At 39.8% G+C, this 144,179-nt stretch overlaps 4 protein-coding genes and 1 long non-coding RNA gene across 7 annotated transcripts; 3 read left to right on the forward strand and 2 right to left on the reverse strand.

Annotated features, from left to right (window-relative positions):
• The first annotated feature begins 34,968 nt into the window (after positions 1–34,968).
• Positions 34,969–48,618, forward strand: LOC124408187. Its single transcript, XM_046884937.1, has 11 exons — positions 34,969–35,169; positions 36,190–36,467; positions 37,630–37,782; positions 38,751–38,945; positions 40,001–40,395; positions 42,233–42,469; positions 42,670–42,849; positions 43,700–43,847; positions 45,871–46,140; positions 46,254–46,588; positions 48,049–48,618. Exons 1-11 carry the CDS (start codon positions 35,109–35,111, stop codon positions 48,389–48,391), a joined length of 2,595 nt encoding a protein of 864 aa, XP_046740893.1. The 5' UTR covers positions 34,969–35,108; the 3' UTR covers positions 48,392–48,618.
• A 6,430-nt stretch (positions 48,619–55,048) lies between these two features.
• Positions 55,049–57,570, forward strand: LOC124408314 (ER degradation-enhancing alpha-mannosidase-like protein 2). The gene is made up of 2 exons (XM_046885170.1): positions 55,049–55,954; positions 56,069–57,570. Exons 1-2 carry the CDS (start codon positions 55,275–55,277, stop codon positions 57,426–57,428), a joined length of 2,040 nt encoding a protein of 679 aa, XP_046741126.1. The 5' UTR covers positions 55,049–55,274; the 3' UTR covers positions 57,429–57,570.
• A 165-nt stretch (positions 57,571–57,735) lies between these two features.
• On the reverse strand, positions 57,736–92,314 carry LOC124408311 (sushi, von Willebrand factor type A, EGF and pentraxin domain-containing protein 1). 2 transcript variants are annotated; one of them, XM_046885167.1, is made up of 37 exons: positions 92,139–92,314; positions 82,182–82,266; positions 80,154–80,187; positions 75,555–75,636; positions 73,178–73,344; positions 72,602–72,742; positions 72,286–72,515; positions 71,843–72,196; positions 71,386–71,760; positions 71,139–71,307; positions 70,691–71,053; positions 70,423–70,605; positions 70,160–70,336; positions 69,888–70,090; positions 69,179–69,802; positions 68,977–69,100; positions 67,567–68,889; positions 67,040–67,492; positions 66,741–66,958; positions 66,392–66,644; positions 65,461–66,302; positions 64,492–65,375; positions 64,156–64,403; positions 63,941–64,072; positions 63,686–63,851; positions 63,354–63,605; positions 62,722–63,263; positions 62,418–62,630; positions 62,172–62,327; positions 61,965–62,088; positions 61,616–61,678; positions 60,801–60,991; positions 60,083–60,720; positions 59,627–59,976; positions 59,319–59,521; positions 59,087–59,203; positions 57,736–58,904 (listed from the first exon to the last, which is right to left on the reverse strand). In XM_046885167.1, exons 2-37 carry the CDS (start codon positions 82,260–82,262, stop codon positions 58,873–58,875), a joined length of 10,707 nt encoding a protein of 3,568 aa, XP_046741123.1. In that variant the 5' UTR covers positions 82,263–82,266; positions 92,139–92,314; the 3' UTR covers positions 57,736–58,872. The 2 variants fall into 2 exon arrangements, with proteins under 2 accessions (XP_046741123.1, XP_046741124.1); XM_046885168.1 differs by lacking the exon at positions 61,616–61,678.
• A 6,616-nt stretch (positions 92,315–98,930) lies between these two features.
• Positions 98,931–107,791, reverse strand: LOC124408313 (serine protease nudel). Its single transcript, XM_046885169.1, has 23 exons — positions 107,662–107,791; positions 106,433–107,502; positions 105,964–106,285; positions 105,678–105,884; positions 105,440–105,600; positions 105,227–105,357; positions 104,625–105,152; positions 104,229–104,527; positions 103,991–104,135; positions 103,794–103,924; positions 103,429–103,722; positions 103,056–103,338; positions 102,808–102,977; positions 102,627–102,740; positions 102,383–102,557; positions 101,993–102,325; positions 101,325–101,513; positions 101,095–101,242; positions 100,825–100,987; positions 100,553–100,744; positions 100,248–100,491; positions 100,064–100,171; positions 98,931–99,986 (listed from the first exon to the last, which is right to left on the reverse strand). The coding sequence occupies exons 1-23, from the start codon at positions 107,675–107,677 to the stop codon at positions 99,680–99,682; spliced, it is 5,730 nt and encodes a 1,909-aa protein (XP_046741125.1). The 5' UTR covers positions 107,678–107,791; the 3' UTR covers positions 98,931–99,679.
• On the forward strand, positions 101,351–108,584 carry LOC124408315. 2 transcript variants are annotated; one of them, XR_006929408.1, is made up of 3 exons: positions 101,351–101,464; positions 101,551–101,730; positions 108,221–108,584. It is a non-coding gene; the product is annotated as an uncharacterized LOC124408315 (long non-coding RNA). The 2 variants fall into 2 exon arrangements; XR_006929409.1 differs by lacking the exon at positions 108,221–108,584 and adding an exon at positions 101,998–102,115.
• The last annotated feature ends 35,595 nt before the right edge of the window (positions 108,585–144,179 follow it).

Here is a 144,179-nt window from a genome sequence, read left to right on the forward strand (position 1 = left end):
AGTGAAAGAGAGAAAAAAAAGTTTTAGTACTTTCAAATTCCAAACCTTCGAAATCTAAAATTTCGAAATTCCAACCGAAGTCGCCAGAAAATTCTCAAAAATCCAGTGAATTACACAAAACACCACTCGTTAAGGAAAACGTGGACTGAATTTTTTTTTTCAAGTTCACGATTTGATCCCGTGTTAATTTTGGGTTTAAAAATTTTTAAATTCCGAACTGAGTGATAAAACTGTTTCGAAAAAAAATTCAGCCCACGTTTTTCTCAACTGGGGTTGTTTTGTGCCATTCACTGTATATTTTCAGACTTTAAAAAATGATTATTCGCGATCGACTTGAAATATTTATAAAAATTAAACGGTCTAATGAAAAAATTTGAAAAAAAATTGAGGTCGAGTTTTTTTACCGAGTAGATTGTTAGAAAAAAAAAAAAACATAAAATTATTTTGAGATGATCGGTCGGGGTTGGCGTGTCAAAAACACCCCTTACGTACTCGTAAAAACACCGAAACGGGGTGAATTATGAATTGCACAACGATTCTTCGTCACTATATATACGTGTTACAATTTGACATACAGGGTGGATGCATAATTAACCCAAAACGAAATTCGGCAGCGTGAATTATTACCGCTTGACTCTTCACACGGTGGTTAATTTATTATTCAGCCTATAGCATATTCCAGCAGAAGGAAGGAAGGGAGGAAGGGGGGAAGGGAATTCGCCAATGGGAATTGGGACTGAATCGCGAGGCGGCGGGCGGCTTGTCACCGTTTTAACTCTGTTATCTGCCTTCGTCGTCTCTGTCTATGTCTCTCAAGTGTTACTATGGGAATGAAATCGCGCCCTGCCCGCTTAAACCGCGCAACGTTTCCGCAGATTCGCGTTCGTTCGCCAATTATACAGACTGTTACTCCCTTCCGGTGAATATCAACCGTTTCACGACTCTCGAATGGGAGCTTAGATAGGGATGTTGTGTAGGCGTACATACACTCGAAACTTCAATTCAACCCCATTTAACCCCTGTTTCATGGGACTGATTTCCTACCAGTGTATAATGTGTGTGTATGTAATTATTATATTAGGGTGGCGCAAAAAAACCGACTATTTTTTTTTTATTTTTTTTTTTTTTCGAGTGTCGTGTGACAAAATGTTAGTTTTTGATGTTTCAAGAGCCCACTCAAAAGAACAGCTCAAAAAAAAAACTTTAAGAGGTCGCTCCAAATTTTTTGAAATGTTAAAAATCGTCAAAAAATTGAATTAAAAAAATTATATTTTCAGTATTTTGTTTGATTTTTAATTCATGTCGTGGTGTATTGTTATCGATTCTTTCTTACTAAATTGAAGAGAAAAAAATTTATGAAATTTCAATATGAATATTAAAAGGTTGCTCGAAAAGATCTAAAGAAATGCACCAAAGAATTGAAAAAAAATTATGAGCGACCTTTCAAAATTCAAATTTTTAACTGAAACTTTCGGAAACCTATTTTTCTTTTGTCTATAGAATTATACCGTAACGAGTAAAAATAATTTAAAAAAATATCGATTTTTGACGATTTCTGACGTTTTAGAAATGACAAAAAATAAAATCGTGAAATTTTCACACAAACAATTTTTAACCTCAGATAAGTTTTGAATCGGTAGATTTACGAAAAAATCTTACCAGACGTTTTTTGTAGATCGTTCAATTTCCTATAAAAATATTTATTGCAGTTCTTTACGATACGCCAATCCGTTGTTGAGTGATAAAATTTCAAATTTTTGTATAAATTATGAACGACGACATCGATTCGAGTTGAAAGAAAAAGTGTGTAAAAAAAACAAAAAAAATAGAAAATAAACAAATAAACAATTACAAGAAACGACGTCCCAATTAAACAACGTCAGACGATTGGAAGCTAATTATCACGATCCACGGACAGATCTATTCCGAATTATGTTACCTGTTCATTCATTCCAATTAATAATTTAGTCAGTTTCCATAATCTTAACGATTAATAATAATAATTGTGATTAAATGTGACTACATCTGCACTTCCAGTTCGGGGCGCGGGAGGGGGGGGGGGGGGGTTGTGTAACTGCGTATCGATTTTCTTTCTTCCATCTTTTTCGTCACGTTATGAAAATAACGATGTTGTATTACGTAAAAAAAAAAAAAATCGGGGAGATTAACAAACGTTTCTCGAAGCTACTCTGCCGTTTTTTCTTCTTCTTCTTCTTTTTGTCCTTCTTCTCGGTCTTCCCAAGCCAGCGAAAGCTTTCTCTAAAAGAAATTGTTCTCGTTCGGCAATATATTGTATGCGTGTGTGTGTGTGCGTACGTGTGTACGTGTAGCTATATATATAGAGGTATTTTATTGAAAGGGATCTCGGAGTGTGACAAAGAGGAACGCTTATTTGTCGATCGAAAGCACCTCCCCCCACCCCCACCCCTACGGTATATCGAATACCTGGATTCTTTTGCTCCCTTATTTTCTGCTTCGACATTCGGGCTGCGCCATTATCAAAGCAATATAAATCTTATTCCTGGACAAATTACCCAAGATGCTACTTTATACCCTAATCATTTCGCCTCATGCACGTGGACGTATACATATATACACACACATACATATGTATATATATTACACCCCCATCCATGGATCCAGATGCGCAGAATGACGGAGACAAGGACGACCTATTACCCGTATGTAACAGGGATCTCATCCCCGCATCTGGAGCCAAAAGAGAATAATAATTATAACAACAGTAACAACAGCAAGAATAATTATATCGATGGTGTAACATGTGAGAGAAAGTAAATCAAAGAATCAATGAGAAAAGAATCTTTGAAGAATTGTAACGTTGTAAAGTAATGTTATTAATTTAGAGACAATAATTTATTGATATATTTATCATTTGATGTTAAACTTGATGACTTTTATTTTTATTGTTTCATTTTATTTTGTTTTTTTGTCATTTGGATTGAAATTGTCATCGGAGAAGAAAGAAGTGAATGAAAAAATGGAAATTTTCCAAGGAAATAAGACCGGTCTGATTGTTTAGGTTTTTTATGCTTTCTCTTCTTCTTTTTCTTCTTCTCATTTGTCATCATCTGAGCGAAGACAATTGAATTTTGTTGAGAAATTATATCTCTTTACCATTTTAGATTTCTTCAATTTTTTTTTATATTTTTCTAGTATCCATAAAAGCAGCCTTTCTGGTAAATTTTGAAATTTTTTTGATCACTTGTTGAAAGAATATCAAATTTTCAAATGAAGTGCTTTTTTTTTGTTGAATTTTGTTCATAACTTTGTTAACAATGGTCTAAATTAAAGCTTTTTCTTTTCTTTTTGAATCCTTGTTTTTAGATAGCCTTTTAATTAATTATTTTGATGCGATGTTTTTTCGAAAAAAATTTTGAAATTTAACAGAGAGGCTTTTTTGAGGGGTACTAAAAAAATGTTTAAAAAATTTACGAAATCAAAAATAAAAAATTTTCAAACCGTCCGAATTGGCGTGGAACGCCCCATATACCTACATATCATCACTCTTTGCTGGACAAATGTGGAAAAATTTAGGATCCATTAAATAATAATTATATGGTATATATGTATGTACATAAAATTCGATAGAAATTAGCCATATTACGAAACGGATATAACAAGATCGCACAGAGTTCAGGGGGAAAATTTTCAAGAAGCACCCGAGGGAGATTAAATTCCAAACTCTCGCACAGAGAAAATGAAGTTAAACCGCGGATTTTTATCATTGTATGGAATTTTTTTTCTCCTTCCATCTCTCCCGTCTTAATTTCGATTTTTCCTCCCTTTTTGTTTTTTATCTTCTTTTTATTTTCGACCCTCTTTATTAACCGATAACAAAATTCTTTCCTAATATTCCCTAAGCTCGTGTAGATCCGGAGATTTTTTTTTCTACTAGTCGATACGAGATTAATTAACTCTGAGATTTGCTGCAGCGCGGATATAAAACTGAAATCGGGTGTTAATTATTATCTGTCAAATGGGAAATCGATATATATATATATATATATATTAGGGTGGTGCAAAAAAACCGATTATTATTTTTTTTTTTCAGTCTCGTGTGACAAAATGTTAGTTTTTGATGTTTTAAGAGCCTACTCCAAAGGATAGTTCGATAAAAATTTTTTAAGAGGTCGCTCCACATTTTCTAAAACGTCAGAAATCGTCGAAAATCGATTGTATTTTTCTTTTTTAATTTTTTTTCTCGTTACAGTATAATTTTATATACAAAAAAATAAGTTCCCGAAAGCTTCAGTTCAAATTTTGAATTTTGAAAGGTCGCTCATAATTTTTTTTTCATTTTTTCAATTTCTTGGTGCATTTCTTTAGATCTTTTCGAGCGACCTTTTAATATTCATATTAAAATTTCATAATTTTTTTTTCTCCAATTTAGTAAGAAAGAATCGATAATAATACGCCACTATATGAATTAAAAATCAAACAAAATACTGAAAATGTCATTTTTTGACGATTTTTGACATTTTTAAAAATTTGGAGCGACCTCTTAAAATTATTTTTTTGAGCTGTCCTTCGGAGTGGGCTCTTAAAACATCAAAAGCTAACATTTTGTCACACGAGACTCGAAAAAAAAAAAATAGTCGGTTTTTTTGCGCCACCCTAATATATAAGTATACACATATTTTTTTTTCTTTCTCTCTTTCTTTCTTTCTTTCTTTCTTTCTTTCTTTCTTTCGTTTTTTTTCACTCCATTCAACTCACCGAGTTACTTACGGTTTGGATAAATTTTAATCAAACACTTTTTTCCTTTCTCTTCACATCTTCGCAAGTTTGATATATCAGCATCTTCAATGATGCGACCTGCGTAAAGGCTCGATCCCCTTTGATCAGATTCCATTATTCTGTACTCTTCGAAACTGTTCCGCAAGTAACGCGAGTATATAAAAAGGGATCGTGAAGTGTGCGTGTGCAAAAAAAAGAGGACGGGGGGGGGGGGGGAGCACGAGAGAAAGATAAAAAAAGAAGAAAAAGAAAAAACGTAGAGAAAGAATGAGAAGAAGAAAAATTGTATATTGTGTAACAAGGAGGGCAAACTCGGTCTTTTCGGGACGAATGTAAGTTTGCGATACGACTTGTAGGTGAGACGAAGATGGATATTGAAAATACGCGAGACGAAAAGACAGTCGCCTCCTTGTTGCAAACGATTCTTTATCATAACAAGAATATGTTACGCGTTTTTTCACCGAGCACGAAATTGAGGTTAGGGTCGCGTGATGTCAGATTTTTTTTCGCGACCGCGCATGCGCGAAGTGCGGAAAAGATCACTTTCAACACTCCTACGACTTAAAAGTTAAAAGTCTTTTTCCTTACACTTTGTGTGCACGGAAAACATGGTATGAAAAATCAAGCTCTCCCGTGATATAAAATTGTATATATCATATCGAACGTCTTTTTCTCTCTACAATAATCCCATTGCTACTGGATAACTCTCCGCAAATAATTGAACTAATTTTTGATGAATTTTATCGAATACATCCACACAGTTGTATAAATTATATGTATACATGTTATGTACGTAAAATATTCGATACAAAATCGGTATGTAAATAATTGTGATAAAACTTGTATATATATATAGAATATTTCTCTTGGTGAGATTTTGTACCAAATTTTCACCGCGCCATCATTAATTATCACTCTATACAATCGGCTATACGTCCAGTCAACAACCGTAGCGTATACATGACGATGATGTGGGTAGGTATAATTATACCTAATAACGATCCCCGTACCTACATATATGTATATATATATATATATATATATATATATATATATATACACACACACACACACAGACACACACAATACTCATAAGCTCGAAGAGCAAACGTGGCTGTGAATAATCTGCCACCGTGTGTACAGCTCAAATGAACTGGGAAAATTTACCCCAGGTTACCCGAGCTTTCGGAGAGCTAGAGAGAGAGAGGAAGAGAGAGTACCATCTGCGAACGTTTGTAACGTTCAATTCGATAATTTTGGCGAAACGCGGTGAGCTATTGTGCATAGAGACCCTATATATTCGCGGATTAAGTAATAACTATGCTATTAATTGTAGAAAATTTCATACAAAGGCCGGAGGGCTGCGCGGGGGGGGGAGGGGTTTTCATCCCCGTGACTCCATGGCGAAACTGATTCATCGTGTAAATATATTGTTTATAATAATTACCATATTTTATGCATTCAATTAATAAGGTCTCGATAAAATTAATTCATCGTCGCATATTAATATGGAATAATAACGGTTATAATATATAGTTAATTGAAAAAATTTAGTGCGAGTAACGATGATAAAAAAAAAAAAAAGGAAATTAAAGGAAAAAAAATTAAAAATAAGAGACAGGATTGCCAGAATTTTATGAGGATGAAGTTAGTAACGTCAGTGTGAGGATCGATGTTTAAGAAAAATTGTTACTTCGTCGCATTTTAAAAAATGTCCGAGATTAAGTGAACAATTATTATAAACAAAATATACTTTAATTTCAAAAAACTAATTATTTGAAAGGTATTTTCGTATTGAAGTTGATTTTCGCGACGTTAACGTCACTAACTTTAGACCTATAGAACTTTTACTCAAGGCTAAAAAATTGAATTTGAATTTTTATTTGTTTTTAGTTTTTTTTTTCATTTTATTCGACCAGAAGAATATTTTGCCCGTTTTTTTTTTTTTTGGCACGAAATGAAAATAATCAAGGAACGAGTACCTCGACGGTATAACTTGTAAAATGGAGGGAGAAAAAAAAAGTTTACCTTTGGAAAAATTTCTCTCAAATCAACAATCGACGCACTTGAATATTATATGTACCTACATCAAAGCTTCTGATTCTCGAGTTCGACACGTCACGTCGATCCGTTTAGTTCGAGACCGCTTTTCTATTCAGACTAGGTATATATACATACATACATATATGTGTATATATATATATAGTATATAATAGTTTAGGGACCTAGGTACACTTTGCCAAGTTACCCAGCATTCAACGCGCCCTAGGCGCAGCGCAGGGCTAAAGTTCTAGGCCTTGTCTTTTGGGGTGTGCAGACACGTTCCGCCCGAATTAACCCCAAGCTCTCCAACCCTCCGAGCAGCTTCTCGTCCCTTCGACGAAGGCACACGAAAAGCAAACCAGGTTTACCCTACCTGCGCTGCTCTTGTCTCTCTCTCTCTCTCTCTCTCTCTCTCTCGGGAAAGTTCTGCAGAAATTCGCCGGACGATTTCATACCCTAGAATTTAAACCCCTTAGTTCTGAATTCTTCATTCCCGTTGATGTGTTTCTATTTTTTATTCATTTCTCTCTGTGAAAGTGTTTCGTAACGTCGACGAAACGTTGAAACAAAAATATACTGTCCCGGTCTCTGACTGATTGTGAGACTGGATTAAGTATCTTGTATACACTTTTTCAATTTTTATTCTATACAATTAATTATTCGTTCACTTATTTTTCATCTCATTGATTTACAACGATAAAATCAGACAAACTTTCACCGAATTTCTTGGGCAAATTTTTTCTTTTTGTTGTTTTTTGTTTTCCTCTCTCTCTCTCTCTCTCTCTCTCTCTCTTTTTTTTTTCTCAAGACGTTCAAATTAATTCAAATACAATGTTGTAACTGTACTGTTTTATGATAATTTTGTAGAACGATCGTCGGGTAAATTTCTTTGACGATGACTGCTGAAAAATGACCGCGAGTGTAATTTTTTTTTTTCGAAAAATGAGGACACGAGGAGAAAAATAAAAAAAAAAAAAACAACAAGAAAGAAATTTATACACGAAGAAGAAACAGTTTTGTTCCGGTTTTACAAAACTCTCTGTTGTTCTTTTTTTTTTTTTTTTTTATTTTCTTCAATTCTCACAATTTGGAATTAGTTTAAGATCCGTTACAACTTTGAAGATTTTTAGTTTGACTTTTGCCTTACCCACTTCGTAGTAAAGGGATTCTGAGTGATCAGCTTTAAGCGGGTATCGCAAGGGGATGTAAGAGGAGGGCGGGGGAGGAGATTCGACGGATATTCAGATCCAAAGAAGAGATACGGTGCCGAGGGTTGCCGGTATATGAAGTCCCGAATGGGCGACGTGGCCCCCTTTCTACGAGATGCAGAGAGAGAGAGAGAGAGAGAGAGAGAGAGAGGGTTGTACGTAACGCGAAGCTTCACGCCCCGGGCGTCAAACTGATCCCCTAATTCTCTGCGTCTTAGGATTAATAGACGTTCGTTAAAAATTATTATACTGTAAACTATTCGTCAGTCTGCTTAAGCGGATAAATTATTATTATTATTATTATTATTGAAGAGCTGGAACTAACGATGGTATAATCAAAGAATTTTCCCCTCTTTTGTATATTGGTGTTTATATGTTATTTTCTTTTCTTTATTTTTTTATTTTTTTTTTTTGTTTTTTTTCTCTCTTTCTTTCTTTTCTTATCTCCATTTTTTTTTTTTTTTTTTTCGTTTCTTTTATTTTTTCGACTTTCGTCTTTATTTTACGCATCCAAGCGCGAAACTCTCGGTTGCTGCCTTCTACTCTATATATATATTTTCACATTGTAATTACCCGAAATGGGCTCCAAATTGCGTGTACGCTTATCTACCTACCCTTAGACTGCTTTTGCCCATTATACAGCACAGTCTACAAGTAGAGGACCTAGCCGACTATTAAACAAGTCTAAAGTGCCTCTCTGGTTGAACAAAGAGAGAGAAATAGAGAGAGAGAGAGAAATGTCGCTCAAGCGGAATGTTTAAAAAGTAATCGTTAGCTCGATTAAAGTTATAATAGTTGAGTCGTTCGGTGAGAGAATAACAAAACTCATTAAACGTTGTAAAAACTGTCAACGATTAGGAAAAAATAATAATTTTTTATTCTCATTTAAGGCATTATTTTCTTCATTATTCTTTTCTATAATATTTGAATTATTATAAGAAATATGAAAATAGTGGAATTTCATCAAGCCAGAGAAAATTCAGGTAACTGAAAATTTTGAATCATTCGGAATTTCGAATGATTTTTCAAATATTTGAAAAATCTTCTCATTTTCGCAATTTCGGAACTTCTGACGTTTCGCCAAAGTTTGATTTCTCAACCTTGACCTAATTGATTCAGCGAGCAGAAAATTAAGCAAATATTTGACGCTTTCGGAATTTATTTTTTTTTCTTCATTTTCTCTTCATGTGGGTAAATTGTGGTGTACACATAAGCGGCGACGAAAATATTACCCAAATATCCCTGGACGCAACGGCTTGCAAGGGACGTGCTTGCCTGCAAAGCTGCTTAAAATCCTCTTCGCCAACCGAGCAATGCGTATTAATGCTCAGCCCGTTGTGGCTGACCGTTTTTTTTTTTTTTACCTTCCTTCCTTCACTTTACCTCCACCTCCACCTCCACCTCCCTTCACTCTCTCTCTCTCTCTTTCTCTTGCTTTCTCCCCTTACCGGCGTTTACCTAACGCTTAAAACGGTAATTGAATTTCCGCAATCGCTGAACGAAGTAGCTATATATATATATATATATATATATATATATATATATATATATACATATATATGCAAGGTAAATCCAAAAAGCTCTTTCCCACTTTTCATCATGAATAATAAAGTCCTTCAGCTCGCTTCTCCAAGGCTCAAGTATTTTAAGGTATACCTACCTATGCGTGTTGTAATTATGGCTAATTGAACGAGCTTGGGTTTGGTTTACACTTTTATTTTGTTCGTTTTTTTTTTTTTTTTTTTTTTTTTTTGCTTCTTCATCTTTTTCTCAATATCTCGTACCTCTTACGCTCCGCGATAAAAGCTTGGAAATTCAGAAAACAGTTTTTGGCCGCACACGGAAATAAGAGAGAAACTAACCGAAATAGAAAACGATCAACACAAAAAAAAAAAAAAAAAACAACTAATTAACAAAATAATTTCCAGACCATTTCATTTCAAAAATTTTCTACTCAATATACACAATTTTTTTTCATCCTAATTTTATCCCTCTGAGAATTGATTGTCGACTGAATGAAAGGTGTTTATTTTTCTTTTTTTTTTTTTTTCTTTTAAATCTACAATTAGCTGTATTCTAAATTTTGACAAACAAGCTTTTTAGCCCGCTGCCATTTCGTAATCGAAAAATTACGAGTCACCCCGAATCACTTTAAGTGATAAATTTTCCCCTGCTACAGATAAAATTTTACATTTAAGAGATGCAAAAATGCAAAGCGAAAGATGAACATCGACCACCGAAAAGAAAAGAAGAAGAAAAAAGAAAAAAAAAAAAAGGAAACATGCACAACATATATATAACCGGAAGTTCGCGAGTGACAAAAAAGGATTTCCGAGTAGAGAAAGATGGTTTGTTTTTTTTTTTTTCTCTTTCCACTTGACTCTCACGACTTCGGGATCCTGTCCCGTGGCAAAAACGGGGCAGCGAAATAGAGAGGAAAAAGAAGGAAAAGAAAAAAAAAAAAAAAAAAATGGAGCAAAATATAAAAAATGACAAAATAAGAGGGTCTCGTCGTTCCCGCAGGACAGCTGAATCACTAGGGTGCTCATATTTCAACCTCTTTATTACAAGCATATATCATCTCTACATTTATGGATACGCGCATGCGCAGGTATGTGGTGTGCATGTAGGGAATTCCATGGGAAACGAACCATCGTCCGACCCCTCTCCATTTTTGATTTTTTTGGAAATTTTTTTCCGCAATTATTCACTGGTATTTAAAATGATTTTCAAAATGAATTTTTTTTTTTTTACTTCGTTTTGAAATTCACGAAAACTGTATAAATTTGCTTTTTCCAAACATTTTGTGGGCCGGTTTTTTTCTCCTCCATCTTTCTTTCAGCAATTTTATTTTCTTCTATCGGCCGAAACATTGTTTAAATGTTCGGGAAATTTCCAGAAAAAAATTTCCAAACTTCTATTTTTTACACAGAACATTTATAGACGGTTTCCATTATCCAGTGATTTTTGTTTATTTTCTCTTTTTATCTCATGTGGCACGTGCAACTTTTTCTTATCAACTTCATAATTATAACCTTTAATAACTTCAATTTTTGATTACGAATTTTATTTTTAGTCGAAAATTTATACAACAATTGCGAGTGTTGAAAGGAGCTGTTGAATTTCAGTGTTTTTATTATAATAAATTTGCTTTCACTTTGTTTTATAATTTGTAAATTTTTGGGTGATTTGAAAGAGAAAAAATATGAAAGTATTAATATATAAGAAATTTTTATTGAATAAAAAAAAATATATATATTTATATAAAAATATAAGCTCTAATCGTTTTTTCGTCGACTCGTCGTTCAAACGTTTGTAAAAATAAGTGAAAAATATTAAAAAACACAACGTAGCCTAGACAGCCGAGCTTTTATTTTTCCTATTTCGGTTTTTTCTACGTGGAAAATTTCGCGATTCCAAAAGCAGCTGAAAACCGTTTCGCCCAGTGCCGGTTGGAAAAGTGCGCAAGTTCGTGTTGGTCGAAAACAAACTGCTCCACCTTCGACCGACGAGTTCTAACGCCAGTCCCTCGCACTCGAAACCTGGAGAGTCCCGGTGGCCATAAAAGCTCGCACCCGGAACACCGGAATGGACCAGGGTCGATCGCTCTAAAACAGGATTGCCACTTTCTGTGCGAAACCTCTTTCAGCCTCAAGGAGGAAAATGCGACGAGAGAGTGAGAGGGGGGGGGGGGGGTGGGGTGGGGGGGAGGGGGAATAAAGCTTATCCCGTGAAACCATGATTCGGTCATGTTCTCCGGAAAACTGATCAGTTTTTCACTGCTAGATAAAAAAATATCTAATCTCATCTTTTTTACTTCCCGTTTATCTCTTTTTAGACAAAAAAAAATAAAAATAAAAAAAAAAATGAAGTTATTGGAATGATACCGAAAATTAAAAGTTGACTTTTTATTAGATTTTGTGGTTTTGAAGTTTAGAGAATTATCTTTAATCGTTTTCAGAGGATTTCAATGATTTTAGTATCCCACTTGACGCGGGTTTTCTAAACTTAGAAATGATTAGGTTTTGGCTTTGATCGGTTCAATACTTTTTCAATCATTTAAATAACGAAATTCTAAAAAATTTAATGAGAATTATATGGTATCTTGAAAATGGATGAATGGATTTTAATGAAAATTTGTACTCGTTGGTTTGTTGGATGGCTGATGACGGACTTGAAGTCAGATTTCGAAATTCAAAAGATGTAAAAATATTCCAATTTTCGTAGAAATTGGTAAGCGGAAGCTTTTTGGCACACCGATAACGAATCTAAGGTCATACTTTCAAAATTTGTGATTTGTGGATCCGTTATAGCGATTCAAAGTTAAAGAAAATCGTTAATCACTAATCCGAATTTGTAGTTCGAAATTCGAATTACATATCATTATTTTTTTTTTCTCCATAAACTCGGAACCCGCGAAATTTGAGCTTATTTTTTCTTTTTTACTCTCTATATTTTAACTTATTTTTTTCTTCGTTATACCGATTCTTTTTGAAATCTTATTCAGTATTAATTATCGGTGAAGAAAATTCGGAGATTAAAAAATTTCATTTGATGTCACATTTCTTTCCGTGCTTTAATTGTACGATTTTTTGATTTTTAGATTTTTGCATTTACATTTCTCAGCTGTCTCACCCTCACCTTTCACCTTTAACGCGAAACGATGCAGCCTACGTGCGAGTGGTGCATCAGTAATGGCGGAAAACGTTTGCTTTGATTGAAATTGCACTCAGATTTTATCTGCAGCAAAGCAGCGAGCTTCTCTTGGACGAACATCGACTCGGAATGGCGGCTGAACTTGAATACTGTGAAAATTCTTCGAGAAATTCAGGTGGCATGACGCCCTGCTGAATGCACGATTCCATTTTCCTACCCCTGAAAGCTCGCCGCAGGCTGCTGGCTGGATCATCTTGAGGGGAAATCGAATGATATACTATTTATCAGCCGCCAATATCTCGAGCTAACGTTCTTTCGCGCTGTTCATCCGGAATGAATCCTCGCTCTCTTTTATTATACGCATACGAAAATAATTTTTCTTCTCCTCTTTTCTGACGAAAAAAAGGTCATTTATTTCAAATCGCGCAAAAAGGACAATTCAGAAATTTTTTCCAACAAAACATAAAAAAAAAAAGAAGGTTCCTAAATAAACACAACCAGTCGTGAGGAAAGAAAATTTTGAAATTTGGTAAGACGATTATAAATTTATTTATTTGACTTATCTTAATTCCATTTCGAAAGTCTACTAATTTACATTCTTTGGCAGGGTGACAGAGAACAAAAAAATCGGTTCGTTAAATATTCATTTGTGATAAATTCGTTTTACTCTTCGAAAACTTATCGTATATATGCAGATTTTATTCATTCATTTTTTTTTTTTCCCCTCGTTTACCGAGAAAAATGCTCTTTGTATTGAAAATTTACGATCACACCAAGAAAAAAGAATGCTTAAGAAACTGAAAGTTGCGAATAGAAAAATTAGTAGATAGCAAAAGAAGAAGGAAAGAAAAAAAAAAAAAAAATGAACGGAATTGAGCAATATCGGTGTTGTCAAACTGTTTTATACCGCGTAGGTATAGAATTCGAGGAAATTTTGCAAGCTCGTTTCGAAGTTAGGAAAACTTGATGACGATGGTGGAAAGGGAAGGACGATTCTTCGACTGCGTCAGAACGAGTTTTGAATTTAATTTACTCGCGCAAGAACGCGAAATACCGCAAGTATCGCGAAGAAAGTTTATGGTCTATATATATATATATATATATATATAAAATAGATAAAAAAATAGTCGGTTTTTTTGCGCTAACCTAATATATATGTATGTGTAATTCAAAGCTCGAGATATCATCGTTGCTGAAATAATACAATCCGAAGAGTTTCGAGAAGGCGAGGAGTAGAATTTTTATCAAGGAATTTATACCGATTCGATTGAATTTTCGCGGATCGGTGGGCAGAAACGGGGCGAATTCAAGATTCAAAATGCGATGGTGCAACAGAGGCAATTCTTATCCTATTTCTGAGTGAAAATTTAAATTCAGTCGCGGCTGCTGCTGCTGCTGCTGCTGATGCTGATGCTGCAGATGCATACACGATGTAATATGAAGAGAAGAAGAAAAAAAAGAAAAAAAAAAAAACAAACAAACAAGCAAAACAACAAGAAAAAAATTCCCTCCCATAATACTTGGAATCGTAACTTGCAGGATGACGGCGCTGCAAGCCGTCAGCTCGAAAAAGTGGGTGAATTTAACGGAGCTCGCAAGCTCCGAGAGGTAATTTCGTCCGCGAAATTTCTTCCATCTCGGTTATTCAAGAAATTGTAGCGAGAAAGAGAGAGAGAGAGAGAGAGAGAGAGAAAGAGTGAGTGAGAGAGAGAGAGGCGTCTTTTCTTGACGTCGGACGATAGAGGCGACGACGGCGATTTTCTGGCCCACAGCTGCGCTCAGAACCGGAAGAGCTTTTAATTTTTATCCACTTAAGAATAAACTGCGAGAGCTTGCGGGGTGAAATTATCTCGTCCAGATTTCAGCGACACACTCTGGATGCTGGGAGTTATTATATGCATGTATGCATACCTACGGATAGTTGAAACGCTCGCGGCTGAGCTTTAAAGCTCGACACGGATCCTCTTTAGAAATTTACCGCGATGAAGAGAAGCTCGGCAATTTGGGTTTATTATTTTAATTCTCGTGTATTAATTTAACTCGACACGTGGATTACACTTTGCAGCTCACCTATTACATATATATATATATATATATATATATATATATATATATATATATCTACAGCATTCGCGACGACGGTTCAACGCTTCTCGGGTATTATAATCCGCGAACATCCAGAAATACCTAGCCGGGAATCCCGAGGGAACCGAGAGCTGGAGATATGGAAATTTAAACGACGACGGAAAGGCGCTGAACGTCTCCGAAAGTCGGCTTGTCTACTTCCGGTTCAAAGTTTGTTCGAAGAATCGAGAGACGACGAGCGGATCGATTATCGAACGATGTTTCATCCATTTTCCCTACACACTGTGCTGCAGCATCTCTATCTCTCTTCATCTCTTTTTATCCCTCTTCGTCTCTACCTCTTCCTTTTAATTTTAAGCTCACTTTTAAGCTCACCGGCTATCCAACTTTTGACGCTTTGCTCTTTTCCCCCATCCCGCTGCTTTATGTATTCTACGTAGGTATAGGGGTACGTCACGTGGACACCAGAGGGTGAGCTGAGCTTTTTCCTCGCTTGACGTTCGTCCGTGAGGAATTCTTCTGTGACAACGGCTCGAGTGAAATTTGTTTTTTTTTTTTTTTTTTTTTTTTTCTTTCCAGCAAATTGTTGTCCTCCACCGCGATGTTATCGCTCTCTATTGCTAATTTTTATGCCAATTCTTTTACTCCGATTCAACATTCTCGTTTTTTTACTCTCGAAACCAACGGAGGACTGGTCTCGAAAATTGTAAAGTTAATCGAAAGTAAAAGATAAAAGTTAATTATCTGAAAAGGAATTATTTCTGTTTATCTTCTTCTTTTTATTCTGCAGGCAAATGGGTAGAAAATATTTTTTGATCTGACGAAAGAAAAAGAAAAAGGGCTTCAATAAAAAATTAATTTTATGTAATTACAGAGTGTATTTATTAAGCCTAGCAAAGCCTATATCAATATTTACAGTTAAAGCTTATTAAAAAAAGAATCTTTTTTTTTACCAGTTAGTTGGGTAGACCCCTTAATTTCTTATATGAATCTATAACAATTATAATATATACCTAAAATATTGCTGTAATTTTGTTGTCGTAATAGATAAAATTGTACTCGTACGTGTGAAAGAGCGCGAAAGAAGAAGTTTTTCTTTTTTTATTTTTTTCGTCTTGTTGTTGCTCTTCGATGTTTTTTTAATCCCACGTAGAAAAAAAAAAAATTTTTTTTTCATTCATACAACAAGGGGAGCAGGAAGCATATCGAGTGGTTGAGAAAATACGCAAGAAATGAGAGACTGAAAGAAAATAAGGGGGCGGGTGTGAAAATTGTGCAAAAAAGACGGCTCGTTACCGTCTTGTATAATACATGTACTTGAAGGGCTCGCGTCAATTGGACAGAGCCATTTTTTGTTCCCTTAGGTGAGGTGAGGGTGAGGTCAGGGTGACAGTTGAGGTTAGGAAATTTTCTGCACAAGGGAATAATAATACCTACTCATCGTCGGCGCGGCAACCGAGGCGAAACTAGACTTACGTCAGTTGAGACGTCGACGTCAACGTCAACAAGTACGGTTTGAAGACGGTCATTATGCCCTGACGGCGGTTCGTAAATTTTATCGTAAAGCTGATTTTCATGTTCTCGTAGTGGCAGCTCTTCGTACTTTTCCTTCACCTACAAGCTTGTATCGTTGTTTGTTAGTCATTACGTTTTACAGTTTAAACGTTATTTTGTTATAGTGTGCATGAGCTGTGAATTAGTGGGAAAAAAAGGAATTTTTTTTTTTTTTTTGTTATTATAGGTTCGCGTTTTAACAATCTTCGCAAGCACGAAACTTTTTTTTAAGAATATCTCGCGTGAGGTAAGCTGTCATAGATAACTTCAGGTAAAGATAGCCAAACTGAAAATAACCGAAGACAAATATAACTTGAGATACAAATAACGGGAATGAAAATAATTCAAGACAAAAATGACCCGAGACATGAATAACCTAAGAGGAAAATAGGCCCAAATGAAAATAACCTAAGACGAAAATAACTCAAGACATAAATAGGGCTAGAAAAAAGCAATCCAAACGCAAACAACCCATACAAAATAGTCCAAGACAAAAGTCACCCAAATAAAAATAACCCAAAACTATAGTAACCTCAGACAAAAATAACTAAAATAAAAATAACCGAAGACATTAGTAACCTCAGACAAAAATAACTCAAATAAAAATAACCAAAGACAAAAATAACGCGAGACAAAAATAACTTGAATAAAAATAACGAAAGAGAAAAATAACCCACAAAAAATTGATACGAACTTGACTTAATTTGACATTAAAATGAAATACATTTTGTCACGTGTTATTTTCGTATTCGTTATTTTTTTTTTTGGGTGTTATTTGTTCGTGTTATTATTCCTGGGGAATTTGGTGTTATTACCGTTGAGTTGAGGGAAAAAATTCCCGCGAGTTTGTGCACTTTTTTTTCACATTCATCTTTTTCTTCTTCCTGTTTTTGACGGCCGTTTAAACGAGCGAATCTCTTGTTGCAGATATGTGGCGACTCTTCTCCGCTGTTTACGCTCTCATCACCGCCGTTTCGTCCTGCCAACAGACCGAGTTTAACTGCGGTAACGGGAAATGCGTGCCTCTAAACAGAGTCTGCAACGGGCTAGATGATTGCGGGGATAGTTCTGACGAGGCTCGACAGTGCTCACGTAAGTAATACACAAAGTACAAACAGGATATTCCACGCCAATTTGACCAGTGTTGAACCCCGACCAAAAATTTAAAAATTCCAAATTAGGTGATAAAATATAGAAAAAAAAAAAAAATTTAGCAGTGTTTTGTGTCATTCACTGGATTTTTGAGAATTTTTTTACATTTCGAGGAATGGTTATTCGCAATCGATTTCCAATATTAAAAAAAAATAAACGGTTTGATAAAAAAATTTGAAAAAAATGTTTTTGACCGAGTAGGATCTTAGAAAAAAAAAAAAAAAAAAATTATTTTAAGATGGTCGGGGCTTAAAACTGGTCGAGTTGGCGTCGAATACCCGAAAAATATTCGAAAATTAGTCGAAGCAGAACCAAGTCAATTGACAGAGTTTAAAAAACTGATCGAATTTAATCAAATTGAGAAATAATTCAGTGTTAGTGGTAAAAGAAAAAAGTTTAAACACTAAATTTCACCTGTAAGCATCCTTTTTTTTTAAGTATTATTAACAATGTCAGAGAATTTAAACATTATCAATTGTTTAACTAAAAATTCGCACGCTTCGTCCGGTTCTGGTTAAGAATAGTTAATTTTTTTCCAGCGTAATAAAAAACCTGCCAAATTTGTTTAGCTGCTGAACAAAATTCCTTGCATCGTTTCAATTTAGAGATGATAATAAAGTTATTAGTTTTCCTACCCGTCCAAATTTCAGCTCCGACGATGCTGATCTGAATAATTCATTTACATATCAAATCAACTATTGTACGCATCAAAATTTAATCAGCGGTATAAATTTTTGGTTAAAATTTTTTCTAGAATAATACGATCCCTCTGACTTCATTCTATTTGCATAATAATAAGATTTTTTTATTTTCAATTAAAATTCTCAGTCTCAGCGAAAATTTTGTCTCCCACGTTACCGGATTCCATTTCTTAATTAACGTAATTAACTATGACCAAATGTTGTTAGAATTAGTCGAATTTAAAAACTTTTTCTTACCTCCGAGTATAAAAACGCGAAGAAATTTAAGAAAACAGAAATTTTTCTTGATTGAAAAAGATTTGAAAAAAAAAAAAAAAACGAAAATAAATATAGAATTAACGAAACTAAAAATAAAAAATTCATCTTCCGGAATACATCATCGCGTCGTCGCGATAGAAGAAATCAAAATAAATGAACCATCGACGATTGTACGTAAAATTTTGTTTACCATTTTTCATCTCTAATTTTTCCTACGGTTGTCGGTTTCAACGCTGAGCTGGACTACTGCGCGTCCAGCCGTTACGGTTTGTTCTACTGCGAAGCTTTGCTCGCCTTGATTTATGCCGCATGTTTAATGCATTTACTTTGGCGAATATCTTTCCGCGTAAATTGTGTGCGTATGTGTGCGCGTGTATTTGTACGTGGATTACAACGCGTTACACAACGTTGAAACGAAACTCGGGAAACGTTTTCAGACCTTAATGAACGCCGGATATGAGTTATACGCGAGGGGTAGAAATTTGAAAATATCACAGAGAGAGAGAGAGAGAGAGAGAGAGAGAGAAATGTTTATTATTCTCTCTCTACTCTTATTTTATTACATTTATTCTTACTTTTCATGTTTTTTTTTTTTGCATATAAACTATTTTGGAGTCTGACTTGTTTTTGTTGTTGACGTTAATGTTTAAAATTTGTGTTTCCGTGTAAAGTAATAATGAAATGAAAAATTTTTGGAAAGAAAATATCAGGAAAAGAGAATTCTGACTAATAAAAAATGTATGATTGTTTTTTTTTTTTTTTTTTTTTTTTTTTTGTTCTAAAGAATTATGTAAACTGGGAAAAACATCAACGTTTATTTAGAAAAAGTAATGAGGAGAAAAATTTATATTTTTGTGATTAAAACAGCGAAAATTCATTCATTTACACGCCCATTATTTGAACTAATTAAAATTAACTTGATTTAATTTTCCATAGTTGAATTCTTTCTAATTCAATTCTTATTGTATCTTTGTTAATTGTTATCATTTCATTCGATTCTCATTAATTCAGTAATTTTCAATCAATTCCGTCGTTTCTCATATTAATTCAAATGAATTATCAATTAATTCACAAATACTATTTGACACATAAATTCAACGAGCTATTTTCCCCTCGGTAAAAAATCACTTTCATACGAATACGTGAAAATTTTATGGAAAAAGAAAAAAAAATTTCTATTCAATACTCAGCTTGAAAATAAGTCTAAGTAATGATTGGCAATGATAGAAAAAAACCAAAAACAAATTATACGCCCTTTTGGCTTTAGGTAGCTCTCGAAATCCAAAAGAGTGTGAAATAAGTATAAACCCTTTCGGCATCAGCACCCTGATATTTCGTCTATACGAACTTTGTCGGTTTTATTAATTATGCACGTCGATCTACCCGGTTATTCGTTAATTTTTTTTTTCCTCCTCGTCACCTCCTCCTGATTAATTCATGATATTCAATTTATCCCCCCCCCCACCCCTCCACCGCCAAATTAGAATACGCACAGGATACGCCTAAGATATTTGATCACTTATTAAACACACGGTGAATCCATAAACTGATATCTGTGTGAGAATTATTTTAGGTCATGACTAAATCGTGAATTGATTGAGATTAATGCTTTCAAGTTTTCGCATGCAGGGGATTAAAGACGGGAAACTCGGAAAAGTTCGTTACATGCTTCAAGTTCCACGGGGATTAACGTTTCTATCAATCACGATGAGGGAAAACTCGGGGCGGAGATTTTCACACCTTCCACCCTTGATTTCCTTTCCTTCTCGCTCCTCCCCTTTTCTCCCCCCCCCCCCCCCCCCCTCTTTTCCATAATTCATACGTTCGATCATCGACAGACCAAGGAAAAAAAATCCAAAAAATCGAAAACTGAACACTGGAAAATCGAAATCGAACTACTAACCAATCAGACTGACGAGTCAATCAATCCTGTATGACTTTTACAAGAATCACCGTAATTTTGCCGCGATTCTGCGCACTGATCAACTGCAATTGTCGATCGGGTTCTCCGATACTTTGTCAATATTTTTCACGCTCGTGTTCGTTCAGCCTCGACGCGGAACAATAAAAGCTCCCTTTTGACCTAGTCAGTCGAACTTTTTCCGTTCCGCGGAGTAGAAAAACAAAACCGACAAAAAGTCTTACACGTACCTGTAACAATAACAAAAGTAAAAATAAAGTTGATCGAAATGTTTAAAATTGCCTTAAAAACCCACAAACATGAAAAAAAAATAAATAAATAAATAAACAAAATGTGGCGAAAGAAATATTTCGTTGATTCGAATTCGTACTTAATATATTTGAAATATCGCTGAATAATCGTAATTATTTTTTCCGATGAAGAATTTTTAATTTGTTTTTATTTTTTTTTTTTATATTAAAAAATTTTTTTTCTCATTTCTTTCTTTTCGTGGTTTTTTTTTTTTCTCTTCAATACCTTGATCGAAAAGAACATTTCATTCATTGGCGTCATATCAGATCTACTTCGGTAGAGTAAAAAAAAATTTGAAGAAACAATTGTACAGAGAAAAAGCGAGAACAAGGGTGAAAAAAAAAAGAAAAAAAAAAAAAATGAGTGATCAAATCGCAAGGTGTTCGTCGATTAATCCGCTGCTGGCAGCTTTTCGCCAGTGATTTTCTTATACGATTAGGTATAAGGTACGAGATAAGCCGTGTAGGTACGCCTCTTTATGTTCCTCCTTGAAATTAATCACTTCCGGTATATTTCGGGCCTGCCTCGATTCTCGCCGAGCGAACCATTGTTCGGGATTCCGGCTGGTTAATTAACTCGTTAATTCGAAGGTATCGTTTCCGTAGTAGGATTCACGCGTGTATAGTGTATATGGAGTATTCCACGCCAACAATTTTGCGTTTAAGAATTTAAAAATTTCGAATTAGGTGATAAAGGAATAGGAAAAAAATTCGCCCCACGTTTCCTTGAAATTTGACTCGCTGGAGTGAAAGAGAGAAGAAAATTTTTAGTACTTTCAAAATCGAAACCTTCGAGATTCGAAATTTTAAATACAAAACTTCGGAATTCCAACCAAAGTCGTCAGAAAATTCTCAAAAATCTATTGAATGTCACAAAACACCACCCGTTAAGGAAAACGTGGACCAAATTTTTTTTCCAATTTTACGCTCACAATTTGATCCCGTGTTAATTTTTTGGTTTAAAAATTTTTCAATTCCGAACTGAGTGATGAAACTGTTTAGAAAAAAAATTCAGCCCACATTTTTCTTAACTGGGGTTGTTTTGGTGTCATTCACTATATTTTTTAGAACTTGTTCAGACTTTGAAAAATTGTTATTCGCAATCTACTCGAAATATTTATAAAAATTAAACGGTTTAATAAAAAAATTTGAAGAAAAATTGAGGTCGCGTTTTTTACCGAGTAGAATGTTAAAGAAAAATAAAAAACGATTTTGAGATGGTCTGGACTTAATACTGGTCGAGTTTATGTGGAATACCCCATATATATACATGTATATATATACCTATATGTACAGGTATATGAAGTTCGCTAGTTTCCTGGCAGAGAGCAGCTGCTGGCTTCGATGTCCTTCCTCTGCAGTTTCCTCTCCCTTCCTTTCTCTATCTCTCTCTCTCTCTCTCTCTCTCTCTCTCTCTCTTTCTCTCTCTCGCCCCTCTCTTCGATTGTACGGAGTCACCCCGGTCAAGTTTGCTCTTGCTTGTCCCGGAAATTGTCGACCTGGCGAGCAGAGATTGCAGGGATCGTTCGGTGACGTCACAGCTTCTTTCTCCCCCTCGTCCCTGCAACATCCCAGAGAGATTTGCAAGTCGTCACTGTCAGGTGTTGCCAATAATTTTTATGACAAAATTCCCATTCGTATTTCAACCGCGGCTTTTCGCAAGTCGTTATTGATTCATCGTTTCTTCTCTTTTTCTCTCTTACTCTCTTTCTTATTTTCATTCAACTATCGAATTTAATCATACAGTTATCGCAAAATTCGTGCCAATTTGAAACATTCGGATATTATCATCGTTATCGTCATCTTCGTCGTCGTCGTTGTTGTTGTTGTTATTATTATTATTATTATTATTATTATTATCATAATCATGATCGTTATTTACTATTAATTTTTTTTTTTTTTTTTCTCTTATTATTACTAAACATTGAAAAGCTTCGTTTTTTACGTCGTGTAAAAAAATCCGAATATCAGGTGAGAGTGCGTTCGTGCATTAGATACGCATCGCGTTGTATATTACATGGTAGTTGAATGGCTTGAAAAGAGTTATGAGATCGCGTTGTTGTCGATTTTGTTTTTCTGTCCCGTTTTTTCCTTCCCCCCTCCCATCATCCTTTTATTCTCATCTAACGATCTATCAACCGTCAGTTCTCCCTTCTTGACGCTTATTCTGAGCCTCGCTCCCCCTCCCCCCCCCCCCCCCCCGCCCCCGTTTTTTTTCTGTTGCCTCTCAGCGTTTCACTTCTCTTTTCCTTTTTCGCTCTTTTTCTCTTCTTTTATCTTTTCGCACGAAGAAAACGAAACCCGCAGCAGCACTGCGAGTGTAAACACATAGATGATAATATCGACGGTATATATCGAGCAGTAGGTAGGGGAACGATTACGTGACTGGAATGAAAAGGGCGGTATTTCTGGCGTGAAGGAAACAAAAAGAAGAGAAAAAGAAAAAGAAAGAAAATAAAAAAAAAAAAAAATACTGCACACGGAGACTGAGAGGATGGAATATAATCAACAAATTATTAAATAAATAAATCGGGGTTCTCTGAAAATGTAGAATTTTTCTCTTTCGAGGTTTTCCGGGTGAAATTGAGTGTTCTTAGCCCTTCAAGAATCGTTCGCGCCCTTCGATAGAATATCAATTTACATTATGTGGATTACGTGTTTCCTAATTTGTTTGAATTCGAAACAATGGATAAGTGAGAAGATGAAATAAATAAATAAGGGTTGAAGAGTTTATATTATACACACAGTCAGAAGACCCGAAAAAATCGATTTTTCAAGAATTTTTCTTTAGAAGAAATTTTGATTTATTGAAGTAAAAATTTGTACACATATTACGGTAAGTTTTAATTGTGTTTTGAAATTTATCATTTTTAAAAATAATTATCTTGAAAGTTGCTACAGACGATTAGCGGCAATGTGACGAAAAAACCAAAAATATTTCGTTAATATAATGTATTATCTTGTAATTGATCGAAGGTGTAAGCATAATAATAATAATTTTTTTTCACAAAATGTTGGCTTCTCAAGGAAAGAGAAAAGAGAAAAACTCGATTCTCGACAAAAACTTAGGCTTTAAATTGTTTATAAAATGGAAAATATTTATCGGTGAGTAAAAACTTGAGATTAATTACTCAAAAGTATACTTAAAAATCTTGTATCAAAATTAGAGACCGATGGATCAAGCAGTTTTCAAAAAATCTTGCTCACCGATTTTAAAAACACAGTTTTGATAAAAACTCGTTTAAAGTTTCAGAAGCACTTTACACGTAGTAGAAATTATTATTTTTTTTTTTTTTCAACTTACATCGAGTCGTCCATATATTTACCTGATTAACAAGAAATTTTCCGAGTGTGTTTGAAAATTTTAACTTCATACAAACCCTTAAATCAATTAGCTATAGTGATTAGGGAGTCGCTAGTTTCACGAACACTGACCACTTCAGCCAATAAATTTCCACCCACGCATTCACGCTATTACATATTGATATCGTAGCTATGTATGGTAAATTCGGTTGTAATTTAGCCGTATACGTATATATATATATATATATAATATATGCATGCCTATATGCACAGCGGTCACAAACAGGGTTAGCAACTACCTGCCTACGACTTTCCATGAATATGAAATCATACGCCTAATCTTTTAATTGCCTATTTTGCATATTACCGGAAACGCACACCTAAAACCACCCCTGTGTAGTCATGCATGTGTCCATCTATGTGGATTCCACGTACCTACATTGACAAGAGAAGAGAGATTACACTGAGCTACCGAGATTATCCGATTAAGGTGGCAGGCTGGAACTCTCCATTCCATGCTGCTTGAATATTTCAAAAACGAAAGTAGTTGTAACGAAAGAATGCAAAAACGATCAAAATCGACGCAACATTTTACTCAAACAGTCCGGTAAAAGTTTTTTTTAAATTATATTTACATAATTTCCTTCAGAGATATAAACAAGGTTACCTTAGCGAAGGTCCGGCTTACCTAAAGAGTATAAAATTAAACAAAAATCAATAAGAAAAGAAGAAAAATTTTACACAATATGAACTAAGAATTGTTTACACAACATGTGACTGATTTCAATCGTGTGTTGTTACTACTTGTATCAGTCACTTTTACAGGATTTGTTTAATTGTTTTTTTTTTTTCTTGCTTACGCTAAGTTTTTTAAGATCATTTAGGAAGATCGTCAAAAATTACTACTTAATTTTTTCAGTAACACTTTTTTTTTTTTTTTTTTTTTGTTAGCTGGCAATTCGAGTGTTTTATTTCTATAAGTTATACTTGTAGTTTCAATAAGTCTGGTTTTTTTTTTATTATATATTTTATATACCTATTTATATAAATAACAAATTTGAAGAAAGAAAAAAAAAAAAAAAAAATAACAATACCTTCAAGAATTCCGCCGTTGATGTTTCGCGAGCTTTGAAACGTGTACGGAAGAAAAAATTCTTTTACGTTATTTTTTAACGTTTTTATTAGTATGATTAAATTTCCCTTAATCACTTTTTTTTCAGTTTGCAGTTTTCAGAATACAGTTGAAATAAATTCAATTTTTAACGAAACACGTGTCGATGAATTAAAAACGAGCAAATTTATCGTCACGACAACGTTTTTGCAAAGATGGAAAATCAATTTTCCACACCCAATATCCTGTATCACAATATAATATTACAATGTTATTTAATACGTGTAAACAATTACGTTTCAAACGCTATTTTCCATTGAAACTCACGACAAGCATCGGAATTACACGATTACACTAATTCCCAATAAATCCTACTAACTGTTTATAGTACAGAAATCATAATGATAATAACAACAACGACAGTTATTATTGTTATTGTTATTATTATTATTATGCTATAAATGCCGTTTGTAAATATATAATAACGGTACCGATTGTAGTGATGGGGTAGTAAGCGGGTGGTTGGGGGGGATGGTTGGGGTGGATTTTTCCGCGGTGAAGCGAGATGAGGAGAGGGAATATGGGACGAGAGAGAGAGACGGTGAGTCAGCTCGATAACGGCTGCTCGGTTAAATAATGGCCGCGAATTGGAGCACGAAATCCCAACTGAATTTTAATCCCGAAATACGTGAGTACTTATACGACATATATGTATGGTATACATATATGTATATAGAGTAAAGAGTAATTTCGTTAAACGTCGAGTGTGCACAATTCTAGAAGGTATCGAGTCCGTTGAGGGGGTGGTAAAGGGGTAAGGTGAAGGTGAAGGAAAAGGAACGGCAATTACGTATTGAACGTGCTCCTGTAGCAAAGCTCCCCGAGGGATGCTGGACGCTACCTTCTCTCTCTCTCTCTCTTTCTCTCTTTCTCTCTTTTCATCCAAGTCTTCCGCCATTACATATGTGATAATTACTATACCTGTTCTGAAAATTGTCAAAGTACAGACAAATTTCTACCCTAAGTTTAATTATTTATGTCTTGTAAAGTGAAATTCAGAAATGCCTTGAATTTAGGGCTGACTTGTTTTCCCAACAAAAAAGTAAGAAAAAAAAAAAAAAATGCGAGTTTAATTTTAGACGAGTTAATTTGAAATTTGACAATTACTGGCTGACGTAAAAAAATGGGATGCGTTGTCACGCATTATTTGTGTAGAATCGAAGTAGCATTTTTTTTTATTCGGATAGTAAAAAAAGTTAGCCGGAAGTTTAAAGCATTTTTGCATTTCACGTCATACAATTTTTCGCGACAATTTCGCCAAGTAGGTATTGCTATTGTGTCACTTTGCAATGCGTCATCTGGTGGAAAAAACAAGCCGACAGCTGACCGTGTGAATTTTCAAAAATCGAAAGACAGAAAAAGCAGTCATTATGGAGAGGAAAAATACATTTACTTTCAAAAACACGATTCAACATTTCAAATGTAAAAATCTTAATCAAAAACACTGTGAATCTTTTTGTTGTTTTTTTTTTCAGTAAAGGTTACCTCAAAAAAAAAAAAAAAAAAAAATTTAACTTGGACTATTATTAAAAAAATGATGAACAAAACCCCCGAAAAAAGACGCATTTTTACGAAAATTTGATTTTTTTTTTTTTAACAACTAATCAAAAAAATTTCAACATTCACCAGAAAGACTCTTTTAAAGGGTTCTAAAAGAATATTAAAAAATTGAGGTAATCAAAAATCAAAATTTTTCAAACCCTCCGATTTGGCGTGGAACGTCCCATTATTCATTGTTTTTAATTAATTTATGCGACATGAGTAATTTGAAAAGCCAAGATTCACGATTTACCTCCATTAGAATAAAAAAAAAAAAAACTTAAATTAGGTTACGTGGTGATAAAATGGCGCTGACAACCAGGCTCTGACGTCATGATGACATTTTCTAATAAACCACGATATATTATATCATATTAGGTACATTATATTATAGATACCGAGAGATAATATATATCATAGATGCTATTCGAATGAAATTCGCCCTGCACGTTGCTCGTATGCAAAATTGAAAAACTGCACACACACACACACACACACACACAAATGTATATAAATATACTATATATGTATGCATGCATGTATGTGTGTACATGGATCTGCAGCACCATCCGTGAGAAAAATAAGACCGTGACGCTGGATTTCGAGTAGACACAGCGTGCTGGCTTTTCGCCAACTGACCCGTATTTGGGTCAAACTCGCTGCATGCGCACGTTTCTGTATCTGTGCACGTGTGTGTGCATGCATATACCTATATATAAATACATACATATATCGGAGTGATTATCTAACGACCGAATGGTCTGTCGTCTAACACAACGTAGTGCGCATGCGCTAAAATCCGTTGCATTCGTTGCCCAGGGTGACCAACCGTCGTGAACATAACCTCAAATGTTTTCACAGTTGTCGCTGACAGTTGTGCTCAACGCAGAAAACTGTTAGAATTTTTCAGATTGCATATACATTGCGGCGAACTGTCGTCGTCTAAATTTATATGAAGGTTGGTCATCCTGGCAAACATGACTGCTCTTGGATTTTAGCGCATGCGCATTACATTGTTGCATATGACGGACCATTTTGGCTGTCCGAGTTTAGCCAATTTAACCCTAGAACGGTAAAGTTATTTTTATTATTATTATCGTTATTATTTTTTAACCTATACCGGTAACGGAGGGTAAAAAAACGATCTAATCCTGTAAATTCCATCAGTCGGGTAAATCGTATCGTTAAGGGTTCTGTAGAGTCTCGTTTTCTTGTTTTTTTTTTAATTCAATGAAGAATCACGTAGGTCAAAAAACTTTTCGCGTAAGTTCCGAAGAAGTGGTCAAAAGTTGATCAAGCTGTTCTCTTGCGGCGGGAAATTTGAATTCGCGCAGGGTGTTCTATCACCCTCTGTTAAACCGTTCGTTCTAGGGTTGAATGAACGGATTAGGTTTATTGCCAGGATTTCGAAGTATTAATAATGGCGAAAGACTGACGGAGTCTTTGATGCTTTTGAACGGTTTTTTTTTCTCTCTCCTCGCCAAGACGAAGCGTCTTATTAGTAATGACAAAACGTGAAAAGTTGCTGATTTCGTTTATTTTGAAAAAAGTATTGCGATAACTGTAGTTATGTACTTAATTGCATCTATTTGAACAATTTCTTTTCAAAATCACTCTCGAAAGTTATAAATAATTGACCAGTCAAATGAAAAAAAAAAAACTAAGAAAATTCAGGGTAATGTTTCAGTGTTGCGACAATTTTCGAAATTTTTTTTCCGAACACAATCCAAAATGGTGAGGGACAGACGTTCGTCGGTCTCGCATGAAATTTCCCATGCCTAGTTTATTTGTTATATATATATATATATATATATATATAACTATAATAAGATGTTTGACATAAAAAAGCACGCGTTGTACTGAAATTAGTTATTTATACATATGAAGCAAGACACGTGGTTTAATTTCGCATCGAAATTGGCGACACGTTTTTCTCCTCAATCGTCCTGAGAGCCCCTGAGCAACGCGTGTTCGGCTTTAATGGCTTCTTAACTTAACAGGCTGGAGCAACTCGTTGAATAATTCTATGGCACGCCGTGTTGTGTTGCTGCTTTTGATGCCACCAGAGTTCGGCTGATTGCTTAACGTGAATAAAATATATCTACGATCCACCTACTCTTCAATAAAAAAAAAAAAAAAAAAAAGGTAAAAACGAAAGTAAGAAAACCTCGGCTTCCCTCAAGCCTAAACAGTTTTTTTTTTTTTTTTTTTTTTTTTTGCAAATCTCAGTAATTCTTGCGTCGTTTTCAAATCGTGGTGTACTTTGGTATTGTGGATTTTCTCTTTTCTTAATACGAAATGAAAATTTCAAAGAATTCTCACAACGGAGGAAAATTAAATCTCGACTCTGTATGGGCCGATCCATCAATTATTACCAACGAACGATCTGGACGTCAGAAAATTGATTTTTCTGAAAATTTCATCAAGTTTTAATCAAGGTTTTTTATAAATAAAAAAATTCTGTTAAATTTGAAAAAAGAGCGTATTATTAACAGACTTTTATAAAATTAAAGGTGTCTTAACGTGAGATTCCACGGCCATCTTACTCTGAAAATTTAGGTTCCCTGCTAAAAAAATGTCAGCTTTCGCATGAAGAACTCAAAAATAATTAAAGATAAATTTTGGCGGTGCATAAGAAAAGGCGGTTTTCTGCCTGAAAACGTGTTGTCGAGATTGATTTTAAAAAGATATAAAAAAAAAAACGAACAATATATTCGTAAAGATGAAAGTTTTTCACATAAGATGCATATTTTTTCGTAATTTATTTATGCCGATAACGATCCAAAAATAATTCGCGCTTAAACCTCAGTCACGTCAAAATGATAAACTTTGATATGAAATTTCTGGCTAACGGTAAGTCCTAGAAGGTTAAAACTTGGCGAAGATTCCAATCTTAGTACACACTCTAAACGAGCATAAATTTTCGCAAAAATTAATTTTTATCAGCTGGGATTAGCCCATATATTACATAGATGCCAATTAAAACACACACATATATATATATATATATATATATATATATATATATATATATATATATACAATCTTATTCGTAGTTACGCCTAGAATCGAGGCTGCATATTTTTTTCAGCAAAATGAATTCGTGCATGTTGGCATGATCATTTCGCACAACGTGTTTAAAAAATAATCATCAAGCTCGTGTAAAAAGCGTAGTATAGCGCAAAAAAAGATTATTTCGTACATACGACTCCGTGCACAATTGTTTTCTCTCTCCTTTCTAAACCCTTTTTTTTTTATTTTTTTTGTTTTCACATCACTCCTGCAGAAAATAATAATAATAATAATAATAATAAAATAAAAACATGATAAAAAAAATTTTCTTGTATTATCTGGATACGGCCACATTGGTATCTGCCTGACTTCAGGGATGAAAGGGGTGAAAAAAAATAGAAAAAGGAAAAAAAAGAAAAAGAGGAGGAATTGCATTCAACGCGATCGGAGCTTGTTGAAAACACTGTATACGGCGTCTCGCTTTCAGAGAGCGTTTGATATGCACGTTTCCACTGCTGAACTGCAAGGGGGTGGATATGCAGTAACCCCTACATGAAAGGCTTCGTCGTCGGGTGGAAAGCACTCGTAGTTGCGTTACTCAGACTCAGTCAGTATTTTATTTGCGAACGTACGTACAACGCACTTGAAATTCAGCATTATGCGAAACCGTCTGGGAATTTTTAAATGCGCTATTCTTGTTGCAAATTTCACATACGTTGGACGTTGGTACAGGAATCGTGACAGTTGAGTGGATGTACGAAATTTTCAGTAATTCTGATCTCTTGTATGTTTATACTCGACGATTTTAACGAAAGTTAATCAAGCATCGTTGAACTCGTCAGTGTTACTATTATTATTAAATATAACAAAGTTTATATCAATGTTTACAGCTGAAACTTGTTGAAAAAACTCTCTTTTATTTTGCTCGTCAGTTAAGTAGACCCCTTAACGCCACCGGTGAAATAAAATTCTCCCTCGATGAAACACGATTCTCTCTTAATCGTATCTCTTCCTCGGTCAGCGCCGCGGCGTGGGAATTTGCCAGGCAAGCCACGCGATCCGTTGGGCAAACTGAAAACGGTGGTGAAAAGCTGACCGAAGCGCTGGCCATTCTATTAGCCAAAGGCCAAAAGCCATATGTATATGGATGAATACGTGCATTTTCTAAATTGAAATTAACTTTTTTCACTCTTATTTAAATCATTTAAATAAGTATAAAATTTTCTTAGACGAATATTGGGAAGAATTTTATATTGGCAAAACAGTAATTAATATTAGAAATTGTAGCTAAACGGTCCGAGAAAAAAAAAAAATTAACAAACAATCGAAAAAAATAAATAAATAAATGAATAAATAATTATTGTTACAACGGTAGAAAAATAGAGAATGGAGAATCATAATAATTAGTGAGTATAGTTATAATAAAAGAAAAAAAATATTTAAACCAATATCGTAACGTTGCGCATTTTGTTGGATTTTTGTGTTATCGTATACCTGTAACAAATGAAATTTTTCACAACGTAACGGCGGAACTGCTATTTCTCTCTACTTTTCGCCCCGTATTTGTCCATCTATAATGCAGATTGTAAACGTTGACTTTTTTATTATATTCCACACAAGTTGTATAGTTTTAACCCGTTGAATATCGCAGAAAATTCTCTGCGGGTATAACGTGAAGTGATAGAGAGAGAGAGAGAGAGAGAGAGAGAGAGAGAGAGAGAGAGAGAGAGAGAAGGAAAAAGTGAAAAATTGCTACCCGCGACGGTAAAAAGGCAGAAACCAAGTGGGACCTGTTATTCTGACCCTGGAAGTAAAATGTAAAGAAGAAGAAGACGAAGAAGAAGAAAAAAAAAAGTAAATGACAAAAATAAGCACCGCTGAATGATTTAGCATTGCAAAATTTTGACGATCACTTTGTGCCAGAAAATGTGAAACGAGATATTTGTTACCGGTGGATGAAAATCATATCCGTATGCGACGGTTTATTTTTTGCTGCACGACAAGAAATAAAAGAATAAGAGAAAAAGAAAACAGAAATTTTGTGTTAAGGTGGGTTGAAACAAATGAATATTCGTACAACGTATCTTTATTATAGGACAATCCGTTGTTGAGTAATAGAAGTCCAAAGTAAAGAGAAAAAAAAATTTCTTATGTTATTTAAACGGGAAATGAAAAATCGCAAATTTAAGCGCTGCTTAATATTAATATTAGGAGCTTTTAAACGTTGACAGAATTTTTTTATCGTCATCTTGAACGATATTTTCAGGGTAACTAACGAAACAAAAAAATAGTCATTTTTTTGTTTATATATATATATATGTATATACGATGAATTTGGGATCAAAAAGGAAAAAACCGTTAAATCGGGAATGAGTTCGTAAATTTTTATTGAAAAGACAAAAAAGATAATAAGATGAAAAAAAAAAAAGAAACAAAAAAACTGTTTCTCGTTACCAACCCGGACTCAAGAGCAAGCGATAAACAAGTTTTCGAGTCGGTGAGCAGGAGACCTTATAAATATTTATCGATTTCTGTTTTCAGCCTGCAACAAAACTTACTACGGTAACGTGGGTAAAACTTATGAACTGGAACTTCACCGGCCGAAGGAAGACAAGGTGCCCTACATATGCAAACTCGCGTTCAACGCGCCCGGCGGCGATCTCGGCGACATTGTGCAGGTGAATTTCAAAACTTTATACTTTGCCTTCGTTTTTTCCTTTTTTCCTTTTTTTTTTTTTTTTTGTTTTTTTTTTCTTCGTTCTCCCATTTTCAAAAAAATCGGCAAACCAGTCAACAGCGCTAGAAGACGGCAACGATAAGCCGAAAAATTTTGCCGATTTTTTTTATTTTCAACTCATTCCGTACAGAAAGTTTTTTTTTTTTTGTGTTGGTTTTTTTTTTTTTTTTCATTCATTTTTGTATAATCTCTCTTTCATTTTCATTGTCTCAATTTCGTTCAAGTTTTGAGCTCAGTATTTTAAATGGTATTCTCGATAGTAAATTAACTTTTTGTTCTAGAAAATACCTCACGAAGTTTCATGCATAACTTTACACTGATTTCGTGATCACTTGACAGATCTTTTCGCTAGAATGTTTTATGCGAGAAAAGTATTTACTATAATTATTATCAAAGTCAAATTTTTTAAAAACCATATAATATAGACACTTGCGAACGAACATCACGTGACGGACATTTGAGAGTCAATTCCAACTGACAATGTCACGAGTTCTGGTGTTGATCTGAGACTGGCTTATTTAAATCGTGACAATACGATCTACGGAATATACCATACATATTACATAAGCCTGTTTTTTTCTCCGTGTTCCTTTTTTCTTTTTCTTTTTTGAATCCGTTTGTTTTTTTGCACGATTGGACCCACCGCGATCAAACCGAACTGTTGTAGATAGCGAAACTCTGCAAACAGATATCCTGGAATTGACGTAAATCCAGGTCGCGGCGCTGGGGGCTCGAAACAAGGGAAATAAAATCCTGGGGGGGAGGGGAGGGGGGGGGGAGATTCGAACAAATCTAGAGAAAAAAAATGTAAAAAAGGAAAAGAGAAAAGAAAATGGAAGAAAGAACCAAAATACACAGACAGACAGACAGACAGACACACACACGTGGTAACCAACCAAACCAAAGTAAAATAAAATACCGGTAGTTGAGAGTTGGAAGCGTTCCAATGCAGTTTTTTTTTGTTCAATTGTATTTTTCTTCTTCTTATTCTACTAAAATCAGAATCACTCGCTTCAGCGGTTTGCCTCTATGATATAAAATTGAGGTAGGGTGTGTAAATAAGGAATGAAAAAAAAAAAAAAGAAAAATCAGTCCATCCGATTCGTTGAATCGACGTTTCTACAATAATAAGATTAAAAACGTTCATAATAATCCTTTAACGTTTGTCATTGTTTTCAGATAATTGGAATATATCCGCAACACGCGTGTTGAAAGATTGAAAAAAAGGAAAAAAAATACTTTCACCCTTACGGCCTTATAAAACATTTCGCGCGTCTCTCGATCCGCTATATATGTATATGAATATATTAGGGTGGCGCAAAAAAAACCGACTATTTTTTTTTTTTTTTTTCCTGAGTCTCGTGTGACAAAATTTTAGTTTTTGTTGTTTCAAGAGCCCATTCCAAAGGACAGCTCAAAAAAAAAAAAAAAAATATCAATAGGTCGCTCCAAATTTTTTAAACTGTCAAAAATCGTCAAAAAATTAAATTAAAAAAATTATATTTTCAGTATTTTGTTTGATTTTTAATTCATGTCGTGGTGTATTGTTATCGATTCTTTCTTGCTAAATTAAAGAGAAAAAATTTATGAAATTTTAATATGAATATTAAAAGGTCGCTCGAAAAGATCTAAAGAAATGAACCAAAAAATTGAAAAAAAATTATGAGCGACCTTTCAAAATTCAAATTTTGAACTGAAACTTTCGGAAACTTATTTTTCTTTTGTCTATAAAAATATACCGTAACGAGAAAAAAAAGAAAATCAATTTTTGGCGATTTCTGACGTTTTAAAAAATGTGGAGCGACCTCTTAAAAATTTTTTTTTGAACTGTCCTTTGGAGTGGGCTCTTGAAACATCAAAAACTAACATTTTGTCACACAACACTAAAAAAAAAAAAAAACAGTCGGTTTTTTTGCGCCACCCTAATATATGTATATACACACATATAGTATATATATATATATATATATATATATATGTGTGTGTATATAAGCATTGTGCCGCCTATAATATAAGCCTCTGTTGAAACGTATGAAATACGTGACGTTGTTTTTCACGTCAGAAACGGTTGAGAAGTTAATCCGTCATGTCATGAACGTCACGGGCATGTCGGTAATACGTTATAGAATGTAAAACGATTGGAAAAAAACGAAAGAAAAAAAAGAAAGAGAAAAAAAAATGTCGAGAAGTGAATTAAAATGAAAGGGAACAAAAAATAAATAAAAAAAAAAAAAAAAAACGTTCCGTCTTACACAATATTATTCATGCATTTATTTAACATGATTATTATCGAATTGGTTATTATATTATTGAAAATCATCCAGATTCAAAACGATGCGGTTTGTTGAAAAGGAAAAAAAAAACCACAACAACAACAACAATAATAATCATAATAATAATAATGATAAAAAAAAAAAAAAAAAATGGGAAAAAACGTGAATTTGGTAAGGAATGAATGTGAGAAAGAATGTCGAGATTGAAATTTCTTTCAGCTGACATTCGACAGCTTCACTCTCGGCCGGTTCGTTTCTTTTACGGCCGAGGGTTGCCCCGACGGTTCACTTCAGATCGCTGAGGCCCAGCGTCCAGACGTCGGGGGTTTATGGTGCGGAACCTCTTGGGGGCCGGCTATTTACTACAGCGAAACATCCAGCGTTTCTCTCACTCTACGTCTTCTGAGGTTGAGCAAGGATCAGACCGGGTACAACTTCGACTTCAGGATGGAGTACAAGATGATTAGGAAGTCGGACGCCGTCGTCCGCTACGGAAATCCATTCGTAGGTAAGTCGTCATTTCGTCGCATCCATTCCATTACATTCCATTCTATTCTATTCGTCGTATGTCTACAAAGACAGGCTTAAGGTTGATGGAAAGGAAAAATTGCACTGCAATGGAAGAGGGAGAAGGAAATTAGGATCGATTAGTAAGTACAGATATATGGGAGGGGAGGGGGCAAACGTGGTACTTGAGGAAATACTTAGTTTTCGAGGACTCGGATGAGCTGAAGTTTTTTTTTTCTTTTTTTTTTTTTCTTTTTTATCTTAATTGTAACCGCAGAAAATAAAAATGATTTTCAGATGTGAGGGTAAAACAGAAAAATTTTTGAAAATATAAAATAATATTTATAGAAGTCATTTATTGGAGATTATTGGAGAATATTGATTGAAATGAAACTTTGAGAAGAATGAAATTGGAAGTTTTTGATTAGATTTATTGGAAGGATTTCACATTGCTGAGCAGAAATTAGTTGGATTTTGGTGAACCGTAAGTTTTTAACATCAACGATTAATAATTATGAAACGACAAGTAATCTGATTATTGAAGTTTCTGCGGTTTTCGAAGCGTTTTCTGATTCCAACTAGTCAATTTTTTATATTAGTGCAATTTTTAATAAAATCAAATACTCTCGACGATGTCAATGTGATGGGAAAAAGAAAAAAAAAAAAAAAAAAAAATTTAATTCAGTGAATCTGTACGAGGATAACGTCTTCCGGTTAAAATTAACCGTCGAACAATGAAGTCTAAGGAATCCACCAGATTTCCAACAATTCCGAGTGACTTTCGAACGAAACTTTCGTTGATAATTTCAGTATATACTTATTTTTTTCTTTTCTTTTTTTTTTTTTTTAAATATTTTTAAACACACGTTCGTAGCTTGCGAACATAATTTAATTGGATAAATACTTATGGCGATAAAATTGAATAAAAAGAACTTCTGAATTTTTATATTTTGTCAAAAAAAAATCCACCCTTCAATGGCGGTGGAAAAAAAACCAACGAATTTCCTATATGCTTGGCCAGGAATGACGCAGGTGACAACGTCGCCGGCTACGACGGTTTATCAGACGGTTACCGACCTGGAGAATTCCTCGATGACGGTTTCCGGTCACACCGGTGAACTTCCGGTTCACACGCTGCAAACGACGAGGCCAACACCGTCCGAGCAGCAGTACCTCGGGGATTTGATATCCGGCACTTACTGTTCGCGTATATTCAGCGACTGCGACAGGAAGAAGTGCAGACTCCAATCGCCAAACTTCCCCGGATTGTATCCTCGCAATTTGACCTGTTACTACGCGGTGAGTTGGCCCAATCCTCACCCCTCACCCCTCACTCGTCACCCCTCACCACTCACAAACCAACTATCGCATCTCCGTGCCTGCAATAATTCCCCAAAACTCCCCGGGGAACGTTATCTTCCTTCTTGGGTTTTGACCAGGGCTTTAACCCTGGCCATTCCTTTGCCGAAGGCACGTCTGCGGGTTTTCCCTAATTGCGGCTGACCCTAATAAGGACCGGTTCCTGATCCTGACGCAAACCGACGCTATATTGAAACTCAGACTATATTCGCTGTAATTATTCGGGGTTGATATTTGAAGGAAAAAAAAAAAACAAAGTTGCAGCAATTGTCATTTCTGAACTGGATTCCTGTGTTCCTGAGGTAAAAAAAAAAAAAAACAGAAACAAAAAAACATGCAAAATGGCGATTATACGTACCCTAGTCGTTTGATTTTTCGCCACCAATTTTTTCCAACTGATTCACTGATTTATTATCCAAGTTTAAAATATACGAGTCTGTATCACGCTATACGTCTGAATATAATCCCGGATTAATTTTTATCTCTTCAATTTGACGGTAGAAAAATTTTTGTACAACAGATTTTATATACTTCCATTATATGTATGGTATATCCGTACATCACAATTTACACAAACACGATCCGTTTTTTCATTTTTTTTTTTTTTTTTCACAATGTTACACAAAATGTCCAAAATTTCTATTCTGACAGGTTGTAAGATTTTCTCGCGAATTTTCTTTTTCTCTCGGGGTTCCATAAAAACCTAACCTAACCTAACCTAACCTAACCTAACCTAACCTGACCTAGTATATGTATATGGAGCAATTACCGTTTTCCAAGAAATCTTTCATCAACCCCCCTCCCCCCCCCCCCCCCCTCACCCCCTCACCACCCCTCGTTTTCCGTCGTTCCCTTCATGATGAATAAAGTTTCGAGGTATATTAAAACTATCGATCTAGCCTCCGGATAGCCCGGAGGTTTCGATTCTCTTCTGCAAGCTCAGGGATAAACGGTTGGTAGAGCTTTTTGTTGTCGTCTGTTTCAGCGAGCGCCATATTGTTGTTAGACTGTATAGGTAGGTACTCGGGCCTGAGCAAATGCACTTTGCGTGTATGTCTGTATATTGTTGTATACAGGATTTAATGGTTCTGGTGCATCGCAGGTCCGTCAGCACGAGGTGCCTCCGGGAAAACACGCTCTTATTTCCGTTCGGCAGCCGAGAGGACAGCTCGTCGCTGTCAGAGCCAGACCTGCGACTCAGGCCGAACCTCCGCCTCGGGAATTACGACTTTGGCAGGACTGCGACGTCGTTCAGGTGCGAGATAACATATAATGGCTCCCGAAATTGCGGGGAGGAAAATTAAATTAAGAACATTCGTCCCAGCCCCCGCCCCTCGAAACAAACAAAAAAAAAAAAAAAAAACCAAAATATATTAGGGTGGCGCAAAAAAACGGACTATTTTTGTTTTAAGTCTCGTGTGACAGAATGTTAGTTTTTTATGTTTTAAGAGCCCACTACAAAGGACAGCTGAGAAAAAAAATATATGTATATATATATATATATATATATATATACATATATCACGAGAAAAACGTCGTCCTTTTGAACAAAGAAGACGAACAAAAAAACAAAGAGAGTTATGGACGAGTTTTTTTTTTTTTTTACTATTTCTTCTTCTCCCCCCCCCCCCCATCCGTTTGTACTCGCAATGCATTTTTGTCAAAGGTATCGTGTCAAAATTCAACGCTGAGAAAATTTATGCTAATTCGTAGGAAGAAAAAAAGGATCAAGAAAGAGAATAAAAATAAAATAATAATAATAATAAAATCACCACGTTATTTCATGTGAAAATATTTCACACGGGCCTGAACGAAACGTCTATAGAAAGATATTCCGGACACGCGTCAAGTCAACGGAAAATTTTATTTTCCATCTTTTCCTTCTGTTCTTCCTTATTACATTGAATTATCTCTCTCTCTCTCTCTCTCTCTCTCTCTCTCTCTCTCTCTCTCTCTCTCTCTCTCTCTCTCTCTCACTCTCTATACGTCTCTGTATCTATTTCTTGTTCAATTTTACCGATTCGCGATGACGTGACACGAAATATTTTGTAATTTTTACAAAACTGTAACCACATGTGCTGAAATTATTTTTTATAATCGATTCAATGTTTGAGGACCATAAAAAAAAAAAACAAATAAAAAACAAAAAAAAAAAAAAATGTTTGTCACCGACGTCGAGGTCCGATAGAGTTTTTAATATTTTCTTTCGTTCACCCTCTGCAGGATTACGTGACCGTCTACGACGGATACACGACGCGTGATCCGGTTATACTGAAATTTTGCGGGGGTGGCGAACCGGTTCCAGAGGCGATAAGCAGCGGGCCTGAACTTCTCGTGGAATTCACCACCTCGCCCTTTGGTACTTTCCTACACCCGACGCCCCTGCATTCCCTCCATGGATTTCAGCTCGAAGTCCAGGTACGCTTTGCCATACATATATCATGTATATCTCGTTCGTAAATCATTGGCGAATCTCACTTAAAGGTCAATATTTATTGGCAAAAATTCTGTACGTCTTGAGCCGTAATTTTTAGTCCTGAAAATTTCTTAATCAGCAGGGATATCAGGATTTATACTTGTCTTTTTTTGTTTTTTTCTTGTTTCTTAATTTGCTTAAACGATAAAATGGTAAACTGCAAACCTTTTCCATGAAAAGTTTGCACCTCTGGGGTAGGTAAATAAAATTTTCATCAAACCGCTCTTGTGAAGAACGAAATATTTGAATAAAAAATTGTGGGAAATTCTCACCACCCGGTGTAATAATTTCATTCTTTTTTTCGTTGTTTTTGCTGTTGTTATTATGGTTATTATTATTATTATTATTCTCGCACCCCTCTCTCGGAAAAACCTGGCGTGAGGATAAAATCGATTGAATTAGCCCCTCGTGCGATGTATACATATATATATGCGGAGAGATTTTCGGCATTTGAACTATGTGCTCGATTTCCGAGAGGGGAGTTGAACTCTTCCCGTCGTTCAAAGAAGCTCTACAAGCTATAGGAAGGAAGTCGATGAGTGAAAACCAATTTCAAATAAATTTTGCAACGTATCAGAATCCACACTTGGTGTGGATGTGTTTCCGATGGAAATGTAAAAATCAAGTGAAAAGGAAACTGAAAAAGAACCGGATATCCTGGCCAGCCATTTTTGTATATCAATTATACCCTCTTTTAGGGTGAGGTTCGAATTCCAAATTTAAAAAGTTCCAAAAACGCCAAGTTGCGAATTTTTCGGCGGGTGAAATTTCAAACAAAGATATCAAACATTGGCTAAACATGAAAGTTCCAAAAGTTTTTTCTCCATCGTGAATTTAATTTTTGAAATCTTGGAAACACTCTGCTGTTTCGTAAGATTTGATATTTTTACCTCAAGTCTCGCTGACAAACCATTTCGAATTAAGCATTTTCGTAACCTTTCGAATTCGCAAGTTCAACCCTCCCCCCCCCCCCCCCCCCTGTTTATTCCTTCCGCAGGTGAAGTTCGTCGACATCAATTCACCGACTTACTCGAGGAACAAGAGGTGCGAATTCTGGCTCCAAGGTAACGGTGGCGGCCTTTTGGCCTCCCCGAGACACACGCTTCCTCGGAACAGCACCTGCCTCTACCATCTCCAGGGAATGGGGCCGGTCCAGCCGAGTCCTACGCCTCCGAGGCCGCTGCCAAAGTTTCCCGAACAGCGGCCTGGGACCGTTTGGAGAAAGCCGGCACCTCGGCTGCCCGAACCGCAGTTCAGGGTTTGGCTTTCGGTGCTAAAATTTCACGTTGGCAGTACGATCAATCCTACGGTGTCGGAAGAGGAGTGCGCTACTACCCTTATGATTTGGGACGGCCAGATGCGACCCATGACGGAGTGCAACGATATATTTTGGTGAGTTTTAATTCAGCCTTGAAACGATTTCCGGTTTCCGCGTTCGTTGAGGTCGATGTTGATTGGCGGAAAAAATCGAGGCTTTTTCTATTTAGTTATATTAGATACCAGGAACTTTTTATATTTTCAAACTGCGGAATTTACTTTAAAACTATGAAATTAGAAAATAATTGAATTTTTATATCCGTACGATTGCTTCATCTTAAATCATTTTTAAATCGTGAGAAATATAATTCAGGATAGAATTATGATGGCTCGTTGCAGGCTTACAACTTTACATGTTTATGGAACGTTTTTTATTACTCTTGATATTGATATTTGTTGATAATGATCGATATCAACGGAATGATTGTAAAGTTCAACATTTAACGGCTCCAGAATGATTGAAAAAAGAACATTTCAATGTCATTGAATTTTTAGAAATGGTTTTGTGAATAAAATTTGATATCTTAGAGTGAAATTGAACGAATTTACTAAACTTTTGTACGATTTTAAAGTGATTTAAGACGAAGTATGGATGTTCAAGATTTTATTCACAATTTTAGTGTTTTCGTATTAACGAAGAGATTCCGTAGCTTACGAATATAATAAATTGATGAATCCTCAACGTATAACCATATGGTAATGAAATAAATTAATAGTATGATCGTTCAGCCAACCAACCTCATTAATATTGCCATTCGTAGAATCGCCAGACTTAGTACGCAGATTTTCGACTATTTTTCGAACGAATCGAAGCCTTGTCGTTGTAGAAAGCAATTGAAAGAATTTTAAATTTTACTCAAAGGTGTGGTAAATTGTACGTTTTTAGGTTTCAATTGCGTTTCGCAAACGCGTCACATCGGTTTTACTATTTTCAATCTTTCAATTATCAAGCTGCTTCAAAGTTTAATGGTCGCAAAAATCGATCACCATTTATTATCTAGTAGAATAAAAACTCCTCAGTGCTTCCTACTGAAAAAGCAAATACAAGCTAAAAATTTTTCCAATTTTTTCCCGTCCGATTCACCAATTCCAAGACGAAATCTAACTATTTGTTCGCACTGCAGCGTGACCTGCACGGTGCAACGCTTGGCGATGAATGAGCCAGGCGTTTCCCCCACTCCGACTATCTTCTTGGTGCATCGCGAGTCCGCAGACTGATGGGAGTGGGGGAAGCACGCGGCTCATTCTTCAGCGAGCGTTGCATCGTGCAGGTCACGCTGCAGCGCGGCGAGGAGAATATAATGATTCATATTAAAAGATGAATTATTAATATCATTAATTAATAAAAAAAAAAAAACAAGGGGTGGGGTGTTTGATAAATTCGTTATTCTCAAACTTCGGGAAATTTTCGTATAAACGCTTCTTTGTTTTTCACAAAAATATGTGTATGTAAAAAATGCGTAGAACGAATAGACAAAAAGGAGGATTATTTTCACTTGAAGACTAATCTTTGTCTTTCTCTTTCTCTCTTTTTCCTCTAGTCTAAGCAGCAGAAACCAGTTGAGTTCCTTCCATATAATAATAAAGATTGAATGTTATGCCTATAACTAGACTTACACATCTATCGTCAAGTAGCCATATTCACAGCTTAATTTTTACCCACGTTCATTGCTAATAATTTATTTTTATAAAATAAAAATTTTAGTTATTCGATAGAGTATAAATGTGACAGTTTAGTTCTTTAAAAATCTCTTTTCGGCGCACTTTAACGCCAACTTTTCACTCGTTCAGCGTAGTAAAATTCAACAGTGTATAGCTTTGAGTAGCTCTTTCTTTTCCGTTCCCGCAGATTTCCTTTCTTTTCTTTTACCCTCTTCAAAGTCGAGAGTGTATTTTCCTACTGTTCACACAGCGAAAAAGAGCGTCAACGCGGCTTCGAGAGGACCGGTGATCCCATTCAGGCAGTTGCCGCTCGTCCAGCTGGAAACACGTCGCTCTTGGCTCGATACTGCAAGGACAGGGTGCCTCGGACTTGCGACCACGCCATATTCCAAAACACAAGTCGGCCCTGTTCACTCGGGGAGAGTTTTATCTCCTCCGGAAGCACGCTGACCATAGAAATGCGGATGATCGAGTCGACGGCTCTCAGGCAAGTCCTTCTCTAAAATTTTCGTGTATTTCCCGAGGTCTTTTCTTTCGTTCTTTCCTCTCTTTCTCTCTCTCTCTTTTGAAACCCTATTTTGCTTTATTGGAAAATCTGGAAGCGACACGATCGTGCTTCTCACGCGATTCGTAATTCCAAATGTCCAGATACCCGTGAGCAACGTTACATCAAGCCTCGCTTTTCAGGCCAGTGAATTTTCGCGCCCTGTACGAGTTCGTCGATCTACATCAGGACGGAGATACATACGGAAACGGACCATGTTCGAGGGTGTTTTACAGCCGTAATCGCGATCGCTATGCTGACAAAAAATTTCAGGCACCACGTGACATTTTTCTCTACGGCAGAGGAGGGTCGAAGAATTTAAGGTGAGTTCTGACCTTTTTTTTTTTTTTTTTCTTTCTTTCTGTCCTCAGGTTTTTTGTCAACTTGGATTCTTTCCGTTTCTGTCCACATTCTAGGAGAAACGTTCATCCAAACCAATGTTTTAAAATACTTTTTTGTTCCTAGAGAAAAAAAAAAGAGCGAAAGAAATAAATGTAACGCACGTATAACTATTGAAAGAATTTGTCGGAGGAAAAAATTTATTTCCTTTTCTTCGCTATATATGTATAGTCAGAATAGGATTTGCATGCGTCGGCTGCGAAAATTTCGCCTACGAGAAAAGTAAAAGGAAATGTAAAAAAATTGTCCGCCTTCCGAAACCTCGTCCCCATTTTTTGCGTATTATTATATAATGTATACACTTATACTTGCGAATACCTACATTTCGTTTCACGATATATGTTTGGAGAAAAAAAATGTCGGTCGACATTAGGTCCGTGCATATACACATATATGTATACTTATGTATGCATACTAGGGTGGTCCTTAAATGATTTTTTTTTTTTGGGGGGGGGGGGGGGGGGGGGAATTTCAATGTTGGTTGGTCAAAGCTCGGCTTTGAATGTAAAAAAAAAAAAATCTTCCATTTAACGACCACCCTAATGCATACCTACACAATATTAATACTCGTGTACATGTAGTTGATAAAAATTCTGCAAAGTGTATAATTCAAGTTTCACATACACATGTGCTATTGCATATATATGCATCATCACCTTTTTACTCCCCTTGGTCCCTTGTCACATCAGGAATTTAGGCAGTCTGATCCCGACACTAAACCTTGGGGATTATACGGAGCCGGAAAAACACTTTTCATCCGTCTCGATGTTGCAGTTGTGTCTACCGTTTCGAGGGCGAACATGATGAGGTGGTGAAACTGAGGTTTAACAAACTGGTGAACGGTAACCGATCGTGCCGTAGCATTTCAAGCCCGGACTTTAATCGCCTGCTCTGCGTGGGATCCAACAGCTTTTCCCTCAAGGTATCTCTTCCTCCCTCTCTGTGTAATCTATAACCTCTATTTTCCTCTCTGCGTGAGTGTGTGTATATATATTATATATATTTATACATACACGAGTTGACATACATACGCCGTTTCAATCCCCTCTCTCTCCCTATTCGATTACATACTATTTTATTCACTCGCACATATATATACATATATTGTATATTATATAAAGGGTGTCTCATTTTAATAATTTTAAAACGCAAAGATGATATGAAGCTCAACTTTGGTTTTATCAATCGAATCATATGTTTGTTATTTTTTTATACGATTTAACGGTCTATTTTACGTAAGAAAACACTGAAATAAGAATGTGCTAAGATGATAAGAAGAAACGTTCATATTTGATCCTGTGTGTCTGTGTGTGTGTGTGTGTGTATCGGTCAATGCACACTCGACTATCATAAATTGATGAGATGCTCTAACACATTAGCTTCCTGGTTGATACACAATCGTAACCCATTTTTGAAAAGTTTTAGGTACCCAACAAATTTTATACGAAATCATTTTCTCTATGAACATTGCTTCTCAAGATATTCAAGATATGTATTATTTAAAATAGGACACCCTGTATGTATGTATTGTATATGGACGTACAGAGCGCTTCTCGTGCTTTTCTGGTTGACAAAACCCCAAACTCAGAGACCCTCGACGGTAATCCGATTACTCTGTTAGCAAGAAATTCTGCGTGGCTCGGTTATTATTATAAATATTAACAGAGAATTTTATCTGTGTCATATTTATTACAGAGAGAATTAGAAAGATTTTTATCGAGCATAAAAATCTGGATCAGTTTCTCTCGTCTCGTTAAAGACGTCGAGGATCCATTTTTTTTTTACATTTACCCACCTCTTCCCATAAATATTGACAGGCATACCAGTTGAGTATTCTTGCGGTATAAAATCAGCTTATGATTGTTCCTGGGTTTTGCGATCTTAGATTTTTATCATCAGAATTGGGCCGAATGTTTGCTTTTTTTTTTTTAGAGAACTTTTACTTTCTAATTCTATCGTACCTGTTGATAAAAACTTGTTCTCTGATTAATTCTCTGCTATAAATTGAATGATTATAACTCAATCATAAAAGTTCTTACATTAGATAATAATTTATTCAATTGATCGGGTAAAAATTTTATATCCTTCGTCCAATATGATTTACTTCGATCGATTAATTATACATATATGTATTTGTTTTTTATGGGTTCTATATAGTTTTGAAACCTGAGAAAATTTCTTTCAAAAAAAGTGTGTGTAAATTTTCAAAACTTAAGCGCGAGGAGACGAGTGTTTTTTTTTTTTTATTTTTTAAAAAAGGTTGCCAAAAAAAGAAGATAAAGAAGATGCATGTAAAAAATCGTAGATCATCTCAACTGTAAATTTCGCAACAAACCTTTATAGGGAGATGCGAATGCGAAGATTCAGAGAAGAGACGAGATATACAAAAATATTATTCATCGTTAAATTGACAGTGACAGATGTGCTTGTACCTTAGGTGTATAATTTATCCGAGGTAAGAAGGTTTCTCCGTTCGCGTTTCGGTTCGTCGGGTCGTTTAGCCGAGCTCAGAGGGTTGAATCGGGGCGGAGAAACAGCTCTTTGAGTTCTGCAGTAACATTTGAATCGGCGGGCTCAACTTTGGGGCAATTAATTATCCTTTACCCGGTTCGTTTCATCCTTGCACTACTTGCCAGGGAATTATATACTCGTTGAATACTTGGGACAGAGTCTCCTCGCGAAATGCAAAAAAAAAGTTTTACTATTAGTCATCAATGATGAAGTATTGACATTGAAATTTGCATTATTAAAAGTCTGTGAAATTGTCTTATGAATAACACTGTAGTTTCACTATTCCCACTATTCCAAATATTCCTGCTATTCTCGCTATTTTTACTATTCTTACCATTTTCAATATTTCAATTCGAAACGAAGCCTTGCGAGAAATTCGGCTCGTTATGCATCCGCGTATCGAATGAATCGACGTTTTTTCTTTTACTTGTCAGGTTTACGAGTTCAACTGGGCAAGCGCCCCTCCAATTCAACGAGAATGTCTCTGCTCAAACCGTTCCCTACCAATAAACGTCGAATCAACGTCGAGCGTTGTCGAGGTCCATTTTACCGTGCGCAGCATGGACGCCCTCGACGATTACAACAATCTTCACTTCGAGGGAGTTTGGGATTTCGTTAAGGCTGTCCCGTGCCTAAGGAAGCAGCGAGTCAAAGGACCGAGCGGGGAAATTAAGTTCTGGTCACCACTCGACGAAGAGGAAAAGGTTAACTAATTCAATTCTAAAAACTTTTACACCACGTAAATATAATAATCTTTCAACGTGTCCATCCCACGCTTCCGTAACTCGAACGCCGACCTTTTTTTCCACCCCTGTAGAAAAACTGCGTCAATCATCCCTGGCTGATTGATCCTGGTCCCGATCAGTACCTCTATGTAAAAATGCCCGGGACTATCGTGACGAACGAGACCAACTGCGCAACCAGAAACAGAGTCGTCGTTCACACCGGGGGTGAAATTCACGTTGCCGTTTGCCCCAAGCCACCCCCGGACTTCCGGCATCACGTTGTTGAGGTCTTCAGTGACGGCTGGGCCGTCGGTAGCAACGCCATGATCCTTGCGCCAGGATCGGACCCGGCCAGAAGCATCGCCGTAGAGTTCATCGGGGAGGAAATCGACCCGTATTCCGTCACTTGGCTCGAATTGTCCAGAAGGTAAGAGGTGGCCTTTTTTTCTTTATTAGATCTTTTGGGGTGGAAAGTGAACGAACGCTATGCTTCGGACGTTTTTTTTCCTTCAAAGGTTTTTCCTTAATCTTCGCCGGATTGCAGGTATTGCAGGAGATTGTCTCTTTTCGCAATTTTTGTGGAAGTTTAAGCTGATCAGGATATGATCTAGAAATTTTTTTGCTACAAAGAAAAGGATAAAAAAAAAAAAAAAAGCTGAAGAAAAAGAGAAAACGAAATCCAATTTTTACTTTCTACCAACAAGTTTTAAATACTTTTCAATCCTCTATCGTATTTTAAAATACATCCACCAATTTTCAACGGGTTTATTTCTACCCCGAAACATGTCTGGAAAATGACGTTCAGTATATTTCTGCATTTGCAAAAATGAACAAGCTTTAGCTTTCGAACTATCTTTTTACACGCACTCTGAAACACGGTTTTGGATTGCAAAAACTACCCTGTGACCTGTTTCAATATTGGTATAATCGGTCTCCCCAAGAATTTTCAAAATGTGTACCTATTGATATCCTAGATTTTAAGGTGCAATTTTGAGAACTAGAAATTGGGTAGTTATAAGATAACTCGACCCCATTTTTTCGCAAAATATCGAATCGATTTAAAAGTTTTTTTTTTCGTTTTTTTTTTGTAATATCATCGTTCAAATGTACGATATTTATTCTCAGACATAAGCAAGTAATCCTTGACCGTATCACGAGGATTGAAAAAAGAAAAGACACGTATTTTTTTTATCGGTAGAAAAACACTTCAAAGGGTGAAACCCCCCCCCCAAGATGGACATCCAAAGGGGTGATTTCTTGAATAGTCATTTTAAAAATCCAAGATGCCGGAACCAATATGGCGGATCTTTTTTCGCTTCGCACATTTTCAAAAAGATATTATTCGTGTTTTGTATGCTTGTTTCCTGGGAGGTTTCGGAGTAGCTGATCACGAATCCGGAGTGCTGCATAGTCGGTTTCAAAATCCAAAATGCCGGAACCAATATGGCGGACTCTTGTTGCATATATTTTTGAAAAGAGGCAATTAATTTGCATTGGTTTTCCGGGTGTTTTCGCGGTCAGTGATGACGAATCTAGAGCTGGAAAATAGCCGTTTCAAAAATGGCGGAAGAAAACGTGACGGGCCCCTTGGCTGCAAGTGTCTTTGTGAAAAATATCTCTTGTAGTAAGTGTGTATAGAAAATAAATTCCGTCCATAAATGACGTTACAAGGGGCCTAAGCAACGCCAGAGCCATGAAATATGGGTAACAAAAAAAAAGGACTAAACAGTTCTTCTGGCGAAGAAAGGAAAAAGTAAAAAAGAAAAAAAGCACGCGCCTGTTAGTTTTCAATTTTCTGCAGCATATACGAATCGCACAACAAAACCGACGTTCCTTGCTAGCTTATTGTTAGCATAAATCGACTATGCAGCATCCTTTTTCCCCCAGACCGAGCGTGACGACGCCTGCGGCTGGGCTTCGGAGGCCTCGGGACTGCGAACAACGGTGTCCGGAGCTGGACGCCTGCATAAACGCGTCGCTGTGGTGCGACGGCGTCTCGCACTGTCCGTCAGGCTACGACGAAGCCTTGACGCATTGCTCGATGCTGCTGCGTCTGCCGCCGTTACACCTGGGTCTGGGCCTCTTGTCGGTGGTCTCGATAGTCGGCGTTTTGGTGTTCGTCACGTGGCGGATATGTCGTCAGAAGAGGAACCGCTCGATATCCCAGCACCGGCTGAAGAGCATATCATCGGAAACGGCGATAATCGACGGGAAAGAAGTGATTTGCTGACAAAGCGACAGTTCCGTACGCTACGTTGAGGTTGACCGTGTAACGACCGTCTGACGACCGCGTGTTGCGTCGTTACTATTGATTACAGAAAGGTTCGCTCAGGGTTTTGCGCGACGATCGTCATCTTCGGGAACAAACTGCAGGATATCATTTGCTCGATGACCTTTCGGTCGGAGTTTTTAACAAGTTTACACCGTACAGAGTGGATTTCTAACCACCGCATGCTCCGTTGTTTTGCTAAAATTCAACGCGCATGCGCTGTGAATCGAAAATGGCTGCTCGCCAGGCTGACCAATCGTCAGAAATGTAACCGCTAAATTTCAGGTCAATACGGATAAATAAGAAATTTTTTGGGTTACATTTATTTCGGGTGGCAGTTCTGGCGAATATTGGGTTAAATTTTAGCAGACGACGGAGCACGCGGTCTTTAGGAATTCACGCTGTATACTCATGCAGTCATTTGTTCCTTCGGATTTATGACGATCAGGATGAGGAGTGTGATTACGATCATTCGTTTATACTTCTCGCGCCTGTCCCAACGCGAACCCCTCAACGACAGCGTACAGAACTGCGTTTATTCAACGAACTATTATCTTAAGCGTACTTATAGCGTTATATGTATACACACATACACACATACACACGCACCCAGACACGAATAAACATAAATCGGATCGGATAGAAATTTAAAGATGGGGAAGATTTTTATTCAGAAAAATGAAAAGCAGATGAAGTGGGGTGAAAAATTGTTAGTTTGTTTTACTTAATTATATCCGCATTTGGAGAAATTCGTCTTGGCCACGCGGCATTTTATCTTTTTATATTTTCTACGATTAATTAGTGTACGATATGAAATTTCAGTAGAAAATACGTATAACGTGTTATAGTGAAGAATCTTGCGATTCTTATTTTATTTTTCTCGAAAGAAAGATAAGAATGATAAGAATATCGAGAAAAAACAAACAAATCCGCGATTGATCTGCACATATTTTTATTTTTAATTTTCCGCATTTTCTCTTTCACTAAGTTTTCTGTTGTGTTGTGGTAAACCGGATAATCGCGATTTTTCGATATTATAATCAATTACTGAAAGGATTTACTTGACGGTGATTGAATTGTTAAATAATTATTCAACGTGTAATAAAAGAAAGAATCGAACACTGGGGGATCTCGTTATAAAACTGTAAATTTCATTGTACATTATTATTATAGAAACGTTGTTTCCGATATAGGTACATATAAATAACATATTTATACATATGTATAAATATAAATCTATAAGTAAGCCAGCGGGATGGATAGAAACGATTGCTTATCGACATATGACGATATTAGGCGATTATTGAATTAATTTATAGGTAATACACTATATGACCAAATCGCGATACTATATGTATATATATATATAAAACACACCCACGGAATAGCGTATATATATGTATATTGCATACAATATGCATGCATACTAAGGTGTCCCTTATTTAGGGTGTCCACGAATTTTTTCCGCCCCACCCCCCGAATCAACTTCAAATAATTAAAAAACAATTACCTAATTTTTTCAGATTTTTACCTCAATTCTAAGATAGTCTGCTCTGTGGTCGAAGTTTTTTTTGGAAATAATATAGGAAAAACTTTTTTCCTCGGTATATATTTTATTGTAAAAGTAATAATGTAGAAAAAAAATTTGTAACTGTAAAGTTTTAGTCGGCATTAGTGCTACTGTCTGGGAAAAAATTCACAGAATCATATCACGCAATCTCGACGAATCGCAGACCCTCGAAATCTGACTTTTTTGCATTTAGATGAACTGCAATTCGTCCAGATTTACTGGTATAGTGATGTAAATTTTTTTTACAGATAGTAGCACTAACGCCCACTAAAACCTCGCAGTTACAGATTTTTTCAAAAATATTATTACTCTTGCAATAAAATATATACCAAGAAAACAAGTTTTTCCCATGTTACTTCCACAAGAAACTTCGATCACAAAGCGGAATATCCCAGAGTTGAGGTAGAAATTTGAAAAAATTAGACAATTATTTTCGAATTATTTGAAGTAGATTTGGAGGGTGGGATGGTAAAAATTCGTCAACACTCTAAATAAGGAACACCTTAATGCATACGTATCGTTCTGGGAAGAAGATAAAAGACAAAAAATAAAAAAAAAAATAAAAAAAATTGAAGAAACTATATAATAAATATAACGATGCAGATTATTAGGTGAAATATCGAAGGAAATCGGTACAGATATACATATAAATAATTACCTATATACTAGTGTAAGTAGCCTGAAATTATGTGATATATATAAAATACTGTTTTTCCTCGGAGCAGTGCTTCGATTAACGTTGTTGACGTCGAGGTGTAAGGATGTTTGGCGTGAGAATCATATTAGATACACGTGCCGGTGCTGGAACCGCGTCTCCTTAACTCATCTTACGATTACATCCCGTTATATATACCTATACATATACCTATACTCATTCCATACAAATACCTGTAAATATTTCATTTAATCCACAATTTGTAACGAATAATACGTTCATTATTATTATTATTATTATTATTATTATTATTATTATTATTATTCACTCGCTTTCACGTGCAATAATCTTACTTGATTGAACTGAATTTTCGCTCTCAATATAATTAACGAATGATTTGTTTACCTTGCAATTGATGGAAAAAATTTATCGTCGAGCGGTGATTTTTTTTTTTTACGTATATCAAGTAGTGAAAAACAAATACCGCGAATAAAATTCTGTGTAAGGGTTTTGCATGTGGAAGCAGAGTTGTTGAGAGCTGCTTAATACCTACTACTTGGTAAAATAGTAAAGATATTACAATTATATATATATATATATACGTATAATAATTTATATAAATTTGAAGAATGGTTCGTTGAAGATAAAAAAGCATTTCGAACAGCTAGCCGCAAGCACCGCCATTATTCAACATCGATCTCACACACACACACAGTGCATACACAATAACAATAGTAATATATAAATAATGATTTGAAAAATAGAAGAAACATTATCATAAATTATATTACGACAATTATTATCACAATTATACGTCGTAGTTGTCCCGTGTTTTTTATATAAAAGGAAGACAATCGTTAATATACGCGAGTTAGGTTTTTATTCGAATTATGTGTAGCGTGATTAAATTTGTAAGATTATTGACGAGGCTTTTAAACTAGTACTGTAATAGCAGATGGCATTACGTCGCGAATTGTTTTTAAACCCGTCGTAGTTTCAGGGTTTTATTTCTTATTTCCCGTTCATTGGCAATCCCAGATAGAAATTTTTATGTTGAATTTTTTTTTTTTTTCACTATATTCATTTATTGAACCTCTTAGTTGCTTTCTTATCTTCTAAATTCAATGATTCGTCTATGAAGCTAAGAATAAGAAAAAAAAAAAAAAAAAAAAAAACCCGGAGAGATAACTCTATTCGATTTTTTATTTATTCAAAAATTACTTACACGTGCAACGATGTATTTTATTAACGGTGAGTCGGTCGTTATACCATGAAGAGAATATGAGACAATACGTAATAGATATTTTTTTATAACAATAAATAAAAATATACGAAGTTACATCGCATCGTTGTCCCATATTCCCTAATTCGTTTTGTGAGATAACTATTCTTACGCAATTATCATAGTCGATGCGTGTCGATATTTCGTAGGAATGCATTGGGGTGGTCGTTAAATGGAAGATCATGTCTGATGGTCACAAATCGTCTCCAAATGCAGAAAAAATTGTTCTCTAATTTTTTCAGATTATTATTTCTAGCCCTTAGGATATAGGAATAAGATGTGCGCGGAATTCTATTATAGTACTCAAAAATTAAGTGCAAAAAAGGCCAGCAATGAGACTCAGGGCTCGAAATAAAAATCCAAAAAAAATCAGAGATCTGTTTTTTTTTTTCATAATTGAAGCCCATCTATGATAATCCAACATTGAAATTCCAGAAAAAAAAAAAAAAAACAATCCAACGACCACCCTAATATATATCTATATATGTATGATATGTAGTATATATATTTCTTCATTTTTTTAACGACTGACACGTTGTACTACGCATAGATTATTTAACACGTATTCCACCTAATTTCACGTAGGTATATAATGCAGCAATATTATATCAAATATATCGTTGAAAAAAAGTAGATGAGCTGTAAAAAATCGTAATAATAAATTATGCACAATTCGCGCGGCGCGCTACTCGATGAAATTTTGTGAAAATTTATGAGAATTATAATAATCTAATGAAAATAGAAAAAATTCACCCGAGTCTTATTATATACCGTACGGGTTATAGATATTAAATTAATATAATTATTCTTCGAAAAACGTGTTAGCGAATTGAATTTTAGAGGGATTTGAGGAGAAAAAAAAAAAAACATAAAAAATTCAATGTAAAGGTGAATCGCATTAATCAATTGTTGTTCAGGATGTGAATATACGTGTAATATGTATGATACGCAAATTGAGACAAGATTTTATCGATGCTTTCCGATATACTGCCAATCTCAGCGTAAGTTTTTTCAACTAACTTCGTATAAAATTGTACTGATAAAAAAATTTGTACAAAAAGAAAAAAAAAAAAAAAAAAAAAAAAAAAGAAGAAGAAGAAGAAGTAAGGAACAGAGGTAAAGCGATTGCGACAAGCATTATAATTATTAAATAAATATTTCGGATATTTACGCTAAGACACTAGCGCTCTGAGTTTTGGTTTTCGACTCTTCACACATTATAGTATGTGAAATGTCAAGTGCGGTTAATTATTTTGACTGTAAATATTACACAATTAAATTTATTGTGAGAACTTCAAACATAGCAAAAAATGATATAAACCAACTATACGTTGTTATACGTAGGAAATTAGCGAATGTAACGATCATATAAATAATAAAATGTATTATATATATACATAAACCATATCTATCGACGCGTTAAGGTTATTAGGGTAAAAAAGATGGTAAAAAGTAAAAAAAAAAATAAATAAATTGAGAGAGAATTTGAATTTTTGAAGATATGGATCACGAGGTGATATGAATAGTCTTTTACTAGGTGATTATTACACATTTTCCATGTACAATTGTACGAGTCAGAGGCGGTCAGAATTGTTGGATATTGTAAATCAATAAGGTGACATATAATACATGATAAGTTTTAAAATCAATTATATATTAAACGATATGTGCGAGTTTACAAAAAGTTACTTATACAGTTATATATATAAAATATATACACGCTGATCATTACAATAGTTCTTGACAAATATAGCAATTAATTATTTTCCTTCGATCATTGAAATAGTAGGTATAGTAATTATTATTATTATTTACGAAGAAATAAGCAACGTCCCTTCAATTAAATATTCATCGAACAATACTGTAGTAACAGCTGAGTTCCCTTTTACGTATTTCCTTTAACTTCTATCGCAAAAATAGACACTGAGATATTACTTTCGTAGAAAATCTTTGGACACGGAGCACATCATTCTGAAATGATGATGAGAAAAAGAGATGATAAATAACGAAAATCTTCACCTGGATCGCGGCCCGAAATATGAGAGGTCAGGAGATACTGACAATAAAAAACTTATAGAGACAGACAGACAGACAGACATATACCTGTAATAATGTACACGTTACTATAATTAATATAATATTATTATACAGAAACGCACACAAGCCAATAATATTTGCAACCATGATTGAATGATTATTTTAGTCAAATGATAATTGTAATTGTTATTATTGCGCGTAACAGTCACTATATACGCGGCGACGATTGTAAAATGATAACGTGCGTTTGAAATGAACAATAACGATATTGATAATAATAAGAATAAAAGCAAACGCAATGATCTTATAACGGTAATGATAACAAGATCGGTAATAACCAATTATTATTATTAAACGCATACATTCATGTTATGGGTACACATCTTATAATACATATACGCGTAACAGCTACCAGCCAACACCATGCTCACACTATACGCATAGTTACTATATAATATTATGCCATATATTACTGATGATTCCAAAAAAATATCAAGTACTCAACATTTTTAATAAATTATTTTGAAGGTTGGTTGTTAAGCTTTTTATTAAGCCACTCCTCCGCTGATTTGCAAAGAGAAGAATAGAATTATATGAGAGTAAAACATACCCCAATAAATTTTACGGAAATTAATTACAACGTTACTGGATTGAATTAGTGACAAAATTTTGATTTTTTATAAGCTCGAATTAAAACGAACTACGCATTGCGCCGTTTTAAAAAAATCTGCTATACAAATACGAATGTAGGGTGGTCTGCTTTCAGGCGTATTTTCATCTCGCTTGTGGGTCTAATAAAAATGATATTTTACGTGAAATTTACTCAGTACAGCCTGTTTCGTGAATTCTAAATGTAAAATCTAAAATCTCATCTACACCTCACGTGAAAAAGCGAATAACAAATCAACAGTCTGGCAGGAATTCGAGATCTATTGCCACGCGCTTTGTGGCAAATTTCTTATGCTCGATCAGTGCTGCCACCAATCGGCAAAGACGAGAACTACATCGCCACGTTAACTTCATCTGGCAAAACGTCGTCTGCTATTCAGGCTGCCAGATGATGATGTGTGTGCCGCGCTGGCTGTCAGTCGGACTGTCGAAGTGCGGCTAATCGTTTCGAAAATGCGATAATAACGGAGCAAAAATCTATCTCTGTGTGCGGTTTAAATAATGTGCAATAAGAAAAGTGCGGTCTTTTTTCACCCAGAAAACTGTTTCATTAATACCGAGTTAAGCCGGTGAAAAACAGTGAAAACTAACCTCAAACAAGAGGAAACTGAGAGGTTAGAACGCAAGGAAAATGCCTCGCATCGCATCGCAGCTGCTGATCATCCCTTTAATTATCATCGGGACGACTCAAGCGGTGAGAAACTATGACCGAGAAGACCTTTTGACACTCCGCGAGGAGGTGCGGACTATGTTTAATCACGCTTATTCAAGCTACCTAACCTACGCTTATCCTTACGACGAGCTTCGCTCGCTGAGCTGCGACGGTTTTGATACGTGGGGCAGCTACTCCCTGACACTGATAGACGCGCTGGACACCCTGGTTGTTATGGGAAATTACACGGAGTTCAAGAGGGTCGTCGATATTTTGAGCTCGCGCGTGGACTTCGAGGAGAATATAAACGTCTCAGTTTTTGAAACGAATATCAGGGTCGTCGGTGGACTTCTCAGTGCCCACCTTCTCTCCCACAAGGCCGGACTCGATCTTGACGCCGGATGGCCGTGCAAGGGTTCACTCCTTCGCCTTGCCGAAGACGTAGCGAAGCGTATAATTCCTGCATTTGATACGCCGACCGGAATGCCCTATGGCACTGTAAACCTGAAGCATGGTGTTCCCGACGGGGAAACAAGCATCACCTGTACCGCCGGTATCGGTACCTTCATCCTTGAGTTTGGAACGCTATCGAGACTCACTGGGAATCCTCTCTACGAGGAGGTCGCCCTCAATGCTATGAAGGCCCTGCATCATTACAGGTGTGTAACTGATGGCCCTCGGTTATTTATTTAGTTTTTTTTTTTCTTCTTTTTTTGCAACAGTTTCAATCACGCAATTCGCTCTTCTTGCTTCAAGGAAAACTCTCTTTGTAGATCAAAGATCGGGCTTCTCGGCAACCATATCGACGTGTTGACGGGACATTGGACGGCTCAGGACTCGGGAATTGGTGCTGGAATCGACTCATATTTTGAGTATTTGGCAAAGGGCGCGCTGCTCCTTCAAGACCCGTTACTCGTCGCTATGTTCAATGACCACAAAGCGGCGATTGAGAAGTACATGAAAAAGGAGGACTGGCATTTATGGGTCTCGATGTCGAAGGGCCAGGTCACTCTGCCTGTCTTTCAGTCCCTGGAGGCCTACTGGCCTGGCGTTCTAAGTTTCTTTGGCGACATAAGCAGCGCCATGAAATCTCTCCACAACTACCATCAGGTGTGGAAGCAGTTCGGATTCACTCCAGAGTTTTACAACATACCGCAGGCCGACGCTGGGGCTAATCGCGAGGGCTATCCTCTGAGGCCGGAACTGATAGAGTCCGTGATGTATCTTTACAGGGCGACGAAAGATCCGTACCTAATCGAGGTTGGAGTCGATATTCTCAGGAGTTTGCAGCACAGCGCAAAAACGAGTTGCGGATACGCGACGATAAACGACGTCAGGGATCACAGAAAGGCGGACAGAATGGAATCCTTCTTTCTGGCCGAGACGACAAAGTATCTTTACCTGCTTTTCGACCCGGATAATTTCATCCACAATGACGGACAACGAGGCACCGTCATCAAGACTGAATCTGGTCAATGCGTCATTGACGCCGGTGGCTACGTCTTTAACACGGAGGCGCATCCGATCGATCCTGGCTCTCTTCACTGCTGCAAAAAGATGGAGGGTATTTTTCCCAGCAAGAAATCAATGCTGAAGAAATTCGTTGTGGCCAAAAATGAGGAGAGAATCGAACCCGACAAAGGATCAGGGGATAACGAAAACGCCCCTGTTGAAGTGATCAAGCTGTCGCAGATACAACTTGACCCGGAAGAAGAGCCTTCGATAAAGACCGAAGAAATAGAAGCTGAGAAAGCGGCCAACGAAGCTTTGCCCGAGGCAAATAATTATAGCCAAAATATATCCAGATCTGAAATGCCGAAAATCGAAGTCGTCGCTCCGCCAAACACCATATACAAGGCTGACGACAGCGATGGGATAGATATTTTCGAAGTACCTGCCGGTGTCAATGGAGAGTATCCATCGATGGCGGAAGAGGAAAACAATACGCAAACCACTTACAATAAGCCAAAATTTTCAAAGAGAAATAAATTCGAGCCGGATGTCATGTTGGAGAATATTAGAAATAGTAATATGTATCCTATTAATGAGTCAACGCGATTTGACTATCAACTATTGTCGTGCCAGTCGCAACCGTTTCTCCAACGCATATCTATTATTGGTGAATTCTTTTGATTTCGGTATGTAACACGAATATCCGCGTACTGTAATATATAAATTGTATTGTATATTAATTGTCGATAGTAGTTATTTAAAAAACAATATCGGGGTAAGATTATCAAATTTTTCATACTTTCCAACGAATGAAATACGCGTGTTGATGTTTAAATTCTTATATATTTATGTGTATACATATATATGTATATATATATATATTATACATATACATATATAATATATGATATATGTTTAAAGTCACACATACATATAATATAAGTATTGTACAAACAAATGCATATTTTATAATAACAAAATATAAATCCACTTACGTATTAATATTGTACACATATCTCTCGCATTCGCACGCAACATTAAAATTAATCGTCGGTAAGATTTGAAAAAAGAAAAAAAAAAAAATGAGAAAAAAAACGTGTCTTGCCACAATAACTCGTATTCTTTAAATACAAAAATTACATCTATAAGTGTAGTTTTTCTTTTTTTTTTCATGTTAATAATCTAGTATATATAGTATATAGTATGATTTTTTTTTTTTCGTCCAGATCTCATATTTACATAAGAAATATATAGATAAAAAATATGCGGTTTGTGCAAACATGAAGCGACAAATTTCGGCAATCGTGTTTCTGATATACGTGAGTTTTAAATGAAGAAAAAAAAAAAAAAAAAAAAAAACCCTCCGCGTAATGGATATGTTCAGTTCTCGGTTTATTTAATAATGTTGAAATTCCAAGATTTCTCTTCTCCTATATATAGTTTTCCCGTTATGAATTCATCAAATTGGTTAAAAAGATAAAAGAAAGAAAATCGATGGCCTAATCTATTACAAACATATCTATTATTATAATAGATACATATTCGCAAAAAAAAAAAGAAAAAGAAAAAAAAATGACAATGAAAATACAAATAGAAATTAAAAAGACGTGCCAAAGTAATGATTGTCGCGTGCAATCATTACTCCGGGACTTGAATTGTATTCACTGATAGTTTACTGATCAAATTTGTATAACGAAAATATGAGGTATAGCATTTTTTACCCGAATTGAAACAGGTATCTTATCATCTTGTTTCTCGAAGTCTACACAATATACGATCCTATTCATTGTCGCGATAAATGAATTTTTTTTTTTTTTTTTTTTTTTTGTCACAAAAAAAAGAGCAAAAATAGAAAGAATATACAACATATAAAAAAAAAAGCGAAAAATTTGATAAACTTCTAGCGAATACAATGATCCTCGTAAAAAATAAATACAATTTATCGTCCTAATGAAAATGTATGTATATATAATATATGTAAAAGAATCTACACGATGTTGAATGTATATACTTTTACAATAATTGTTCGTTCTTGAGCATGTCTTTCACCTCGTTGCGTGAATAATTGTTTCTACACAACTTATAATTTAAAAAAAAAAACTTACATAACATTTAACGTTCAAAGTCACTGGCCTTCACTGTCACTGTCGCTTTTGTCTGTAAGAGAAACTCCATATTAGTAGAACAGTTTCTTATTTCACGTATATATATAAATATTATTTATAAATCATATATATATATATATACCTGCGTTGCTCAACTTTTATATTTCAGACTGTTACTGTATTACTTAAATTTTAACTAACATCAATTTGTTTAAACCATATATTGTTATGTACCTTTCTTTCCCGGGTAGGCATGTCTTTTCAGTCTGTCGTACAAATCATCCTTGGTACCATATATACTCGCGTTTGATCTTGCAAGACTGTTCATTTTACCACCGTTGTGCAGACTCTCTGAAAATGTGAAGTAAAAAAAAAAAAAAGAAAAGGGTGAGTTGATTTCACGTTAATTTCATGCCACTGAACTGCTTACATCTATAGATATCATCAAATAAGTCAGTCTTCATACCCTTCATGTAAGTTTCGTTGTAGAAATTCGGCATCTCCCAGCCGTCTTCTTCATCGTCGTAATAATGAGCATAAGTACTGTGATGAGAAGGAGCGATTGATTCGGCGTACGGAGTCGGTGCACCATAGTAGAAATTCACTTGAGATCCATTCTGGTCCGTTGCAGGCGTCAGCATCTTCTTTGGTTCCTTCTTGCGTGACGATCTGCAAGAAGAAACGTTACCGAAAATACAATTGAGGTATGTTGAATATGGCATTGACTTGTATAATACCATTTCCATGTCCATTCATATCACTCCAGTCTCTCACCTTACGCAGATCATCCATACTAGGAGTACGACAATGATGATCAGTATAACTCCACCGGCGATTCCTCCTGCGATGTAGAAGAATTCTGACTTCTCCGTACAATGTTTACCAGTGAAGCTTCCGATACATCTGCACGATGGCTGGCCTCTACTGTCCTTCACGCAGGAGCCCTCATTGTCACAGTATCCTTTACAGACATCGGTACACTCTTTACCGGTGCCGTTGTACCCAGGCTTGCACTCGCACTTGAAGTCGCTGGTTTCCGACATCAGGAGACAGTAGGCATTGGCATCGCAGTGCATATCTTCGCCGTTTATTTCGCAAGGATTCGTACACTCGTCCTTGCTCGTCTGAAAAGTGAACATGACGTTATTAATTAATCTGTCAACTTTATACATACCTACATCCAAAAACCATTCCAATATACATTTTCATCTTTTATATAGTAGTACTTACAGCACCCGGGCCCTTAGTGCTGGTATTTGGTGGACAGGGGATGCAGGAAGTCTGCTGTGACTCCGATTGGTATGTGGCCTTCTTGCACTGAATACACTCGTTCAGAGTTCCGTTCAAATAAGTCCCAGGAATGCAGACCGGCAGCGAGCACTCCTCGATGGTCGCCGATCCCATGCTGGGAGTCGTCCTTCCAAGAGGGCAAGCCTGGCAGGCAGCTTGGACTCCCTGCATTCTATAAGTTCCTCGAGGACATGGTTCGCACTTTCCTTCGACGGCCAACTGCTGACCGGATCCACACTCGTCGCGGCATTCCTCTCTGGATACGGCCTCGGCGGTTCTCGTTGTCTTGCCAAGTCCACAGAGCTGGCAGGAGAAGCTTCCCTCGTTCGGTTGGAAGAACCCGTGACCGCAGCTGCGACACAGACCATCACCATCGTCGTAGTACTTTCCAGCTGGACACCGCTCTTTGCAGTCAGCTGCACTTCGAGCTCCTGGTCCAATCGTCACACTGGATCGTCCAGCGATCACTGGGCATGAACTGCACCGCAGTTGGCCTGCCTCACTCTGGTATGTTCCGACTGGACAGTGCTTGCAGGACTTCGTGGTCTCGTCGTAGAAGGTCCCAACCGCACATGGTACTGGAAGAGTCCAAATGTGAGTGTTATCATTTTATTTTTTACACCGGGAAAGGGAAATGAAAGAACGAGCAGATACTCACCACAGTCAGGTGCCATTACTACTTGTCCGATAGGACAAGCGTAGTCGGATTCAAGTGTCAGAGATGCTGGATCTGGCACAGTGTTCGGAAGGATGTCGTGAACGTCGAATTGATCTTCCTCCAATATTAATTTTTCGAGGAGATTTTGGACGTTCGCTCGTTCGTTCGAATTCGTGTTTTGCACTGGATCACTGGAATGGTTTAAACGGTGTTAAACAATTTTTTGCGATCAATGTGTTTACTGAAGATCTCAGCGGTTTTTTGTTGCAGTATATTTACAAGTATTTACAGTCATGTAAATCGTCCATGAAAACGTGGAAATGTATTTTCTAAACAATTGGATTATCGAATAATATACAGATGCATAATATACTCTGTTTTATAACGTGGTTTTAAAATTCCAATTTTCGAATTAAAATGGCATCCGCGAATAAATAGCTCATGGTATCGCATCTGTATATTATATTGATTGCTATTGTAGACATCAATTAAATAAAGTCAGTTATAGGGCTTGGGAGTTAAATAATATATCAATGCATTATTCTAGTAATAATTAGTTGCTGCTCATGCATTCCACCGGTACCTGAAAGTTAACGTAAAACGTGCATTATGACGCTATATGTAAATAATATGAAACCCAATGCCGAAATTTTAATCGGATATGACGAATGACTGTTGGTATTAAAAATGGGAGGATATTAGAAATTATTATTTGCATTAACAGTGATCAATTGTCAAATAATATTATTGTTATCGATGTAATGAATGAAGTCGAATGTTTGGTGGCTGTGCTGAGATTTGCGAGAAATTCTTACTTTATTGCTGGGAACGAAATCTCCACTTCGTATGTATCGCTTCCTTGGCGTGCTTGTCTCGTTCTACATTATAAAATGAGGAATTTGGTCATGCTTGTTTTTTTTTTGATTACAATACAGTATAGGGTTTAAAACCACTGTAGAAGGCTACAATATTTTACGTAAAGAATATAGCTATAGCGATAGACAAAAAGGTACGAATGTCCAACGGTACGCAAGTAACAAGATAATATTATAAAAATAAATAATTAGAGAAAGTTTCAGTCGAAATGTAACATCATCAACCGAAAGGTATTGCAAAGATATTTAAGTTTGTCTTTAAACTCGTTATAAATTGATGATCACTCACGTTTCGGCAGGTACGGCAGCTGAAATGATGTAAGTACCGCCATCGTCATCGTTCGCATCCCTGGTACTGCGAACTCGATGATCACATTGAACATCGATGCTTAAATTCTTGCACTCGCGAGTTCCTAAAAAACGTGCATATTTTTATTATAGTATAATTCTAATCGCAATCTTTTATTGTTATAGATAAATGCGGCCATATTAATACCTTCAACAGCGTAAGAACAGAAGTTCCAATCCCTGTTCAAGGAGTCCACGGCGTTTCGGACCTTTTTCTTGAGAACACCTTGACCAGCTTCGTTGCAGAGAACAGAGGTAGGGAAGTTCATCTTTATTTTGAATACTCGTTGAGCCGGAGTGGCACCTAATGCAAAAATAAAAAATAAAATTATCAACGCGTTCAGTGCGCAAGCAAAATAATAACATCAATAGTCAATAATGAAATTTAACTCACTTGTACACGCCGGATAGATGAGCGGCAGTGTTGGGTTATTCGTTGGTCGCCAAAATCCTTCGGCACCGCAAGTATAGAAGGAAGGAACTTCCTGCGAGAATCTGAGGCCAGTGTTACAGTATATTTCACAGACCTTGAACTGACCGCCAGATCCCCAAACCTTGCACTGTTGACTTCCGCCTACAGGGTCATCTAACTCTGGACAAAATTCAGCTGGAAACGACAAAGCAATAATTTTGTTAACAATACTTGTCACCTTACACTGGGTGAAAAATATTTGCAACCGATGTCTTGTGACACTCACACAAAACGTAGACCTTGAAATTACACGTGGCAGAGTTTGCTGCCTGGTCGTAAGCGATGTAACTAATCTCGTAGGTTCCCCAGAGGAGGGTTTGCCCTGATCTGTGTCCGCTCTTCTCCTGGATCTTTGTTATTCCAACATTGTCGCTAAAGTGCGGCTCGTCCCACGTCACTATCGCCGATCCATTCTTGGCGATGACCCACAGGTCACCAGAGCAGTGTTCAACCTTTGGAGGTACCTTGTCCACCTCAAGTTGCTTGCATTTGTTACCGCTGTATCCGTTCGGGCACACTCTCTGTCCACAGTGAGATGGAACCACCCTTTCTACGCCGCCGACAATGTCGTCGTATCCAGCCCACGTCAGGATCAGACCCTGGTACAGGACGGGCTCTGTGCGGCAATCGCGTACCTGTTTCTGGATTTCGTTGGTAACATGAAGAGCGCGGCCCCAGACCTGCACCTTGGTCAGGTGACCCTGGAAGCCGGATTCCGTGTAACCTTTGGTGTTCTCCGTCAAGGGTTTTCCAAGCACCGTCCAACCGCTGCGGAGGGGAACAAATTGTTCAAGTACAAAAAACTAATGGACACCATGTGTTTCAGGGTGAAGATCACTCGTATTGTTCACTACTTACTAAGGTGGAAGGACTCTGCCGCTTGCATAGCCTTCTGTTTTACTTGCGATCAATCCTTCCGTGATCAAGATAAGTTCACCACCGTTATCGCCGTTCCATACAATCGCAACGTGATGCCACTGCCCGTCATTTATCGTTGCGTACTCTTTAAAGGAAAGGTATACATCCTGGAGATCGGGGAACAGTGACACCTGGACTCCATTACTGTGCGCCTGGACCATTGGACGGCGGTTTGTTGGCACGTGTGGAGAGCTGAAGCAGAAAATAAAACGGTGACGATCCGGGTCCGAACAGTTGCAAATCTTTTAGGTAAGTCTTTGAAATCAATTTACCTGACACTGTATAATGTGAAGAAAATACCAGCTTCATCTTTCTGCGTGAATTGCACCCACATTGCGATAGTGATGCTCTTCTTTGCCCCCGTAAAGAATGGTATGACTTGCGAGGCGCTACTCCTGGTTGGGTCCGTGAAGTAAAGATCGTAGTCGACCTGGATAGCTGTGAAACATTTCACACGATAAGTTTCGTAGTTCTGTTTTAAAACGGCGAAAATCACCTACTTTGTAAACATAAAAATCGATAGTTACTTTTTCGACAATCATCACCGGTCAGGTTGAACGGACACTGGCAGTAAAACTTTCCAGTCAAGTCGATGCATGTTGCTGACGGCGGGCAGGAGTTCTCTTTGCAATCGATTATATCCTCGGCGCAATTTTTACCTGAAAAGTGAAATGCCATAGCGGTAAAAATTTTCCTCAACATTGTACTCTGATTTTTCAACATCCAAGGATATGCACTGTACCTGTGTATCCCGGAGGACAAATGCAGGTGAAACTCGGCCCGATGTCTATACACGTAGCGCCATTCTGGCATGCGCCAGCTTGACAGGCATCGTATTCATACTGGCACCCGATACCCGTGTAGTCCTCGGGGCATGAACAATTTAGTCCAGATCCAAAGTCCTGGCAACGACCATTGTGCATACAGGGATTACCGATGCAACGCTCGGGTGCAGTCTCGCATTGCTTTCCATCTGTTCCGGACGGGCAGCTGTTGTGACGAAAATGATGCAGGTTAAGACACGCAAGAGAAGAAACAAGCCGATCTTGTCTTCAATGTCTTGGAGACTTATACTTACACGCAGAAATAGTCTTGGAATAAATCAATACAGTTGGCATCGTTTTGACAGGGATGATTCTGGCAGGTGCCAATGTCAAACTCGCAGTTGGCTCCGGCCCATCCATCAAGGCAGCTACACTTGTAACCACCAACATCGTCCCTGCACGAGGCGCCGTTCAAGCACGGATGAGACGCGCAATCATCGATATTGACTTCGCAGGTGGCTCCAGTGAAGCCCTCGCGACACTGACAGATGAATTTGTTGTCCAGGTCAACGCAACGATCGGTACCAACTGGGTTGCAAGGGTCGCTGAGACACTCGTCGATCTCTGCTTCACATTGCAGACCGACAAAACCTGGCCTGCATTTGCATACGAATCCATCTAGCTGATCAACGCAAGTTGCACCGTTCTGACAAGGTTCAGAAGCGCAATCGTCGATCGTATGCTGGCACTGTTTACCTGTGTAACCAGGCTCGCAAGTGCAGGTATAACCGTCTATACTATCGATGCACTGACCGTTGTTACGACAAGGCTTACTAGCGCATTCATTTATGTTTGTTTCGCAGGCCGGTCCAGTCCATCCTGGATGACAGATGCACTCGTGTCTGAATAACTTGTCGACGCAGATACCGTTGAGGCAGGGATTTCCCGAGCACAAATCTATCTTCTCGTGGCAACGTTTGCCCGTGAATCCTGGCGGGCAGTCGCACATAAAATCGGCAACCAGATCGGTGCAGTTTGCACCAAGGAGGCAAGGCTTTTCGGCACAGTCGTTGGTATTCACTTCACAACTTTGTCCTTCCCATCCAGGCAGACAGTCGCATTTGTATCTTCCCTGCTGAAGAGCCACGCAGGTTGCCCCGTTGTTGCAGGGATTTCCATTAGCCGTGCAAGGATTTATCTATAAAGGTAAAAAAATTTAAGCTACTGATACCAAAATACCGATCATAAAACTCTGCTATCATTAGTGCGAGAAATTTTTTTACCGTAATATCGCAATCGACACCGGTGTAACCAGACCGACACAGGCAGGTGTAGTTATTTATGCCAGGCTCATCCTTGCACATTGCTCTCTCAGGGCAAGTGTCATTACGACAGTCGGACTTTTCCTCCTGACAATTTATACCCGAGTATCCGTTAGCGCACTGGCACCTGTAACCCTGAGGAAGATCGATGCAGCTGGCACCGTTGTAGCACGGTTCAGAAGCGCACTCGTTGATGTCGATCTCACATCGGCGACCTGAGAACCCTGCCGGACAGAAACACTGGATGCCATGACCCATCGGCACGCAAAGTCCTCCGTGTTGGCAAGCAGTCGGGGTGCACTGAGCCGGTTTACACTCCTCGCGACCCAAGGAGCCACTTCTCTCTGTGTACATGTTCGTCGGGCATTCGAGACAAGTTGTGGCCCCGTGTTGGGGCTGGTAAAAGTCCTTCGGGCATTGTGCGCACGGCGCCAATCCAGTGTCAGAATACATTCCGGGTGAGCATTTTGGACGGCATCTATCTATGCCAGTCGCTGCCGGTTGGTAAGTGAAGGAGCTCGCTGGACAGGGTTGACAATCCTTGTATCCTCCAATCGGGGGTTCACCAGTGTAGCTGTTTCGCGGACATTCAAGACACGGCACCAGACCCGTTGGGGAATACGTTCCGTAGCCACAAACCGGGATGCAATCATCGATGCTCTTGGATCCTTCCTCCTTGGTGTATGTGCCGAAAGGACATCGCAGACACGAACCCTGGCGGTCGCTGTTCTGGTAGTAACCCTTGGAGCAATATGTACACTGCTTTTGCTTCTCCCCGGCAAACGTACCGGCTGGACAGTGGACTGAAAAGTCATAAAAATTAGAAGGGTAAATTACGTGGATGTCTTGATCATATTTGTGCGCAGAAGATGCCATCCGACACCGCACTTACGGCAACGAGGTACGTCATTTGTGTCCATGTTCAACACTTCACCAACACTGCATGTGAAACCTCTGCTTACTGAAGATTTCAGCGCCCTTAATGGTGGACACTGGTTTCCTATCGATGACACGTTCAATAGCGGACCTATCACCTCGCTTGCGTAAGGTACTGATAAATCAAAGATCAAATTCAGGGTTGAACCACAAAAGTCGTACAATCGGGGTTGACGAACTGCGGGAACGATCGCTACGATGAAGTCCATCTGGAAATTTTTGTCAACATTAATTATCGTGTAATGTCAATTAACCGCTGCTGAGTTGGTGGAAAATAGCATATCAATTTTGGATCAAGTCCGTACTTTTAGAACGTTTTCTTCGATAAGAGTTGGCATGGATTTAATGAACGTCACATTCATGTTGACATTAACCGCGGAACATCTCTGCGTCAAAAGGGTGTTCAAATTAACGTAATACTGAGCCATCAGATCTTGATACTGTGGGAGGCATGTTCTGGTGACAGCCCCATTGGCGCGGTATGTGATTGAGGCAACGACGTGATAATCGGCCTGCTGGGTGTCTGTAAAAGTGGAGTTGACGATAAAACTTGACGTTTGATCATGCATATAATTGAAAAATAAAGAATCATTTGTTAACTCACTTTCTGAGACGCAATCGGGAACGAGGGAAGAAGGTGACCAGTGAGTTTTCGCATCGCAGCTGTAAGTCTTCGCGGGTTCCCCGTCAGTAAACCTGAAACCTTGTTTGCAGGTGGCGATGCATTGGAGTCCTTTGTCGCCGGGTAGACAGTTAAGTGCACCATTGGCCGGTGGTTTCAATTCCCAATCAACGCATGGTGTAGCCTGTACCGAAACTTGGAAATGGCACGAAGCTCTATTACCAGAAGAGTCGGTAGCTAAGACAGTGACATTCTCAAAACCGCCAATTGGTATGATGGCACGATCCGGCACAAAAGTTATTTTCACTGGACCAGAAGCGTCCGAAGAATTTATGCGCCTACGAGTTTCGTTGAAGTTTACAGTGTAACTTTCTTGCCTCTCGACGAGCTCAATCACGTAACTCTGCGGACAACTCAGCTTGGGTGGCGTTACATCTGAAATAATCAATCGTCCGATGAGAATTTCTGCACCCATCTACTATCAGAATCACAGCCAATTCTACACTTACCAGGTACCGTAATGTTCACTTCACAGATTGCAACGTTGCCGTCGTAATCGAATGCTACGTATTTGACTACCATGTCGTTGAAAACTTGAATTGGTGTTTTAAAATTCTGTGGCTTCACTTCAAGGCGAGCAATACTGCCGCTGTTGTCAACTGCCGTTGGCTCCGTGAAGTTTACCGGCAACAAACCACCGTCGGATCCCTTTTGGACCATTATGGGCTGCTGAGGGCAATTCTGAAATACTGGAGGTTCGTTATCGACGCACGGGGAATATCCATAGTCGTATCCCAGGAGTGGTTCAACGACCGGTTCCTCACAGCCCATCAGTTCAAACTTCAGACATGCGTTGTCCATGTAGCTGACTATTCCGAGGATGACAAAACGCGCCTGAACGTACTTTGGCAGTGTGATCATGGCCAGTTCTCCATAATTTCCTGGATCGCGCATGGTTAGATTGAAATTTGGGAAATACACGACGTAGTTTTCGCTTTCCGCCTGCTTGTAGAAGAAACGAATTTCCGTTGGCCTTCCGACTATGTCGTTGGTAACGACGCCCTTCACAAGGATGGCCTTGACTCTGTAAATTTGACCGAGATCAACGCTGACGTACGTGAATGGTTGCTCCTTCCCACACCATCCTGTCACCGAATTAAGCCTCACGTTCTTCGCCTCGTAATTTGGCCGCTCTGAAGTTGCATTTATCGCGGAGTCAGGTATGCGGCCAGATGCCAAACCCAAAGGCTTTACCACCTTGCATTCTGGCTCTCTTACGCAAGCTATAGGTCGTGGATTTATCAGGATATATCCTGGCCTGTTGCAACCAAATTGGACTTCAGAACCTTGCTCATAGCTGCGAGATACCTGTATACCGTCGCTAGGTCTTCCAGGATCTTCGCAAACTGGACCCTCACAACGCAGGTTGCCGAAATCCCAGACACCGTTAGCTTGACAACGTACAACGTTGTCGTTTCTGTTAGTTTGACCAGCTAGCTTGAATGTGTTTTGGCACCCGAAGAAGAATGACGATTGGTATTTAGTATCCAAGTATTTTCCGTACTCGGCACCAGGTGTCGGCTGAGGTCTACCACAATCAACTCGCGGACATGCCGGCTGCAAACCGGAAAGCCAGTAGTCTGGTAAACCTGGCTTGGGATCATAGACGCATTGACGAAAGCCGGAAGTTGCCGTATTTCTCAACAAACGACCGTTGTTACTGCAAGTTAAAGTAACGTTCTCCTTGAACGGTACCAACACGCTCGCTTCGTTTGAACGAATCACCGTAAGACCTTCGTTCTTATCATCCGGCAGCGATACACACTTCGCATCTGTGGAGTTGCAGGAAAAAGATAAGTCGAGATTAAGTGGATTAAATTACCCAGGATCAATAGTTGCAGAACTCGTTGAACACTTACATTGGCATTCAGGCGTAGTACCATTCCACAAACCAGTCGAGGTACAAACCACTGCAGTCGAACCTGACAGAACATATCCAAAGTTGCATTGGAATCTGATGACATCTTCGAAGTGGTATTGTGGCTGTAAAAAAGAATAAAGTTTGAGCCAACTAGTATAGGATATTGTCGTGTTTCACCTCATCACTGTCAATCATCTCACCTTGGTGGACAAGATTTTTCCATTCTCTGGGGGAGGCAGTGGTGCGCACATAACAGGAACGCACGTTTTATTCCTTTGGTAAATATCACCGTCACGCAAACCGTCCTCAAATTTTTCAATGTAAAAACCAGCGGTTCCATTCGTTTTGTACAACTCGAAGCCGGTGTTACAACCGCACGCGAAGCTGCCTGGTGTGTTTATGCACTTCTGATCGCACCCACCGTTGTCGACTGCACACTCGTTGATGTCACTGCATTCGAGCCGAGTGCAGCCCATGACTTCCAGTTTCATACACGGAGCGCCTACGTAGCCTTGTACGCGGAACCTGATGTACTTTGCCTCGATCGGAACCGGCAAATTCAGTACCGATAAAGTCGGCTCCAGAATTCTAAACTCAACGGCAGTTCCGTCCGGGTTTGTGTAGTCCTTGAAGGTATCCGTCAGATCATCGGTGTACTGAATCCTTACCGCGGACGTAAATGCGATGTTACCGTCAGTCCTGACCACGCTCTGAGTCCGGAAGCCGCGAATTATCGTCGGCGCCTTCATGTCTATCATTACCCAGTTCGCTCCAGGCTCGACGCTGTTCCCGCACCAACCGTCTCCGTTGTTCAAACGGACACCCTGTATTGAAAATAATGGGAATAGAGTTTAGTTGTCGAGGCAAGAAGTGTGGAATGCGGTATTGACTTGAGGCAAAGTGTCTCACGTTCTTTGAGTATCCGTTCTCCGAGCTTGAAACCGTTATAGAATCGTCAGGAATACCGCCGTTTATTAATCCCAGATCGCCAACCGGTCGGCAATCCATTGTTGCCGCAAAACCACTCTTACACTTGCAGCTGAATGCTCCGGGAGTATTTACACACTCGGTAGAGGCCAGATCGCACTGACTCGAAGCACACTCGTTGATGTCTAATTGATCAGAAGTAAGATGGTCATGTATGAATTCCATAATTTTGCTTGTGACCGCGGGCTACTCACCTTCGCAAGCTGGAACGTTGTTGAACTTCTGGTTCGGACCACAGTCGATTATGTTGTTACCGGTCAGCTTGTATCCTCTGTTACACTGGACCCGAGCTTCGTCAGTGAAGAAATATTCCTTCGACATGTCGACAATGAAGCCATTGCTGATTACGGGTAGAATTGGGCACTGTGCACCTGTAAACGAATATCGAGAACCTTGATGTACGAGGAAATTGGCAACTTGATGAAGAGTAAATTGAACAACTATTATCGTTACTTACGGGAACATATTGGAACATCATCAGACCAGGTACCATTACTCATGCAAAGGATTACAGGATGACCGGTTCGAATATAACCTGGTTCGCATTCGAATCTCACAATTGTACCATAACTGCGACCGCCTCCATTTAATATCGTTATATTTGCATGAGGAGCTTCCGGCAGTGGAGCGCATTGAGAAGCTGAGGAAGTCAAAGAATCAGATAATTACTCATAAGTAACAAAAAATCAATTTTATTTGTCAGAGGAATGAAAATTATTAATCACCCAAGCAAGAAGGTTTGTTCTCCCATCGACCATCAGCCAGACATGAAATCTTTTCCACAGGCCTGCCGGTTGGGAATGCGAAGCCAGCGTAGCATTGGTAAGTTGCGAGTCCTCTGTACGTAACGTTAGTCGAACCGATGGAAAATCCATTGTCGATCTGAGGAACAGGTCCGCAGTAAACCTCTTGACACTTTGGAATATATGTTATAGACCAATTGCCGCCAGGCAGACATTCGGTGGAAATTTTCGCCTTTCCAGTTGCAAATTCCTGGCCCAATGGGCATGAGAATGTCACTACAGTTTCGAAGGCTGTGTCTCGATTCGACGCCAGTGCTCCTTCGCCTGGTTGAAGTGGCGGGCAGTCTGGAATGCAGAACGTGATATGAGCGTCGAAAAATGCATTTATCCTGCCGCATTCTTTAAAATTCAAATGTCGTAAGGCACAAACCTGCAGAGAAAGTAGCCTGCCATCCGGGACCGCTATGCAGAGCGTCGGAAACGAATCTAATCAGCATTTCTCCACTTTCAGCGGTCAGTGTGATCCTTGGTCTGGTACTCGATGTGAAACCATTTCCCGAGTGAAGTCGTAGGCCATTTGTGTTCGGCCCATCGTAAACCTGTCCAAGATAAAACAAAAGAAGGTGATTCATCTATGCTGAATCCTGGAACTCGAAATCTTGGTTTTAAAATATTACCTGGACCACGTCTGTCTTGTGGATATCAAAGCTGTCAAACTTTAACGATAGAGGTCGACCATCCACGTTCCTCACTTTGTAAAGGCACTCCTGATTGTTGGGATAATTGCTGAGACCGTAAGACGGCGATTCGACGGTGCCATTCCTTGCTACTATCGTCGCTTTGCATCCCTGGGTGTACCGGATATTGAAACCACGTTTGGAGTCTCCAAGACTGGTTTTGAAGTAAAGGTAAAGCTGATTTCCCGTCGACATAATTACGCGTGGGTTGTTATCAATGTCACCAGACAGCCTAGCCACTGATCGACTCTTGGGCGAGTCTCCATCTCTGATCAGCATGTAATCCCGATTCATTTCCAAGTCCAGGTCCTCGATCTTATTAGACGTATGAAATCGACAGGAGTTATTAAATGCAGGAATTTCAACTGCGAGCATATTTTCAGCGTATAATACGTACCTCCAAGGATATGATCCTTCCTGGCTGGGCCTGAATAATGTAGAGACACTCTAATCCTCCAGGATAATTTTGGGGGTAGCCCGGTGAAGTGAGTTGTTGACCTTGAGGAGTGGCCCTCAGAATGCCACCGCACGTTTGGGGCTCGGTTTTCCACGACGCTCGGAATCCTTTTCTCTCTACGGATCCATCAGTGCTGAACTTAATGATCATAAAATTTGATGCCGATACAAACAACTTGCTGCTTAGATCTTCCTTTCCAGACAAGGTTGCCAGGTTTACAGACTTGTCTTCGGTTCTTCCACCGACTAAAATTTGAACGATGTCGAAACTCTTCTCGGTCTCAAACTCTTGGAACTGAAAATAAATCGAGCGTCAAGAACTTCTCAACCGGCGAACGTGAACCGGAAAAAATCAAACATCGTTTACTACAACCGGTTGTTTACCTGCAGAAGGATATTGTGACCCTGAGGTCCTTCCAGAGTCCATTTGCAGTTACTGAGCGGCGCGTATTTCTGCGGGTAATTCGGACTCTCGACGACGTCTCCGCTGCTGGCCATGTAGAACTGACAATTTGCTGGGCAGTCGAGTTCGTCGGACATATCACCGCAGTCGTCTTGTTTGTCGCACTTGAAAGCTGAGTTTATGCACTTTCCATTCGAGCAGTGGAAAGACCCTGAAATAATTTTATGTTTCATGGTGCACAGAGTGACACAATTGAATATAGAATCCTGTGGCACTGCTTTTCTCTGGCTCAATTACCTGCAGGACAAGCTCGAGCTCGGCACATAAATGGCAACAAGGACTCGCACGTTGTCAACGCCCAGGATTGCTGCTCGTCGGAGATCGAAACGTCAACGCATTCCCCGGACTGCGGATTCGGCTGTTTCAGAGCCCAGAAACCTGAACACAGATTGCAAGGTATGATTTTCTGAAAAATGTGCCCAGTGAGAATGTGATCGAAATGTGAACAAGGGTGAGAAAATCCTGGTGCTTTGAAACAATCGTTTGGAAACCTTATCCTATAGATTTTCACGATAAATTGTTAATTGTTTAAAAAAAAAACAAAAAAAAACTTCATAACTTGAAGAATAATTTCTGGTTATGGGCTTCAGTCAAAGCTTTAAAATAATGATATTGGAGTAGTCGAAGCTGAAAAATGTCTGTCTGCTGGCTGGCATTATATACTCCCTGGTACATGTTGTAAGTCTGATTGCCTCCCCCGTGACTGTTCCGTGTAAGCAACGCCCCCTTAGATTATATCGCAGGATAATTGCGAGTGGGTGGGCTTGCCCGAGTAGACATAAGTATATAATATGGATAGAACGTTGTACGGACCAGCATATTGAGAGACGAGCATTCCAGCGGCCGATTCCAGGGTGTTGGTTCTGAGGTCGTCAAGAGAGGCAAGACCCAGCCAGAAGTTGTTCAAATTGCGACCGACCATACCAGCGGTCATGTTGTTCTCCGCGTAGGATTCGACGACCATCAGCTCGCTGCCGTACCTGCGAATATCGAGTGATCAGATGAAGTGGCGATTTTTATTTTCCTTTTTTAATCCCTTGTTTACCCTTCCAATCAGGGTAAAACGCGATCGCGTGTGTATCTGCAAGCTTAAACTACTTCCGTCATTACGAGACGTTTTTCCTATTAGTCCTGCAGCATTTAATGTCTAAATTACTTAAATCGCGAGCATGTAACACGTGATGCACGGATAATGGATCCTTTTTTATACACCTGTGTGGTTTTTTTTTTTTTTTGTTTCACGTTATAACGAGCCTCGTACGTGTTACGTACTGTGTTGTACTATTCCCGACACGAAAGTCAACGTGGTGAAGAACTCTGTGCCTTGGATGTTAAATGAAGCGTTACCATGATCATGCCTAGCACAACTCTATTATAGATCGGAAATTATATCTAACGGTTCAATATCGGTAGTTCTTATGCCTTGGTTTAATAAAAGGGTGAAGTGAAAAAATTCTTTCCTCTTATTTACTATCTCAATTTTAATCTCGTTATCTTCCAATACTGTGTTCTTCAATTTTTAACCTAACAAAAATTTTGGCAAACACTCGTCTAGTTTGTGCAATTAATAATCTACATCATTATTCTGCATTTCACGCATTGGTATTCGGTCGAGAAGAATTTTTAATCTTCACAATGACTGAAGAAGTAAATTTTTACAAGTAACCATGTTTTGGAAAAGGAAAAACTGTTCTTTTAGGAGTTAGTTTTCTTTTTTTCTTTTTAATTTAGAGACAAGTTTTGCGAGACCTGTAACTTTGCGTTTGAACTTAAAAAAAATACAATTTGAATGCGGAATCGTCGAACGATCATGGTTTTCTAGTATAACAAGAATTTTAACGTTTTACGAGAAAGATAAGAAGAAAGAAATAAACCAAAAACCGGTCCTAAATCAGGTTCAAAACAACCAAAAATTCCGTGGAATACTGATTTTTGACATTATCTATTCGTTTTTTTTTACCTCCCTTTTTTTTTGCAATACATATATATATACATATATACATATAAACTCTGGTATTTTATCCGAGCATCACGGGGTAAAATTTTTTTTTTAAGTTGTGACACGCATTTATACATATACATATATTAGATACTCGTACAGATTGTAATAAACGTGATGTATATATGAATATATATACATACTACTCATGTAACTTGTTTACACGCGTGTGTGTGTGTGTGTGCGTGTGTGTGTGGCATGTGGAAGATATCAGAAAAGAAGGGATTGTAGATGGACGCCTGGACGTCGTCGGTATGCCTGTTTTCTGGGAGGAATGACCTCCTTGCTTCGTCTTCGCTACGAGTTTCGTTTCTTTCGAGTCACATGCGTACATCTACTTAACACAATTCGTACAAACATGCGTTTACAACGATTATACGAATGGAATTCTCACACGATGAAAGGTAGTATTGAATTTCGTTGCGGAATTATCAAAAGAGGTTGAAAAAAATGTGCAAACCGTTGAATATTGCTAATACAGAAAATTTCGATCGCACGTCTTTCGACTAAACGAAATCGTATGTAGAAATTGCTAAAAATTTACGTAGATGTATAGAAAAACGTAATTTAGCCCGCAATCTTACGGCAGAATAGAATTCCTTCTTTTTTAACCGCAATGGAGCCGATTATAAAAGAAACGCTGACGAGACTCGATCGGCATTATCGAGGTCAACGTATTCTTGACTGGCAAGAACCGTATAGTCCAAGTACATGTTCACCTATATAATTCCAACATACTGCAATCACGATTGTCAAGATTACGTTACATCCGCCATGCGATTGCCTCCTCGGCAATGAATTGAGAAAGAGAAGCGTGCTGCTGGTTATATGCAGAAATGTACATCCTTACCGTAAAATATGTATTCGCAAATAATTGACCCAAGTGCAGAAAACAAATTCAGTCACTCTATTTCTTTCCGGAATGTCATAAGAAGCGTGTATACAGATTTCGAAAATATCTATTCAGGTAGGGAACAAGAAGAAAAATAGAAGAAAAAAAAAATGGAAGAGAAGGTGCCTTGTCATTCTGAGAATGGATTATAACCTGCTGCCTCAGGGCGACCGATAGAAAAAGGAGGGCCACCGCCAAAGATGGTCTTTAGGCTCAATAAAAAAAGGTAGAAAATTTATCTTAGTGTGAGTTGCGGGCTAATAGCGACAGGGGCTAAAAGCTTTTCCGTAAATTCTTACCTCCTGCATAGCTCGGCAGATTTCTCCCAGGAATGCCTTATGTTGAAGAATTTATAGCAGTGAATACCCCTCAGCTCCCATCCTGAAAACGAAAGTACAAATGATTTAGGCTCAGGTATAAAGACAGCTCTACTCTTAGCTCTCGTTATAAGACCAAACGCAGGGCTGGAGGGTTGTTTTTAAAACTCCGGACGACCCTGCGACGGAGAAAATCGTGAGCGAGAAGTCCCTGGCGGATATATAACGAGCGGTATTATAGCGTGTGGTTCAGTCACACCCTGAACAAATTCAATAGACTACAATTCCAACGCGAAGTCGTTACGCGGGCCCGAAGTGACGCTGAGGAGACTTTTAACGATATCACGGTCAAGGAAATAATTAAACACAAGGATCACGTAGGCTTTTTCTATCGGTATTGGTACGCGTACCGGTTGCGATTGGTGACAGGGCAAATATAGGCTTGAAATATAATCGGCGATGGACGTGGATAACTGTAAATTCCGATGAAATATTTTATCCGTCCAAATTTGGCGTTGCAATACTTTATCACCGATGTTGTGATCGATGCGACGCCGCCCAATATGGCACCGATTTACAGGTTAAACGGTTCGCAGTTTTCACCGATTCACGCGAGTATGGATACACGTAAGACCCTGTGCATCCGTTCAGACCTCTGTTTCGTCGCTTCGCGTTGATTCGGGGTAAAAATCGTGATGAAAAAGAACTTTTATCGCTAAATACGACGCGGTTAGTTCCGCCATTTCGCCGCTAGACGGCGCTCTCATCCTCGCATCAACAGAAGCGAGTAGAATATCATTTCCATCCCCAAATCGGATTTAAAATAATATTGCGAGCAGACAGACGACCTCGATTCTTTTTGTCAAAGGTATAAACTTGCTTCTTGTTCGTATTTCATCCGGGAAAATGTGGTGACAGATTGCGCGCGTACGTATACGGAGGGAACGAAGAAGATCAGAGACGTTCAGGAGGCTTCCGAGAAAATTATCCGTGTCAGGGATCCCGGCAACGAAGGTATGCTGTGCGTCCCATTGAGACACATACCTTATACCTGTACTCCGGCGTTATTAAACCATGCCTATAACCTGGCCCACGCCGTAATTGTTACGCTCAATTAAGTATGCGAGAAGATTTCATGCCAAGGGTTTTTTAAACGCGTCCATCCAGCGCAGAGCGCGTCGATTTGAAATACCGATCTTGATCGGTACGGAAAAAGCGATGTTCAAAGCTGCGGAAAGGAAACATTCCTGAGCAGTTTATTGATAAAGAAAAAAAAAAAAAAATATGCGAATCTCTGCCGATGCCGATGGTTATCCCGGTCAATTTCGAAGGTCCTTTTATCCAGGAATCGGCAACGATCGCGTGACGCAGTTGGATTAACGGTACAGCCATGGTGGCGCCACGATCGAGTCGTTCCATTCCTTCTCAGTCCTCCGGAAATGAGCAGCCCGCATTTGCCACACGACAACCGGTACCGAGACTGGAACGTTGGGAAAGGACCGATCCAGGGGAAATGTTGACGGGATTAAACAGCCTCCAATTAGCCATGAACCGATTGTTTATCAGTTGTAAATTAATTGCCAGTTATTCAACTCGATTGCCGATCTATCATCGTCGGTCTTGATGAGCCTATAATTGAACGACTGGGACGTGTGAAAATTATTCTCTAGGATCGCATGCATAACCGTTGCGAAGTTGAGCATCCATTTTCACAATTACTAGTCGAAAAGGTCGAGGAAGCAACTTGAAGTGCCGTTGCAATAGCGGATGATGTAGGTACAACTTTCACTTCTGGTGGTTAATCCTTCGACTAGATTATAGGAATAACGTTACGCATCGATTCGCGATTTGAGTTGATTTGTATGTATATTTTCACGCTTACGTGTCACTGGCCACAGTCATAATGACAATAAATGATCGTTAACTGTATATTATATTCATTCGTCCGCAAAGAATGAGTTACGCGTTTATTATTCTTTCCTTTCTTTTCTCTCGTCAATCGTTCGCTCTTCGATTCTCGGATTGAAAATAATAGCGCCGAGTATTTTCGACGATGCGAAAAGAGACGAAATTCTGCGCGATCGTCGACTCGGACCCTCCGCAAACTGAGCGCTTGTTCATCGCTGAGGAATGCAGTCTCGTCCTCCCGGTTTTAAAAGTATCTTCTTTCCGCGGAACATCTTTTTTCGGTTTTCTTAACAGTCGCGTTTTCATAGTTTGCTGCGACTATTTGCAGCCCTGCAGTTATAGTATGAGTCAAGTAATTTCTCTCATTAAACATCTCGAAACACTGATGATGCGGATGATCGAATTGCAGCGATGACGTAAACGACTGATTGTGAATAACATTGACGTGATTGCGAAATTGCAGCGCGAACTATGATCTGAGAAAGAACAAAAATACAACCATCGAGAGAAAGCAAAGAAGAAAACGATGTCAATAAAAAAAAAAATGCTATCGCGTCCTTGTGTCGTAAAATTGCAATTCTTTGCAGTCCCGAGAAGATTGTACGAATATTTCGAAGTCTTTTTAATAATGTTGTAATTTTTTTTTTATACACTTTTACGTTCCATAGTTTTAGAGTCTATGTTAGCCTTGAAGTTTGGCGTCGCAAGAGTGATTCTTGCAATTCTTTTTCGCATGTCAATTTACATTTATGTTAAATATTGTATACATGTATATCTATGCGTGTTCTCGACCAGGATACAACGTTCCCAAAGGTTAAAAATATCAAACCGTATGATTCACGTTTTATGATGCATAGTTTATATACCTACTAAGAGGATAATATATGCATTGATGAATAGTTTGAATCGATTGCCGACGACGCGAGTTTCTGATTTCCGTGTATTATACTGTCGGTTGATTTCATTTGCACTCACACAAAACATTTGCGATTTCGAAAATTATGGAAAAGGTTGTACAAATTACCCGACGGATTTTAAAAGCATAATAAATTATTCCAATTAATCAGTAGACTCGGTACGGTCCGGAATTTAATTAGGAATAATCGTTCTCATGATACCAAATGCATTATTTTTCATTTTTAGAAATCGGATATGTTTTACGTATACAATAAAGATTATTTGCTATCAATCACTTTTCTGTTTTTTCTCACATTATTCTGAGAAAAAACATAATCCTTCGCAGCTTTTTATTTATAACAATTGAATGTACGTATATGTTTTAATCTGAAAATCGTAAAAAAAAACAAAACAAAAACGTTCAAACACTGGGATAACATTAAAATCGGTAGTTTTGTAATTGTACCAATTAGAAATCCAAATGAAAATCTTTAAGCATCGTCATTTAAAGTGGCAAAAAATCGAATCAGTTTAATATTATAAGTGTAATAGCTGCGCCGCGGATGCACTCAGGATTAATTACCGTGTATATAAACCGCGATAACTGAACGTGCGTCAAGTATAAACGAGAAATAAGTAGCTCGATGTGTATGAAATCTGCAAGGAGGGCGAAGAAGAAGAAGAAGAAGAAGAAGAATAAGAAGAAGAAGAAGAGGGCGTGTCGTGGGATGGAATCCTGGGTATAAAACCCGCGTTGCTTCACTTCGATCCCGTTACCGAATAACTTACAACCCATAAGCATTCAGCGCGACTGTCCCACTTTACACATTTATGTCTTATATACATATAAATATATGTATTATATAAATAATCGACAGCTATAATACAAGGCGCAACGAATGACGCGATGCGTGTAATTGCGATTCACTTATCGCGAAAAACTAATTGAATAACTGTTATAATGACAATTAGCGGTTGCATTTAACACGCCATTAATAAACGGTTGAAATTTGAAACTGGGCCGAAGATTTCTCGCCAAAAAAACGATCCACACTCCGAAATGCAGTAAGACCATTTACAAAAGTCGTAAAATCTGCTTTTGGCTTCTTTTTTTCGTCTAATACCTCGTTTCATTTTCATTTCATTTTATTGCATGAATATACACATCTATAATACGACTATATATAAATTTGCACGTAACTAGAAACTTGATGAAAAAATGGAAGAACCATGGATTTTCCCATGCAGATTATTGGGAGAATAAATAATTCTGCCAGATCTCGATTTTCTCATCGCTCTAATCGGCCCTTTAAAACCCAGTGAACGATACACCGGATCCTTAAAGACGATCCTTCAAGGACCACCCTTCACGCCAATGCCAAGGTCATCTAAGCCAGGATAATATGTATTTTACGCGCGTAATTCAGCGCTTCGCAAACGCTTCGTCGCGACTTTTACGAGTTCTCCTTCTTTGGATCGTCGATCGGAGGAACCTGCGGGAGGAAAAAGAGTCGGGATCCTGCAAACGCCTCAGGGATTCTCTTGTCCGGTTTGCGACCTTGTACTACCGCCACTTTGGCGCCGTCTGCAGATGCTTCGCGGCGTGGTTGGACCGGCGAACAAAATCCCCATTCTACCCCATATTTCCCGTCTCATCTTCCTCTTTTTATCATCTGATCTTTTTATCCTCCTGCAATTTCCTTCCCATTTTTCTCTACTCTATACAATATATTTATTTACAAAAGTTTTCCCGTTTTTAATTTTTTTTATACTCACCGTTTGGACAGGTGAAGATGTTGGACGCCGAAGCCTGAAATGAGAAACGAGGAATTTAGTAATTGTCGACTTTTATACCAGAAATTGGGGAAATTGTTGTCGATAAAAAACGAGAGAGGGTGAGAGAAATCGCTTGAAGATCTCGCGTGCGAGATTTTATTGTGACTAATGAATTTTCTCCAGGAAAAGACGTGCCGAATGTTTAGCGTTTGTTTTTCACCGTAGTTATTATTTGCGCCGAAGTTAAACGATCAAATTGCCATAATCGCGGGCTTCGAAAGTATATAACATAAACGTTATGATGTTACGACGATACGCGGTCGATGCGGCTTGCAGGGACGAATCGAATCGGGAAATCCGAAACCCATAGTCAGCGTAATTACCAGCACGCCTATGTTAATCCGCATTGGCGAAAGCGCTTCAAAGGTATTATTATTTTCTAATTTTCTTATCTATACTCGTTCGAAGGATTTGCAGTGACGTACCTACGATTTGCGCGTAAAATATAAAATTATTAAAATCACATATGTCATCGAATATTCCATAATTACTCGAGAAACTTTTTTTTTTGTCTCAAATCATTCTTCGCGACAGAGTTATTACAAAGATATATATATATATATTCGATTACGTCCACACGTCTTGTGAAATATTTCGATATTCTCTCACAACCGCTGGACCGCTTATATCGCGGCAAATATTCACGCTGCATGCAACCGCGGTTCAAGCCGGTCGGCAGTAAAGGGACAAGGAACGAACGAACGGTCATAAGAGTATAGGTACGTATTGCAGACGGGTTTACTTTCACTCTGTATATCTGGGCTCACGGCTCCGGTACAACAGTCGCAGAATAGCGCCTCATACTTTGTCTCATAGTGAGTAGAAGTAAAAAAAAAAGAAGAAAAAAAGAAAAAAGGAAACCAACGTGAGTATAATAAATATAACGATCGGTAACCGACAACCATGCATATATACGTAATATGAAATGATGTGTATATAAATATTTTTTTGTTAACATTTTGTCTTTTTGTTTTTAGAAGAATTGAAACTTTTTAAATTGCGAAAACTGTTGAATCTAGAAATTAAACGAATCGGGATTCGGCGATTGAGACACCTAGAATTTGTCGAATGGGGTCAAGGATGACGTTCATACTGCAAAGAGAAGTGAATAGGTGAACAGTTTTACAGTTGGAGTACGGTTTGGAGACTTATGAGTTTTTATTTGCGTCTGCAACAACGGCGACGCGTTACGTAGCGGTTATTCAAACCTACGGCTCAAATGTGAAGCAAAAGCAAAGTGAATCCTACGAGTTTATACACAGCGTAGGTACACAGCTTATACAGTTATTAACGGGGTACGAGAGCCGGTCACTGTGGCCAATTGCGCTTTGTAATCAGCGACATTCAATCGGGGCCAAAGAATGTCCGTTCGATAATAAATACGCCGGTGCATGGGTTGTAAATAAATAACGCCAAGTGCAGGAATTTGCGTGTGCGTAATCACCTAGGCGCAAACCTCTGCAGCTGTGTCTTATAATGTCAGTGATCGTTTCTCGCGGTTTCAAACCACCGACTTGCGCAATGTTCCGACAGCTTGTGTTGGTCTTACTCCTTAGCAAACGCGCGGGAAAATTTATACAGGTGTTTTCTTACGCGTCCGAACGTTTTCACTTTTGAAATCAGCTTTTTTTTTTTTTTTTTTTTTTTCAACGTCGAAACGGACGAAATTATTCACCCCGTGAATCGTCTCTCTGTAACGATAGTAACTCATACTTGTACTCAATTTCAAACCGACCAGTTACGGAAGCAGGAAGTGAACCTCGAGTTTTCTACTTTTATAACCGTTCGGAATTGATTTTGCTGCACAGTTTTCGGTTCAATGTAAATCGTGACCGTTAGTTGAGAAAATATCGTAGCGATCAGCCGGCTGATCGTAATTTCATAGGATAGTGAAATAAACTGTGTAAAAGAGAGGGATTTACAAATTTTCGAATATTTATTTATATATATATATATGTATTATCTTACCTGGGCATCGGACGGCCGGAAGTTCAGTGAGGATGATAAGAGGATGGCGAACCAGATGGTCGCCGATTCTCTAATCAGCATATTTCTGCAACAGAACGAAAAACCGGGTAGGAATTAAAGTGAGATCGATACGGCGAGTGGCTGGATCAATTCGTTATGTAAAAATGATTAATTGTCAACAATTTGGAACGATCGTCAAAGCGATTGTAGACGGATTTAAAAGGCAACGTAACAATATAGATACGACGTAATACGTAAGAACTTGGGAGAAAATTTCTTCACTCGTTGTCTACACGTATCTACCCGCTTAATGAGCTTAGCTGTCATTTCCTTTTTTTCAACCTTTGTGTATTATTCGCATACCTCTACACGTTACACTACATGCGAGGTACAACACGTAATTCTTAATTACTGTACCCGATTTAGAGCTTGATTATCTCTTCTCTCGTCTGTATCGTATCGCAGTTACGTTACAGCGGCAAGCTAGCTTTAACAATCAGCCCACATCACGCGGCACTTGCACGTTTTTTCCTTCCCTTATTCCGCTCTCTCTTTTTCATTCGCGGTTCGTGTGTCATAGTTTTATAAAAAGAATCGAGGATACCGATCGGCAAGACGTTGTGCCACGCTCATTGCCAGCCTCGGGCGTGTTGGAAACCGATCGACAGTCCGCATTTCGGAACCGATTTCATAACGAAAGGTGCGAAAACGCGCAATTTCAGAGGTGACCGTAACGATTTAACCTCTTCCTTCATCTTTGTCGATTTTTCGATTTCCAAGTACCGATTTCGTCACGAAAGGTGCGAAAACGCGCAATTTCAGAGGTGATCGTAACGATTTAACCTCTTCCTTCATCTTTGCCGATTTTTCGATTTTCAAGTACCGATTTCTCGCCATTTTCACCGTATGGTAGAAAATCACGTCTCTCTGAAACGGCTTCGTCACGCTTTAATCCACGCTTCGCCAATTTGCCGATCGCATATATCGTCTGCCTCGCCCAGAAGGCAGGACTCTCGAGGCATCGAGTATTTGTTCAACACCGTCAGCAGCTCGCAACGTCGGAATCCGAGATCAGAAAACTTTCTACAGGCGCGCCTTCGGCCTCCAGCCTCCAACATATTCCACTCGGTTGGCTGCTCGCCTGCAGCTCGGCCTCTTTGCTTCCACCTTATCAGTTCCTTGACCTCGACTATGTCCACTCATCCTTAAAACTCGCAGGTGCAGGATTCAGCGCATGATTCAATCTGCCACGCACACGTTGACCCTTCGATCCTGATCCATCTTCATTCGTATGTCTACCAAGATTTCCAAATGTCGTCAACTTCTTTGAACGAAAGTTCGGAAATCGGTTTAAGAGACGACAACTCCTTCCAAAATTATACGATTCGTCGATAACTATAATTTTTACGTTTCCGATAAATCGCTTTCATTCGTTTTTCGATGACGATTGATTGCCCAAATATCCTGGCGAGTGAAACACTGAATAAAACAGCCATCGACTGATGGTTAAATGGAATTCGACACGGTTATAACCGAGAGTGACGAAGATAAATATGGATAATTCGGCTATCGAGTGGCATTTGAAGACGAGATGATTATAAACAGAAGAAGGTCTTCTCGTTCCGTTTGGATCGTCGTGACGAAAGAGATCGAAAGGCAAAGTTTATGCATAAGGTGGTTGATACCTGCTGCTTCGCAGAGCGTGGGATTGTCTAAACTGGCGACGCAATCGCGACAATGCTGTATATAATACATGTTATACACTCGCGAAAGTTCTTCTTTTCGTCCAACCTGCACAGTTCTTTACACCCATCTCCGGAGTACAATCGGTTTTCCTTTATGTAACGCCATTGTTTTTCAAACGAGAATTTCTTTTTTACACTTGCGATTCAGAATCGTCATACCGCGTGCCATATACGTATATGTATAATGTATATGTGTATCTACGTAGAATAATAACCGCTGCTGATGGGATTCACAATTACCACAGACTCCAAGAGTCTCAACCTATTCATGCCCAATCGCTGTTCGTATAACGCCGAGAAGTTCTGACTATATATGAGCACGTGTGCAGTGTGATACGAAAAGTAACAACGATCTCACGGCTATTCGACGATATTATCTTCCTGCAGTCTCCTCGCTAGTTATAATTACGTTGTAAAACACCTTTCGACTAATTAATTTCTCGCTTTTTTTTAACCGCATCCTACGATTTTGGCCCATTTCGTCTATGAAAATTTTTACAACTTGATGTCTAGCATCGAAGAACTTTATTCACAAAGGCCTGGTCGAAATTGGTGGATTGAAATTATTCATTGAACATTGACTTGTGTGAGAACTAAATGACGCGAAAAATGAACAGGTACCATCATGCTTGATATAAAGACTATGCAGGTCGGTCAGACTGATAGCGAATGACCGTAAACATCGTGTCTTTATGCAGGCAGGCAGGCAGGCAGGTCCGTTAGATCTAATCAAAGCAGGAAGTTACCGGCAATTCCGTTTATAAACAGCTACTACGTAGTTGTTACGTGCCCCAGAACCGAGATCGGACTGGAAGGAAGTATTATGAGGTGAAAGATGTTTGAACGTGGAGGCATAAAATCAGAGCTAGGGTTGGAGTTCCGAATTTGAAAATTTCCAAAGTACCTAGTTCCCGTTTAGTTGGTGGCGAAATTTGAAGTAAAGAAATCAAACTTTGACGAAACATCGGGGTTTCGAATGTTCGGAATAACCGAGAGTAAAATTCTAAAAATTAAGATGAGTGACCAGGATTCTGAACGTAAAAATATCAAAAATCCAAAACAAAGAATGATCAAACTAGTGAAATTTCATGAAGTCATAAATTCAGAGAACTAAAAATCTTGGATCATTCAGAATTTTGATGTTTCATCAGAGTTTGATTTCTTTACTTTAAGTTCCGGGAGCAAAAAATGGGGAAATTGTTGCTCAAATTCGGAATTTCAAACTCACCCGTAAAATCAGAACCTCAAAAATCCCTGCGATTTGTAAAAAATAAAAAAGCAGTATATCTAGCAAAATGTACAATAAAAATCTGCGTAACTGTAGAACTGCCATAGTACCTGCGATTGGTTGCATCTACCCGAGGATTAAAACGGGGAAAAGGTTGTTCGATTCGTGTTTTCCGAGGTTGTTATGTAGAGGAGTAACGGGGCTTGGCTATCGCTTTGCTTGGGCTCGAATAATATCCACTCTTGAATTCTCGAGGCTGCCGGCTTAACAGCGAGTCTTTAAAGTCTCGAGGAATAACCGGTCGCTGCTTTTCCTCCGGAATGTGCGATTCGGGACTCGATGCACGGTCGAAGATCGAAAGAAAAAAATAAATAAATAAACAAAAATTGAACCAAGCTAAACACGCAGAAACTACTTGCTCGACTTTTTATTTTACGCTTGCAAATAACTTATTATCTTCGATTCGTTACCGCGGACAGGTTCGGTTAATTGCTGCTGCTACTGCTAGGCTGATCTTCGTTAAGGGGCGAACTGGAGCGAGGAGAATGTAACACGAGTCTTGAAATAGTTACGGGGTAACGAACAAGTGGTGGACATGATGCTCCTGTATCCTTATTGTACGCGGTGAGCCACGCGTCCTCGATAATTATTTATTTAATTACAGGTACGAATACACCTATGCTATATAATTAACCAGATTTTACAAACTCTTCTTTGCTTTTTGTCGGCCACATGCGGAATTTCATCGGTTGAAATTCTATCGTCTGTATTTGAAACGTTTTGTCCGTTCGATAAATTGGTGGATTGATTTTTAAACTTTATAAGATCAGAGCAATGTAAAGATGACAAGTTGAATTTTTGGTATCTCATTAATCCATAAATAGGTATAAAATAATTTTTTTAGAAAAATCTGACGTCCAGTTTTTGTGTAATTATTTATTAAAAATTAGATCAATTTTTTTACAAATGCAAAAAAAGTGTAATTTGTATTAATTACTAGTAATTCTCGTGGATTACGCAAAAATTATAAAAATCGTATTCCAACTTGCAGTTTTGTAAACATTTTAATCTAAATGATCGAAAATTCGGGAGAATATCAGTCAGGTATTATTATTTAAAAATTAATGACATATCTGACTCGTGAAATTGTGGGACCGTCGGATGAAAAAGCTTTTTTTTCATTTTATAACTTTTTTGTTTTCAAATCACCAGTTGAATCGAAATTGAGTTGTTTCATTACTCATTCAGTAAATTTATAAATGAAATTCAACTAAACATTGGCAATAACAACGAGGTACAGCTATAAGATGCGGTGTTGCCAGATCTATTTTGCGCGGAATAATACTTGAGTCAAAAGATATTTATTTATAATTGTTAGTAAATGAATAATTAAATTAATCCGATTATAATTAATTATAATCATCTAAAAATCTAAATTGATAAAATTTAGATTTTATTATGACTTTCTACGGGGTGCTGTCCTTACTAAACTTAACTTAACATACGTGCGTTTCTCCTTTCTTTGAAGAGATGAGAAGTAGAATTGAGAACGAATATAAAAATTCTAAGACCACAACCGGAATATCGTCGTTCCTTATTAATTAGAAATCGTTGTACCTGCATGATCAGTATAGGCAATAATCGGTGTTAGTTAGTCGGTTAGTTTGGGCGAGGCGTTTAATTTCGTTTGTGAATTCATATGCCAACGTGTATCAGGATCTGCATGTGCATGTGTAGGTCAAGAAAAGAAAGTATTTAAACAAGGCGGTGCTAATTGAGATGGAAATAATGAGAAAGAAATGAAAGACATGAATTGTGAACATGGAGGTATGGAAATCAATCCAATATCTCTATGCAGCTATCCCGAAGAAAAAAGAAAACGTGCCTGTAACCCGAATCGAGGTTTCCCTAAACTTGCAACCATAATGCAGACATCCATATTCATACCCTCGTGACATGTAACATAATTTGATAATTAATCAATTCGCCTAGTCAAATGTTACTCAAACGTGTATTCGTAAGTCATAAGTAACAACTGTCAAACGATCAGTGGGACAGGCAACGGTGATTCTTCCTTGGAAGTAGTAAAACATCAACGCGGATGCTAACGCAAAGAATAAACTGAGTGATGTCTATCCTTCACCTCAGCTGCACCATTCAAAAAGATGGTAATTATTGGCGCGAATGGAGGTCGTTCGGAAGCTGCACGGATACTGTGCGCATCCAACAATCGCCACCTTTTTAAAAGCAATGAAATGAAAAAGTTGAGATTCGAAGAAGCAAACCATGATGCAACCAGTCGTCGATTAGTCTTTTTAGATTGTCTCCAAATACGGGCAGAATAACGTGTCTCGGTTCCTGTATCATCATGTATACGTGATACGAGATAAACCTCTTCTGCAACGCAACTGGCATACCTTCCCACCGTACCTACAATAATTAAGTACGAGTTATGTATGGTAGTAGGTTGTGCATATAAGCAGGCTTGTCCAACGGGAGAAAGCTAATTCCATTACCCAGTACCTACATCAACCTATGATGTGTACCTACGCAAGTGTTCGACGAATTCGGATCTGAGATGCATGCCCAAAACTCTTACTAACAGTATTTTACTTTCGAGTATAGGAAGATCATTCTAAAGATGCTGACAAAATTATTGTTACAAGCAAGTAAAACGTTTTTCTGAATTAGTTTTTGTTTGGTCGTTTGTTTCTTTTGCTACTTTGATGAACCTTTATCAAAAAATAGTTTGATAGTCTGAAAGAATAAAAACTTCTTGCATACTTTTAAACTGATATTACGTTGCAAGATGTTGAAGTAAATGCCAACGACCCGTAATGCCATGATATTACGCCTTAGGAACCTACGTGCGATTAGATGTATAATTATTGTATCTGCATGAACGTGTATGTATATAATCCTGGTATGTATAACGTATTACTCAACTTTGCGGGGTCACGCATTAATGAATAAATAAATGAATGAATGAAATTCTTTTGTGTGATAAATAGAAATCATATATTCTCGTATGCGGATGAACAGTGAAGTTTCCCATCTGTAGCATCAGACGATCACGATATGATTTACAATCACTCAACCCTTTCTGCGATTTTGACGAGCAATGATCAATATGAATGATCCCAGCACCTGCAGATGATCGTAACTATGAAGAAAAGGAAAGAACTACGGAAACTGACACTGACGGTTAAAGCATGATTTTTGCTATCGAATATTAAAAGTCTACGTGCAAATCGAGTCCTGGCTGATCGTTGTGACTAAGGTCACCCTCAGAGGGTGAAAACCCATAGATGTTCATACTGCATCCTGTGCTTGACTCGAGACTCCATCGAGACTCCTGACTTCCAGCATAGAGTCAAGGCAAGGTGAATGTGCGAGTAAAGTGTCAAGCGAGACGACTATCCCCATGCGACTCAAACGATGGGGTCGGCATTGTTTGCCTCCATGAGCTTCCGGCTCCTTAGATGGTCTCGCCCGAAGCCCTTGGACAGTCTCTGACTATATACAGAGGTACGCATCCGCAGTCCACTGTGCAGGCTGTTCTATCCTGCAAGTTGCAATCGCCCGGATGACGAAAAAAAAGAAGGATGTAATCGCATGGTCGAAGGACATTCATCCTTGAGCAACGGATAACTATGGTGGTCATGCTCATTTTTCATCATAAGAAATACCGAGCATCGTGCACTTGACAGCCGTTAGGTTTGGACTCAAAAGTGTGCCACCGAAAACTGTTTCGTCTTCGTTACCGCTCCTCTGGGGACTGAGCAGTTTCACAGTAACTTCCAAGGGTACAAGATCCGATTCATCCTATAATTCACTTTTTGGTTGAGCACTTTTTACGTCGGCATAACATCGCTCCGCTATAATAACATTGAATGGCTTCTCAAATCCAGGGGGCTATAAAAACGGTACGACGTATTATAAGACTACCTGTGCCGAATTATTTTTGACACGTTTCGTTGGGTGGATTGTAACATGTATAGCGGTAAAACGGACCTGCAACTTGTTCCACACAACGACGATGCTCCACTTTTCACCGTTTGTCAATACTAACGAGATATGCTCGCCTTGTCGTTAGGTCGTTTGATATGATGATTCAGTCTGGGAATGGAATTCACGAACGGTGTTAAAGTGGAGAGAGAAAAGAAGGAAGTAAGAAACGATAAACCTGAAACTCGGAGTTCAGGTTTGCTCAGTAAAAAGGGTCGCCGTACCCTGATTGAGAGGCTCGTTTTACCGCATCTTCTTTGAATTCCCAACTTTCTTCACGCGTGTAATACATGAGATCGACGGATTACACATTATACCCACGCCTTAACGTAATTCGTCACGACCGACGGTGACACGGTTTATGTTCCTTACTGGCAGTGACTTAAAACACATGACTGTATAATAGGCAGCCGGTAGGAAACTACTTGCGTTAACTAGAAACGACCTGGAAGTCTACTTACTTTTTGTCACTGACGGAGTAAGTGGCTGTGAACACAGAGTGTATATATAAGCATATATGTAGTTACATGCTCGTGTGTACATTATTACACAGGTCAAACGTCCGACGAGCATCGTAATCGCGTGACTGGAAGCTTAAAAAAATTCAGGCGCGTCGGAATCGGGGTTTCAGTTCTCATCAGCGAAATCTTGGCGCCCTTTTCGTCATTCGCAAAGGTGCAGTTGGACCGTGACATCGTTTCACATCTAAGAATATTTCGAGGCTAATTTCCAGAGTCATTTATGCGAATATTCTTTTCCATTCCACTAGCTAGTTGTCAACTCGGTGTAACGTGACGCCCACATGTCTTTCAGTGTCGAGTTTTGGATCAAACGAATGTGCACGTACATATGTAATGGTCTTACTAAAACGCTGCGGTTCGATCTCACGGGCGAAGAATGTTTGGCCCTCACTTATTAACACATGGCCGAAACCGTGTCCAAGGTCTGTTAATCTCTGAGCTGACTTGTGTCTCCTCAAAAAGGAACTCTGCAGACTTTTGTACAGTCGGTTCCTACTGTGCTAAAAGAGCGCGAAGATTTCAGCTGACATTTGCGAAAAATGTCTGCCACAATCCAATTTCCTGTCACGTTGTTCTGACACGATATCAGAAATTGCGGTATCGTAACGAGACTGTACGAGCATATCATTCGATGGAACGACCACGTCGACGAGCTCTTTTCACCGTCGCGAAGTTTATATGGTCTGCTAATTGCCCATGGCTTTGTTTAACTGTAACTTGTGCTTACGTGTTAGTAATGGCTTGGTGTGTTATTCGCATGTGCTCATGGCTCGCTTGTGCCGTTCCTCGACGTGCAATGTAATGTAACACTAATTGCCGCCGAGCAATAAATACCGTTAGTGTATATACGACTATTAATATTTAGTCTTCGGTCTCTTTAACTGTGCCGTGACTTAGACGCCTAACTAGTGTGGAGTCACCGAGATTAACTCAAGCCTCCAAATTAACCCACTCTTTCGATCGACGTGCGACGCTAACGAGCAAGTTACCGTTCAACTTTAATTCAAAGTCAGTGTCGTCCATGCGAAATGCAAAATCTTGTGCGAAAATTTTTTAATCAAAATGAAAAAAAAATCTTATTTGGAATCCTTCGAGATGAAATTCTTCTTCACTTATCTCTGGGAGTAAAAGGTCTCCTCCAATTTCTGTGGTTAAGAGAGACCAACTGCACGGAGACTCTTGGTCCAAATTATATGTATGTTCAATCGACTCGATGATCTCAGATGTTGGTTTCCACGCCTTGTGCGGCAATTGTCAACCGAGAACGTTTGCAGCCTTGACATTTACCCGGTACAACAACCGTAGTCGCCAACACGTAGAGTCAGACCTTGGAATTCCGGTGCATATGATTATCCTCGGAAGCCGAACAAAGGGTTGTGCACCGATGTGTACCCTGGGCACGAAAGTTGACTCTTCCTTCTCATCTTCTCTTCGATTTTAAGCTTTTCTGATGAATTAATTCCTTGGAATAACAAACTTGTGGAATTTCCTGGGATTCTTAATACCTGCCGCAGAGGTTCCTCATTGCTGGAAAGAATTTTTCGGTACCTGTACCGCTTAAAATTTCGAGTCGTCTTAAAGCTTCAATATAGCCGACCATTTCCAACCGGCTGGGTTTGGTTTGGGTTTGCTGGTTTATGATCGGTTCTGAGATTATTTTCAGTTCCTTTCAGGGCGTCGGTTCTGCAGCTTCGTGTTCATTCGCAAAATCTTTTCAGCAACAGATTTTCGTCTAGTACCTATGCACAATCTGATTATTAGATTTTGTCTACCTAATCTGGTGTTCAACGCGAGTTGAATGGACGCGGCTAATTATCACCACATTGATTACTTTAACTCAACCGTTTTAAAGCGGGTCATTAACTGTCGTTATAATCTTTGCCGATTTAAAAGTATCGATGAATGTTGTACAATGATCACGGTACAGTAACCTGCAGGCATAGTCATTTCTGGCGAAATTTTCCTCTTTGATTTTAAGCCAATACACGATGATTCAGTCGGATGATGGACAGCACTTATTTAATATACCTACACGAATCCAAGCATCGTAGGTACATAAAAATTGGTGTCGAATAACGAACCAGGCAGTCGATTACTGCAATTAACTGCAAACTCTGCGAACCTTCAGAAATTCATAAAACGCGACCGATCGCTTCTCTCTTTCTCTCTTGTACAAGCATACACATCCAAAGCAAATTAGGCAACAGAAATCGGCATTGGACCGATTGGCAGACATTTGACGCGGTTCACGATTCGGAGCCAGGTTGATGGCGGTTCAAAAATTTGTTTGGCCTTGCCGAAGAATAATACGAAGAACGATACCTGAATGAGGACGAAAATTCGGGTCATAAGGATACCGATACACATTTGTTGATCACAGGACGTACAAGAAAAATATTCGTACTTTATTATGAAACAAATGGAAAGCTATAAGCAATAAAAATATCAAACTCACGTTTCTTTGGCGCTAGTCTAGATCCTGGGTTACGGTCCTTTATTCGAGCACATTAACACTCAGCCCGTCGTACCTTTAGCGCGTTGCAGTAAAACCGAAGACTCGATTCCACCCACCACTGTACAATATATTGCATTCAAATTTTATACTTTGGTATAAAAAACCGTGTTTGTACAGTACAAATCCGTCCGACACGTACAAACTAATTGAACATAAAGAACCAAACAGTCAACGCTGTGGGAAGAAGAAGGTCCTCTGCACTCTCCACCCCTGACCACGTCACTTGTAATAATAACCGACGGAGGGTGATGTTTTCCCGTATCACCGACGAGAATTTTGCCGAAAAATATTTGAGTCCTGGTCACCACACTGCGGCCAAAATAATGGAGAAAGAGAACTTTACCCGTGGGCAACCATCTCGAGACTAAAGAACCGGGTCCGCGATGATGGTTCCGTCCAAGTGAACGGCGCTACCTGAGTCGCTCGGCTGGTTGGCCTGCCTGCAAAGCAAGAGGGCCCCACTCTTCTTCTTTGGGCCCCGCAAGAACTGTGCTACCTATGGACGCAGGTGAGCTTGTTGGTATTGGGCACCATTCTTCTTTGTGACTCTGCACGTACACGAACGATTCTCCCCTCTGTGTACCAGAGGCGAGCTTCGAACTCGGCTGCAGCTAGACGTTGCTGTATAGGTGTAACCTACCTTCACCTCGGCATTCATCCTGGAGATACCGATGCCCGAGTAAGCTACGTAGAGCGCTCGGACTTCACCGTCTGGTAAACGAAGGTAGGTATATACTATACGCCTGGCGTTCGTGGGGTTCCCTGTTTTTTTCCCTTGCTATTCGCTGGAAATTAATCGTAGAAGGTAGGTATTTACGTTTGTTTATTTGCCGAAGAACGATGCGTTTTTTTTTTTTTTTATTATTTTTTTTTTATTGATTTTATTTTATTTATTTGGTTAATTATTTTTTTTTTTTTTCAAATCATTACACGAGATACCAGTACCTCGAATATTTACAGAAATATTTTACACACTTTTTTTTAAATAGTTTTTATTCTTTTACCTTACTCTACTAAAGACTATCAATTAGGTATGCAAAAGTACTGTTTCCAAATAAATTGCAACCCCGTCATGATATAAAACAAGATTTTTGAAAATCATTAAACGAATGCTGTAAATATCAGGATTAACCATTAACAAAAAAAAAAGAAACGAGTTAGCAAATAATTACTACTTTGCTGAGGATATTAAAAAAAAAATGACTTTTGATTCATTCATAGCTGTTATTGTCCCAACGATCTTCGATAATAACGGTTATAAGCCATACATGCATGTCGTAGTAATTTACGGTTAATAAAAGTTTGCTAGTCTTTGACGCCTGGTAAAATGCAAATCAACGCTACGGGGTGGTGATTCACATTTGGTAAACTACAGGTAGAAAATGTTTCGGTAATATAACGCTACGGCTTAAATAAACGACCCGACGACCAGAGTTTAGGTGCAGGTAGGGAGAGCAGGTACCTTTACGCGTCCCTTGTCGCAGGTGAAACTGCATCCTGTGTACTGCAGGTTACAGTAAGGTGCGTAACAAGATATAGGGCCGTGGGACCGACTGGCAGGTGACGATAGACCTGCGATTTTCGCAAACGAAAGAACCTCTCGCCAAATACCTGGCAAAAAATATTTCTGACCTGCCGTGAGGACGATTTTTTAAATAATAATATTTTTATTTATTTATTTTTCAATACATATGCGGTAATATTGATGAGAGCATTTAAAAGTCCAGATAAGAAAAATTTGAAAACATACCTCGTAAATTCGTTTTAAGTATCTACATATGTATAGTCGAATCTTGGAAATTACTAGAACTTCATTTAAAATGGAGATTTATAGTCGAATAAATTATTAATTCTTTAATAAAACGCAACTCTGAATCATTATACAAGTATAGTTGTACACGCAGAGGTATACTTGAAGATTGCAGTTCCTTGTTTGCATCGGTTATCTTAATCCCCGCGTCAGAAATGTATAATTAACACTGAACTCCCCCTCACGCGTTGTTATGTAACACAGCAGCACGTAATTGCAGTGTCTAATCACTCTCATGTACGAGCCTGTACCTGATAATGAGTGCTGAGAAAATATAATGTAAGCTTGTAACGCGGTTTGTTTTTCCATTCCTCGGCTATAATCTGCCAAAAACCGAATCAGAAATGAATTAACGTTATATCTTTGTTGTATAAGGAAATTAGCTGTTTTCAAAGATTTTTTAACACGCGAACGAAGTAACAAGACCCTGTTCAAGGGAGACAGAAAATTCCGCTCGGGTTTGTGCGTCTATCTTGAATCGTAAAATGGGGAAAAGAAAGCATGTCCGGTTCTTCCTCGGCCCCCGTGACCATCTGGCAATGAGATCTCGAATAGAAAGAAAGACGCATCGCCTCTGGGATCGTCGTTCACAAATAGACGTCTTATACCATCGCCTTGTCGGTTAGAATTGTACGTCGATATTTTCATTTTTGGTTATCCAATGTTTTTCGTCGCCATTTCGACAAAAGCCGATATCGGATCTGAATTCGATGATCGGTTTATTCTTTGTATCCATCGAATCTTCAGAGTCCCGTTCGTCCCACTTCTGTCAAATTTTCTTCATCTTCGAAAAACTTGATTATAGTTCTCAGCAGCACGTTGTAACCATTCTATAATATATATTCGCTATAACCATAAAATATCATGTAATTATTTGCACGGTAACAAAAAATCGATTATTTTTTCGACACGGTTCTCTGCTTTGATTCGACTTGAAGGTTTCTTTCTTCTTGTATGAGACTATAGTGTAACGCCATGTGTATGATCATTTCGTGAGATTAATTTCCGCCTCTCTGATGGTGAACCTTAGTTGAGCTTGCAGTTCACGGATCTCGTTTGATCCTAAATGTATCGAAATCGAAAAAACACATGCGTTGAACCAGAATATGGCGATGTGGTATCGGAATTCATTCAAGTCAGAGCTACGACTGTTTATAGGTACTAGTTAAGGTGCATACGTCTAGTGTATAGCAATACTCAGACATATATATGTTTATATACATACATATATCGATTGAAGATTTCTTTGACGTCTTCGACGTCGCGCCTGCAGAAATAACTGGTAATGGCCGCTCGACCTTGACGTCGAGGCCGACGCCGAGTTACCTTTTACAATTAGCGCACGGATTTTAACGCTGATCCGAAGCGTTTCCTGGTTGACTGTAAATTCTTAGATCATTTGCGAAGAGTCAGACGTCGGAATAAAAAACGATGAACCGCGAAAACGAAGAAGGAGAAAATCGTAGTGGACGTTGTGCAGCATACTGTAGCAGAGAAATACAACAGTGACCCTATAAGACAAGAGCTAATGGCGAATGCGAATAGCTGGCAACGATTAACCGAGCCAGGACTTGCGATTAGAACGAAAGCTTTCATGAGACATCGACCTGGAAAGAAGCCGTTGATCGCAACGTGACATGTGGACATGTGGATCCCACTTTTGTGTGCGTTAGTCGTTTACCAATTGAATTCGGTATACGATTTTCACCTGCTTAGGATAATTAATTTGCTTTTTCTTCTTTTCCCTCTTTATTTCTCATCGAAATTCGAAAGGAGAAAATATCGAAGAAAAATACAACGAAACACTGCACGTCTATTCTTCGTGCTACTTTTTAACAAGCTACATAATATTCCAGTCACTCTCTTGACGTGCAAAAAAAATTTCGATCTAAGGGAATGGAACAGTAGTAAAGAAAGCAAATTACATTACATTCGTGCGATTTGCTGAGATTAAGATTCTCTGATGGAATAGTTCAATTATTCTGCTAACGCAGGTACGCATTGATCTTATATTGAAAATCGAAGATGAATTAGTTTCTTATTTTCCTTTCCGTACTTCAATGATCCATCACCGATGAAATCGGTGTCACCGGAACTACTTTACGCTTTAGCACGCATTTATACACGACGGGTTTCATTCGACTCGTGCATTTTCCGCGTAAAGTCTGCAGTAGACTAGTTGCTTTCTACAGGTTTTGCAGTTCGTTTTACGTTTCATAGCACGTGGCTTCTTAACGTGCGCTGTCCACCTAGATTTCAGGGCTAAAACCCGCACGCGGCTCTTTTGTCTCTACCTTTTAGAATATTCAACACATATATAGTAATAGATATGTAAAAATAAAATAGACTTTCAGTAAATTTATAACCCGAACGCGTCTCTCAAAAACCGTGCAGATATTCTCTCCGCAAAAGTGCCTTTCTTTTCAACGATCCTATGCTTGCTCCCTGTATTTATAGTGTAGTTTCGGGTCAGTAGGTTTCACAAAACCATAATAACTATCCACACACTATTGCCCTATAACGTGCCAATTATTCTGCTTGAGGCAGACGAGTCAGAGCCACTCCAGAACCGATTAGACAATTATCTAGGCCCCATCTATTTGCAGCAAACTACTTGGTTACCGTTACCGAAAAGCTACAAACCACGTCGGAACGTCGCACCGTTCAATCACTACGATCAGGTTAATGTAAATAATTGGTAGCGCAATTGAGCTGCAGTTAATGATTCACTGTTAGGCAATAATCATGTGGAGATCTATCGTGCGTTGATTGATCACGAATTTTTTTACAAAAACAAAGCATCTCGGTAATCGCCAAGTCTATGTGAAATGGCGCTTCAAACTGACCAGTTAAAGTCAGCCTCAAGTAATCTGATCAGCTTAGACAATCTAAGCAATACCGCTTCCATTGGACACGGTTTACATTCGTGCTGCGGTACTAGCACGTCTCCGTTTTTCCTTATCCATTATAGTCGCACGTTTCCATAATCGGTTAACGGTTCAACGACACGTTCATTTCCTTTCAAATCTTACGTCTGTATTTGTGGACAGTGTACATCCCTCGCATAATACAACCTCGATCTCAATGGTTCTTCTACATGTGCAGTGCAGGCTGCTTCACATGGTGCTCACCCACCATGATATTGTATAAATCTATTCAAAGTAACCCCCCATGCTTCACGCGCCTAAATGGGAGGCAGTTTTACCCGATTTGCATATTCGACCAGCGGTACAATCTCCTCGACTCTCCCTGGTTCGTTGTCATTCGAAATACCGCGTGTCATACATTCCTTCACTAATCTCGTCCCGCGATTATCTAACAGGCGTATTCTCACGTTTAGTACCAGATGCTGATCAGGTGAGTCGACTTTAAGTACCTGCTTGACGCGGTTGTTGTCTGTTTTTCGACAAACGCTTTTGGCTAATACTTTGGCTGACACTTTAGTCGATTTCACCATCCACAGTGATTAGTGAGTCTGCTATAATTTTACAGTTAATCCTACAGTCTCGTTATGCTCTTTTATACAAAATTAGTAAGGAGTTGGTTAAGTGCGGGACAAATTGCATTAACTATCTTCCCGGGGAATATTGGGACAAGGAATAGTGAACGGGAATCTAAACACCATTACAGTTATCGGTACTGGTATCATAGGATGCGGCGTCCTTCCGCATTTCGCTATCCGATTGTTCGCGGTGTCTTCACCGCTTTGTCCCAGCAATTTGTAATTGCGTAAGATCCACCTGGAATAGTCATGGCTTGGAATACGATTTACCTACGACTGGAGGGGACACGTGTTTCGTGTATGACGCGTTTGATATCGATAGCTCGCGTTATGTATGCAGAAGTGGACTCTTGACGGAGGTGGAGGCCGGCAGGAAGCTGCCAAGTATAACGGGACTGCCAACGTGGCCCCGCAGTTAAAGGCTCTTCGCACATTCCTTAGCACGCTTATAAACCTATGGACAAGTTTAGTGCACACATACCGTATGCATTTTGATTTATTCATCCTCAGTCTCTTTGCCATCTTGCCGATTTTTCACAACCTTCGTTGCACTCGCGCGCAACCATGATTTCCTGTTCTCCACTTCGCAAGCTTCATCCAAGCGATTGCAGTGACACAAATTCTGAATTCAGAAATTTCTAATTCTACTCTGAATCCAATCTGTGTGCCGAATTTGTCGGTTTTCAGAAAACCGTGGTGTTTTGAGATGGAATGTAAAGACCAACCCCGTGCACGAAGGAAGAAACGATCAACCGGACACGTAATAAGGCCTCGCATTCCTTCTTGTTCCAGCTTTCTCTCTCGCTCTTTCTCTCTTCATCTTGCCGTGAGGCTACTACATCGTTGCTCTCGTTATCGCTCTCTCGCCTCCTTCGCGTCCGAGTGCTCGACGCTCGACTGAAAGCTGAAAACTCAGGGGACCTGCAACGGTACTCAGTTGGGTACTAAATTATCACATTGGAGATGTGTGCATGGGTGCAATGCATGGGCAAAGCTCTTGTCTGGCAAAGTCGCTGTGTTGATCCACGTCTAATGCCGAGATGCTGTACCTGGCGAATTTCACCGATTTACTGTAGTATACTCCGATCAAAAACCAACAGTGGAGGAGGAAGAGCAAGAAAAGTGGGAGGTGACCAGTTGAGGTAAATTCGAGATGAGATATCAAACAACCATCGAAGTCTTGGAACGTTGAGGCAGAGCGTAAATGGGGTCACTTCACTGCCGAAGGTGAACCACTGTGCTGTGTGTAGCTTATAATACTCGACGCCTAACAATTCCAACTGCTCGCTCCGGGGTCCGTTCACATTCTCAGGTGACTAACGCGTGGTGATCAATTATTATTTACCGATTCTTGTGGCTCGATTTTGCGCACAATTTTTGAATGGGTGGAAAAATTTCATTACCCGTATGAATCCTTGGCATATAAATATCATTTTTATTCTCATCCTCTTTTTTACATGTCCCATATTTTGAATGAAAAATTCTTTTCAAATATAAATAATAGAATACTACAAATTCACTTATATTCTAATACTATATTAATAGTTTGCTTCGGTACTATAGCCGTGAGTACAAGAACATCTTAACAAGCTTAAGAGATTGATCTGCAGATCGGTTCTCGAGCTCCAACACGACGAAGAATTCACATGTTAAAACTCAAGAGACTAAATATACAGGTAATTCAAATTATTAAATGTGTCGTATGCGTACTTTAAGAAATAACAGATGCCGTTTGTACCTGTCTATAACACATGTACTTATTGTCGTAACAGAAACAATTCTTAATAGTACGCTGAGGAAACTACGTGAATGTGTATATAGTTATTGAATTGAGTTGTCAAAAATCCTCGACGATTCAGGTAGATTGACGAAAGAAAGAGACGCGTTAAGTAATTTTTGCATAAATATAAAATAAATTACAGAATCATCTCAGGTGGAAACAAATTAAAATACTAATACATTGGCGTGCGAGCTCGTGGTGTTAGCACGTGTATTTTAATAGAAGCATTAGATAATAAGTCCCGAAGTTTCGAGTTGCGTAACATTACGTAATGTAACGAACAATGATATCAGCTTTGAAGATACGTGAACACCCTGAGGCTCGTTACTTTTCAAATTCTACTGTAGCTGGTAGACCCTGAGCAATGATGGAAAGAAAAGATCAAACGCTCAGGCGCAGGTTACAAAGTGACGGTAGCATGTCTGATCAGGTGGATGTAAACTGACGAGAGCTTTGTCATCTCTCATGATGACCCAAGCCTTCATATTCAACCGTACCATGTAAAATTTGTCGAGAACAGGAACTAGCGGCGAGTTTCTCGGATCGCTGGCGTCGCTCTCGGTGACGTTTTTCACATACTTGTAGCCCCACTCGGTGCAGAGATCGATTCCCTCGTTTTCGGCCACAGAACCGGCAGGGAAACACTGCGAGTGCCAGATGCCGTACGACCTTTGAATGACCTCACCGTAACCGGGTCTGGAATGATTCATCGAGCATTATAGTAGACCGGTTACCACAGAGTGGCGAGCCTGTCGTGGACAAAATTAACTCACGAGTATGACGGCAGAGCCTGCAAAGCCTGACACTCTTTCTCGTCATCCCCTGAAGAACAGTCCTGATCACCGTCGCAGACAAAGTCTTGTGACACGCACTCTTCGACTCTGAAAAAAGAGAGTGGGCATGTGATGAGGAATGTGATGTGGAAGTGGGAAAAAGTATCGTCAAGCCTCTGCTGACCTTCCGTCGCACTTGAAGCTGGCGTCCTTGCAGTAGCACAGCTTAGGGCTTTCGTCAGATTTATCAAAGCAGTGGCGTCTTCCATCGCAAATCAAGTTCGGCGCTGTCAACTTGAGGTAGGCAGCACAGTTGCATCCGGTTTCCGGCTCGTCAGTTCCATCAGCGCAGTCACTCTTTCCGTCGCAAAACATTGATTTTGGTATGCACTGGCCGTTCCCACAGCGAAGTTCGGTTTGAGCGCAGTCTAAAAAAATAAAGATACGTCGATAAATCGTGATCACGATAAGCAGGAAATACAAACTTACGACATCCGATCGTATCGTCGATTCCGTTCGCGCAGCGGTCCCTCATCTCTTGACAGTACTTTGGATCCTCATCAGCCCCATTCCTGCAGTTTGGAACACCGTCACAGACCTTTGGCCATTCTATGCACTTTCCTAACGGGCATCTGAACCCCTCGCAATACGGTTCGGACATATTTGATTGCGGAGTTTCTTCTGTGGAACGGAATTCATCTCTGACTATAGATCACCGATTAAAATTGGTTCACAAGGACGACTGATAGTCGATAACTTACGCATCCCGGTGATCAGATTTGTGTTGATGTAGTCTATGCTGGACAGGCTCTGCTTCGTTTGAAAGCTGCATGGTCCTGCTTGCACGTGGTAAACAGCAGCCGGGTACCATCCACTGCATCCATGACAAACCACCGTCCCACTCCATTCCATTGAGGTTACGTTCTGAAATAGTCCGATTGTGAATGGTCAGTGATCATGACACAGAGGTACGTCTTTCCTAAAGTTATTTGAAGATAACATTCTTAGTATAGTGATAATTGTGATATCACCTCGCATTTTATGGGGTTGGCATTCTCGTAACACCGACGATTTACGGGACAGTTGTTGAGGACCGCCCTGAGGAAAATGCTCCTCGTTTTTTCATCCTTGTCGACACCTACCGTTGCACACGTGTCGGATTCTGAGGCTGGGTGAGTTCTGAGAATTGATAAGAGATGATAAAATATGTTTGGTGGATTCAGCGCAAGTTCGGAGTTCATGGCGTGAAATTTTTACCGACCTTTTTTGAAGATACATTGGCTGCACATGCCGAGTCATATTAACAGGCTGCTTGAGGTGCATCAAAATCGCATCCGAATTCTTGACGCTCTTTATCTCGTCGACTACACTCGTCTGCTGATGTGGTCCATCGATTTGCAGGTACGAGCGTGACGCACCCATAAGTGCTACGGTGTAATTTTGCTGCAAACTGTGAGTCAAAGTAAAATTTTAGCTTCCTTTTTTAGGAACAAGATCAATCTCAAGTAAAAGAAATAAGAATGTAGAACGAACTTTGATCAGTTCCAAACATTTGAGTACAATAACCGAAAAATCTGATTAGTCTTTGGGTCTCGCATATTGTTACCCTCATAAGTAGCTTCCATCCGGCTTGCAGATCGAGTGAATCAATTAGCCTGTCCATCGCGGTACTTATTCGCTGAATAATTCATGATACGTACTCGTTCGAAAAATATTCTTTTATGGTTCGAAATGATCGATCAGTTTAACTGTAAATAAGCTCACGCATAAGTATACGTATCGACGGACGTATAGATCGTACCATGGCGTTGAATCGACAATCAGTACTTATTTTCAGTCATCAATGTAAATGGATTTGCTATTACAGTTAACGTAACTAACAGTCTCTCAATCTCTTTCGTCATTTAATTCATAGCGAATATTGCTTACTCCAGGTCCTTGGCACAGTAGCCACTTGTCAGAAGCCAACTTGGCTCAAGCAGAACAGCCGAGCACTGGTACCGACCGTCGATAAACACAGCAGCGTGCCACGGCCATAGGTAAGTGTCCTCCTCTTGATCGTTGATGCCTTTCAGACGGTAGGTCAATGGGATCGAATGTATCGTCGGCAGACATCTCAGGTAAAGAACCGTGCATTGGGGTTCCTCCATGGACATGGTATTGGGAGTGCTGTACTCGTAGGGTAACAGGTTCAACGCCGTCGATGCCTTAACCCCCAGTGGCGCGTTCTGCATCCGAGTTTCGTTGAAGGACTCGCAAGCGCTGAAAATCGGATCAATGCAACTTACGCTTCCTCGATTACTGCACTAATCGACTCACCCAAACCCGAAGTAGGAACACATTCGTTTCGAAAGTATAGCTGGTTTTTCCGATATCGTATCGATGCAGAATGGCACCCATTCGCCATTTTGATACGACGTCAATATACCTTCTCGTTTGTGATGCGGCAGTCCATCGATATCGGTTATCACGTACTTCCCGTTGCTCAAGGCAACTGCAAAAGTAACTTTGGTATTAGAGATTTTCGCATCGAGGGATCATTATCTATCGATAATTCACTCACGGCAGCTCAACTCGTCCTCGTTGAATGCACAATCTGCTATTTGGTCGCATCTCTTCTCTATTGGTACGCACTCACCGCTTCTTTTGCAATGAAATTCTTTCGGTGAACATATGTCTGTAAACATTCAACGTTACGTAGCAAATGCTATTGAAAACTCACTAACACTAAATTGCAAACTAACCGCAATTTTCTTCATCAGTACTGTCGAAGCAGTCTATGTGGCCATCGCAAATTGAGGCAGGATAAATTCTACTGAGATAATCTCTACAGGTGCAGTCAACTTCGTCTGTACCATCCTGACAATCAACTATCCTGTCGCACCGCTTTATTAAGTCGATAGTTTGTATCACTCTGAAAAACAACTGTTTTATCAAACTATTCATGCTTCACCCGTCTTACATTATGATCAGACTAAAAATTAAAACTTACATCCGGCAGCTGAAATGATGACGGTTTGTTGGCGGTGAAACGGTACTGATCGCTTCTGCGGGAACAGTCGTCATGATTTCGTCAGTTTGCTGAGTAGTTGTAATATATTCCTCACTTTGTTCTGTAATGTCCATTTCTGTAAAGTTCTGTTTCGCAATGTCCTGATCTATAATGTTCTGTTCCGCAATGTCATCTTCGGTAACGATCTGTTTTATAGGTTGTATTGTCGTGGGCTCGATAGTTGTCGTTGATCTTGGAACACTCTGAGAAGTGGATGACGGTTCTGAAAATAAAGTCGTCCATTGAACCACCATTGAGAAGTAGAGTAAATACCGTCAAACTCCAAGTTTCTATCGAATATTGATAAGGCTACCTGTAGTCAAATCTAGAGTAGTCATCTCCCCATCAACAGTTTCTTCCTGGCTTATTTCTGTCTGAGTAGAAAAATCTTCCCGAGTAGCCGCGACGGTATCAAACCTGCTGGAATTAGTATTCCAATATATCGGAAAATCTGGGAACATATGACAGTTGAACTCATCTTCAGCATCCATGCAGTCGACGATTTTGTCACAGCGTCTTTTTGCCGAGTAACACTTCCGTGATCCACTGTGGCAGTAGTATCCAGGACAACGTGCAAGTGGTTTGTACTTCGGCATTTTGCGTTGAACTGCAAAAAGAGACGATAAGCCAACCATTTCAATAGAAATTCACGTGTCCATTAGTCGTTCTAATGCTTACAGCGCGTCCTGTTTATCCACTCAACAAATCGGCTCACTTTTGTGTATGCACCAGGCTCGTTTGGACGAGCGCAACCTTCTCCGTGGCTCACGATTCCCGCTACGTACCATTGAGATGGTGAATTCGGATTCCTGGTTGAATCATAGTATCAAATTAACTTCAGGATTCCAGGGCTAAAATGACAAGAGCCGACATACCTGCACATCAGTGGACCGCCACTGTCTCCTTGGCACGTATCCCTCCCGCCTGATGGTGACCCTGCGCAAATTTCCGCTTCGTTCTGATCCGCTGGGTACTTGCAGTTCGGCAAAATTGGTAATTCAACTTCCCGAAGATGGTCGGCTGTATTGAATAACGGAACGGGATGAAAATTATCGAGTTCTTCGGTGTTCAATTACTGCCTAAGTTTTTGTACTAATGAGATTTATTCCTTACGATCAGGACCGTGCTCGACTAGTGATCCCCAGCCTGCGGAAACGCAGGTTGTGTCCGGTGTTGGTCCTGTTCTCCAATGTGCTCCAGCTGTTGTGATTTCTGGGAGACAAGCCGGTCTGACCCAACGGTTAAAGTGCAGAGGTGCTTCCAGACGCAGTAGGGCTAAGTCGTTCTTCATGACTGTTCTGTCATATGTCGGGTACATCACAACGTGGCTAACCTTACGAGACTGCTCCATCGGTGAGTAGGAAAACCGCCTCAGCATTCCAGCTTGTATGTCGAAGTAGTGCGCTTCGAAGCTGAAGAATTGTTTGAAGAATCATGAATCGAATACAATGGTGCTAAAGAATCGCGACTCTTTCTGTACTTTTGAAAGACAATTAATATCAGGCTCACCCATCGATGCAATGGGCCGCTGTTAGGACCCATATCTCGTCCAGAATTACGCCACCGCAATGAAAGCTACCGTCTCTGTTCACGGCGGCTAGTGATGGCCAAGCTTTTGGTTCACTCGGATGACCGCCGACCACTCTAGATTCACTGACGATAATATCATCGTCATTTGTAAGGCTGGTGGCGTTTAGACCAGGGCTCGATGCCGAGTGATTTTCAAGTGAATCTACCCCGCTGCCATCTGCCAGCTCGTGCTGATTTGAATCATCGAGTTTTTCACCCCCTGACTTACTGCGAAAATCTTGGATCAATGGGTTGGGCTTCGAAAATGGCACGGATTGCGAAAAACTGAAAATCGGATTGATGTGCTGTGATGATACTCTGGTACCGCATGGTATTTCAGGACATCTAACGAAGACTGCTTTGCCCGAACAGTTGGGTGCTATCTGGATTTCGTTGGAAGGTAATTGAACGACGTACGGACCGGCGTATTTCTGTCGAAGTTTAATTTTTTCGACATATGGAAAATCTCTGTGGAAATATAAAGAACGTGAAGTAGAATTTGAGTCTAAATATAACACAACTTAAATTATTGTAATAAGTACCTATAATTATCATCGCCGATTTCAGCTCGGCAAGCATCGTTGGCCCACAGTGTTGACGGGGTGCAAGCTGGATACCATTGGCCTTTCCAGTTCCTGTGAAGGTATCCGGTTGTGTAACCAACTGCGAACATCTAAACGAGACTCACGGTCTGAGATCGAACTTATACCGTTTTTACAGTGAAAAAGTAATCCATCTGAAATTATGGTACTCACATTACGTTCTTCGATGAAGTGAGTTATGATGTTGCAGTACAGTTCATCTTTCCCGTTAGGGCACTGTGGGAAGCCGTCACAACGCTGAGCAAGTGGTAGGCAATTACCCAAGCGTTGACGCCTCTCCGCGTCATCGCAACTAAAAGAATGGAAGTCGCATCCTGGGAACAGATAAACGGAAAATTAGAATGCGATCATTTTTGAAAAAATACAACGCTCCGTTCATCAGACCCCCCACCAAAACATCCGAGCTCATCTTCGCCAAGAGGGCAGTCGAAGTAGCCGTCACACAGTCGTTCTCTGTCCACCCGGTCTCTGCAGGAACACCGGGTTTCATCACTGGCATCAGTGCAATCTACCAAACCATCACACCAGCCCGATTTTGGAATGCATTTACTGAGATCACTGCATGCTTTCATGTTCGGAGGACATCCAGCGGTGTACTCTGTTCACACAGTAGGTGTTCATAGTAAGACGTTTGGAATTGGTCAGAAAATGAATTGGAAAGTAAAAAGATCTTTTACCTCTTGACCTTGGCTCCTCATCTTCGAACTTATCTTGACTGACGAGGTCGATTTCTGGGGCTGCTGTTTCGGGCACGGACCTTTGGAACTCTGACACTCCTGGGACCACCGGGAATTGAAATGATGGGGTGGGCACGTATGTGCAGTAGAATGGCCGAGCTGGGCCTGTCGCTGATGTCTGCTGAGGGCCGGAAGCAACAGGGAAATATTGGATTCCGGATCCCGTGGGTCCGTATCGTTGTGGCGAAACCGGTACTGAAGTGGGCTGGTACTGCACCGGGACGAACTGGAAGCCGGGATTTTGTATCGGCTGGATCACAGGCTGAACAGAGTTGAAGTAGAAAGATGAAGTCTTTCCATTTGCTGTTACTGCAGGCATAGTGGCCCCGTTCTGACCGTAATGGATTTGATCATCCTGTGAAGACGAGGATACTGGAAACGTAATTATTCCAGATGAAGCTTCTCTTACCGACTGAGGTGGAGGATTCGGTGGCCCGTAGACGCAGAGAGGATACGGCATCCAGCTCACGTTTGGGGTGTAGGTTACCTGTTGGCTGGTCTTCGTCGTCTCTGCCGTTGGTATGACGTTTCCATTTGGTTCGTAGTTCGACTTCGGCCTATGCAGCCTTATACGTTTGTCAACATTTGAGTTAGTGAGCGATGGATTATCGTCCATCTTCGCGGTTGACGTTGGCAAGGCCGCTGAATTATCCTCCGTTGTTGTTGAAACACTTTCGTGAACGATTAAACCGCTCGTACCTGGATTGACTACTTCAGGATCTATTCTAAGCTTATCTGGCCATTGAAATTGCGAACCGGAGGTTTGATTCAATTGGCTGTGCCTGAAGAAGAAATCGCTCTCTGCGCTGTGGACTTTCACGTCTTCCGGTACCGTGATTGAGTTTTGGAAAACCTTGGCCTGCTGTGTCTTGTCGTTCACCGGAGAATCATCTGAATACTCGGCAGCATCGTTATGACCAGGGATTGTCGAAGGGTCATTCGACGGTGGACTTGTTGAATCGGTAATCAATACAGATGAGCTGGTCTCGTTATTGTTTTGTGAATTTTCCGTGAAGGAATTAACCCTTGTGGTTTGGGATTCCAGCTTCTCGCATTTCACACACGTAACAAAGTCCAAAGCGGTAATATTTGTATTGTCCACGGTGAGGACTTCTTGTTTATGGATCGAGTTGATCTGTGATATCAACTTTCGAATCTCGTGCATTTGGTGCGAGACATCTTTTGTCACTTTTTTTAACTCACCCAAGAGAAACTTACATTTTTCATGTCTTTCTCTGCAGCTTTCGATGGTTTCCGTTTCGACTTGACGCTTCAAACGAGATGACTGGTGATCGGGAATATTTCCATAGGCCTCTTTGTAGAGAGTACGGAGTATGTCGTCAGGAACTTCTTCCTCTAGGCTGAAGGGTGATATTTGAACAAAGATGTTGTTCTCAGAATCGTCCACCGTCGTCATTTCATTTTCAGGATACTCCAGTTCTACTACTTTCGTAAGTTCTACCTCGGTGTAACTTTTATCTGTAAAACGAACTATTATCGCATCACTTTTTTCTATCGTGCTATCTACCGATGTCTCGAACAATGGAAAAGCTTGTCGATCTTTTGCTCGGCCTATGTGCCACTAGTCGGATAATTCATAGCCTAATTTATTACAAATAAAAATAGCGTCCAACATACCTGATGTAATAGTCATATGAATGAGGAATCCGATGAAGGCAAGAAGCCCAACGATCAATAGGGTGCGGAAAACGATAGAAAGTCGGCTTTGAATTGAAACCTTCCATTTCTCTTCAGCGTCAATTAGTTTTCTCGGATATTGAGCAATTCCTTTGCCTGTGGAATTTTTTACAGTACTCACTGCTTTCCAATTGATAAGCTCGTGTGTATAGGTACTCACCGTTTTCGTTGATCCCAGAACTCAGGCAAGTCGGTTCATAATTGCCGATTGGAATATCGTCCAATTCTTCCGACGGTACCATATATCCGGCGTGTTTTTTCGACATTTTTCCGTTCGAATGAAAATCGCCGTGAACTCAGCACGCGTATATTACTGATGAAAGGCAACAACGTTGAACATCAGAGACGTTTATTTGAACAAACTTGAATGTATTTTGAATCATTAACCGATTCTAGTTGATAGCCATGAAACTAATACTTTGTCCGTACGATACGATTAAAATACTTTCAAACGATTAGGATATTTATTCAATCATTTGTTCTGTGGTTGAATTAGAAGCTCAGTCAGCTTGCACTGTCCAACACCCAATGTAGTAACTAAACGAGGAAATTCAGGGAGCGAAACTGCAGCGATCAGATTTCAAACAGATCAGCAATTACTCAGAGGTCATAGACAGCGGAATTCCACCACATAGTACGGATGGGATTTAGTATATTTTAAAGTAGGTGTTAATGCGAGCCTCCGAGAGAATGAAAATTTGCGCAACATCATGGCGAGATATTTGTGCATGCCATTAGTAATTTGACGCGGTGTCTTAATAAAGCAATACTAACAAGCTTGCTTACTGTGAATAAAAACCTAAAAAGTATACGTATTTCGGACGTGTCGGAATCTTTGCCAACTTCACATTATACATGCAATAATTATATTGCAAATTTTTTCAGATCCATGAAACTTCTTCTACCTCTACCGCAAATCGTACAGCGCAGCAATGCACAAAATACGAGATTAATAGCACAGCAGAGCCGTTCTGAAAAGAAGTGAAGGGAACAGTTTCGAGTGTAAAAAGTCAACTTGATGGTACTGGAAAAGCAGGCCAAGGTATTCCCAATTGATGAAATTTTATGATAACATAAAACTAACATACAAAACTCAATACATTTTTCAAATTTGGTACGAGTATACGGGAATAAATAACAACCGATGCAAATTGGAATGTTTTGGTTGAATAACTTTTTTTTTGATACTTTACTTTTCAGAAAAAAAAAATTTTTCAGTAGTCTTTTCACCAGAGAATCAAATAATTTGTGGGAATCGAGCTTATGTACACTCTTTTCTGAATGATTAAGAATCTCTATGCTAAGTTTTGGATACTTCGTTTACCTATACTAATGAGAAATTTGTGTGATTTTTGATTGCAGACCATTCAAGTGATCAAAGATAGCTAAGGACAGGCAGCAGCAGAGGAATTACAAAAGAAATTTTTCGTTTTTCGCATGTAACTCTTGATCCGTTGCTCGCAGAGTATTCAGATTGCGCGTAATCGATTCTTCTCACAAAATAACGTCGGTATGCAAAATCAATAAAATAATCCAGCATGATTTGGAATCATCGAAATTTAAAAAAAAATCAGAAGATCATAGACTTCCTTTCGCTACAACTTTTGGAACTAAGAATGTATTGCGTCAGATTCGATTCAAATGACACTTTCTACAGTAACTGGGCTGCAAGGGTTGTGTCAAAAAACTATTCAGGAGACCGCAGGACCAATAGTTAGGGAAGTGCTAAGCAAATACAAAGGTTATTTTTTTCTTTATGATTATTCAATATTCATGTTACATGAAACGCAATACAATGTTACAAATATCGTGTCCTGTATAGGTGCGTTACACTTGTACACAAGCTAAAGCAGAGAATAAACTTGCGAATCACAGTACCACCTAACTCACATGACATTTATAATATGGGTTACGCTTGGTTCTCCTCGTATAGAAGTCGGATTTTTTATAATGCTTGATCATTTTCCTGTATTTCTGTTTGTCTCTCAGTTGAATATTCAATGACAACTTGTTATAGTATTACACACTGACACCCAAACACTTGTACTAGAATTAAAAAATCTTGAATAAACTGAAACTGTAGTCTTGTGACTATAAGTTGTTGATTTTTTCACCCTGCCTCATCGGAAACAACATGATGACTTGTGTCAATCGACCGAAACTTTTCATCAGCGGATCGCAACAGTTAAAGAGTGTGCGCAATGGTATAAATGGGCTGAATTATGTCAAGATGAGGTCTAAATAAATCGATTCCAGCATGGTACAGGCAGATATGAAGTAAAGAACAGGGTGGGTTAGCTATGACTGTGATTTGAATAGCGGGATCTTCATCTCAAAATCAGTTTGTAGTAGCGTTTCAAGACTAACTAGACCCACAGGAACTTGTGGAACTCATCAAAAATGACCATGAACCGTCGTCCGTCGAAATAGATCATCAATGGATTGATTCCAGAATTATTTGAAATCGTCGGCATTTTGGTGTAGGTTTTAGGCCTTGGATTTTTTTTCGCCGTGAAATCTTTGGTCTGAGAATAAATTCTTATGACACTTTGGACACTAATTAGACGCCCAGGTACTCAAAAACCACATCAGAATAGCGTAAGACCAATAGCAGAAAAACGACGATGAAAATCTGCAGTTGTTTGGCTAAAACTTCTTTCGCGATATTCGCAGCATATTAGGACTGCGTTGAGTCGGGTTTCTCTCGGGGAATTACATCGAAATAGTGCCCTGGAGATTTTATCGCGGCACTTTCCGTAATCATCGTAATTTTCGCCAAAAATCCAAAAGGGGTAAGCCATACTTTTTGATGATTTTCAAAGCGGAGAATTTTTCGTCTCGGAGTCGGATTGTGTGACCATCTCTAGAGTGATTCGACCCCCATGAACTCAGAAAAAAAATCGAAAAGAGCGTAGGACCAGCAGCAGAGAAATGACGATGAAAATCTGCAGTTTTTTGGCTGTAACTTTGCAGGTGTTGCTCGCAGCGTATCGGGACTGCGATTAATCGATTCCTCTCGCAAAATCACGTCGGAGTAGTACCCTAAAGAATTAATTGCAGCACTTTTCAAAGTCGTCGAAATTTTCGCCAAAAATGCAAAGGGGTTAGCCTTGGATTTTTTTTGGCCGAAAAATCTTTTGTCTGGGAATCGATCCGTATGACGCTTTTTAGACTAATTCGACGCCCAGGAACTCAGAAAACACATGAAAAATAGCCTAGGACCAGCAGCAGAGAAATGACGATGAAAATCTGCAGTTTTTCGGCTGTAACTTTGCAGGTGTTGCTCGCAGCGTATCAGGACTGCGATTAATCGATTCCTCTCGCAAAATCACGTCGGAATAGTACCCTAAAGAATTAATTGCAGCACTTTTCAAAGTCGTCCAAATTTTCGCCAAAAATGCAAAGGGGTTAGCCTTGGATTTTTTTTGGCCGAAAAATCTTTTGTCTGGGAATCGATCCGTATGACGCTTTTTAGACTAATTCGACGCCCAGGAACTCAGAAAACACATGAAAAATAGCCTAGGACCAGCAGCAGAGAAATGACGATGAAAATCTGCAGTTTTTCGGCTGTAACTTTGCAGGTGTTGCTCGCAGCGTATCGGGACTGCGATTAATCGATTCCTCTGGCAAAATCACGTCGGAATAGTACCCTAAGGAATTAATTGCAACACTTTTCAAAGTCGTCGAAATTTTCGCCAAAAATGCAAAGGGATTAGCCTTGGATTTTTTTTGGCCGAAAAATCTTTCGTCTGGGAATCGATCCGTATGACGCTTTTTAGACTAATTCGACGCCCAGGAACTCAGAAAACACATGAAAAATAGCCTAGGACCAGCAGCAGAGAAATGACGATGAAAATCTGCAGTTTTTTGGCTGTAACTTTGCAGGTGTTGCTCGCAGCGTATCGGGACTGCGATTAATCGATTCCTCTCGCAAAATCACGTCGGAATAGTACCCTAAAGAATTAATTGCAGCACTTTTCAAAGTCGTCGAAATTTTCGCCAAAAATGCAAAGGGGTTAGCCTTGGATTTTTTTTGGCCGAAAAATCTTTTGTCTGGGAATCGATCCGTATGACGCTTTTTAGACTAATTCGACGCCCAGGAACTCAGAAAACACATGAAAAATAGCCTAGGACCAGCAGCAGAGAAATGACGATGAAAATCTGCAGTTTTTCGGCTGTAACTTTGCAGGTGTTGCTCGCAGCGTATCGGGACTGCGATTAATCGATTCCTCTCGCAAAATCACGTCGGAGTAGTACCCCAAAGAATTAATTGCAGCACTTTTCAAAGTCGTCGAAATTTTCGCCAAAAATGCAAAGGGGTTAGCCTTGGATTTTTTTTGGCCGAAAAATCTTTTGTCTGGGAATCAATCCGTATGACGCTTTTTAGACTAATTCGACGCCCAGGAACTCAGAAAACACATGAAAAATAGCCTAGGACCAGCAGCAGAGAAATGACGATGAAAATCTGCAGTTTTTTGGCTGTAACTTTGCAGGTGTTGCTCGCAGCGTATCGGGACTGCGATTAATCGATTCCTCTCGCAAAATCACGTCGGAATAGTACCCTAAAGAATTAATTGCAGCACTTTTCAAAGTCGTCGAAATTTTCGCCAAAAATGCAAAGGGGTTAGCCTTGGATTTTTTTTGGCCGAAAAATCTTTTGTCTGGGAATCAATCCGTATGACGCTTTTTAGACTAATTCGACGCCCAGGAACTCAGAAAACACATGAAAAATAGCCTAGGACCAGCAGCAGAGAAATGACGATGAAAATCTGCAGTTTTTTGGCTGTAACTTTGCAGGTGTTGCTCGCAGCGTATCGGGACTGCGATTAATCGATTCCTCTCGCAAAATCACGTCGGAATAGTACCCTAAAGAATTAATTGCAGCACTTTTCAAAGTCGTCGAAATTTTCGCCAAAAATGCAAAGGGGTTAGCCTTGGATTTTTTTTGGCCGAAGAATCTTTTGTCTGGGAATCGATCCGTATGACGCTTTTTAGACTAATTCGACGCCCAGGAACTCAGAAAACACATGAAAAATAGCCTAGGACCAGCAGCAGAGAAATGACGATGAAAATCTGCAGTTTTTTGGCTGTAACTTTGCAGGTGTTGCTCGCAGCGTATCGGGACTGCGATTAATCGATTCCTCTCGCAAAATCACGTCGGAATAGTACCCTAAAGAATTAATTGCAGCACTTTTCAAAGTCGTCGAAATTTTCGCCAAAAATGCAAAGGGGTTAGCCTTGGATTTTTTTTGGCCGAAAAATCTTTTGTCTGGGAATCGATCCGTATGACGCTTTTTAGACTAATTCGACGCCCAGGAACTCAGAAAACACATGAAAAATAGCCTAGGACCAGCAGCAGAGAAATGACGATGAAAATCTGCAGTTTTTTGGCTGTAACTTTGCAGGTGTTGCTCGCAGCGTATCGGGACTGCGATTAATCGATTCCTCTCGCAAAATCACGTCGGAATAGTACCCTAAAGAATTAATTGCAGCACTTTTCAAAGTCGTCGAAATTTTCGCCAAAAATGCAAAGGGGTTAGCCTTGGATTTTTTTTGGCCGAAAAATCTTTTGTCTGGGAATCGATCCGTATGACGCTTTTTAGACTAATTCGACGCCCAGGAACTCAGAAAACACATGAAAAATAGCCTAGGACCAGCAGCAGAGAAATGACGATGAAAATCTGCAGTTTTTCGGCTGTAACTTTGCAGGTGTTGCTCGCAGCGTATCGGGACTGCGATTAATCGATTCCTCTCGCAAAATCACGTCGGAATAGTACCCTAAAGAATTAATTGCAGCACTTTTCAAAGTCGTCGAAATTTTCGCCAAAAATGCAAAGGGGTTAGCCTTGGATTTTTTTTGGCCGAAAAATCTTTTGTCTGGGAATCGAACCGTATGACGCTTTTTAGACTAATTCGACGCCCAGGAACTCAGAAAACACATGAAAAATAGCCTAGGACCAGCAGCAGAGAAATGACGATGAAAATCTGCAGTTTTTCGGCTGTAACTTTGCAGGTGTTGCTCGCAGCGTATCGGGACTGCGATTAATCGATTCCTCTCGCAAAATCACGTCGGAGTAGTACCCTAAAGAATTAATTGCAGCACTTTTCAAAGTCGTCGAAATTTTCGCCAAAAATGCAAGGGGGTTAGCCTTGGATTTTTTTTGGCCGAAAAATCTTTCGTCTGGGAATCGATCCGTATGACGCTTTTTAGACTAATTCGACGCCCAGGAACTCAGAAAACACATGAAAAATAGCCTAGGACCAGCAGCAGAGAAATGACGATGAAAATCTGCAGTTTTTTGGCTGTAACTTTGCAGGTGTTGCTCGCAGCGTATCGGGACTGCGATTAATCGATTCCTCTCGCAAAATCACGTCGGAATAGTACCCTGAAGAATTAATTGCAGCACTTTTCAAAGTCGTCGAAATTTTCGCCAAAAATGCAAAGGGGTTAGCCTTGGATTTTTTTTGGCCGAAAAATCTTTTGTCTGGGAATCGATCCGTATGACGCTTTTTAGACTAATTCGACGCCCAGGAACTCAGAAAACACATGAAAAATAGCCTAGGACCAGCAGCAGAGAAATGACGATGAAAATCTGCAGTTTTTCGGCTGTAACTTTGCAGGTGTTGCTCGCAGCGTATCGGGACTGCGATTAATCGATTCCTCTCGCAAAATCACGTCGGAATAGTACCCTAAAGAATTAATTGCAGCACTTTTCAAAGTCGTCGAAATTTTCGCCAAAAATGCAAAGGGGTTAGCCTTGGATTTTTTTTGGCCGAAAAATCTTTTGTCTGGGAATCGAACCGTATGACGCTTTTTAGACTAATTCGACGCCCAGGAACTCAGAAAACACATGAAAAATAGCCTAGGACCAGCAGCAGAGAAATGACGATGAAAATCTGCAGTTTTTCGGCTGTAACTTTGCAGGTGTTGCTCGCAGCGTATCGGGACTGCGATTAATCGATTCCTCTCGCAAAATCACGTCGGAATAGTACCCTAAAGAATTAATTGCAGCACTTTTCAAAGTCGTCGAAATTTTCGCCAAAAATGCAAAGGGGTTAGCCTTGGATTTTTTTTGGCCGAAAAATCTTTTGTCTGGGAATCGATCCGTATGACGCTTTTTAGACTAATTCGACGCCCAGGAACTCAGAAAACACATGAAAAATAGCCTAGGACCAGCAGCAGAGAAATGACGATGGAAATCTGCAGTTTTTCGGCTGTAACTTTGCAGGTGTTGCTCGCAGCGTATCGGGACTGCGATTAATCGATTCCTCTGGCAAAATCACGTCGGAATAGTACCCTCAGGAATTAATTGCAACACTTTCCAAAGTCGTCGAAATTTTCGCCAAAAATGCAAAGGGGTTAGCCTTGGATTTTTTTTGGCCGAAAAATCTTTTGTCTGGGAATCGATCCGTATGACGCTTTTTAGACTAATTCGACGCCCAGGAACTCAGAAAACACATGAAAAATAGCCTAGGACCAGCAGCAGAGAAATGACGATGAAAATCTGCAGTTTTTCGGCTGTAACTTTGCAGGTGTTGCTCGCAGCGTATCGGGACTGCGATTAATCGATTCCTCTCGCAAAATCACGTCGGAATAGTACCCTGAAGAATTAATTGCAGCACTTTTCAAAGTCGTCGAAATTTTCGCCAAAAATGCAAAGGGGTTAGCCTTGGATTTTTTTTGGCCGAAAAATCTTTTGTCTGGGAATCGAACCGTATGACGCTTTTTAGACTAATTCGACGCCCAGGAACTCAGAAAACACATGAAAAATAGCCTAGGACCAGCAGCAGAGAAATGACGATGAAAATCTGCAGTTTTTCGGCTGTAACTTTGCAGGTGTTGCTCGCAGCGTATCGGGACTGCGATTAATCGATTCCTCTCGCAAAATCACGTCGGAATAGCACCCTAAAGAATTGATTGCAGCACTTTTCAAAGTCGTCGAAATTTTCGCCAAAAATGCAAAAGAGTTAGCCTTGGATTTTTTTTGGCCGAAAAATCTTTTGTCTGGGAATCGATCCGTATGACGCTTTTTTGACTAATTCGACGCCCAGGAACTCAGAAAACACATGAAAAATAGCCTAGGACCAGCAGCAGAGAAATGACGATGAAAATCTGCAGTTTTTCGGCTGTAACTTTGCAGGTGTTGCTCGCAGCGTATCGGGACTGCGATTAATCGATTCCTCTCGCAAAATCACGTCGGAATAGTACCCTAAAGAATTAATTGCAGCACTTTTCAAAGTCGTCGAAATTTTCGCCAAAAATGCAAAGGGGTTAGCCTTGGATTTTTTTTGGCCGAAAAATCTTTTGTCTGGGAATCGATCCGTATGACGCTTTTTAGACTAATTCGACGCCCAGGAACTCAGAAAACACATGAAAAATAGCCTAGGACCAGCAGCAGAGAAATGACGATGAAAATCTGCAGTTTTTCGGCTGTAACTTTGCAGGTGTTGCTCGCAGCGTATCGGGACTGCGATTAATCGATTCCTCTCGCAAAATCACGTCGGAATAGTACCCTAAAGAATTAATTGCAGCACTTTTCAAAGTCGTCGAAATTTTCGCCAAAAATGCAAAGGGGTTAGCCTTGGATTTTTTTTGGCCGAAAAATCTTTTGTCTGGGAATCGAACCGTATGACGCTTTTTAGACTAATTCGACGCCCAGGAACTCAGAAAACACATGAAAAATAGCCTAGGACCAGCAGCAGAGAAATGACGATGAAAATCTGCAGTTTTTCGGCTGTAACTTTGCAGGTGTTGCTCGCAGCGTATCGGGACTGCGATTAATCGATTCCTCTCGCAAAATCACGTCGGAGTAGTACCCTAAAGAATTAATTGCAGCACTTTTCAAAGTCGTCGAAATTTTCGCCAAAAATGCAAGGGGGTTAGCCTTGGATTTTTTTTGGCCGAAAAATCTTTCGTCTGGGAATCGATCCGTATGACGCTTTTTAGACTAATTCGACGCCCAGGAACTCAGAAAACACATGAAAAATAGCCTAGGACCAGCAGCAGAGAAATGACGATGAAAATCTGCAGTTTTTTGGCTGTAACTTTGCAGGTGTTGCTCGCAGCGTATCGGGACTGCGATTAATCGATTCCTCTCGCAAAATCACGTCGGAATAGTACCCTGAAGAATTAATTGCAGCACTTTTCAAAGTCGTCGAAATTTTCGCCAAAAATGCAAAGGGGTTAGCCTTGGATTTTTTTTGGCCGAAAAATCTTTTGTCTGGGAATCGATCCGTATGACGCTTTTTAGACTAATTCGACGCCCAGGAACTCAGAAAACACATGAAAAATAGCCTAGGACCAGCAGCAGAGAAATGACGATGAAAATCTGCAGTTTTTCGGCTGTAACTTTGCAGGTGTTGCTCGCAGCGTATCGGGACTGCGATTAATCGATTCCTCTCGCAAAATCACGTCGGAATAGTACCCTAAAGAATTAATTGCAGCACTTTTCAAAGTCGTCGAAATTTTCGCCAAAAATGCAAAGGGGTTAGCCTTGGATTTTTTTTGGCCGAAAAATCTTTTGTCTGGGAATCGAACCGTATGACGCTTTTTAGACTAATTCGACGCCCAGGAACTCAGAAAACACATGAAAAATAGCCTAGGACCAGCAGCAGAGAAATGACGATGAAAATCTGCAGTTTTTCGGCTGTAACTTTGCAGGTGTTGCTCGCAGCGTATCGGGACTGCGATTAATCGATTCCTCTCGCAAAATCACGTCGGAATAGTACCCTAAAGAATTAATTGCAGCACTTTTCAAAGTCGTCGAAATTTTCGCCAAAAATGCAAAGGGGTTAGCCTTGGATTTTTTTTGGCCGAAAAATCTTTTGTCTGGGAATCGATCCGTATGACGCTTTTTAGACTAATTCGACGCCCAGGAACTCAGAAAACACATGAAAAATAGCCTAGGACCAGCAGCAGAGAAATGACGATGGAAATCTGCAGTTTTTCGGCTGTAACTTTGCAGGTGTTGCTCGCAGCGTATCGGGACTGCGATTAATCGATTCCTCTGGCAAAATCACGTCGGAATAGTACCCTCAGGAATTAATTGCAACACTTTCCAAAGTCGTCGAAATTTTCGCCAAAAATGCAAAGGGGTTAGCCTTGGATTTTTTTTGGCCGAAAAATCTTTTGTCTGGGAATCGATCCGTATGACGCTTTTTAGACTAATTCGACGCCCAGGAACTCAGAAAACACATGAAAAATAGCCTAGGACCAGCAGCAGAGAAATGACGATGAAAATCTGCAGTTTTTCGGCTGTAACTTTGCAGGTGTTGCTCGCAGCGTATCGGGACTGCGATTAATCGATTCCTCTCGCAAAATCACGTCGGAATAGTACCCTGAAGAATTAATTGCAGCACTTTTCAAAGTCGTCGAAATTTTCGCCAAAAATGCAAAGGGGTTAGCCTTGGATTTTTTTTGGCCGAAAAATCTTTTGTCTGGGAATCGAACCGTATGACGCTTTTTAGACTAATTCGACGCCCAGGAACTCAGAAAACACATGAAAAATAGCCTAGGACCAGCAGCAGAGAAATGACGATGAAAATCTGCAGTTTTTCGGCTGTAACTTTGCAGGTGTTGCTCGCAGCGTATCGGGACTGCGATTAATCGATTCCTCTCGCAAAATCACGTCGGAATAGCACCCTAAAGAATTGATTGCAGCACTTTTCAAAGTCGTCGAAATTTTCGCCAAAAATGCAAAAGAGTTAGCCTTGGATTTTTTTTGGCCGAAAAATCTTTTGTCTGGGAATCGATCCGTATGACGCTTTTTAGACTAATTCGACGCCCAGGAACTCAGAAAACACATGAAAAATAGCCTAGGACCAGCAGCAGAGAAATGACGATGAAAATCTGCAGTTTTTCGGCTGTAACTTTGCAGGTGTTGCTCGCAGCGTATCGGGACTGCGATTAATCGATTCCTCTCGCAAAATCACGTCGGAATAGTACCCTAAAGAATTAATTGCAGCACTTTTCAAAGTCGTCGAAATTTTCGCCAAAAATGCAAAGGGGTTAGCCTTGGATTTTTTTTGGCCGAAAAATCTTTTGTCTGGGAATCGAACCGTATGACGCTTTTTAGACTAATTCGACGCCCAGGAACTCAGAAAACACATGAAAAATAGCCTAGGACCAGCAGCAGAGAAATGACGATGAAAATCTGCAGTTTTTCGGCTGTAACTTTGCAGGTGTTGCTCGCAGCGTATCGGGACTGCGATTAATCGATTCCTCTCGCAAAAGCACGTCGGAATAGTACCCTAAAGAATTAATTGCAGCACTTTTCAAAGTCGTCGAAATTTTCGCCAAAAATGCAAAGGGGTTAGCCTTGGATTTTTTTTGGCCGAAAAATCTTTTGTCTGGGAATCGATCCGTATGACGCTTTTTAGACTAATTCGACGCCCAGGAACTCAGAAAACACATGAAAAATAGCCTAGGACCAGCAGCAGAGAAATGACGATGGAAATCTGCAGTTTTTCGGCTGTAACTTTGCAGGTGTTGCTCGCAGCGTATCGGGACTGCGATTAATCGATTCCTCTGGCAAAATCACGTCGGAATAGTACCCTCAGGAATTAATTGCAACACTTTCCAAAGTCGTCGAAATTTTCGCCAAAAATGCAAAGGGGTTAGCCTTGGATTTTTTTTGGCCGAAAAATCTTTTGTCTGGGAATCGATCCGTATGACGCTTTTTAGACTAATTCGACGCCCAGGAACTCAGAAAACACATGAAAAATAGCCTAGGACCAGCAGCAGAGAAATGACGATGAAAATCTGCAGTTTTTCGGCTGTAACTTTGCAGGTGTTGCTCGCAGCGTATCGGGACTGCGATTAATCGATTCCTCTCGCAAAATCACGTCGGAATAGTACCCTGAAGAATTAATTGCAGCACTTTTCAAAGTCGTCGAAATTTTCGCCAAAAATGCAAAGGGGTTAGCCTTGGATTTTTTTTGGCCGAAAAATCTTTTGTCTGGGAATCGAACCGTATGACGCTTTTTAGACTAATTCGACGCCCAGGAACTCAGAAAACACATGAAAAATAGCCTAGGACCAGCAGCAGAGAAATGACGATGAAAATCTGCAGTTTTTCGGCTGTAACTTTGCAGGTGTTGCTCGCAGCGTATCGGGACTGCGATTAATCGATTCCTCTCGCAAAATCACGTCGGAATAGCACCCTAAAGAATTGATTGCAGCACTTTTCAAAGTCGTCGAAATTTTCGCCAAAAATGCAAAAGAGTTAGCCTTGGATTTTTTTTGGCCGAAAAATCTTTTGTCTGGGAATCGATCCGTATGACGCTTTTTAGACTAATTCGACGCCCAGGAACTCAGAAAACACATGAAAAATAGCCTAGGACCAGCAGCAGAGAAATGACGATGAAAATCTGCAGTTTTTCGGGTGTAACTTTGCAGGTGTTGCTCGCAGCGTATCGGGACTGCGATTAATCGATTCCTCTCGCAAAATCACGTCGGAATAGTACCCTAAAGAATTAATTGCAGCACTTTTCAGAGTCGTCGAAATTTTCGCCAAAAATGCAAAGGGGTTAGCCTTGGATTTTTTTTGGCCGAAAAATCTTTTGTCTGGGAATCGAACCGTATGACGCTTTTTAGACTAATTCGACGCCCAGGAACTCAGAAAACACATGAAAAATAGCCTAGGACCAGCAGCAGAGAAATGACGATGAAAATCTGCAGTTTTTCGGCTGTAACTTTGCAGGTGTTGCTCGCAGCGTATCGGGACTGCGATTAATCGATTCCTCTCGCAAAATCACGTCGGAATAGCACCCTAAAGAATTGATTGCAGCACTTTTCAAAGTCGTCGAAATTTTCGCCAAAAATGCAAAAGAGTTAGCCTTGGATTTTTTTTGGCCGAAAAATCTTTCGTCTGGGAATCGATCCGTATGACGCTTTTTAGACTAATTCGACGCCCAGGAACTCAGAAAACACATGAAAAATAGCCTAGGACCAGCAGCAGAGAAATGACGATGAAAATCTGCAGTTTTTCGGGTGTAACTTTGCAGGTGTTGCTCGCAGCGTATCGGGACTGCGATTAATCGATTCCTCTCGCAAAATCACGTCGGAATAGTACCCTAAAGAATTAATTGCAGCACTTTTCAGAGTCGTCGAAATTTTCGCCAAAAATGCAAAGGGGTTAGCCTTGGATTTTTTTTGGCCGAAAAATCTTTTGTCTGGGAATCGATCCGTATGACGCTTTTCAGACTAATTCGACGCCCAGGAACTCAGAAAACACATGAAAAATAGCCTAGGACCAGCAGCAGAGAAATGACGATGAAAATCTGCAGTTTTTCGGCTGTAACTTTGCAGGTGTTGCTCGCAGCGTATCGGGACTGCGATTAATCGATTCCTCTCGCAAAATCACGTCGGAATAGTACCCTAAAGAATTAATTGCAGCACTTTTCAAAGTCGTCGAAATTTTCGCCAAAAATGCAAAGGGGTTAGCCTTGGATTTTTTTTGGCCGAAAAATCTTTTGTCTGGGAATCGAACCGTATGACGCTTTTTAGACTAATTCGACGCCCAGGAACTCAGAAAACACATGAAAAATAGCCTAGGACCAGCAGCAGAGAAATGACGATGAAAATCTGCAGTTTTTCGGCTGTAACTTTGCAGGTGTTGCTCGCAGCGTATCGGGACTGCGATTAATCGATTCCTCTCGCAAAATCACGTCGGAATAGCACCCTAAAGAATTAATTGCAGCACTTTTCAAAGTCGTCGAAATTTTCGCCAAAAATGCAAAGGAGTTAGCCTTGGATTTTTTTTGGCCGAAAAATCTTTTGTCTGGGAATCGATCCGTATGACGCTTTTTAGACTAATTCGACGCCCAGAAACTCAGAAAACACATGAAAAATAGCCTAGGACCAGCAGCAGAGAAATGACGATGAAAATCTGCAGTTTTTCGGCTGTAACTTTGCAGGTGTTGCTCGCAGCGTATCGGGACTGCGATTAATCGATTCCTCTCGCAAAATCACGTCGGAATAGTACCCTAAAGAATTAATTGCAGCACTTTTCAGAGTCGTCGAAATTTTCGCCAAAAATGCAAAGGGGTTAGCCTTGGATTTTTTTTGGCCGAAAAATCTTTTGTCTGGGAATCGATCCGTATGACGCTTTTTAGACTAATTCGACGCCCAGGAACTCAGAAAACACATGAAAAATAGCCTAGGACCAGCAGCAGAGAAATGACGATGAAAATCTGCAGTTTTTCGGCTGTAACTTTGCAGGTGTTGCTCGCAGCGTATCGGGACTGCGATTAATCGATTCCTCTCGCAAAATCACGTCGGAGTAGTACCCTAAAGAATTAATTGCAGCACTCTTCAATGTCGTCGAAATTTTCGCCAAAAATGCAAAGGGGTTAGCCTTGGATTTTTTTTGGCCGAAAAATCTTTCGTCTGGGAATCGATCCGTATGACGCTTTTTAGACTAATTCGACGCCCAGGAACTCAGAAAACACATGAAAAATAGCCTAGGACCAGCAGCAGAGAAATGACGATGAAAATCTGCAGTTTTTCGGCTGTAACTTTGCAGGTGTTGCTCGCAGCGTATCGGGACTGCGATTAATCGATTCCTCTCGCAAAATCACGTCGGAATAGCACCCTAAAGAATTGATTGCAGCACTTTTCAAAGTCGTCGAAATTTTCGCCAAAAATGCAAAAGAGTTAGCCTTGGATTTTTTTTGGCCGAAAAATCTTTTGTCTGGGAATCGATCCGTATGACGCTTTTTAGACTAATTCGACGCCCAGGAACTCAGAAAACACATGAAAAATAGCCTAGGACCAGCAGCAGAGAAATGACGATGAAAATCTGCAGTTTTTCGGCTGTAACTTTGCAGGTGTTGCTCGCAGCGTATCGGGACTGCGATTAATCGATTCCTCTCGCAAAATCACGTCGGAATAGCACCCTAAAGAATTGATTGCAGCACTTTTCAAAGTCGTCGAAATTTTCGCCAAAAATGCAAAAGAGTTAGCCTTGGATTTTTTTTGGCCGAAAAATCTTTTGTCTGGGAATCGATCCGTATGACGCTTTTTAGACTAATTCGACGCCCAGGAACTCAGAAAACACATGAAAAATAGCCTAGGACCAGCAGCAGAGAAATGACGATGAAAATCTGCAGTTTTTCGGGTGTAACTTTGCAGGTGTTGCTCGCAGCGTATCGGGACTGCGATTAATCGATTCCTCTCGCAAAATCACGTCGGAATAGTACCCTAAAGAATTAATTGCAGCACTTTTCAGAGTCGTCGAAATTTTCGCCAAAAATGCAAAGGGGTTAGCCTTGGATTTTTTTTGGCCGAAAAATCTTTTGTCTGGGAATCGATCCGTATGACGCTTTTCAGACTAATTCGACGCCCAGGAACTCAGAAAACACATGAAAAATAGCCTAGGACCAGCAGCAGAGAAATGACGATGAAAATCTGCAGTTTTTCGGCTGTAACTTTGCAGGTGTTGCTCGCAGCGTATCGGGACTGCGATTAATCGATTCCTCTCGCAAAATCACGTCGGAATAGTACCCTAAAGAATTAATTGCAGCACTTTTCAAAGTCGTCGAAATTTTCGCCAAAAATGCAAAGGGGTTAGCCTTGGATTTTTTTTGGCCGAAAAATCTTTTGTCTGGGAATCGAACCGTATGACGCTTTTTAGACTAATTCGACGCCCAGGAACTCAGAAAACACATGAAAAATAGCCTAGGACCAGCAGCAGAGAAATGACGATGAAAATCTGCAGTTTTTCGGCTGTAACTTTGCAGGTGTTGCTCGCAGCGTATCGGGACTGCGATTAATCGATTCCTCTCGCAAAATCACGTCGGAATAGCACCCTAAAGAATTAATTGCAGCACTTTTCAAAGTCGTCGAAATTTTCGCCAAAAATGCAAAGGAGTTAGCCTTGGATTTTTTTTGGCCGAAAAATCTTTTGTCTGGGAATCGATCCGTATGACGCTTTTTAGACTAATTCGACGCCCAGAAACTCAGAAAACACATGAAAAATAGCCTAGGACCAGCAGCAGAGAAATGACGATGAAAATCTGCAGTTTTTCGGCTGTAACTTTGCAGGTGTTGCTCGCAGCGTATCGGGACTGCGATTAATCGATTCCTCTCGCAAAATCACGTCGGAATAGTACCCTAAAGAATTAATTGCAGCACTTTTCAGAGTCGTCAAAATTTTCGCCAAAAATGCAAAGGGGTTAGCCTTGGATTTTTTTTGGCCGAAAAATCTTTTGTCTGGGAATCGATCCGTATGACGCTTTTTAGACTAATTCGACGCCCAGGAACTCAGAAAACACATGAAAAATAGCCTAGGACCAGCAGCAGAGAAATGACGATGAAAATCTGCAGTTTTTCGGCTGTAACTTTGCAGGTGTTGCTCGCAGCGTATCGGGACTGCGATTAATCGATTCCTCTCGCAAAATCACGTCGCAATAGTACCCTAAAGAATTAATTGCAGCACTTTTCAAAGTCGTCGAAATTTTCGCCAAAAATGCAAAGGGATTAGCCTTGGATTTTTTTTGGCCGAAAAATCTTTCGTCTGGGAATCGATCCGTATGACGCTTTTTAGACTAATTCGACGCCCAGGAACTCAGAAAACACATGAAAAATAGCCTAGGACCAGCAGCAGAGAAATGACGATGAAAATCTGCAGTTTTTTGGCTGTAACTTTGCAGGTGTTGCTCGCAGCGTATCGGGACTGCGATTAATCGATTCCTCTCGCAAAATCACGTCGGAATAGTACCCTAAAGAATTAATTGCAGCACTTTTCAAAGTCGTCGAAATTTTCGCCAAAAATGCAAAGGGGTTAGCCTTGGATTTTTTTTGGCCGAAAAATCTTTTGTCTGGGAATCGATCCGTATGACGCTTTTTAGACTAATTCGACGCCCAGGAACTCAGAAAACACATGAAAAATAGCCTAGGACCAGCAGCAGAGAAATGACGATGAAAATCTGCAGTTTTTCGGCTGTAACTTTGCAGGTGTTGCTCGCAGCGTATCGGGACTGCGATTAATCGATTCCTCTCGCAAAATCACGTCGGAGTAGTACCCTAAAGAATTAATTGCAGCACTTTTCAAAGTCGTCGAAATTTTCGTCAAAAATGCAAAGGGGTTAGCCTTGGATTTTTTTGGCCGAAAAATCTTTTGTCTGGGAATCGATCCGTATGACGCTTTTTAGACTAATTCGACGCCCAGGAACTCAGAAAACACATGAAAAATAGCCTAGGACCAGCAGCAGAGAAATGACGATGAAAATCTGCAGTTTTTCGGCTGTAACTTTGCAGGTGTTGCTCGCAGCGTATCGGGACTGCGATTAATCGATTCCTCTCGCAAAATCACGTCGGAATAGTACCCTAAAGAATTAATTGCAGCACTTTTCAAAGTCGTCGAAATTTTCGCCAAAAATGCAAAGGGGTTAGCCTTGGATTTTTTTTGGCCGAAAAATCTTTTGTCTGGGAATCGATCCGTATGACGCTTTTTAGACTAATTCGACGCCCAGGAACTCAGAAAACACATGAAAAATAGCCTAGGACCAGCAGCAGAGAAATGACGATGAAAATCTGCAGTTTTTCGGCTGTCACTTTGCAGGTGTTGCTCGCAGCGTATCGGGACTGCAATTAATCGATTCCTCTCGCAAAATCACGTCGGAATAGTACCCTAAAGAAATAATTGCAGCACTTTTCAAAGTCGTCGAAATTTTCGCCAAAAATGCAAAGGGCCTTGGATTTTGGCCTTGGATTTTTTTTGGCCGAAAAATCTTTTGTCTGGGAATCGATTCGTATGACGCTTTTTAGACTAATTCGACGCCCAGGAACTCAGAAAACACATGAAAAATAGCCTAGGACCAGCAGCAGAGAAATGACGATGAAAATCTGCAGTTTTTCGGCTGTAACTTTGCAGGTGTTGCTCGCAGCGTATCGGGACAGCGATTAATCGATTCCTCTCGCAAAATCACGTCGGAATAGTACCCTAAAGAATTAATTGCAGCACTTTTCAAAGTCGTCGAAATTTTCGCCAAAAATGCAAAGGGGTTAGCCTTGGATTTTCTTTGGCCGAAAAATCTTTTGTCTGGGAATCGATCCGTACGACGCTTTTTAGACTAATTCGACGCCCAGGAACTTAGAAAACACATGAAAAATAGCCTAGGACCAGCAGCAGAGAAATGACGATGAAAATCTGCAGTTTTTCGGCTGTAACTTTGCAGGTATTGCTCGCAGCGTATCGGGACTGCGATTAATCGATTCCTCTGGCAAAATCACGTCGGAATAGTACCCCAAAGAATAATTTGCAGCACTTTTCGAAGTCGTCGAAATTTTCGCCAAAAATGCAAAGGGGTTCGCCTTGGATTTTTTTTGGCCGAAAAATCTTTTGTCTGGGAATCGATCCGTATGACGCTTTTTAGACTAATTCGACGCCCAGGAACTCAGAAAACACATGAAAAATAGCCTAGGACCAGCAGCAGAGAAATGACGATGAAAATCTGCAGTTTTTCGGCTGTCACTTTGCAGGTGTTGCTCGCAGCGTATCGGGACTGCGATTAATCGATTCCTCTCGCAAAATCACGTCGGAATAGTACCCTAAAGAAATAATTGCAGCACTTTTCAAAGTCGTCGAAATTTTCGCCAAAAATGCAAAGGCCTTGGATTTTTTTTGGCCGAAAAATCTTTTGTCTGGGAATCGATCCGTATGACGCTTTTTAGACTAATTCGACGCCCAGGAACTCAGAAAACACATGAAAAATAGTCTAGGACCAGCAGCAGAGAAATGACGATGAAAATCTGCAGTTTTTCGGCTGTAACTTTGCAGGTGTTGCTCGCAGCGTATCGGGACTGCGATTAATCGATTTCTCTCCCAAAATCACGTCGGAGTAGTACCCTAAAGAATTAATTGCAGCACTTCTCAAAGTCGTCGAAATTTCCGCCGAAAATGCAAAAAGGTTAGCCTTGGATTTTTTGTGGCCGAAAAATCTTTTGTCTGGGAATCGATCCGTATGACGCTTTTTAGACTAATTCGACGCCCAGGAACTCAGGAAACACATGAAAAATAGCCTAGGACCAGCAGCAGAGAAATGACGATGAAAATCTGCAGTTTTTCGGCTGTAACTTTGCAGGTGTTGCTCGCAGCGTATCGGGACTGCGATTAATCGATTCCTCTCGCAAAATCACGTCGAAATAGTACCCTGAAGAATAATTCGCAGCACTTTTCGAAGTCGTCGAAATTTTCGCCAAAAATGCAAAGGGGTTAGCCTTGGATTTTCTTTGGCCGAAAAATCTTTTGTCTGGGAATCGATCCGTACGACGCTTTTTAGACTAATTCGACGCCCAGGAACTTAGAAAACACATGAAAAATAGCCTAGGACCAGCAGCAGAGAAATGACGATGAAAATCTGCAGTTTTTCGGCTGTTACTTTGCAGGTATTGCTCGCAGCGTATCGGGACTGCGATTAATCGATTCCTCTGGCAAAATCACGTCGGAATAGTACCCCAAAGAATAATTTGCAGCACTTTTCGAAGTCGTCGAAATTTTCGCCAAAAATGCAAAGGGGTTCGCCTTGGATTTTTTTTGGCCGAAAAATCTTTTGTCTGGGAATCGATCCGTATGACGCTTTTTAGACTAATTCGACGCCCAGGAACTCAGAAAACACATGAAAAATAGCCTAGGACCAGCAGCAGAGAAATGACGATGAAAATCTGCAGTTTTTCGGCTGTCACTTTGCAGGTGTTGCTCGCAGCGTATCGGGACTGCGATTAATCGATTCCTCTCGCAAAATCACGTCGGAATAGTACCCTAAAGAAATAATTGCAGCACTTTTCAAAGTCGTCGAAATTTTCGCCAAAAATGCAAAGGCCTTGGATTTTTTTTGGCCGAAAAATCTTTTGTCTGGGAATCGATCCGTATGACGCTTTTTAGACTAATTCGACGCCCAGGAACTCAGAAAACACATGAAAAATAGTCTAGGACCAGCAGCAGAGAAATGACGATGAAAATCTGCAGTTTTTCGGCTGTAACTTTGCAGGTGTTGCTCGCAGCGTATCGGGACTGCGATTAATCGATTTCTCTCCCAAAATCACGTCGGAGTAGTACCCTAAAGAATTAATTGCAGCACTTCTCAAAGTCGTCGAAATTTCCGCCGAAAATGCAAAAAGGTTAGCCTTGGATTTTTTGTGGCCGAAAAATCTTTTGTCTGGGAATCGATCCGTATGACGCTTTTTAGACTAATTCGACGCCCAGGAACTCAGGAAACACATGAAAAATAGCCTAGGACCAGCAGCAGAGAAATGACGATGAAAATCTGCAGTTTTTCGGCTGTAACTTTGCAGGTGTTGCTCGCAGCGTATCGGGACTGCGATTAATCGATTCCTCTCGCAAAATCACGTCGAAATAGTACCCTAAAGAATAATTCGCAGCACTTTTCGAAGTCGTCGAAATTTTCGCCAAAAATGCAAAGGGGTTAGCCTTGGATTTTTTTTGGCCGAAAAATCTTTTGTCTGGGAATCGATCCGTATGACGCTTTTTAGACTAATTCGACGCCCAGGAACTCAGAAAACACATGAAAAATAGCCTAGGACCAGCAGCAGAGAAATGACGATGAAAATCTGCAGTTTTTCGGCTGTAACTTTGCAGGTGTTGCTCGCAGCGTATCGGGACTGCGATTAATCGATTCCTCTCGCAAAATCACGTCGGAATAGTACCCTAAAGAATTAATTGCAGCACTTTTCAAAGTCGTTGAAATTTTCGCCAAAAATGCAAAGGGGTTAGCCTTGGATTTTTTTTGGCCGAAAAATCTTTTGTCTGGGAATCGATCCGTATGACGCTTTTTAGACTAATTCGACGCCCAGGAACTCAGAAAACACATGAAAAATAGCCTAGGACCAGCAGCAGAGAAATGACGATGAAAATCTGCAGTTTTTCGGCTGTAACTTTGCAGGTGTTGCTCGCAGCGTATCGGGACTGCGATTAATCGATTCCTCTCGCAAAATCACGTCGGAATAGTACCCTGAAGAATTATTTGCAGCACTTTTCGAAGTCGTCGAAATTTTCGCCAAAAATGCGAAGGGGTTAGCCTTGGATTTTTTTTGGCCGAAAAATCTTTTGTCTGGGAATCGATCCGTATGACGCTTTTTAGACTAATTCGACGCCCAGGAACTCAGAAAACACATGAAAAATAGCCTAGGACCAGCAGCAGAGAAATGACGATGAAAATCTGCAGTTTTTCGGCTGTAACTTTGCAGGTGTTGCTCGCAGCGTATCGGGACTGCGATTAATCGATTCCTCTCGCAAAATCACGTCGGAATAGTACCCTAAAGAATTAATTGCAGCACTTTTCGAAGTCGTCGAAATTTTCGCCAAAAATGCAAAGGGGTTAGCCTTGGATTTTTTTTGGCCGAAAAATCTTTTGTCTGGGAATCGATCCGTATGACGCTTTTTAGACTAATTCAACGCCCAGGAACTCAGAAAACACATGAAAAATAGCCTAGGACCAGCAGCAGAGAAATGACGATGAAAATCTGCAGTTTTTCGGCTGTAACTTTGCAGGTGTTGCTCGCAGCGTATCGGGACTGCGATTAATCGATTCCTCTCGCAAAATCACGTCGGAATAGTACCCTAAAGAATTAATTGCAGCACTTTTCAGAGTCGTCGAAATTTTCGCCAAAAATGCAAAGGGGTTAGCCTTGGATTTTTTTTGGCCGAAAAATCTTCTGTCTGGGAATCGATCCGTATGACGCTTTTCAGACTAATTCGACGCCCAGGAACTCAGAAAACACATGAAAAATAGCCTTGGACCAGCAGCAGAGAAATGACGATGAAAATCTGCAGTTTTTCGGCTGTAACTTTGCAGGTGTTGCTCGCAGCGTATCGGGACTGCGATTAATCGATTCCTCTCGCAAAATCACGTCGGAATAGTACCGTAAAGAATTAATTGCAGCACTTTTCGAAGTCGTCGAAATTTTCGCCAAAAATGCAAAGGGGTTAGCCTTGGATTTTTTTTGGCCGAAAAATCTTTTGTCTGGGAATCGATCCGTATGACGCTTTTTAGACTAAATCGACGCCCAGGAACTCAGAAAACACATGAAAAATAGCCTAGGACCAGCAGCAGAGAAATGACGATGAAAATCTGCAGTTTTTCGGCTGTAACTTTGTAGGTGTTGCTCGCAGCGTATCGGGACTGCGATTAATCGATTCCTCTCGCAAAATCACGTCGGAATAGTACCCTACGGAATTAATTGCAGCACTTTTCAAAGTCGTCGAAATTTTCGCCAAAAATGCAAAGGGGTTAGCCTTGGATTTTTTTTGGCCGAAAAATCTTTTGTCTGGGAATCGATCCGTATGACGCTTTTAAGACTAATTCGACGCCCAGGAACTCAGAAAACACATGAAGAATAGCCTAGGACCAGCAGCAGAGAAATGACGATGAAAATCTGCAGTTTTTCGGCTGTAACTTTGCAGGTGTTGCTGGCAGCGTATCGGGACTGCGATTAATCGATTCCTCTCGCAAAATCACGTCGGAATAGTACCGTTAAGAATTAATCGCAGCACTTTTCGAAGTCGTCGAAATTTTCGCCAAAAATGCAAAGGGGTTAGCCTTGGATTTTTTTTGGCCGAAAAATCTTTTGTCTGGGAATCGATCCGTATGACGCTTTTTAGACTAAATCGACGCCCAGGAACTCAGAAAACACATGAAAAATAGCCTAGGACCAGCAGCAGAGAAATGACGATGAAAATCTGCAGTTTTTCGGCTGTAACTTTGTAGGTGTTGCTCGCAGCGTATCGGGACTGCGATTAATCGATTCCTCTCGCAAAATCACGTCGGAATAGTACCCTACGGAATTAATTGCAGCACTTTTCAAAGTCGTCGAAATTTTCGCCAAAAATGCAAAGGGGTTAGCCTTGGATTTTTTTTGGCCGAAAAATCTTTTGTCTGGGAATCGATCCGTATGACGCTTTTCAGACTAATTCGACGCCCAGGAACTCAGAAAACACATGAAAAATAGCCTAGGACCAGCAGCAGAGAAATGACGATGAAAATCTGCAGTTTTTCGGCTGTAACTTTGTAGGTGTTGCTCGCAGCGTATCGGGACTGCGATTAATCGATTCCTCTCACAAAATCACGTCGGAATAGTACCCTAAAGAATTAATTGCAGCACTTTTCAAAGTCGTCGAAATTCTCGCCAAAAATGCAAAGGGGTTAGCCTTGGATTTTTTTTGGCCGAAAAATCTTTTGTCTGGGAATCGATCCGTATGACGCTTTTTAGACTAATTCGACGCCCAGGAACTCAGAAAACACATGAAAAATAGCCTAGGACCAGCAGCAGAGAAATGACGATGAGAATCTGCAGTTTTTCGGCTGTAACTTTGCAGGTGTTGCTCGCAGCGTATCGGGACTGCGATTAATCGATTCCTCTCGCAAAATCACGTCGGAATAGTACCCTAAAGAATTAATTGCAGCACTTTTCAAAGTCGTCGAAATTCTCGCCAAAAATGCAAAGGGGTTAGCCTTGGATTTTTTTTGGCCGAAAAATCTTCTGTCTGGGAATCGATCCGTATGACGCTTTTCAGACTAATTCGACGCCCAGGAACTCAGAAAACACATGAAAAATAGCCTTGGACCAGCAGCAGAGAAATGACGATGAAAATCTGCAGTTTTTCGGCTGTAACTTTGCAGGTGTTGCTCGCAGCGTATCGGGACTGCGATTAATCGATTCCTCTCGCAAAATCACGTCGGAATAGTACCGTAAAGAATTAATTGCAGCACTTTTCGAAGTCGTCGAAATTTTCGCCAAAAATGCAAAGGGGTTAGCCTTGGATTTTTTTTGGCCGAAAAATCTTTTGTCTGGGAATCGATCCGTATGACGCTTTTTAGACTAAATCGACGCCCAGGAACTCAGAAAACACATGAAAAATAGCCTAGGACCAGCAGCAGAGAAATGACGATGAAAATCTGCAGTTTTTCGGCTGTAACTTTGTAGGTGTTGCTCGCAGCGTATCGGGACTGCGATTAATCGATTCCTCTCGCAAAATCACGTCGGAATAGTACCCTACGGAATTAATTGCAGCACTTTTCAAAGTCGTCGAAATTTTCGCCAAAAATGCAAAGGGGTTAGCCTTGGATTTTTTTTGGCCGAAAAATCTTTTGTCTGGGAATCGATCCGTATGACGCTTTTAAGACTAATTCGACGCCCAGGAACTCAGAAAACACATGAAGAATAGCCTAGGACCAGCAGCAGAGAAATGACGATGAAAATCTGCAGTTTTTCGGCTGTAACTTTGCAGGTGTTGCTGGCAGCGTATCGGGACTGCGATTAATCGATTCCTCTCGCAAAATCACGTCGGAATAGTACTGTAAAGAATTAATCGCAGCACTTTTCGAAGTCGTCGAAATTTTCGCCAAAAATGCAAAGGGGTTAGCCTTGGATTTTTTTTGGCCGAAAAATCTTTTGTCTGGGAATCGATCCGTATGACGCTTTTTAGACTAAATCGACGCCCAGGAACTCAGAAAACACATGAAAAATAGCCTAGGACCAGCAGCAGAGAAATGACGATGAAAATCTGCAGTTTTTCGGCTGTAACTTTGCAGGTGTTGCTCGCAGCGTATCGGGACTGCGATTAATCGATTCCTCTCGCAAAATCACGTCGGAATAGTACCCTACGGAATTAATTGCAGCACTTTTCAAAGTCGTCGAAATTTTCGCCAAAAATGCAAAGGGGTTAGCCTTGGATTTTTTTTGGCCGAAAAATCTTTTGTCTGGGAATCGATCCGTATGACGCTTTTCAGACTAATTCGACGCCCAGGAACTCAGAAAACACATGAAAAATAGCCTAGGACCAGCAGCAGAGAAATGACGATGAAAATCTGCAGTTTTTCGGCTGTAACTTTGTAGGTGTTGCTCGCAGCGTATCGGGACTGCGATTAATCGATTCCTCTCACAAAATCACGTCGGAATAGTACCCTAAAGAATTAATTGCAGCACTTTTCAAAGTCGTCGAAATTCTCGCCAAAAATGCAAAGGGGTTAGCCTTGGATTTTTTTTGGCCGAAAAATCTTTTGTCTGGGAATCGATCCGTATGACGCTTTTTAGACTAATTCGACGCCCAGGAACTCAGAAAACACATGAAAAATAGCCTAGGACCAGCAGCAGAGAAATGACGATGAGAATCTGCAGTTTTTCGGCTGTAACTTTGCAGGTGTTGCTCGCAGCGTATCGGGACTGCGATTAATCGATTCCTCTCGCAAAATCACGTCGGAATAGTACCCTAAAGAATTAATTGCAGCACTTTTCAAAGTCGTCGAAATTCTCGCCAAAAATGCAAAGGGGTTAGCCTTGGATTTTTTTTGGCCGAAAAATCTTTTGTCTGGGAATCGATCCGTATGACGCTTTTTAGACTAATTCGACGCCCAGGAACTCAGAAAACACATGAAAAATAGCCTAGGACCAGCAGCAGAGAAATGACGATGAAAATCTGCAGTTTTTCAGCTGTAACTTTGCAGGTGTTGCTCGCAGCGTATCGGGACTGCGAATAATCGATTCCTCTCGCAAAATCACGTCGGAATAGTACCCTCAAGAAATAATTGCAGCCCTTTTCAAAATCGTCGAAATTTTCGCCAAAAATGCAAAGGGGTTAGCCTTGGATTTTTTTTGGCGGAAAAATCTTTTGTCTGGGAATCGATCCGTATGACGCTTTTGAGACTAATTCGACGCCCAGGAACTCAGAAAACACATGAAAAATAGCCTAGGACCAGCAGCAGAGAAATGACGATGAAAATCTGCAGTTTTTCAGCTGTAACTTTGCAGGTGTTGCTCGCAGCGTATCGGGACTGCGAATAATCGATTCCTCTCGCAAAATCACGTCGGAATAGTACCCTCAAGAAATAATTGCAGCCCTTTCCAAAGTCGTCGAAATTTTCGCCAAAAATGCAAAGGGGTTAGCCTTGGATTTTTTTTGGCGGAAAAATCTTTTGTCTGGGAATCGATCCGTATGACGCTTTTTAGACTAATTCGACGCCCAGGAACTCAGAAAACACATGAAAAATAGCCTAGGACCAGCAGCAGAGAAATGACGATGAAAATCTGCAGTTTTTCAGCTGTAACTTTGCAGGTGTTGCTCGCAGCGTATCGGGACTGCGAATAATCGATTCCTCTCGCAAAATCACGTCGGAATAGTACCCTCAAGAAATAATTGCAGCCCTTTTCAAAGTCGTCGAAATTTTCGCCAAAAATGCAAAGGGGTTAGCCTTGGATTTTTTTTGGCGGAAAAATCTTTTGTCTGGGAATCGATCCGTATGACGCTTTTTAGACTAATTCGACGCCCAGGAACTCAGAAAACACATGAAAAATAGCCTAGGACCAGCAGCAGAGAAATGACGATGAAAATCTGCAGTTTTTCAGCTGTAACTTTGCAGGTGTTGCTCGCAGCGTATCGGGACTGCGATTAATCGATTCCTCTCGCAAAATCACGTCGGAATACTACCCTAAAGAATTGATTGCAGCACTTTTCAAAGTCGTCGAAATTTTCGCCAAAAATGCAAAGGGGTTAGCCTTGGATTTTTTTTGGCCGAAAAATCTTCTGTCTGGGAATCGATCCGTATGACGCTTTTCAGACTAATTCGACGCCCAGGAACTCAGAAAACACATGAAAAATAGCCTTGGACCAGCAGCAGAGAAATGACGATGAAAATCTGCAGTTTTTCGGCTGTAACTTTGCAGGTGTTGCTCGCAGCGTATCGGGACTGCGATTAATCGATTCCTCTCACAAAATCACGTCGGAATAGTACCCTAAAGAATTAATTGTAGCACTTTTCAAAGTCTTCGAAATTTTCGCCAAAAATGCAAAGGGGTTAGCCTTGGATTTTTTTTGGCCGAAAAATCTTTTGTCTGGGAATCGATCCGTATGACGCTTTATAGACTAAATCGACGCCCAGGAACTCAGAAAACACATGAAAAATAGCCTAGGACCAGCAGCAGAGAAATGACGATGAAAATCTGCAGTTTTTCGGCTGTAACTTTGCAGGTGTTGCCTGCAGCGTATCGGGACTGCGATTAATCGATTCCTTTCGCAAAATCACGTCGGAATAGTACCCTAAAGAATTAATTGCAGCACTTTTCAAAGTCGTCGAAATTCTCGCCAAAAATGCAAAGGGGTTAGCCTTGGATTTTTTTTGGCCGAAAAATCTTTTGTCTGGGAATCGATCCGTATGACGCTTTTTAGACTAATTCGACGCCCAGGAACTCAGAAAACACATGAAAAATAGCCTAGGACCAGCAGCAGAGAAATGACGATGAGAATCTGCAGTTTTTCGGCTGTAACTTTGCAGGTGTTGCTCGCAGCGTATCGGGACTGCGATTAATCGATTCCTCTCGCAAAATCACGTCGGAATAGTACCCTAAAGAATTAATTGCAGCACTTTTCAAAGTCGTCGAAATTCTCGCCAAAAATGCAAAGGGGTTAGCCTTGGATTTTTTTTGGCCGAAAAATCTTTTGTCTGGGAATCGATCCGTATGACGCTTTTTAGACTAATTCGACGCCCAGGAACTCAGAAAACACATGAAAAATAGCCTAGGACCAGCAGCAGAGAAATGACGATGAAAATCTGCAGTTTTTCAGCTGTAACTTTGCAGGTGTTGCTCGCAGCGTATCGGGACTGCGAATAATCGATTCCTCTCGCAAAATCACGTCGGAATAGTACCCTCAAGAAATAATTGCAGCCCTTTTCAAAGTCGTCGAAATTTTCGCCAAAAATGCAAAGGGGTTAGCCTTGGATTTTTTTTGGCGGAAAAATCTTTTGTCTGGGAATCGATCCGTATGACGCTTTTTAGACTAATTCGACGCCCAGGAACTCAGAAAACACATGAAAAATAGCCTAGGACCAGCAGCAGAGAAATGACGATGAAAATCTGCAGTTTTTCAGCTGTAACTTTGCAGGTGTTGCTCGCAGCGTATCGGGACTGCGAATAATCGATTCCTCTCGCAAAATCACGTCGGAATAGTACCCTCAAGAAATAATTGCAGCCCTTTTCAAAGTCGTCGAAATTTTCGCCAAAAATGCAAAGGGGTTAGCCTTGGATTTTTTTTGGCGGAAAAATCTTTTGTCTGGGAATCGATCCGTATGACGCTTTTTAGACTAATTCGACGCCCAGGAACTCAGAAAACACATGAAAAATAGCCTAGGACCAGCAGCAGAGAAATGACGATGAAAATCTGCAGTTTTTCAGCTGTAACTTTGCAGGTGTTGCTCGCAGCGTATCGGGACTGCGAATAATCGATTCCTCTCGCAAAATCACGTCGGAATAGTACCCTCAAGAAATAATTGCAGCCCTTTTCAAAGTCGTCGAAATTTTCGCCAAAAATGCAAAGGGGTTAGCCTTGGATTTTTTTTGGCGGAAAAATCTTTTGTCTGGGAATCGATCCGTATGACGCTTTTTAGACTAATTCGACGCCCAGGAACTCAGAAAACACATGAAAAATAGCCTAGGACCAGCAGCAGAGAAATGACGATGAAAATCTGCAGTTTTTCAGCTGTAACTTTGCAGGTGTTGCTCGCAGCGTATCGGGACTGCGATTAATCGATTCCTCTCGCAAAATCACGTCGGAATAGTACCCTAAAGAATTAATTGCAGCACTTTTCAAAGTCGTCGAAATTCTCGCCAAAAATGCAAAGGGGTTAGCCTTGGATTTTTTTTGGCCGAAAAATCTTTTGTCTGGGAATCGATCCGTATGACGCTTTTTAGACTAATTCGACGCCCAGGAACTCAGAAAACACATGAAAAATAGCCTAGGACCAGCAGCAGAGAAATGACGATGAAAATCTGCAGTTTTTCAGCTGTAACTTTGCAGGTGTTGCTCGCAGCGTATCGGGACTGCGAATAATCGATTCCTCTCGCAAAATCACGTCGGAATAGTACCCTCAAGAAATAATTGCAGCCCTTTTCAAAATCGTCGAAATTTTCGCCAAAAATGCAAAGGGGTTAGCCTTGGATTTTTTTTGGCGGAAAAATCTTTTGTCTGGGAATCGATCCGTATGACGCTTTTGAGACTAATTCGACGCCCAGGAACTCAGAAAACACATGAAAAATAGCCTAGGACCAGCAGCAGAGAAATGACGATGAAAATCTGCAGTTTTTCAGCTGTAACTTTGCAGGTGTTGCTCGCAGCGTATCGGGACTGCGAATAATCGATTCCTCTCGCAAAATCACGTCGGAATAGTACCCTCAAGAAATAATTGCAGCCCTTTCCAAAGTCGTCGAAATTTTCGCCAAAAATGCAAAGGGGTTAGCCTTGGATTTTTTTTGGCGGAAAAATCTTTTGTCTGGGAATCGATCCGTATGACGCTTTTTAGACTAATTCGACGCCCAGGAACTCAGAAAACACATGAAAAATAGCCTAGGACCAGCAGCAGAGAAATGACGATGAAAATCTGCAGTTTTTCAGCTGTAACTTTGCAGGTGTTGCTCGCAGCGTATCGGGACTGCGAATAATCGATTCCTCTCGCAAAATCACGTCGGAATAGTACCCTCAAGAAATAATTGCAGCCCTTTTCAAAGTCGTCGAAATTTTCGCCAAAAATGCAAAGGGGTTAGCCTTGGATTTTTTTTGGCGGAAAAATCTTTTGTCTGGGAATCGATCCGTATGACGCTTTTTAGACTAATTCGACGCCCAGGAACTCAGAAAACACATGAAAAATAGCCTTGGACCAGCAGCAGAGAAATGACGATGAAAATCTGCAGTTTTTCGGCTGTAACTTTGCAGGTGTTGCTCGCAGCGTATCGGGACTGCGATTAATCGATTCCTCTCACAAAATCACGTCGGAATAGTACCCTAAAGAATTAATTGTAGCACTTTTCAAAGTCTTCGAAATTTTCGCCAAAAATGCAAAGGGGTTAGCCTTGGATTTTTTTTGGCCGAAAAATCTTTTGTCTGGGAATCGATCCGTATGACGCTTTATAGACTAAATCGACGCCCAGGAACTCAGAAAACACATGAAAAATAGCCTAGGACCAGCAGCAGAGAAATGACGATGAAAATCTGCAGTTTTTCGGCTGTAACTTTGCAGGTGTTGCCTGCAGCGTATCGGGACTGCGATTAATCGATTCCTTTCGCAAAATCACGTCGGAATAGTACCCTAAAGAATTAATTGCAGCACTTTTCAAAGTCGTCGAAATTCTCGCCAAAAATGCAAAGGGGTTAGCCTTGGATTTTTTTTGGCCGAAAAATCTTTTGTCTGGGAATCGATCCGTATGACGCTTTTTAGACTAATTCGACGCCCAGGAACTCAGAAAACACATGAAAAATAGCCTAGGACCAGCAGCAGAGAAATGACGATGAGAATCTGCAGTTTTTCGGCTGTAACTTTGCAGGTGTTGCTCGCAGCGTATCGGGACTGCGATTAATCGATTCCTCTCGCAAAATCACGTCGGAATAGTACCCTAAAGAATTAATTGCAGCACTTTTCAAAGTCGTCGAAATTCTCGCCAAAAATGCAAAGGGGTTAGCCTTGGATTTTTTTTGGCCGAAAAATCTTTTGTCTGGGAATCGATCCGTATGACGCTTTTTAGACTAATTCGACGCCCAGGAACTCAGAAAACACATGAAAAATAGCCTAGGACCAGCAGCAGAGAAATGACGATGAAAATCTGCAGTTTTTCAGCTGTAACTTTGCAGGTGTTGCTCGCAGCGTATCGGGACTGCGAATAATCGATTCCTCTCGCAAAATCACGTCGGAATAGTACCCTCAAGAAATAATTGCAGCCCTTTTCAAAGTCGTCGAAATTTTCGCCAAAAATGCAAAGGGGTTAGCCTTGGATTTTTTTTGGCGGAAAAATCTTTTGTCTGGGAATCGATCCGTATGACGCTTTTTAGACTAATTCGACGCCCAGGAACTCAGAAAACACATGAAAAATAGCCTAGGACCAGCAGCAGAGAAATGACGATGAAAATCTGCAGTTTTTCAGCTGTAACTTTGCAGGTGTTGCTCGCAGCGTATCGGGACTGCGAATAATCGATTCCTCTCGCAAAATCACGTCGGAATAGTACCCTCAAGAAATAATTGCAGCCCTTTTCAAAGTCGTCGAAATTTTCGCCAAAAATGCAAAGGGGTTAGCCTTGGATTTTTTTTGGCGGAAAAATCTTTTGTCTGGGAATCGATCCGTATGACGCTTTTTAGACTAATTCGACGCCCAGGAACTCAGAAAACACATGAAAAATAGCCTAGGACCAGCAGCAGAGAAATGACGATGAAAATCTGCAGTTTTTCAGCTGTAACTTTGCAGGTGTTGCTCGCAGCGTATCGGGACTGCGAATAATCGATTCCTCTCGCAAAATCACGTCGGAATAGTACCCTCAAGAAATAATTGCAGCCCTTTTCAAAGTCGTCGAAATTTTCGCCAAAAATGCAAAGGGGTTAGCCTTGGATTTTTTTTGGCGGAAAAATCTTTTGTCTGGGAATCGATCCGTATGACGCTTTTTAGACTAATTCGACGCCCAGGAACTCAGAAAACACATGAAAAATAGCCTAGGACCAGCAGCAGAGAAATGACGATGAAAATCTGCAGTTTTTCAGCTGTAACTTTGCAGGTGTTGCTCGCAGCGTATCGGGACTGCGATTAATCGATTCCTCTCGCAAAATCACGTCGGAATACTACCCTAAAGAATTGATTGCAGCACTTTTCAAAGTCGTCGAAATTTTCGCCAAAAATGCAAAGGGGTTAGCCTTGGATTTTTTTTGGCCGAAAAATCTTTTGTCTGGGAATCGATCCGTATGACGCTTTTTAGACTAATTTGACGCCCAGGAACTCAGAAAACACATGAAAAATAGCCTAGGACCAGCAGCAGAGAAATGACGATGAAAATCTGCAGTTTTTCAGCTGTAACTTTGCAGGTGTTGCTCGCAGCGTATCGGGACTGCGATTAATCGATTCCTCTCGCAAAATCACGTCGGAATAGTACCCTCAAGAAATAATTGCAGCCCTTTTCAAAGTCGTCGAAATTTTCGCCAAAAATGCAAAGGGGTTAGCCTTGGATTTTTTTTGGCCGGAAAATCTTTTGTCTGGGAATCGATCCGTATGACGCTTTTTAGACTAATTTGACGCCCAGGAACTCAGAAAACACATGAAAAATAGCCTAGGACCAGCAGCAGAGAAATGACGATGAAAATCTGCAGTTTTTCAGCTGTAACTTTGCAGGTGTTGCTCGCAGCGTATCGGGACTGCGATTAATCGATTCCTCTCGCAAAATCACGTCGGAATAGTACCCTCAAGAAATAATTGCAGCCCTTTTCAAAGTCGTCGAAATTTTCGCCAAAAATGCAAAGGGGTTAGCCTTGGATTTTTTTTGGCCGGAAAATCTTTTGTCTGGGAATCGATCCGTATGACGCTTTTTAGACTAATTTGACGCCCAGGAACTCAGAAAACACATGAAAAATAGCCTAGGACCAGCAGCAGAGAAATGACGATGAAAATCTGCAGTTTTTCAGCTGTAACTTTGCAGGTGTTGCTCGCAGCGTATCGGGACTGCGATTAATCGATTCCTCTCGCAAAATCACGTCGGAATAGTACCCTCAAGAAATAATTGCAGCCCTTTTCAAAGTCGTCGAAATTTTCGCCAAAAATGCAAAGGGGTTAGCCTTGGATTTTTTTTGGCCGGAAAATCTTTTGTCTGGGAATCGATCCGTATGACGCTTTTTAGACTAATTTGACGCCCAGGAACTCAGAAAACACATGAAAAATAGCCTAGGACCAGCAGCAGAGAAATGACGATGAAAATCTGCAGTTTTTCAGCTGTAACTTTGCAGGTGTTGCTCGCAGCGTATCGGGACTGCGATTAATCGATTCCTCTCGCAAAATCACGTCGGAATAGTACCCTAAAGAATTGATTGCAGCACTTTTCAAAGTCGTCGAAATTTTCGCCAAAAATGCAAAGGGGTTAGCCTTGGATTTTTTTTGGCCGAAAAATCTTTTGTCTGGGAATCGATCCGTATGACGCTTTTTAGACTAATTTGACGCCCAGGAACTCAGAAAACACATGAAAAATAGCCTAGGACCAGCAGCAGAGAAATGACGATGAAAATCTGCAGTTTTTCAGCTGTAACTTTGCAGGTGTTGCTCGCAGCGTATCGGGACTGCGATTAATCGATTCCTCTCGCAAAATCACGTCGGAATAGTACCCTCAAGAAATAATTGCAGCCCTTTTCAAAGTCGTCGAAATTTTCGCCAAAAATGCAAAGGGGTTAGCCTTGGATTTTTTTTGGCCGGAAAATCTTTTGTCTGGGAATCGATCCGTATGACGCTTTTTAGACTAATTTGACGCCCAGGAACTCAGAAAACACATGAAAAATAGCCTAGGACCAGCAGCAGAGAAATGACGATGAAAATCTGCAGTTTTTCAGCTGTAACTTTGCAGGTGTTGCTCGCAGCGTATCGGGACTGCGATTAATCGATTCCTCTCGCAAAATCACGTCGGAATAGTACCCTCAAGAAATAATTGCAGCCCTTTTCAAAGTCGTCGAAATTTTCGCCAAAAATGCAAAGGGGTTAGCCTTGGATTTTTTTTGGCCGGAAAATCTTTTGTCTGGGAATCGATCCGTATGACGCTTTTTAGACTAATTTGACGCCCAGGAACTCAGAAAACACATGAAAAATAGCCTAGGACCAGCAGCAGAGAAATGACGATGAAAATCTGCAGTTTTTCAGCTGTAACTTTGCAGGTGTTGCTCGCAGCGTATCGGGACTGCGATTAATCGATTCCTCTCGCAAAATCACGTCGGAATAGTACCCTCAAGAAATAATTGCAGTCCTTTTCAAAGTCGTCGAAATTTTCGCCAAAAATGCAAAGGGGTTAGCCTTGGATTTTTTTTGGCCGGAAAATCTTTTGTCTGGGAATCGATCCGTATGACGCTTTTTAGACTAATTTGACGCCCAGGAACTCAGAAAACACATGAAAAATAGCCTAGGACCAGCAGCAGAGAAATGACGATGAAAATCTGCAGTTTTTCAGCTGTAACTTTGCAGGTGTTGCTCGCAGCGTATCGGGACTGCGATTAATCGATTCCTCTCGCAAAATCACGTCGGAATAGTACCCTCAAGAAATAATTGCAGCCCTTTTCAAAGTCGTCGAAATTTTCGCCAAAAATGCAAAGGGGTTAGCCTTGGATTTTTTTTGGCCGGAAAATCTTTTGTCTGGGAATCGATCCGTATGACGCTTTTTAGACTAATTTGACGCCCAGGAACTCAGAAAACACATGAAAAATAGCCTAGGACCAGCAGCAGAGAAATGACGATGAAAATCTGCAGTTTTTCAGCTGTAACTTTGCAGGTGTTGCTCGCAGCGTATCGGGACTGCGATTAATCGATTCCTCTCGCAAAATCACGTCGGAATAGTACCCTAAAGAATTGATTGCAGCACTTTTCAAAGTCGTCGAAATTTTCGCCAAAAATGCAAAGGGGTTAGCCTTGGATTTTTTTTGGCCGAAAAATCTTTTGTCTGGGAATCGATCCGTATGACGCTTTTTAGACTAATTTGACGCCCAGGAACTCAGAAAACACATGAAAAATAGCCTAGGACCAGCAGCAGAGAAATGACGATGAAAATCTGCAGTTTTTCAGCTGTAACTTTGCAGGTGTTGCTCGCAGCGTATCGGGACTGCGATTAATCGATTCCTCTCGCAAAATCACGTCGGAATAGTACCCTCAAGAAATAATTGCAGCCCTTTTCAAAGTCGTCGAAATTTTCGCCAAAAATGCAAAGGGGTTAGCCTTGGATTTTTTTTGGCCGGAAAATCTTTTGTCTGGGAATCGATCCGTATGACGCTTTTTAGACTAATTTGACGCCCAGGAACTCAGAAAACACATGAAAAATAGCCTAGGACCAGCAGCAGAGAAATGACGATGAAAATCTGCAGTTTTTCAGCTGTAACTTTGCAGGTGTTGCTCGCAGCGTATCGGGACTGCGATTAATCGATTCCTCTCGCAAAATCACGTCGGAATAGTACCCTAAAGAATTGATTGCAGCACTTTTCAAAGTCGTCGAAATTTTCGCCAAAAATGCAAAGGGGTTAGCCTTGGATTTTTTTTGGCCGAAAAATCTTTTGTCTGGGAATCGATCCGTATGACGCTTTTTAGACTAATTTGACGCCCAGGAACTCAGAAAACACATGAAAAATAGCCTAGGACCAGCAGCAGAGAAATGACGATGAAAATCTGCAGTTTTTCAGCTGTAACTTTGCAGGTGTTGCTCGCAGCGTATCGGGACTGCGATTAATCGATTCCTCTCGCAAAATCACGTCGGAATAGTACCCTCAAGAAATAATTGCAGCCCTTTTCAAAGTCGTCGAAATTTTCGCCAAAAATGCAAAGGGGTTAGCCTTGGATTTTTTTTGGCCGGAAAATCTTTTGTCTGGGAATCGATCCGTATGACGCTTTTCAGACTAATTCGACGCCCAGGAACTCAGAAAACACATGAAAAATAGCCTAGGACCAGCAGCAGAGAAATGACGATGAAAATCTGCAGTTTTTCGGCTGTACCTTCGCAGGTGTTGCTCGCAGCGTATCGGGACTGCGATTAATCGATTCCTCTCGCAAAATCACGTCGGAATAGTACCCTGAAGAATTAATTGCAGCACTTCTCAAAGTCGTCGAAATTTTCGCCAAAAATGCAAAGGGGTTAGCCTTGAATTTTTTTTGTCCGAAAAATCTTTTGTCTGGGAATCGATCCGTATGACGCTTTTCAGACTAATTCGACGCCCAGGAACTCAGAAAACACATGAAAAATAGCGTCGGCCCAACAGCAGAGAAATGACGATGAAAATCTGCAGTTTTCCGTCTGTAACTTTACAGGTGTTGCTCGCAGCGCATTGGGACTGCGATAAATCGATTTCCCCTGCAAAATCACGTCGGAATAGTGTTCCAAAGAATCAATCGCAGCACTTTTCAATGTCGTCGAAATTTTTCACCAAAAACGCACAGACGTCAGCCTTAAGTTTTTCTCCGGCCAAAAAATCCTTTGTTCCGGAATTGAGTCGTATGAGTTTTTCAGAGTCATCGGATCCTCAGGAACTCAGAAAACACATTAAAAATTGCAATGGATCAACTGTAGAGAAATGACGATGGAAATCTTCATTTTTTCGCTGTATTTTCCCAGACGATGCTTGCAGCAGGAAAAATCAGGAAAGGATTTTCAGCATAGCAAGTTCGAAGCAAATTATTATGTATCTGGTTGTAACTTCTGACCTGCTGTTCGCAGCGAGATTAGACCTTGCGCAATCGAATGCACTCATCAAACCACATCGGCGCACGTTCGCAATAAGCTTTCTTCAACGTTATTTATATTTCACAAATAAATTCCCTCCAAAATATAAATGGTCTTATTTTTTCACATCACTATATCCAGATCAATCAAACTCGAAGGACTGATAATGGTCCAGCTACACCTACCTGCTTGCTTACTATAAACGCACACAATAATGCTTGACGTTGATCGATTTGAAAAATCCCC

Source organism: Diprion similis, chromosome 7 (genome assembly GCF_021155765.1).
Source record: "Diprion similis isolate iyDipSimi1 chromosome 7, iyDipSimi1.1, whole genome shotgun sequence".
Lineage (NCBI taxonomy): Eukaryota > Metazoa > Arthropoda > Insecta > Hymenoptera > Diprionidae > Diprion > Diprion similis.

What these genes read in the sequence shown, in the direction of transcription:
- LOC124408187 (XM_046884937.1), top strand. Translation starts at nt 35,109, where the DNA reads ATGGAGTACAAGATGATTAGGAAGTCGGACGCCGTCGTCCGCTACGGA. An exon ending in GATTTCAGCTCGAAGTCCAG is followed by an intron (nt 38,946 to 40,000) that starts GTACGCTTTGCC and finishes TTCCTTCCGCAG; the next exon opens with GTGAAGTTCGTCGACATCAA. An exon ending in CACTCGACGAAGAGGAAAAG is followed by an intron (nt 46,141 to 46,253) that starts GTTAACTAATTC and finishes CCACCCCTGTAG; the next exon opens with AAAAACTGCGTCAATCATCC.
- LOC124408313 (XM_046885169.1), bottom strand. An exon ending in CATCATTTCAGCTGCCGGAT is followed by an intron (nt 102,978 to 103,055) that starts GTAAGTTTTAAT and finishes GTTGTTTTTCAG; the next exon opens with AGTGATACAAACTATCGACT. An exon ending in TGTTCCTACTTCGGGTTTGG is followed by an intron (nt 102,326 to 102,382) that starts GTGAGTCGATTA and finishes TCCGATTTTCAG; the next exon opens with CGCTTGCGAGTCCTTCAACG.
- LOC124408311 (XM_046885167.1), bottom strand. Translation starts at nt 82,262, where the DNA reads ATGCTGATTAGAGAATCGGCGACCATCTGGTTCGCCATCCTCTTATCA. An exon ending in GCAGGCTACTTTCTCTGCAG is followed by an intron (nt 71,054 to 71,138) that starts GTTTGTGCCTTA and finishes TCTGCATTCCAG; the next exon opens with ACTGCCCGCCACTTCAACCA. An exon ending in GAAAAATCTTGTCCACCAAG is followed by an intron (nt 69,101 to 69,178) that starts GTGAGATGATTG and finishes TCTTTTTTACAG; the next exon opens with CCACAATACCACTTCGAAGA.
- LOC124408314 (XM_046885170.1), top strand. Translation starts at nt 55,275, where the DNA reads ATGCCTCGCATCGCATCGCAGCTGCTGATCATCCCTTTAATTATCATC. An exon ending in AAGGCCCTGCATCATTACAG is followed by an intron (nt 55,955 to 56,068) that starts GTGTGTAACTGA and finishes CTCTCTTTGTAG; the next exon opens with ATCAAAGATCGGGCTTCTCG.